This window comes from Taudactylus pleione, unplaced genomic scaffold (assembly GCF_031769625.1).
Source record: "Taudactylus pleione unplaced genomic scaffold, aTauple2 ptg000255l, whole genome shotgun sequence".
NCBI lineage: Eukaryota > Metazoa > Chordata > Amphibia > Anura > Myobatrachidae > Taudactylus > Taudactylus pleione.
This window is the reverse complement of record NW_028284657.1, coordinates 408,370-530,265: the sequence shown is the minus strand read 5'-3', so window position 1 is coordinate 530,265 and position 121,896 is coordinate 408,370. Positions and strand designations below refer to the sequence as shown.

The following is a 121,896-nucleotide window of genomic DNA, read 5'->3' as shown; positions in this document are numbered from 1 at the left end:
TTTCTGTACAAGGTGCACCTGGAAGGAGTCCCGCGGGAAGCGTAGGCTGGCATCGGGCTGCTACCACTTCCAGGGATGTGCACATAGAAAGGCGTAAATAGATTCTCCCCCCCAACTAATCACTGTAACAGGTCCAATGTCCCACCCGATTCCAGTGTTGTGTCTCACAAAAAGATGGTGTATCACTTTAAGCCAGACCCTCTCCCTTCCCCCACTGGTCACACCCACAGACACTCCCATGTTGGTGCACAAATCTATGGTGCATTTCCACAAGAGGTCATCTATGCTTGGACCCTACTTTCTGTTTTCCTAAATTCCCACTCCGGAGCTACCAGCCTCTGACTCCACGAGATAGTTTCCAGTAGAACTGGAATCTAAATATATTCATCACCAGTGCCCCTAACTAAGTATGTAATAAGTGCATTCCAGGTTATAAAGACATTTGCAGTCATTATCTGTTTTTGGGTGATGAGAGATGTAGTAACAAATGGAGCTAAGGGGTGGCCATCATCATCATTCATTGGCCATCATCATCACTCATTGGACATCATCATCATTGGCCAACATCATCATACATTGGCCATCATCATACATTGGCCATCATCATTCATTGACCATCATCATTCATTGACCATCATCATCATTGGCCATCATCATCATTGGCCATCATCATCATCATTCATTGGCCATCATCATCATTGGATTGTTTGCCACAGATGGCCATTAGATTTGCCATTGATGGTGGTAATCAGGTGGTTCTCCACCATTGATGACACTTTCACCAAAGCAGGGGGCACTGAGATTAGCTCTGCTCCCTCAGGCCCCTAAACCCTGTCCACATCCCTTTGGTCACAGTGTAGTCATTGATGGAGACCATTCATGGTTAGCCCTCAGATGGCCATCCCTAGGGTGTTCAGTTTGGGGAATAAATACTTGTACTGTAACATGAATATATTTATTTACTAGAAGAATCATTCATAAATCATTTGTAAAGTTATATCACAGCCAGATAAATTTTAAAGCTCTCTGAAGGCCTTTATCATGGACAGTGGAATTATTTGTCCACGGTATTTCCTAGATTGAGGATTTAGATGTTCTATCTTCTAGGTTCGATCAATGACGTCTCTTCCTCTACTTGTGTTAGATGATTTCCTGCCTACAGTGAGATGTCTTCCTGGGAAAGGATTTGGGGGAGTCTGATTTTTTTCTGTCTCGGCTATGCAGCGTTAGATGTCATTTGTGTCCTCAGCGCAGAACACAGTCTATAAGCCATTGAGTAATAATGTAGTCTGTGGTGGAGCTCAGCAGATGCCAGTCTCAGAGATCCATCTCACACATATAAAAGTAGCTTCGGGAGCAGTGGTCATCGTTCCATTTCCCATTGTTATGAAGATGTGCGCAGTCTTCTCCTCCTCCAAGCTGGTGACCAGTGAAATCATCGGGCTGCCCGGGAAGCCAATTCCTGCAACACACATAATCCTGCGTCATTCCTAGGGAGCTGTACAGGATGATCGGTAACATCGGAAATCACACGCACAATCACAGACCTTACTCAGAAAATGTTACACTTCCGGTAGGCAGTGAGAGCTCAGGCTCCGTATGCCATCGCAGTGGATAATTTATGCATGCCCATGTAACGGGGTTCAAACATACTGACACGCCTTCGTTTTGCCAACGCCAGTCACCACCCCCAAACGGTCACTTCCTGTCAATCACTCTGTGATGGGTCTGCATAATCACTGTGATTGCAGTCCTGATCGCAGGGAGTGTTCGCGCACGTGCACTGCAATGCATAACCATGCACAGAACGCAACAATCTGCCGTTTGCGTGCGTAATCACCGTTGCGATCCTTGCTGAATTAGGCCCATTGTCCATCTTCTTGGGCCTCAAACACGATGGTGTATTCAGCCCGGCAGGAGTCCTGAACGAGGGTTTTGGGTTTATCAAGAGCCTGAATTATGTGAGATGTTGGTTGGATACAATTGGGCACCTGGGATCCTGAGTCTTCCTAATACCTGATGGAGGAGCTTCTTACTTACTTTGGGGCAGAGTCGTATTTTGTTCCATCCACCCATTTCCAACCTCCCGTTATGTCCGTTAGTCCGATCCAGACGTATTTCCCCCTTGCGAGACCAGACAGGAAGTTCTGCAAGTTGGAGAAGGAGAGATACATATTACACAGAGCACACGTATTACCCAGTGCACACATATTACACAGAGCACACATATTACACAGAGCACACATATTACCATGGTGCACATATTACCCAGAGCACACATATTACCATGGTGCACATATTACCCAGCGCACACATATTACACTGCACACATATTACCCAGCACATATATTACCATGGCACATATTACCCAGCACACATATTACCCAGCACACATATTACCATGGCACACATATTACCCAGCCCACATATTACCATAGCACACATATTACACTGCACACATATTACCCAGCACACATATTACCATGGCACATATTACCCAGCACACATATTACCATGGCACACATATTACCCAGCCCACATATTACCATGGTACACATATTACACTGCACACATATTACCCAGCACACATATTACCATGGCACATATTACCAAGCCCACATATTACCATAGCACACATATTACACTGCACACATATTACCCAGCACACATATTACCATGGCACATATTACCCAGCACACATATTACCATAGCACACATATTACCCAGCCCACACATATTACCATGGCACACATATTACCCAGCACACATATTACCCAGCACACATATTACCATAGCACACATATTACCCAGCACACATATTACCATGGCACACATAGTACCCAGTGTACACTGATTACCAAGGCACACATATTAACGTGGCACACATATTACCCAGCCCACATATTACCATGGTACACATATTACCCAGCACACATATTACCATATCACACATATTACCATGGCACACATATTACCATGGCACACATATTACCCAGCACACATATTACCATAGCACACATATTACCCAGCACACATATTACCATGGCACACATATTACCCAGCCCACATATTACCATGGTACACATATTACCATGGCACACATATTACCCAGCACACATATTACCATAGCACACATATTACCATGGCACACATATTACCATAGCACACATATTACCATGGCACACATATTACCCAGCACACAAATTACCATAGCACACATAATACCCAGCCCACATATTACCATGGCACACATATTACCATAGCACACATATTACCCAGCCCACATATCACCATAGCACACATATTAGCCAGCACACATATTACCATAGCACACATATTACCATGGCACACATAGTACCCAGTGTACACTGATTACCATGGCACACATATTAACGTGGCACACATATTACCCAGCACACATATTAACATGGCACATATTACCCAGCGCACATATATTACCCAGCACACATATTACCATGGCACATATATTATCCAGCACACACATATTACCCAGCACACATATTACCATGGCACACATATTACCCTGGCACACATATTACCCAGCACATATATTACCATGGTACACATATTACCCAGCGCAGACACATTACCATGGAACACATATTACCATGGCACACATATTACCGAGCACACATATTACCATGGCACATATATTATCCAGCACACATATTACCATGGCACACATATTACCCTGGCACACATATTACCATGCATACATATTACCATGCACACATATTACCATGCACACATATTACCCAGCGCACACATATTACCATGGCACACATATTACCCAGCAAACATATTACCATGGCTCGTATATTACCCAGCACACATATTACCATGGCACACATATTACCATGGCACACATATTATCCAGTGCACACATATTACCATGGCACACATATTATCCAGTGCACACATATTAACATGGCACGTATATTACCCAGCACACATATTACCATGGCACACATATTATCCAGTGCACACATATTACCCAGCACACATATTACCATGGCACACATATTACCCAGCACACATATTACCATGGCACACATATTACCAGTGCACACATATTACCCAGCACACATATTACCATGGCACACATATTACCCAGCACACATATTATCCAGTGCACACATATTACCCAGCACACATATTACCCAGCACACATATTACCATGGCACACATATTACCCAGCCCACACATTACCATGGCACATATATTACCATGGCACACATATTACCCAGCACACATATTACCATAGCACACATATTACCCAGCACACATATTACCATGGCACACATAGTACCCAGTGTACACTGATTACCATGGCACACATATTAACGTGGCACACATATTACCCAGCCCACATAATACCATGTTACACATATTACCCAGCACACATATTACCATAGCACACATATTACCATGGCACACAAATTACCATGGCACACAAATTACCATGGCACACATATTACCCAGCACACATATTACCATAGCACACATATTACCATAGCACACATATTACCATGGTACACATATTACCCAGCCCACATATTTCCATGGTACACATATTACCATGGCACACATATTACCATGGCACACATATTACCATAGCACACATATTACCATAGCACACATATTACCATGGTACACATATTACCCAGCCCACATATTTCCATGGTACACATATTACCATGGCACACATATTACCCAGCACACATATTACCATAGCACACATATTACCATGGCACACATATTGCCATAGCACACATATTACCATGGCACACATATTACCCAGCACACATGTTACCATAGCACACATATTACCCAGCCCACATATTACCATGGCACACATATTACCATAGCACACATATTACCCAGCACACATATTACCATAGCACACATATCACCATGGCACACATACACACATAGTACCCAGTGTACACTGATTACCATGGCACACATATTAACGTGGCACACATATTACCCAGCACACATATTAACATGGCACATATTACCCAGCGCACATATATTACCCAGCACACATATTACCATGGCACATATATTATCCAGCACACACATATTACCCAGCACACATATTACCATGGCACACATATTACCCTGGCACACATATTACCCAGCACATATATTACCATGGCACACATACTACCATGCACACATATTACCCAGCGCAGACACATTACCATGGAACACATATTACCATGGCACACATATTACCGAGCACACATATTACCATGGCACATATATTATCCAGCACACATATTACCATGGCACACATATTACCCTGGCACACATATTACCCTGGCACACATACTACCATGCACACATATTACCCAGCACACAAATTACCATGCACACATATTACCCAGCGCGCACATATTACCATGGCACACATATTACCCAGCAAACATATTACCATGGCTCGTATATTACCCAGCACACATATTACCATGGCACACATATTACTATGGCACACATATTATCCAGTGCACACATATTACCATGGCACACATATTATCCAGTGCACACATATTACCATGGCACGTATATTACCCAGCACACATATTACCATGGCACACATATTACTATGGCACACATATTATCCAGTGCACACATATTACCATGGCACACATATTATCCAGTGCACACATATTACCATGGCACGTATATTACCCAGCACACATATTACCATGGCACACATATTATCCAGTGCACACATATTACCCAGCACACATATTACCATGGCACACATATTACCCAGCACACATATTACCATGGCACACATATTATCCAGTGCACACATATTACCATGGCACACATATTACCCAGCACACATATTATCCAGTGCACACATTACCCAGCACACATATTACCCAGCACACATATTACCATGGCACACATATTATCCAGTGCACACATATTACCATGGCACACATATTATCCAGTGCACACATATTACCATGGCACACATATTACCATGGCACACATATTACCCAGGACACATATTATCCAGTGCACACATATTACCATGGCACACATATTATCCAGTGCACGCATATTACCATGGCACACATATTACCCAGCTCACACATGCTACCCAGCACACATGTTACCATGGCACACATATTACCCAGCTCACACATATTACCATGGCACACATATTACCGTGCACACATATTACCCAGCACACATATTACCCAGCACACACATATTACCCAGCACACACATATTACCCAGCACACATATTACCATGCACACATATTACCCAGCACACATATTACCATGGCACACATATTACCCAGCACACATATTACCATTGCACACGTATTACTCAACACACATATTACCATGGCACACGTATTACCCAGCACACATATTACCATGGCACACGTATTACCCAGCACACATATTACCATAGCACACGTATTACCCAGCACACATATTACCATGGCACACATATTACCCAGCACACATATTACCATGCACACATATTACCATGCACACATATTACCCAGCACACATATTACCATGGCACACATATCACCCAGCACACATATTACCCAGTGCACACATATTACCATGGCACACATATTATCCAGTGCACACATATTACCATGGCACACATATTACCCAGCTCACACATGTTACCCAGCACACATATTACCATGGCACACATATTATTCAGCTCACACATATTACCATGGCACACATATTACCGTGCACACATATTACCCAGCACACATATTACCCAGCACACACATATTACCCAGCACACATATTACCATGCACACATATTACCCAGGACACATATTATCCAGTGCACACATATTACCATGGCACACATATTATCCAGTGCACACATATTACCATGGCACACATATTACCCAGCTCACACATGTTACCCAGCACACATATTACCATGGCACACATATTATTCAGCTCACACATATTACCATGGCACACATATTACCGTGCACACATATTACCCAGCACACATATTACCCAGCACACACATATTACCCAGCACACATATTACCATGCACACATATTACCCAGCACACATATTACCATGGCACACATATTACCCAGCACACGTATTACTCAGCACACATATTACCCAGCACACATATTACCTTGGCACACGTATTACCCAGCACACATATTACCATAGCACACGTATTACCCAGCACACATATTACCATGGCACACATATTACCCAGCACACATATTACCATGCACACATATTACCATGCACACATATTACCCAGCACACATATTACCATGGCACACATATTACCCAGCACACATACTACCATAGCACACATATTACCCAGCACACATATTACCATGGCACACATATTACCCAGCACACATATTACCATGGCAAACATATTACCATAGCACACATCTTACCATGCACACATATTACCATGGCACACATATTACCCAACACACATATTACCCAGCACATATTACCCAGCACACATATTACCCAGCACATATTACCCAGCACACATATTACCCAGCACACATATTACCATGGCACACATATTACCAATACCATGCACACATATTACCCAGCACACATATTACCCAGCACATATTACCCAGCACACATATTACCCAGCACACAGATTACCATGGCACACATATTACCAATACCATGCACACATATTACCCAGCACACATATTACCCAGCACACATATTACCCAGCACACATATTACCATGCACACATATTACCCAGCACACATATTACCAGGCACACATATTACCCAGCACACATATTACCCAGCACACATATTACCATGGAACACATATTATCCAGCTCACATATTACCCAGCACACATATTACCATGGCACACATATTACCCAGCACACATATTACCATAGCACACATATTACCATGGCACACATATTGCCATAGCACACATATTACCATGGCACACATATTACCCAGCACACATATTACCATAGCACACATATTACCCAGCCCACATATTACCATGGCACACATATTACCATAGCACACATATTACCCAGCACACATATTACCATAGCACACATATTACCATGGCACACATAGTACCCAGTGTACACTGATTACCATGGCACACATATTAACGTGGCACACATATTACCCAGCACACATATTAACATGGCACATATTACCCAGCGCACATATATTACCCAGCACACATATTACCATGGCACATATATTATCCAGCACACACATATTACCCAGCACACATATTACCATGGCATACATATTACCCTGGCACACATATTACCCAGCACATATATTACCATGGCACACATATTACCACCATGCACACATATTACCCAGCGCAGACACATTACCATGGAACACATATTACCATGGCACACATATTACCGAGCACACATATTACCATGGCACATATATTATCCAGCACACATATTACCATGGCACACATATTACCCTGGCACACATATTACCCTGGCACACATATTACCATGCACACATATTACCCAGCACACAAATTACCATGCACACATATTACCCAGCGCGCACATATTACCATGGCACACATATTACCCAGCAAACATATTACCATGGCTCGTATATTACCCAGCACACATATTACCATGGCACACATATTACTATGGCACACATATTATCCAGTGCACACATATTACCATGGCACACATATTATCCAGTGCACACATATTACCATGGCACGTATATTACCCAGCACACATATTACCATGGCACACATATTATCCAGTGCACACATATTACCCAGCACACATATTACCATGGCACACATATTACCCAGCACACATATTACCATGGCACACATATTATCCAGTGCACACATATTACCATGGCACACATATTACCCAGCCCACATATTATCCAGTGCACACATTACCCAGCACACATATTACCCAGCACACATATTACCATGGCACACATATTATCCAGTGCACACATATTACCATGGCACACATATTATCCAGTGCACACATATTACCATGGCACACATATTACCATGGCACACATATTACCCATGACACATATTATCCAGTGCACACTAGGGGTGAGCGGGTTCGGATTTCTGAAATCCGAACCCCCCCGAGCCCCCCCGATCCGAGTCCGATCCGAATCAGGCTCGACTTTTCCCGCCTGACTCGGATCTGAAATCGAGGCAAAACGTCATCATCCCGCCTTCCGAGTCTCGCGGGTTTTGGATCCTATATAAGGTACCCACGTCGGCGCCATTTTCTCACTCGGCTGTGGACAGTGAAGAGGGAGGGTGGGAGTTAGGGCTGTGTAGTGTAGTGTAGTGTAGTGCTGCTGTTGTCCACTACTTCAAAGTCCATAGGGGCTGGCTGTGTTGTGCTGTGCTGCTGTTGTTAATAGGGGCTGTGTCCACTACTTCAAAGTCCATAGGGGCTGGCTGGACTGTGTTGTGCAGTCAGTTCTCCATAGGGGCTGTGTCCACTCCAAAGTCCTGTGCAGTGTCCCAGTCCTAAAGGAGTGCTGCAGTGTTGTCCAGGGGGTGCTCTGTCCATCAGGGGTGCTCCCCCCAAGTGCTAAAAAAATAATATATTTTCTGTGTTTGTGAATTGTGTGCGCAGTAGCCGCACGTGCATCAACAAAGTAGTGCCAAGCGTGCGCCTGTGTCATAAGTAAAGGGCCGGCTGGCTTGACCGTTAAGGGTGCTGTAACCCCCGAAAGTACACTCCAGTCCAAACCAAAAAAAAATTATTTTCTGTGTTTGTGAATTGTGTGCGCAGTAGCCGCACTTGCATCAACAAAGTAGTGCCAAGCGTGCGCCTGTGTCATAAGTAAAGGGCCGGCTGGCTTGACCGTTAAGGGTGCTGTAACCCCCGAAAGTACACTCCAGTCCAAACCCCAAAAAAAATTATTTTCTGTGTTTGTGAATTGTGTGCGCAGTAGCCGCACGTGCATCAACAAAGTAGTGCCAAGCGTGCGCCTGTGTCATAAGTAAAGGGCCGGCTGGCTTGACCATTAAGGGTGCTGTAACCCCCGAAAGTACACTCCAGTCCAAACCGAAAAAAAAATTATTTTCTGTGTTTGTGAATTGTGTGCGCAGTAGCCGCACGTGCATCAACAAAGTAGTGCCAAGCGTGCGCCTGTGTCATAAGTAAAGGGCCGGCTGGCTTGACCGTTAAGGGTGCTGTAACCCCCGAAAGTACACTCCAGTCCAAACCAAAAAAAAATTATTTTCTGTGTTTGTGAATTGTGTGCGCAGTAGCCGCACGTGCATCAACAAAGTAGTGCCAAGCGTACGCCTGTGTCATAAGTAAAGGGCCGGCTGGCTTGACCGTTAAGGGTGCTGTAACCCCCGAAAGTACACTCCAGTCCAAACCCCAAAAAAAATTATTTTCTGTGTTTGTGAATTGTGTGCGCAGTAGCCGCACGTGCATCAACAAAGTAGTGCCAAGCGTGCGCCTGTGTCATAAGTAAAGGGCCGGCTGGCTTGACCGTTAAGGGTGCTGTAACCCCCGAAAGTACACTCCAGTCCAAACCAAAAAAAAAAATATTTTCTGTGTTTGTGAATTGTGTGCGCAGTAGCCGCACGTGCATCAACAAAGTAGTGTCAAGCGTGCGCCTGTGTCATAAGTAAAGGGCCGGCTGGCTTGACCGTTAAGGGTGCTGTAACCCCCGAAAGTACACTCCAGTCCAAACCAAAAAAAAAATTATTTTCTGTGTTTGTGAATTGTGTGCGCAGTAGCCGCACGTGCATCAACAAAGTAGTGCCAAGCGTACGCCTGTGTCATAAGTAAAGGGCCGGCTGGCTTGACCGTTAAGGGTGCTGTAACCCCCGAAAGTACACTCCAGTCCAAACCAAAAAAAAAATTATTTTCTGTGTTTGTGAATTGTGTGCGCAGTAGCCGCACGTGCATCAACAAAGTAGTGCCAAGCGTGCGCCTGTGTCATAAGTAAAGGGCCGGCTGGCTTGACCGTTAAGGGTGCTGTAACCCCCGAAAGTACACTCCAGTCCAAACCAAAAAAAAAATTATTTTCTGTGTTTGTGAATTGTGTGCGCAGTAGCCGCACGTGCATCAACAAAGTAGTGTCAAGCGTGCGCCTGTGTCATAAGTAAAGGGCCGGCTGGCTTGACCGTTAAGGGTGCTGTAACCCCCGAAAGTACACTCCAGTCCAAACCAAAAAAAAAATTATTTTCTGTGTTTGTGAATTGTGTGCGCAGTAGCCGCACGTGCATCAACAAAGTAGTGCCAAGCGTGCGCCTGTGTCATAAGTAAAGGGCCGGCTGGCTTGACCGTTAAGGGTGCTGTAACCCCCGAAAGTACACTCCAGTCCAAACCAAAAAAAAAATTATTTTCTGTGTTTGTGAATTGTGTGCGCAGTAGCCGCACGTGCATCAACAAAGTAGTGCCAAGCGTGCGCCTGTGTCATAAGTAAAGGGCCGGCTGGCTTGACCGTTAAGGGTGCTGTAACCCCCGAAAGTACACTCCAGTCCAAACCAAAAAAAAATTATTTTCTGTGTTTGTGAATTGTGTGCGCAGTAGCCGCACGTGCATCAACAAAGTAGTGCCAAGCGTGCACCTGTGTCATAAGTAAAGGGCCGGCTGGCTTGACCGTTAAGGGTGCTGTAACCCCCGAAAGTACACTCCAGTCCAAACCAAAAAAAAAATTATTTTCTGTGTTTGTGAATTGTGTGCACTGTGGCTGCACGTGCATCAACAAAGGAGCAGCGCCAAGCGTGCGCCTGTGTCCCATAAGTAAAGAGCCGGCTGGCTCATTTCTTAAAGGGTGGTGTAACCCACAAAGTGCACTACTCTCCAGCAAAAATAAAATAATATTTTCTGTGTTTGTGTGCGCTTTAGCCGCACGTATATATATCAATATAACATAAATGGAGGACCAAACTTTCTCCGATAAAAATAAAATAGGGAAAGATCAAGAACCACTTCCTCCTAGTGCTGTTGCTGCTGCTGGGAGTTGTTCATCATTCCAGAGAGGAAGTAGGAACATCACTACTTTTACTAAACAATTGACCCTCCAACAGTCCCTAGCGATGAGGATGAAGTACGACAGCAGTCATCCTGAAGCAAAACGTATAACTGAGGCCTTGACTGCTATGTTGGTGTTAGACGTGCGTCCGGTATCCGACATTAGTGCAGTGGGATTTAGACAATTGATGGAGGTAGTGTGTCCTCGGTTCCAAATCCTGTCTAGATTCCACCTGCATCCTCAAAGCAGCAGCGACAAGCGTGCGTCTGTCTGTTAAAGGGTGGTGACACCCTCAAAGTGTGCTACACAAACAATTAAAATATTGTTCTTTTTTTTTCTGTCTTTGTGAATTGTGTGGGCTGTAGCTGCACCTGCATCCTTAAAGCAGCAGCGACAAGCGTGCGTCTGTCTGTTAAAGGGTGGTGACACCCTCAAAGTGTGCTACACAAACAATTAAAATATTGTTCTTTTTTTTTTGGTCTTTGTGAAATGTGTGGGCTGTAGCCGCACCTGCATCCTTAAAGCAGCAGCGACAAGCGTGCGTCTGTCTGTTAAAGGGTGGTGACACCCTCAAAGTGTGCTACACAAACAATTAAAATATTGTTCTTTTTTTTTTGGTCTTTGTGAAATGTGTGGGCTGTAGCCGCACCTGCATCCTTAAAGCAGCAGCGACAAGCGTGCGTCTGTCTGTTAAAGGGTGGTGACACCCTCAAAGTGTGCTACACAAACAATTAAAATATTGTTCTTTTTTTTTCTGTCTTTGTGAATTGTGTGGGCTGTAGCCGCACCTGCATCCTTAAAGCAGCAGCGACAAGCGTGCGTCTGTCTGTTAAAGGGTGGTGACACCCTCAAAGTGTGCTACACAAACAATTAAAATCTTGTTCTTTTTTTTTTGGTCTTTGTGAAATGTGTGGGCTGTAGCCGCACCTGCATCCTTAAAGCAGCAGCGACAAGCGTGCGTCTGTCTGTTAAAGGGTGGTGACACCCTCAAAGTGTTCTACACAAACAATTAAAATATTGTTCTTTTTTTTTTGGTCTTTGTGAAATGTGTGGGCTGTAGCCGCACCTGCATCCTTAAAGCAGCAGCGACAAGCGTGCGTCTGTCTGTTAAAGGGTGGTGACACCTCAAAGTGTTCTACACAAACAATTAAAATATTCTTCTTCTTTTTTCTGTCTTTGTGAAATGTGTGGGCTGTAGCCGCACCTGCATCCTTAAAGCAGCAGCGACAAGCGTGCGTCTGTCTGTTAAAGGGTGGTGACACCTCAAAGTGTTCTACACAAACAATTAAAATATTCTTCTTCTTTTTTCTGTCTTTGTGAATTGTGTGGGCTGTAGCCGCACTTGCATCCTCAAAGCAGCAGCGACAAGCGTGCGTCTGTCTGTTAAAGGGTGGTGTAACCCTCAAAGTGTGCTCCACAAACAATAAAAATATTCTTTTTTTTTTCTGTCTTTGTGAATTGTGTGGGCTGTAGCCGCACTTGAATCCTCAAAGCAGCAGCGACAAGCGTGCGTCTGTCTGTTAAAGGGTGGTGACACCCTCAAAGTGTTCTACACAAACAATTAAAATATTGTTCTTTTTTTTTCTGTCTTTGTGAATTGTGTGGGCTGTAGCCGCACCTGCATCCTTAAAGCAGCAGCGACAAGCGTGCGTCTGTCTGTTAAAGGGTGGTGTAACTCTCAAAGTGTTCCAAAAAATAAAAAACTATTTTTTTAATGTGTTTGTGACTTGTGTGCGATGTAGCCACACTTGCATCCTCAAAGCAGCAGCGACAAGCGTGCGTCTGTCTGTTAAAGGGTGGTGACACCCTCAAAGTGTGCTACACAAACAATTAAAATATTGTTCTTTTTTTTTCTGTCTATGTGAATTGTGTGGGCTGTAGCCGCACCTGCATCCTTAAAGCAGCAGCGACAAGCGTGCGTCTGTCTGTTAAAGGGTGGTGACACCTCAAAGTGTTCTACACAAACAATTAAAATATTGTTCTTTTTTTTTTGGTCTTTGTGAAATGTGTGGGCTGTAGCCGCACCTGCATCCTTAAAGCAGCAGCGACAAGCGTGCGTCTGTCTGTTAAAGGGTGGTGACACCTCAAAGTGTTCTACACAAACAATTAAAATATTCTTCTTCTTTTTTCTGTCTTTGTGAATTGTGTGGGCTGTAGCCGCACTTGAATCCTCAAAGCAGCAGCGACAAGCGTGCGTCTGTCTGTTAAAGGATTACATCGGTGACAGCATCCAAGTAGGCATGTCAAACAGTCCGTACCTGTACTGGCAGGAAAAAGAAGCAATTTGGAGGTCCCTGTACAAACTGGCTCTATTTTACCTGAGTTGCCCCCCCTCCAGTGTGTACTCCGAAAGAGTGTTTAGTGCAGCCGGGAACCTTGTCAGCGAAAGGCGTAGGAGGTTGCTTCCACAAAATGTGGAGAAGATGATGTTCATAAAATGAATTATCAACACTTCCAGGGAGACCAGCCTCCAGAACGTACAGAGGGACCTGTGGTTCCAGCAGGGACAAATTAATACTCTGTGAGGATGAGGATGTACACACTGAAGAGGGTGAGGAATCGGTGGATGAGGAGGATGAGGATGACATCTTGCCTCCGTAGAGCCAGTTTGTGCAGGGACAGATAAATTGCCAGCTTGTTTTGTGGGGGCCCAAACGAACCAATCATTTCAGCCACAGTTGTGTGGCAGACCCTGGCGCTGAAATAATTGGTTTGTTAAAGTGTGCATGTCCTGTTTATACAACATAAGGGTGGGTGGGAGGGCCCAAGGACAATTCCATCTTGCACCTCTTTTTTTTCTTTGCATTATGTACAGTTTGGGGCCTAGTTTTTCAATGCCATCCTGTCTGCCACTGCAGTTTCACGCCTAGATGGGTCACGTGTTTGTGCCGCCCACTTGTGTCGCTTAGCATAGTCATCCAGCTACCTCGGTGCAACCTTTTGGACATAAAAACACTATTGTGAGGTGTGAGGTATTCAGAATAGACTGGAAATGAGTGGAAATTAAGGTTATTGAGGTTAATAATAGCATAGGAGCAGAAAAACCTACAAATTCTGTGATTTTAGCTGTTTTTATGCTTTTTTTCAAAAAAATACAGATCCAAAACACAAAACCCAGAACCCAAAACACGAAGAAAGATCCAGATCCAAAACCAAAACACAAAACACGAAAAGTGGCCGGTGCACACCCCTAGTGCACACATATTACCATGGCACACATATTATCCAGTGCACGCATATTACCATGGCACACATATTACCCAGCTCACACATGTTACCCAGCACACATATTACCATAGCACACATATTACCATGGCACACATATTACCCAACACACATATTACCCAACACACATGTTACCCAGCACACATATTACCCAGCACATATTACCCAGCACACATATTACCCAGCACACATATTACCATGGCACACATATTACCAATACCATGCACACATATTACCCAGCACACATATTACCCAGCACATATTACCCAGCACACAGATTTCCATGGCACACATATTACCAATACCATGCACACATATTACCCAGCACACATATTACCCAGCACACATATTACCCAGCACACATATTACCCAGCACACATATTACCATGCACACATATTACCCAGCACACATATTACCCAGCACACATATTACCCAGCACACATATTACCCAGCACACATATTACCCAGCACACATATTACCATGGAACACATATTATCCAGCGCACATATTACCCAGCACACATATTACCATGGCACACACATTACCCAGCACACATATTACCATGGAACACATATTATCCAGCGCACATATTACCCAGCACACATATTACCATGGCACACATATTACCATGGCACACATATTACCCAGCACACATGTTACCATGGCACACATATTACCCAGCACACACATATTACCATGGCACACATATTACCATGGCACACCTATTACCCAGCACACATATTACCCAGCACACATATTACCATGGCATACATGTTACCATGGCACACATATTACCCAGCACACATATTATCCAGTGCACACATTACCCAGCACACATATTACCCAGCACACATATTACCATGGCACACATATTATCCAGTGCACACATATTACCATGGCACACATATTATCCAGTGCACACATATTACCATGGCACACATATTACCATGGCACACATATTACCCAGGACACATATTATCCAGTGCACACATATTACCATGGCACACATATTATCCAGTGCACGCATATTACCATGGCACACATATTACCCAGCTCACACATGCTACCCAGCACACATATTACCATGGCACACATATTACCCAGCTCACACATATTACCATGGCACACATATTACCGTGCACACATATTACCCAGCACACATATTACCCAGCACACACATATTACCCAGCACACACATATTACCCAGCACACATATTACCATGCACACATATTACCCAGCACACATATTACCATGGCACACATATTACCCAGCACACATATTACCATTGCACACGTATTACTCAACACACATATTACCATGGCACACGTATTACCCAGCACACATATTACCATGGCACACGTATTACCCAGCACACATATTACCATAGCACACGTATTACCCAGCACACATATTACCATGGCACACATATTACCCAGCACACATATTACCATGCACACATATTACCCAGCACACATATTACCATGGCACACATATCACCCAGCACACATATTACCCAGTGCACACATATTACCATGGCACACATATTACCATGGCACACATATTACCCAGGACACATATTATCCAGTGCACACATATTACCATGGCACACATATTATCCAGTGCACACATATTACCATGGCACACATATTACCCAGCTCACACATGTTACCCAGCACACATATTACCATGGCACACATATTATTCAGCTCACACATATTACCATGGCACACATATTACCGTGCACACATATTACCCAGCACACATATTACCCAGCACACACATATTACCCAGCACACATATTACCATGCACACATATTACCCAGCACACATATTACCATGGCACACATATTACCCAGCACACGTATTACTCAGCACACATATTACCATGGCACACGTATTACCCAGCACACATATTACCATGGCACACATATTACCCAGCACACATATTACCATGCACACATATTACCATGCACACATATTACCCAGCACACATATTACCATGGCACACATATTACCCAGCACACATACTACCATAGCACACATATTACCCAGCACACATATTACCATGGCACACATATTACCCAGCACACATATTACCATTGCAAACATATTACCATAGCACACATATTACCATGCACACATATTACCATGGCACACATATTACCCAACACACATATTACCCAGCACATATTACCAAGCACACATATTACCCAGCACATATTACCCAGCACACATATTACCCAGCACACATATTACCATGGCACACATATTACCAATACCATGCACACATATTACCCAGCACACATATTACCCAGCACATATTACCCAGCACACATATTACCCAGCACACAGATTACCATGGCACACATATTACCAATACCATGCACACATATTACCCAGCACACATATTACCCAGCACACATATTACCCAGCACACATATTACCCAGCACACATATTACCCAGCACACATATTACCCAGCACACATATTACCATGCACACATATTACCCAGCACACATATTACCCAGCACACATATTACCATGGAACACATATTATCCAGCTCACATATTACCCAGCACACATATTACCATGGCATACATATTACCCAGCACACATATTACCATAGCACACATATTACCATGGCACACATATTGCCATAGCACACATATTACCATGGCACACATATTACCCAGCACACATATTACCATAGCACACATATTACCCAGCCCACATATTACCATGGCACACATATTACCATAGCACACATATTACCCAGCACACATATTACCATAGCACACATATTACCATGGCACACATAGTACCCAGTGTACACTGATTACCATGGCACACATATTAACGTGGCACACATATTACCCAGCACACATATTAACATGGCACATATTACCCAGCGCACATATATTACCCAGCACACATATTACCATGGCACATATATTATCCAGCACACACATATTACCCAGCACACATATTACCATGGCACACATATTACCCTGGCACACATATTACCCAGCACATATATTACCATGGCACACATATTACCATGCACACATATTACCCAGCGCAGACACATTACCATGGAACACATATTACCATGGCACACATATTACCGAGCACACATATTACCATGGCACATATATTATCCAGCACACATATTACCATGGCACACATATTACCCTGGCACACATATTACCCTGGCACACATATTACCATGCACACATATTACCCAGCACTCAAATTACCATGCACACATATTACCCAGCGCGCACATATTACCATGGCACACATATTACCCAGCAAACATATTACCATGGCTCGTATATTACCCAGCACACATATTACCATGGCACACATATTACTATGGCACACATATTATCCAGTGCACACATATTACCATGGCACACATATTATCCAGTGCACACATATTACCATGGCACACATATTATCCAGTGCACACATATTACCCAGCACACATATTACCATGGCACACATATTACCCAGCACACATATTACCATGGCACACATATTATCCAGTGCACACATATTACCATGGCGCACATATTACCCAGCCCACATATTATCCAGTGCACACATTACCCAGCACACATATTACCCAGCACACATATTACCATGGCACACATATTATCCAGTGCACACATATTACCATGGCACACATATTATCCAGTGCACACATATTACCATGGCACACATATTACCATGGCACACATATTACCCAGGACACATATTATCCAGTGCACACATATTACCATGGCACACATATTATCCAGTGCACGCATATTACCATGGCACACATATTACCCAGCTCACACATGTTACCCAGCACACATATTACCATAGCACACATATTACCATGGCACACATATTACCCAACACACATATTACCCAGCACATATTACCCAGCACACATATTACCCAGCACACATATTACCATGGCACACATATTACCAATACCATGCACACATATTACCCAGCACACATATTACCCAGCACATATTACCCAGCACACATATTACCCAGCACACAGATTACCATGGCACACATATTACCAATACCATGCACACATATTACCCAGCACACATATTACCCAGCACACATATTACCCAGCACACATATTACCCAGCACACATATTACCATGCACACATATTACCCAGCACACATATTACCCAGCACACATATTACCCAGCACACATATTACCCAGCACACATATTACCATGGAACACATATTATCCAGCGCACATATTACCCAGCACACATATTACCATGGCACACACATTACCCAGCACACATATTACCATGGAACACATATTATCCAGCGCACATATTACCCAGCACACATATTACCATGGCACACATATTACCATGGCACACATATTACCCAGCACACATGTTACCATGGCACACATATTACCCAGCACACACATATTACCATGGCACACATATTACCATGGCACACCTATTACCCAGCACACATATTACCCAGCACACATATTACCATGGCATACATGTTACCATGGCACACATATTACCCAGCACACACATATTACCCTGTGCACACATAGGACCTCATTCAGAGTCGGTCGTTGTGGTCGCTCGGTCGTACGCAGCCGATGTTCACTAAACTGCGCATGCGTAAAATTCGCAATGCGCGTGCGCAAACTAGCTGTTACGATCAGAAATTTCTCTCTGCTTGAGCTCAGCCAGGTCGTTAGTTTGAGTGACAGGATGATGGGTTTGTGGGTGGTAACAGGGGAAGGTGCTTGAAAACGGGGGAGTGGAGATCCGAACGCAGGCGTGCCTGACTATGCGAACGGTGTTTAATGGGGGTGCATAATTAACAAAGTAGTGTCATGGCACATGTGACATGGGAGGTTTGTACACGGACCTGATCGTAGTGCTTAAGAGAGGGTATGGTCAGCCTTAAGCTCTGCGATCAGCTCCGATGGGTTCCGATGGTCGCGATTAAAACTTATATCCCAGGAGATGAGATGACGTGTGTGGTGAACGAGAAGGGGGCATGATTTAGTCTTATGGCCGCTTCTTACCCTCGGTCGTTCAGCTAACGATCTCATCTTAGCGACGCAACTTGCGATCGCTTCATTTGCATATCCGGCCCCAATCCCCTACGTCCGAGCGGCCGCAACAACCGACTCTGAATGAGGTCCATATTAACATGGCACACATATTACCCAGCACACATTGGGCCTCATTCAGAGGCGGTCGGAGGATGCAAGCGGTCGCTCAGAAACTCTAACGACCGCTAGGGTGATGGTCGCGACCATCGGGGCTTACGACAAGACCCTAGGTTAGGGTCTCACTTGTCGTAAGCCCCGGAGAGCTTCTGGCTCTGTCAGAGCCGGAAGCTCTCCACTGACATCACTAGTGATGTCAGTGGGGCCTCCCCCAAACGGTAGGCATTCCCATGGGAATGCCTCCATTTGGGCTGCCACCCCCCCGGCCCGCCATCCAAACCGGGCGAGCTGTCAATCAACATTGACAGCTCGCCCCCTTTGGAAAGAGACCCGCTACGACTAGCGCTGTCGGTCGCAGCGGGTCTCACGCATGCGCACGAAGGAGCCGGCTCCCTCGTGTGCATGCGCACTAGACAAACATCGAGGCGGCCGTGCGGTCGTAGACCAGCACACCCGCACTGCCACCCCCCATACTGAGGACACTGTCAGCAACCCCTCACTGTTGGCACCCCTGCACTGAGGAACTTAGGACACTGCTGCCCCCCTGCTGCCGACACCGCCGGCACCCTGCACAGAGGACACTGCCAGCACACCCGCTCTGCCACCCCCCATACTGAGGACACTGTCAGCAACCCCACACTGCTGGCACCCCTGCACTGAGGAAATGAGGACACCGCTGCCCCCCCTGCTGCCGACACCACCAGCACCCCCGCAGAGGAGATCTAAGTGTAATGCCAGGAGTTCTGCAGAGACCCTTCAATATTTTGCCATGAACTAAACTCCTTGATCACAAAAGATTTCTTCAGGACAACTTAGTATGTGTACAAGGTCCTTGCTGACAAGCCTGTGCCAGCATTATCTGTGGAGGGAAGGCCTTTGCCAGGAATGACGTGTGCCAATTTGGAAAATGATCCACTACCACCCAGATGGTATAATATTTCCCAGAAGGTGGTAAGTCCATAATAAGGTCCAAGGCAACATGTGTCCCAGGTACAGTATATTTGGAACTGGCACAGGTAGTAAAGGACCACACACAGCTGGTCCAGATAATGTATGTTGGACAACATTGGGACAAACATTGAGATCTTGCCGGAGTGCAGATAACCAATAACATGAAGCACGGCCTGAATACACAGAACCAAGGATGGCCTTGGGTGCAATAAGGACAGCGTATGGCAGGTGCAATGTGACTGAGCCAGGTTATACCCCGTGGTTGTGGGAGCAGTATACCTTTAAGAACTTTGATGTTGGTGTCAATCATTAGTCTTAGCCTATAGGGATCCTTGGGGGTGTGGCCTTGCTGGTATATTAGGTCTGTTATCCAAAGACTCCTCCTCTTTGCTTCTGAGAATCCCGCCCTCCTCCCTGTTTGTGGTGTGTTGTGGTGGAAAGAACGGTAGTGTGCTTCTAGTTATACATATTAGATGGGTGCGCTCTCCTTGGTCAATAATAGATCAAACCCGTCCCTTCCGGGAATGACACAGCCCATCTGGGCGTGCTTCATGCTGTAGAGTTGAACACCAACGGTAATGTGCTTCTAGTTATACAAATTAGATGGGTGCGCTCTCCTTGATCAATGATAGGCCAAACCCGTCCCTTCCGGGAAATAAGACAGCCCGTCCGGGCGTGCTTTATGCTGGAGAGTTGAACACCAATGGTGATGTGATTGGTCTGCGTGTGTCTGTGGGAGTGTCCGTTCTGTGTTGTCCGACACCATACTAACTTTAAGCTCACAATCAATTTCAATTGGCAACATCTAATTATCTAATTAGATAGCCCACATTCAATATTACAGTATATTAATTATTAAATTATTATTAATAATCTGATGTCAAATAAATTTGACCTTTAATTTTAAATCCAACTCCTGTTGTCCGTGTGTTTATTCTTAGGTAAGTTTTTAGTTGTGTTAAGTCTGTAAGGTATAGGGGCCTATTCATCAACACTAAAATAACGTTTTTAAGGACATTTTCCTTAAATAACGTTATTTTGGTATTCATGTAGCCACAGCACAGGATATATCACAGATATCTCCTCCCTAAGTTTCCCTGCGTTAATTTCCACACTCCCCATACATTAGTACATTAGTACATTAGTATGGGGATATTAGTACATTAGTACATTAGTATGGGTAAATTAGTACATTTGTACATTAGTATGAGTACATTAGTACATTAGTACATTATTATGGGAATATTAGTACATTAGTACATTAGTATTAGTACATTAGTACGTATGGGGATGTATTAGTACATTAGTACGTATGGGGATGTATTAGTACATTAGTACGTATGGGGATGTGGAAATTGTGGTATTCATCAAATTCCAAAAATTATAAATTTTTGGAATTTGATGCAGTTACTATTCGCCACTTTGAGGTGGTGAATAGCAGAATCCACTAACCTGTATCCGCGTGTGCAGGTCCCCCGACGAGTCCCTCCAGCGCTCTGCTCCGTCCTCAGGCTCCGGAGGCTGGTCGGACATGTGTGCTCCCCAGCAGAGCACAAGAAAGTTTAGAAAAAGAATAAACATTTTTTATTTTTTTCTAATCTGTCATGTGGTCTGCTGGGAAACCACATGACAGCACAGCAGGACGGAGCCGGAGGCTGCTGCGCGGACAGGTAAGTCGGGGGGGGGAGGTGAGCGGAGTGTGGAGGGTGGTGGGGGGGTACGAAACTTAACGCATCTGTAGGCAGTGCTGCGCATGCGCTGGCTTTACAGATGTAACAGCACATGCGCAGCACTGTTTCCAGATGCGATAAGGTAGTGTAGGAAAATCTGTCATCGCAAAAATGACAGGTACCGGAATAGATACTTATGGAGAGGTGGAATGATGAATTCCACCTATAATTAGCTAGAACTCCATGAGAGTTCTAAAGCTAATTATCTCCAGAGAATTTTTAGGTTTAACGAATAGGCCCCATAGTGCGCATATCAACCATAGGGAGTTTAATGTTCTGCCCGGAGAGGAGCGGTGACCATGGTAGTATTGACTACTAGACATGGGAAATGAATGAATGGACATTACAGTAGTATCCTCCGAAACACCCACAGAGAGAGAGAGGGCGTCTGCTTTATGCTCCCCGGGACCCGGCCTAAAAGTGATACAGAAACCAAAGCGGGGGAAGAATAGAGAGGGGCGAGTCTGCCTCCTGCTTTCAGATGTCTGGAGATACTGTAGAGTAGATTTCAGAGATCAGGAAAATGTGCGGCTACTAGAAGATATCACCACGCTCTACCTGCCAGGGCGAGATTCTGAGGTGAACACGGTGTCCATGTTTGCGCAGTTAAGTGATTATTTGCTACTGCGCTAAATGTCCTGGAAACCACATACAGCACATGCGGACCCCAGAGATTACTGTTGCATGTGGATATCGGGTTAATCGCCCCAATAATTGTATAGTGCAGGGGTTCTCAAGCTCGGTCCACAGGACCCCGCAGAGGTCACATTTCCCAGGTCACCCAGCAGGTGTACTCATTACTCACTGAGACATTTCCCAGGTCACCCAGCAGGTGCACAGGTGTTGTCATTACTCACTGAGACATTATAAAAGATCCACAGGTGGAGCTAATTATTTCACTTGTGATTCTGTGAGGAGACCTGGAAAACATGCAGCGTTTGGGGTCCTGAGGACCGAGTTTGAGAACCTGTGGTATAGTGTATGCCCAGCATGAGTAACATAGAGAAGATCCACAAACCTGCTCCTCATCACTGTTGATGACGACCATATGGGAGCCTTTCCCCTCACAGGACTTCTCAGAGTCACCCCAGGACTTTCCCTCATTAGATAAGAAGTAGCAGCTGAGCTGGAATTTGGACCATGAGCCAGGACATGTCTCCTCCTTTGACCCTATAGATGAAACAGAAAACAAGAGATAGTGACCAGGACACTGCACAGTACATGTGGAAGCCGGGGCGAAGGGAGGGCGCTTCCAGGAGAGCGGCCGCTGACAGCCTGCCGGGCAGAGTCAGACTGGGCCAGGGGGCAGGGTGCCATGTGCCCCCCCAGGGTTGCAGCACCATGCGGGCCACGGGCAGTCTGTGTCACTGTGACACAGCTGCACCGTGGGTGTAGCGCTGACCGGACGGAGTTCGGTCACCACTACACAAGTGACAAACACACAGCCGCCGCCGCAGCTGTGTGTTTGTTTTAATTAGCAGCCAATGAGAGTCTGTCAGACTCTCATTGGCTGCTGTGCCCACTGCCGGAGCCGCTCCATCTGCCAGCTCCTGCAGTGGGTAATGGGAGAGACATCATGATATCTCTCCCATAATGCAGAGTGGCCAGGGAGGACGAACGGAGGAGCGGATGGTGGTGGCGGGAGCGGAGATTCAGGTAAGTGGGGTTTTTTTATTACGTGTCTACTGGGGGGGTGGGCACTACTGGTGGCACTACAAGGTGGGGACTACTACTGGGGTCCCTACAAGGGGGGAACCACTACTAGGGGCAATACAAGAGGGGGGACTACTGCTGGGGGCACTACAAGGGGGAGACCACTACTGGGGCCCTACAAGGGGGGACTACTACTACTGGGGGAACTACAAGGGGGGGACTACAACTGGGGGACTACAATGGGGAGACCACTACTGGGGACCACTACTAGGGGCAACTATAACTGGGGGGAACCACTACTAGGGGCAATACAAGGGGGGGGGACTACTGCTGGGGGCACTACAAGGGGGAGACCACTACTGGGGCCCTACAAGGGGGGACTACTACTACTGGGGGAACTACAAGGGGGGGACTACAAGGGGGAGACCACTACTGGGGACCACTACTAGGGGCAACTATAACTGGGGGGATTACTACTAGGGACACTACAAGGGGAGGGGACTACTACTAGGGGCACTGCATGGGGGGATGGGACTACCACTGGGGGCACTGCATTGGGGGACTACTTCTGGGGGCTTTATATAAAGGGCAATATTGGGGGTACTGCATAGCCGGACGCTATTTGCGGTCGTTCGTTCACAAAAAAGGGGTGGCTATTCAATGAACCATTCGCTCTTTGCGGTCTGTTCACGCCTCTATGTCTGAACGAGCGAACAAAACTTGCGGTCGTAATTTTTAAAAATACGCCCCCTGGCCGCTCGCATCATACGTCATGTCCGCTATTTAATAGATTAATCGAGTACATCGAACAGCGTATGAACTGCTCGCCATTCTTGTGGTTGGTTTTTCCTACCGCTATATTGCGAGCAGTTCTGACTATAAAATAACCAAGTGACGTGGTCAATGACGCTGCTGTTTTAATTATGCACACCATTACAACAAACGATTTTTGGCCGCAATGACTGGTTCGCGCAAGCGTATTACAAACCGTACGCATGCGCAGATGTGCGAACATCGCTCGGAACGAGCGAATGGCCGCTAACGAGCGGCTCTGAATGAGGGCCAACATGTCCTGCTAGAATATAGTGTGACACAGTGAAGATAGGGGTCCCTCTCCTGGGGTAGATGGACTCCCTCTTTACACACACAGCAGCTGTAGAAACAGGATACAAGTCTGGGGTTCTCGTACGCCTCCAGTCTTTGTTGTGCCAAATGAATATAACATAAACAAAACATAACATAAGTCCTAGCCCGGCTGGGCACTAGCTACACAGCAGATACCCTCTCTATAATAATGGTAGAGCCTGTTGCCCTCACCATCAACAAAACACGTGCATAGTACTTACAAGGAAAGTAACCAAGTGTCTCTGAACAGGCTAGTCTGCCTGCTTTCCCAGGTGCGAGACACTCAGCCATAAACAAACCCAGCTTATATCAGCCATTACCAGCTGCAAGCCCTAACAAGCCTGTTACCAGGCTGAAAGGCCCAAAACCTGGAGTGGCCTGTGGATGGAGCCTTCCCTCTCCTCACATCCACACCCCCAGGACCCAAACCAGCTTTTCTCTAAAGCCGACATTTCTAGCCTGTTTTTTCCAAACAGACTTCTCCTGGGGGTTTCAGAACACATATGACAGGAGCCTAGGACATACATATAAGCCATTTCACACTTCTCCAGTGCTTCAATCACATATCCCCCCCTTTGTTTCCACCTGTGTGGCGGAACAACTGCAGCCCCCAATCAATGGACACGTGACAAAGCATCTGCATTGGCCAGCTGGCTTCCTGGCCTGTGTTCTACCGTAAAAAGTAAAGGTTTGTAATGCCAAGAACCATCTTGTTATTCTCGCATTACTGTCCTTGTTTTCTGACATCCACTTCAGAGGGGCATGGTCAGTGATCAATCTGAACTTTCTTCCCACCAAGTAGTACCTGAGAGTCTCTAACGCCCACTTTATGGCCAATGCTTCTTTCTTGACTGTAGCATAGTTTCTTTCATGTACATTTAATTTCCGGCTTAAGAAGATAATCAGGTGTTCTCCACCCTCTTTGCTTTGGGACTGGAGCGCTCCGATGCCTACATCTGATGTATCAGTTTTTACAACATCAGAACTGGTTGGGTACATAACGCTATTTTTAACTTCTGGAAAGCCTTCTCTGCTTCAGGACCCCATTCCACTATGACTTTGGTAAAGTCAGTCAGTGGGACTGCAATGGTGGCAAAATTGGGTATAAACCTCCTAAAATACCCTGTAATCCCTAAGAAGGCTCTCACCTGCTTTTTATTCAGGGGTCGTGGCCAGTTTTGGATTGCCTCAATCTTATTGAGCTGTGGCTTTATCAAACCTCTGCCAATGGTATACCCAAGATATTTTACTTCTTCCATCCCCAAACAACACTTTTTTGGGTTTGCTGTCAAACTTGCCTTATAGATGGAATCCAACACTGCTTGTACTCTGGGCAAGTGAGACAGCCAATCAGGACTATGAATGACCACATCATCCAGATAAGCAGCAGAATACTGTCTATGGGGCCTTAGTATCCTATCCATTATTCTTTGAAAGGTAGCAGGTGCCCTTGTAGCCCAAAGGGCAACATCTTGTATTGAAACAACCCCTCTGGTGCAAAAAAAGCGGTCTTTTCTTTGGCATTCTCAGTTAACGGCACTTGCCAATACCCTTTGGTTAAGTCAAGAGTAGTTAAATATCTGGCTGTCCACAGCCTTTCAATTAGTTCGTCCACCCTAGGCATAGGGTAGGCATCGAACTTTGACACACTGTTCATTTTCCGGAAATCATTGCAGAATCGCACACTCCCGTCGGGATTTGGAATGAGCACAATGGGACTTGACCACTCACTATGCGACTCTTCAATTACACCCAACTCTAACAGTTTTTTAATTTCCTTTTAATTTCCTTCGACACTGATTCTCTTTGGGCTTCTGGTAACCTATAGGGCTTTAGGTTAACCTTAACCCCTGGGTCAGTGATTATGTCATGTTTGATGACCGTGGTTTTCCCTGGTAGGTCAGAGAATAGCACCCTATTTCTGATCAGAAATTCCTTAACTTCCTGCTGTTGACTGGCTGACAGGGTTTTTGCCACTGTCACTTCGGGTACCATGGGCCCTGGGTTTATTGGAGGGGCTCGGATGGCTGACAGTGCTGCTCTATGCTTCCAGGGTTTTATAAGATTTACATGGTATATCTGTTCTGGCTTTCTTTTCACCGGCTGGTAAACTTTATAATTGACCTGCCCCACTTTTTCAAAGGGTCCTTGCCATTTAGCCAAAAGTTTACTTTCTACTGTGAGAACCAACACCAACACTCTGTCCCCAGGACAAAGTTGCGTAACCGAGCAATGCGGTTGTATACCCTCTGCTGTGCCTGTTGGGCCTGTTCCAAGTGCTCTCTTACTATCAGCACCACAGCAGCAATTCTTTCTTGCATTTGAGAAACATGCTCAATAACTGTTTTATACGGACTGGACTGCCCCTCCCATGTCTCTTTGGCAATGTCAAGTAACCCCCTTGGATGTCTCCCATACAATAAATCAAAAGGGGAAAACCCTGTGGAGGATTGGGGAACCGGTCTTATGGCCAACAGCAAATAAGGTAACAAGTAATGCCAATCTCTACCATCTTTGTCCACTACTTTCCTTAGCATGTGTTTTAAAGTTTTATTAAACCACTCCACTAGCCCATCGGTCTGGGGATGGTACACAGAGGTTCTTAATTGGTCAATTTTAAACAGGCGGCATAATTCCTTCATGATTTTTGACATAAATGGGGTATCTTGGTCAGTCAGGATCTCCTTAGATATTCCCAACTTGCTAAAGACATAGACTAATTCTCTAGCAATGGTCTTGGTTGACGTATTGCATAATGGTATCGCTTCTGGGTACTGGGTAGCGTAATCCATTATCACCAGAATATATTGATGGCCCCGGGCAGATTTCATTAATGGCCCAACCAAATCCATTGCTATTCTTTTCAAACGGAACCAGGGGGCTTTTGAAATGTGGCCTTGGAGCATGATACTGACATTCAGGGCAGGATGCACAGTAGTCAGATACCTCTTTATGGACCCCGGGCCAAAAAAAACACTGCACAATTTGCTCAGTAGTTTTCTCTACCCCTAGGTGGCCTGCCGTTATATGACCATGGGCCAGATCTAACACTGTTCTTCTGTATGCTTTGGGAACTATTAATTGTTCCACAATATCTTCCCCCTTAGTCACCTGATACAACAAATCCTGACATACTGCCATGTGAGGATATGACAAAGGACTATCGGGGTCTATGGGTTTACCATTGATCACCTTGACATTCTCCCTGGCTTTTACCAGAGTAGGGTCATTCAACTGCTCCATGGCAAAGACCTCTATCCTGACCTCAAGATCAGGCAGGTGGTACACGGGCTCAACAACACTCCCCACCTCAGTGGGGGGCACACCACTTTGTGAGCCACAATCGGCTCCGCATTCTCTAGTTGCCAATCATACTAGAAAAAGGGAACATCTCTAACTCTGCTACTAACCCTCTTTCCCACAAATTCCAGAAGTGAGCAAAGTACCTTCCCAATATTGCATCATACATTAAGCCCTGTACCAAACCCACAGAGACTATCGTGGAACCACATGGAATTTCTATGTTCACTTCTGCAGTAACATAATACCGGGTATCCCCATGTATGCAGGTCACACCAACAGTTTTCCCCTTACGCTTCAAGGGGTTCATCAGTTCAGCTTTCATAAGTGTAACAAGGCTACCAGAATCTAACAGAGCCTCTACTCGGTAGCCTTCTACAGTGAGTATACACATGTGCTTATCCGTCTCAACCTGCCGGTCAGCAGTAGAGGCTGGTTGTGCAAAGAAAGAAATCCTGTGGTTGACATGAGCAGTATCACATTGCATAGGTTCAGAGGTAAGCGAATAATTAGCCACAATATGGCCAAAACCACCACATCGGAAACATTGAATTACATTAATATCTAGTTTTTTTATGGGGTAGGAACCTTCCTGGCCAGGCTGGCTGATCTCCAGGTTCCACATCCCCAGTCTTGAGTACATTCCATCGCCCAGCACCCTTCTCCCCTGGAACAGTCTTACCAGTGTCAATGGGAGTTCACCGACGCACCATCGGGACTCGGTGGGGCACACTCATCAGCTCCTCAGCCACCACGTACCTCTCCACCAGTTCGACTAGCTGGTCTGCGGACTTAGGGTCTGCATGGCTCACCCACTTTCGCAGAGATGCAGGTACCGATCGCAGATAGCGGTCCATCACGACTCTTTCCACCATCTGTGGTCCTGTCAGTGTCTCAGCCTCAGCCATTTTGTGGTTAGATGGACGAGGTCATGAATCTGTGAGCATGGAGGTTTTTCCATTTGGAACTCCCAGTGGTGGACTCATTGGGCCCGAACAAATGAGGTCACGCCCAAGTGGGTTAGGATCTCCCATTTTAACTTTGCATAGTCCTTGGCATCATCCAGGCATAAATCATAGTAGGACTTTTGTGGTTCTCCAGACAGGAAGGGTGCCACAAGACTTGCCCACTGCTCTTTAGGCCACTTCTCTCTTGCGGCAGTTCTTTCAAAGGCCGTAATGTATGCCTCCACATCATCACTCTGGGTCATCTTTTGCAGAAAGTGACTGGCCAGTTTGGTGTGAGTGCTAGTTAGAAGAGCAGGGAAAGCATATCCAGACTGGACTACAAGCTGTTGTACCACCTCTTTTATGGCCTGGCTGTTTTCTGCTATGGCCTGGCGGGTTTCCTCGATGGTGACTTGTTGTTGCCTCTGGGCTGCCTCCAAGGCCAATAGTTGCACCTGGTTGGATTCCTGCTGAGCCCGGGTAGCTTCCTGCTAAGCCCTGGTAGCTTCTTGCTGAGCTGCCGTAGCTTAGAACAAGGCTTTAACCATGTCCTCCATTTTGTCCTGGGGTGTAGGTTGGAAGCAGAATCTGTCTTCCCTTAGCTTCTGCGGACGCCACCCTGATGAATTTCTATCTGTCCCTTTAAATTTTAAACGAAAATTTTTCCTTGCTGCAAACTTCAGTGTGTGATTGCCCACATTCTCCACCAAATGTGACACAGTCAGGATAGGGGTCCCTCTCCTGGGGTAGATGGACTCCCTCTTTACACACACAGCAGCTGTAGAAACAGGATACAAGTCAGGGGTTCTCGTAAAACTGGTCGGCGCCAGTCTTTATTGTGCCAAATGAATAAAAACAAACAAAATATAAACATAAGTCCTAGCCCGGCTGGGCACTAGCTACACAGCAGATTCCCTCTCTATAATAATGGTAGGGCCTATTGCCCTCACCATCAACAAAACACGTGCACAGTACTTATGAGGATTATCACCAAGTGTCTCTGAACAGGCTAATCTGCCTGCTATCAAAGGTGTAAGACACTCAGCCACAAACAAACCCAGCTTATATCAGCCATTACTAGCTGCAAGCCCTAAAAATTCTGTTACCAGGCTGAAAGGCACAAAACCTGGAGTGGCCTGTGGATGGAGCCTTCCCTCTCCTCACATCCACACCCCCAGGACCCAAACCGGCTTTTCTCTAAAGCTGACATTTCTAGTCTGTTTTTCCCAAACAGGCTTCTCCTGGGGGTTTCAGAACACATATGACAGGAACCTAGGACATACATATAATCCAATTCACACTTCTCCAGTGCTTCTATCACAATAGCCATGCTGCTCTTTTTGGTTTTGCTGGACTGCTTGTTTATATTTTATAGCAGGGGTGGGCAACCTTTTTTATGCCGAGGGCCATTTTGACATATCTAACATTATTCGTGGGCCTAGTGCAGGCCATGCCCCCTCTGTGTGACATCACACATGGGCGAAACCACAATCGCCGGTGATTACAGAAATGCCTGGAGCATCCTAAGGATGTTTTGGGGAGCTGTAAGGGCAGTGGTGTGACCATCTATAGCATCCTAAGGATGCTCCAGGTGGCACTGCTGCATAGATGCTGGCTGCAGTGTGCCATTCTAGACACCCTGCTAGCCAGATGAGGCTAGCAGAAAAAAAGTTCAGAGGGCCAGGCCAAATGATTCTGTGGGCCTTATACGGCCCCCGGGCCTGAGGTTCCCCATCCCTGTTTTATAGGATTAAGATTTTTTCCAAAGAACTTTTAATGAATGCACTCACTGCAAATGACGTACAGTGACTCTACTTACATTGGATTGCAAATGGTAAAGATAGCTTTTTAAACATCAGGATTTGGGTAAAAATAATTCCACACATAAGAGGTGATTTTTTTTGTCTTCTTGCCAGGCATGACAATGTCCTTATCACAGTCAAGAACTGCTGTCACTGGTGGCTGTCTTGCTTTTACACAAACAACACCCTCATCATCAACATCCTCATTATTAGTGTCAGATGCACAAATACCCCCTTCATCCTGTTACACTTCCACATTAGCACCCTCAAGTTCTAAGTCACCATCTTTACTGCTGCTCATCCCCACTTTTGCAGAGGGTACAGGTATGGTGGAAGGAGCCTTTTCTACGAGTACAGTATCAAAAATATTACACATGCATAGCATTTGTGAACACCCTTAAACTCTTTTCAGGGATTTGTGAATCCCACAGAGTGATTGACAGGAAGTGAACATTAGGGGGTGTTGATGGGGGGGTGGTCAGTAAAACGCAGGTATGTCAGTGCATTTGAATGCCATTATAGGGGCGTGCATATATTAGCCACTGTGATGGTATTCGCAGCTTGATTCTTACTGCGTACTGGTAGGTTAGCAATTTCTGAGTAAGGTCTGACCAATTGTGCTTGAGGCTCTGATGTTATACTGAGAGCGGGAAGGTGCTGCATGCGAGGATACAGAAGATGTCTGACTATGGGCCTGATTCAGACCCGTTCACTAGATGTGATCGCTCACTCCGAGTGCATGTAAATTTGGCTAAGTGACGTCAAGGCAGCCGCTCGCATGGCAAGTCATAAGCACACCCACTTTGTATTGGCGAGCGATCACTTTTTGTATGTAGATGCCCACCAGCCTGGCTTAATACACCCACTTGCGTACGTCATCTCCAGGAAGTGCAATAAGCCATTGGTACATCGAGCACCATCGTATGCGATCGCCGCGCTTGAGGTTGACTATACCCTGCCGCAAGCACTGCGAGCACTTCAGTGTATATTTCTAGCAAGTGACGTGTCCTATGACGCTGGCTGTTAATTATGCACGCCTCTGAAACGGCATAGAATTTCTCTGGCACACCTGCTTTCGCACATCCACTCCCCCGTTTCCAGTGGCCTGTCCCAGTTACCACCCACAAAAGGCCTCTCTTGTAACTCATTCAGCTGGGCTGTCTATGCTTGGTGAGCGATAGCTTCCCGATCGCTCATTCTAGTTTGCACATGCACAACACGAAGCGTACGCATGAGCACATTGAAAAACATTGCTTGCACCGATCGATCGCTTGCTAGCGAACAGGTCTGAATCAGGCCCTGTATTTGGCCCCAGCTTCCCTCAGTAGGTATTGTAGTGCATGAAACAGCAGTAGCAGGACCACCACTCGCATATACATGCCATGGTCTGAGCCTTTCCTGCCATTACATGTGGTGTATGGCATGTTGGCAATTTTATGTTTTTTGGCAGTAAATTATCTCTTTATGCCATTTCCCCTTTATTATTAGTAAACAAAAATGGCAGCTGCTCAATCAATCTAGCAGTACTAATCAGGTGCATGAAAGGGAGGGGTCATATTAAGTAGAAAAAAGAGGGGGATTTAACCCCCTATAGTTCCACAGCACACTGAATAATACTGGCAACAATATATGAAGACTATATGGTCATAGAAATTCAGAGATATTGGTTGCATGCATTTGCAAACACATTGGAAGCTGCTAGGCCACGTCACGGCTTCTCTGTCACTAGCAGTCCCTAATACTAAGGGGTTCACATCCGGGGCACAGTGCACCCTGAAAAATGACCTGCCCAGGACCCCTCCATGGCATCACAAGAAATATAGAAAAAGAGTGACAGTGCAGTGTAAAGTATAGATGTGTGCGAGTAGTTAATAAGTGTTGAAAAAAGGGGTTAAAATACATGTGAAATATTACATGAATAAAATACAAACATAACAGGTGATGTGAAAAGCAACTATGTATATTATGTGGTGATGCCCTGAGGAGGCTCAGCCAGACCAGCCCCTGGGGCCCTATGCCCAAACGCTCACCACAAATGTAAAATATACCAATTATTAGGCCTCATGATAAAGACACATATAACTATTGTAAAATGTAAGGCCTCCTGATAAATATTTCACAGAAATGTACACCCCATTTTTCAACACATATTAATTAGTCTTACACATCTATACTTTACACTGCACTGTCACTCTTTTTCCATTTTTCATGTGATGCCCTGAGGCGGTCCTGGGCTGGACATTTTTCGGGGTGCACTGTGCCCCTGACGTGAACCCCTTAGTGTTAGGGACTGCAAGTGACAGAGAAGCCGTAACATGGCCTAGCCGATTCCCATGTATTTGCAAATGCATACATACACATACATACATACACACATACATACATATACACATACATATACACACACATACACAGACATACATACATGCATACACATACACACATAAATACATACACATACACACATATATATACATACACACATATATACACATACATACACACATATAAACATACATGCATGTACATACACATACATACATACACATACACACACATACATACATAGATACACATACACACATACATACGCACACATACATACACACATACATACACAAACATACACATACATACACATATACACACACATACATACATATACACAGATACATACATACACAGACATACATACACACATACATATACATAAATACATACACATAAACACATATATATACACACACATATCCATACACACACATATATACACATATATACACACACATAAACATGCATGCATAGTGCATACACACATACATACACATAAACATACATACACATAGATACACATATACACACATACGCACACATACACACATACACACACGTACGTACGTACGTACGTACGTACGTACGTATGTACGTACGTACACACAGAGACACATACATACACACACATACATACACACAAACATACACACACATACATACATATACACACACAGACATACATACACACATGCATATACATAAATACATACACATGCACACATATATATACACACATATACATACATGCATACACACATACATACACATAAACATACATACATACACATAGATACACATATACACACATACATACACATACACATACATACATACACACACGTACGTACGTACGTACGTACGTACGTACGTACGTACGTACGTACGTACAAAGACACACACATACATACACACACGTACGTACATACATACACAGACACACACATACATACACACACATACACACACACACGCACACATACACATACAGTGCCTAAAAGTCAGTGCTTCTGCTCCTGTCCTAGATTCCTAAATCTATTTTACTTTATTTATTTTATGTGCCCCTGTCTCCTACTGCCTGCAGCCCAGTCCCCCTCCCTATGGTCTCCAGTGTGAAATGGTGTTTGATCACAAGGGAGGGACTTTATATACAGTCCAAAACCCATGAAATCTGAGGCTGGGAAGATGATGTTTTACCTCATTTCAGGAACTGAGCTTGGCTGGAAGCCCCAAACCCTGGTTCTATTTTACTCGGGTCCACTAAGTTCATGTGTGTTTGCTTTCTTGGAAACCAAACCCGCACATCTCTAGTATTAAATAAACCTCTAATAAAGATATTGTTGTATCTTTACCTGTCGCCTGTCTGAGTGACCTGACCCAGAAGTCTCCCTGTGAGTTTAGGGTCTAACACTCCGAGTCTTCACAAGAGCAAAGAGGAAAAGAAAAAGGGAATGTGCGGAGGAGGGAGAGACATAGATGAGGAAAGAGAAAGGGGTTGAGAAAGAGAGAACATGGAGATATTGGACTGAGAGCAAAACAAGTCCAGGGCTAACGCATTTTTCCTTGTTTTGCAAGTGTGCTCTACAGTACAGCCTGGACATCTACATTTGAAAACATCTGCTGGCTCTCAGTGGTAAAACAGTGCTCGGGATCAAGGAGAAGCCACAGCCGCAGACTATACTTGTAGATTGCAGTAATTTAGGCTGCACATCGGCAGTATTGGAGGCAGCTTGTCATCTGAATTAGCCTCACTGCAATCATCTTCCCAGCCTTACTGGGTTTACATACTGCCTAACCCGGACATCCCTGAGACTGGGAGCCATAGCAGCCACAGCTACAGATTTCTCCTCCAGCTTGTAACATCGAGTGACCAGGAGCACTGTGAGTGGCGGTCCGGGAAAACTATCAGCATTACTATTACTTAGTTCCTGAGCCCACCCACAGTCTGACACTGTAACCTGGTCATCTACAGAAGGGCTGAAAGGTAACAAAGATATTCCCAGCTGTGGATTGAGCACTTTATGAGCTAAGCTGGCCATATCTGCCAGTGTGTACCCTGCTTAGGTTTTCCAGCACTTGATCTGGGGATGCACTGTACGATCCCATGCAGCACTATGTGGGTGGGGGAGGGGGGTGCCGACATATTGGGTGGTCTGGCAGTGATTGCTCTGTGTGTGGGGACCACCTAATAGGTCCACTATCGGATTGTCTACCCCATTACAAGGTGCATATCACACCGTATATGGGGGCCTTAAGGAGTACATTTACTAAGATTCGTGTTTTGGTGAGATTACCATCTCGGGTGAGTTTAGGCTTTTTTTTCAACTCACATATTTACTAAAGATACTGTAAACTCGGGTGAGATTTCTCTCTTTTCACTGATAAACTCGGGTGAGATTTCTCTCTTTTCACTGATAAACTCGGGTGAGATTTCTCTCTTTTCACTGATAAACTCGGGTGAGATTTCTCTCTTTTCATTGATATACTCGGGTGAGATTTCTCTCTTGTCACTGATAAACTCGGGTGAGATTTCTCTCTTTTCATTGATATACTCGGGTGAGATTTCTCTCTTGTCACTGATAAACTCGGGTGAGATTTCTCTCTTTTCACTGATAAACTCGGGTGAGATTTCTCTCTTTTCACTGATATACTCTGGTGAGATTTCTCTCTTTTCACTGATATACTCGGGTGAGATTTCTCTCTTTTCACTGATATACTCGGGTGAGATTTCTCTCTTTTCACTGATATACTCGGGTGAGATTTCTCTCTTTTCACTGATAAACTCGGGTGAGATTTCTCTCTTTTCACTGATAAACTCGGGTGAGATTTCTCTCTTTTCACTGATATACTCGGGTGAGATTTCTCTCTTTTCACTGATAAACTCGGGTGATATTTCTCTCTTTTCACTGATATACTCGGGTGAGATTTCTCTGTTTTCACTGATAAACTCGGGTGAGATTTCTCTCTTTTAACTGATATACTCGGGTGAGATTTCTCTCTTTTCACTGATATACTCGGGTGAGATTTCTCTCTTGTCACTGATAAACTCGGGTGAGATTTCTCTCTTTTCACTGATAAACTCGGGTGAGATTTCTCTCTTTTCACTGATATACTCGGGTGAGATTTCTCTCTTTTCACTGATAAACTCGGGTGAGATTTTTCTCTTTTCACTGATAAACTTGGGTGAGATTGCAAACTCTATTTATAAAGTCAGTACAGCCGCGCTTGTGATTAAAGCAGCTTATTTTATTTGTAGTTTCTACAAGGGTAGGTAAGATAAGCGCTAAAATATTAAATTAATGGAAAAATTAGTTGGTATATCTGGATGTGAAAAGATATGTATATATAATTATATAATTCTATAATATAGTATGCCCATAAAAATAAAATAAATAAATTAATTAATTAATAAAGGGTTACAAAAAGATTAAAAATCTAATTGATGAGACCTGAAAATAAAAGTTCATTAGTAAAAATGTTTAAAGCTCCTTTGAGAAAAGGTTAGAGTCCCGATGGAGGTAAACTTGTACAATCCTGTACTAACTTTCCCTACCTTACTGCTACTTGAATATTTTTAGTTGCAGGCTGGGGAGTGTGTCACAGGCTCCCTCCATGGTTGCCTGTGTGCTGCTCTGTCTCTGGTGGGTCTGGTCCGAGCAGCCATAAATTACATCAACGGAGTGACCTGGATGTTTACAAGGATTAGGGGCTATGGTGTGCGTAACCTCCAGGCTCTGTATCTACGCCTCCAATGCATTTCATGCGGCTCACCACACTTTTTCAAGGATGACTTTCTGTTTGGGATATTGATCCCTTAAATATGATTTAAATTTTTTTATTGTTCATTACAAAAATGGAACTAGTAGCTGAAAATGGTTAAAAACAGTGGGATCCACATGTGTAGTGGAATTTCCCAAAAATTTGATTTTTTTTGGTCTCATCATAAACTAGGTCTAAATTAATAATTAAAATAAAAACGATTATATAAAAATATATAAATATGTAAAAAAAAATTGGATAAAGTATAAAACAGTTACATATATATATATATATATATATATATATATATATATATATATGGCATATGTTTATACAATATATATATAATTAAAAACCATTTTTGGGGGAAGGGGGAATTTATAAAAATGGATTCAACTTGAAGTCGATATTCAAACTGTTTGGATATAAAGTCCTCATTTCAAATATCCATTTAGATTCTGCTTTTTTTAAATTATAAACTATATTGCCTCCTCTCCAATGCCTTTGAAGGCTCTGTATCTCTAAAAATTTTAGTCCTGATGGCTCTCTATTATGTGAGTCTAAAAAGTGTTTTGAAACACTGTGTGTTAAAAGTCCTCTTTTCATATTGTAAATATGCTCGGCAAGCCGTATTATGGCTTTTCTTTTTGTTTGGCCGATGTACTATAAGCCACAAGGGCATTCAAGCATATATATAACTCTTCAGACTCATATGTTACATAGTCTTTAATTTTTAAGTTTTTTCTGGTTTTGTTGGATTTGAAGCTTTGAACTGCTTTAGTGGTGAACGATCCTTTGTTCTTGCATGCTTTACAGTTCAAACAGAAACGGAATCCTTCTGTTCCTTTGTTTTTTCCTTCTTCCAATGGTATGTAGTTATTTACAAGTTCTTGTTTAATGTTCTGTAATGGTTGATTTTAAATCTTCATCCAGTTTTAGAAAGTGCCAATGTCTCTTTAATATGCTTTCTATTCTGGTGGTGTTACTATTGAATTGTGTAATAAATAGAAGTTTATTTTCTTTCTTTGGTGTTATATTTGATAAGGTCTTCTCTTTTTGTTTGTTCACTTTTCTCCATCTGATTAGTCAGGTGCATTCTTCGGTATCCTTTTTTAATAAAGTTGTCTTTAAGTTCATTACTTTGAGTTCTAAAAAATTCATCTTCTGTACAGTTTTGTTTTATTCTTTTAAACTGGCCAATCGGAATGTTTTATTTCCATTTTTTGTGATGATTACTAGTAATGGTAAGTATATTGTTGCCATTGACTTCTTTAATATGGGTTTTGGTTTGATTTTGATTTTCCCTAACATATATCTCTAAATCCAGGAAAATTACTGATTTTGGTTATTGTTGTAAATTCCAGATTGATGTTATTCTCATTAATGTAATTTGTGAATCTTTTGAATATTTCATTGGATCCATCCCAAATGAAGAAAATGTCATCTCTTCCAACATATGATGTTCTGTTTAAATTCATTGTCATTCTAGATAAACTGGTCTTCCCATCTGGACATGAACAGATTCGCATAACATGGCGTGAATGATGTACCCATTGCGGTTCCGCATTTTTGTAAATAAAATTTTCCGTCGTACCAGAAATAATTGTTTTTTAATATGAATTATATATTGCACATAATAAAATTGATTTGTTGATTGGAGATGTCCATTAAAGTGGATAGGTAATGTCTGGTGGATTCACATCCTGCATTGTGATCAATACAGGTATACAGTGACTTCACGTCACTAGTGCTTAATGTGTATCCATCTTTCCAAGGGATTTCATTCAAGGTTTGTAGAATGCTGATGGTGTCTTTTAAATAACTTTTGTTGGGACACTATTGCTTAGAGAAAGTGGCCTATATATTTAGAAAGATTGCTTGTGATAGAATTTATGCATGATATTATAGGATGACTGGGAGGGTTATGTCAATCTTTATGAATCTTTGGTAAAAAATAAAAAGTTGGAATTTTAGGATTTTTTTCTACTATAAATTCATATTCCTTTTTATTGATGATTCCCATTTCTAGGCCTTCATCCATTGTTTCTTTTAATTTAACAAAAAATTATGTTGTGGGATCACTTTGTAATAATTCATAAGCTTTTATGTCAGATAGTAATCATTCTGCTTCTTTTTTTGTAGTCTTCAATCTTTATGATGACTACTCGAAAAAACTCACCATCGGCCAAACTCAGAAGTACTTTCCATGTAAAATATACAACTCGGGAATTTACTAAGAATCGTGATTACAATCTCGGGTGTAATTGTAGCAAACTTGCAGCTAATTAGAAGTTTAAAATAGATCCCCCCCTGAGCTGCGAGTTTGGCAGAAACATACACAGATCACTGTGATTTGTGTATGTTTCTGCATATAAAAAAAAATGATGTTAGGTCCCCCCCAAATAGCAAAACCAGCCTCGGGCTGTGACCCATATGCTGGAAAGATTCAGGCACGTGGGCCACAGCCAATCAGTGGCCACTACAGCCTCTGATTGGCTGGTGGGGCATGAGAATTTCAGAAGAGTCTTGTCTTCTGGCATTCCGCGCTGTATAGGTGTATTTGGTCACACATATACCTATACATGTCTAACATGGCATGGGTGTCGTACTTTTGTTTATGCCAAGACCTGGGGATGCTACAGAGACCAGTGCAAGGCCAGAGGTGATATAAGTATAAGTTTTTTTTTTTTACAGGTACGCCCATTGGATTACTGTTGGTCTAGGGGACAGGACATCTGGCAGTAGTTAAGTACATGTGAGCATCTTCGGTAAGTGTATGTAATAAAATTGTACTTACTACAGTGTGTTTTTTTTTACTATTTATTTTACAGTGGGGGTACGGGTGATGGTCGCCTGCTGGCACTTATAGTTCCACAAGTGCCAAAGGGCAGGCATGCTGGCACCTGTAGTTCCACTGTGAAAAACAATAGTTTATCACTATTTTCACTACTATTATCCCTGTACCCACAGCTCATGAGTGTGGGGAAGTGCGTCAGGTTTTAGCATAAGCATCGGGTGCTCAAGAGAGGGGGACCCCTTTATTGGGGGGTCCCCACCTCCCCTGAGATGCCCAGCTTGGGCTGATAATGGTTTAACAGGGGAGACCCAGTGAAAGGATCTGAGCTCAGCCCTGTTTTTAAAAATAGGGGGACCCCTATGCAATTTTTTTCCCCTATTTTTAAAATCAGGACAGGCTAAGCAGCACAGTTCTGGATCCTAAAATACAGGGGAACCCTACTCGTTTTTTCCACTCTGTATTTTTATTTTTAGGAACCAGGACTGGCTGAGCACCCTGGGGTTGCTTAGGCTTTTTTTGGGGGGGGAGGGGTCGACCTTACGTCATTTAAAAAATATGTTAACCTGTTTTTTACAGGTACAACACACAAGCAGCCTTCACATATCTCACTGATATATCTCACTATATACTGATATGTGCAGGCTGCTTACTTGGGAGAGTTTTACTGAGAGAAGACACTGCAATCTCGGGTGAGTAATCTCATCTAAACTTGCTACTCGGGGGAGAAATCTCGATCTGCTTCACCATCGGCCAACTCACTCTCAGCTAAACTCACTTCTTTGTAAATTTGTGAGTTTCAGGAGCCTCAAATCACCCGAGTCTCGGTGATGCTAATCGAGTTGATAAAAAAAAACTCGATAAGACTTTATCCTTAGTAAATTTACCCCGGACTGTTACTAGCACCTTCAGTTTGAGCGTTGTTTACTGTATATTGGACTAAGAGATATAATTAAATGTAAATTCTCAGAAAAGAAAGCTCCATTTATATTAGTATCTAGCAACGCCTGGACTGTGGACAGCCATTGACGTATTTACTTTTCTCATCTATTTAATAGAAAATTGCGTTTACAGTTTAAACTCACCATTTATATCTAATCTTTTTATCCGGTCTGATATTCTGCTAAGAGAAGTCAGAACTTTCTGCATCCCAATCTGCAGTGCACCTGAGAGATAGAGGTAGATAAATTGAACTGCACCACTCCTGCCCTGTTCAAGCCCTACTACTGCTCCACTTCTGGCCTGCTCCTCCCCCACTACTGCCTGCTCCTCCCCACTACTGCTCCACTACTGGCCTGCTCCTCCCCCACTACTGCTCCACTACTGGCCTGCTCCTCCCCCACTACTGGCCTGCTCCTCCCCCACTCCTGCCCTGTTCAAGCCCTACTACTGCTCCACTTCTGGCCTGCTCCTCCCCCACTACTGCTCCACTACTGGCCTGCTCCTCCCGCACTACTGCTTCACTACTGCCCTGCTCCTCCCCCACTACTGCCTGCTACTCCCCCACTACTGCTCCACTACTGCCCTGCTCCTCCCCCACTACTGCCCTGCTCCTCCCCCACAACTGGCCTGCTCCTCCCCCACTCCTGCCCTGTTCAAGCCCTACTACTGCTCCACTTCTGGCCTGCTCCTCCCCCACTACTGCCTGCTCCTCCCCAACTACTGCTTCACTTCTGGCCTGCTCCTCCCCCACTACTGCCTGCTCCTCCCCCACTACTGCTCCACTTCTGTCCTGCTCCTCCCCCACTACTGCCTGCTCCTCCCCCACTACTGCTCCACTACTGGCCTGCTCCTCCCCCACTACTGCTTCACTTCTGGCCTGGTCCTCCACCACAACTGCCTGCTCCTCCCCCACTAATGCTCCACTACTGGCCTGCTCCTCCCACACGACTGCCTGCTACTCACCCACTACTGCTCCACTACTGGCCTGCTCCTCCCCCACTACTGCCCTGTTCCTCCCCCACTACTGCGCCACTACTGGCCTGCTCCTCCCCCACTACTGCCCTGTTCCTCCCCCACTACTGGCCTGATCCTCCCCCTCTGCTCCACTACTTTCCTGCTCCTCCCCCACTACTGCTCCACTACTGGCGTGCTCCTCTCACTACTGGCCTGCTCCTCCTTCACTACTGGCCTGCTCCTCCCCCACTACTGCACTGCACTTCCTTCACTACTGCCCTGCTCCTCCCCCACTACTGCTCCACTACTGCCCTGCTCCTCCCCCACTACTGCCCTGTTCCTCCCCACTACTGGCCTTCTCCTCCCCCACTACTGCTCCACTACTGGCCTGCTCCTCCCCCACTACTGCCCTGTTCCTCCCCCACTACTGGCCTGCTACTCCCCCACTACTGCTCCACTACTGGCCTGCTCCTCCCCCACTACTGCTCCACTACTGGCCTGCTCCTCCCCCACTACTGGCCTGCTACTCCCCCACTACTGCTCCACTACTGGCCTGCTCCTCTCACTACTGGCCTGCTCCTCCTTCACTACTGGCCTGCTCCTCCCCCACCACTGCCCTGCACTTCCTTCACTACTGCACTGCTCCTCCTCCACTACTGGCCTGCTTTTCCCCCACTACTGGCCTGCTTTTCCCCCACTACTGGCCTGCTCCTCCTTCACTACTGCCCTGCTCTTCCTTCAGCACTGCCCTGCTCCTCCATCACTACTGCCCTGCTCCTCTGCTACTACTGCCCTGCTCCTCCCCCACTACTGCCCTGCTCCTCCTCCACCACTGCCCTGCTCTTCCTTTACTACTGCCCTATTCATCCTTCATGATTGCCCTGCTCCTCCCCGACTACTGGCCTGCTCCTCCCCCATGACTGGCCTACTCTTCCCCCACTACTGGCCTGCTCTTCACCCACTACTGCCCTGTTCATCCTTCATGATTGCCCTGCTCCTCCCCCACTACTGCCTGCTCCTCCCCAACTACTGCTTCACTTCTGGCCTGCTCCTCCCCCACTACTGCCTGCTACTCACCCACTACTGCTCCACTACTGGCCTGCTCCTCCCCCTCTACTGCCTGCTCCTCCTCCACTACTGCTCCACTACTGGCCTGCTCCTCCCCCATTACTGCTTCACTTCTGGCCGGGTCCTCTGCCACTACTGCCTGCTCCTCCCCCACTAATGCTCCACTACTGGCCTGCTCCTCCCACACTACTGACTGCTACTCACCCACTACTGCTCCACTACTGGCCTGCTCCTCCCCCACTACTGCCCTGTTCCTCCCCCACTACTGCTCCACTACTGGCCTGCTCCTCCCCCACTACTGCCCTGTTCCTCCCCCACTACTGGCCTGATCCTCCCCCTCTGCTCCACTACTTTCCTGCTCCTCCCCCACTACTGCTCCACTACTGGCGTGCTCCTCTCACTACTGGCCTGCTCCTCCTTCACTACTGGCCTGCTCCTCCCCCACTATTGCACTGCACTTCCATCACTACTGCCCTGCTCCTCCCCCACTACTGCTCCTCTACTGCCCTGCTCCTCCCCCACTACTGCCCTGTTCCTCCCCCACTACTGGCCTGATCCTCCCCCTCTGCTCCACTACTTTCCTGCTCCTCCCCCACTACTGCTCCACTACTGGCGTGCTCCTCTCACTACTGGCCTGCTCCTCCTTCACTACTGGCCTGCTCCTCCCCCACTACTGCACTGCACTTCCTTCACTACTGCCCTGCTCCTCCCCCACTACTGCTCCACTACTGCCCTGCTCCTCCCCCACTACTGCCCTGTTCCTCCCCACTACTGGCCTTCTCCTCCCCCACTACTGCTCCACTACTGGCCTGCTCCTCCCCCACTACTGCCCTGTTCCTCCCCCACTACTGGCCTGCTACTCCCCCACTACTGCTCCACTACTGGCCTGCTCCTCCCCCACTACTGCTCCACTACTGGCCTGCTCCTCCCCCACTACTGGCCTGCTACTCCCCCACTACTGCTCCACTACTGGCCTGCTCCTCTCACTACTGGCCTGCTCCTCCTTCACTACTGGCCTGCTCCTCCCCCACCACTGCCCTGCACTTCCTTCACTACTGCCCTGCTCCTCCTCCACTACTGGCCTGCTTTTCCCCCACTACTGGCCTGCTTTTCCCCCACTACTGGCCTGCTCCTCCTTCACTACTGCCCTGCTCTTCCTTCAGCACTGCCCTGCTCCTCCATCACTACTGCCCTGCTCCTCTGCTACTACTGCCCTGCTCCTCCCCCACTACTGCCCTGCTCCTCCTCCACCACTGCCCTGCTCTTCCTTTACTACTGCCCTATTCATCCTTCATGATTGCCCTGCTCCTCCCCCACTACTGGCCTGCTCCTCCCCCATGACTGGCCTACTCTTCCCCCACTACTGCCTGCTCTTCACCCACTACTGCCCTGTTCATCCTTCATGATTGCCCTGCTCCTCCCCCACTACTGCCTGCTCCTCCCCAACTACTGCTTCACTTCTGGCCTGCTCCTCCCCCACTACTGCCTGCTACTCACCCACTACTGCTCCACTACTGGCCTGCTCCTCCCCCACTACTGCCTGCTCCTCCCCCACTACTGCTCCACTACTGGCCTGCTCCTCCCCCACTACTGCTTCACTTCTGGCCTGGTCCTCTGCCACTACTGCCTGCTCCTCCCCCACTAATGCTCCACTACTGGCCTGCTCCTCCCACACTACTGCCTGCTACTCACCCACTACTGCTCCACTACTGGCCTGCTCCTCCCCCACTACTGCCCTGTTCCTCCCCCACTACTGCTCCACTACTGGCCTGCTCCTCCCCCACTACTGCCCTGTTCCTCCCCCACTACTGGCCTGATCCTCCCCCTCTGCTCCACTACTTTCCTGCTCCTCCCCCACTACTGTTCCACTACTGGCGTGCTCCTCTCACTACTGGCCTGCTCCTCCTTCACTACTGGCCTGCTCCTCCCCCACTACTGCACTGCACTTCCTTCACTACTGCCCTGCTCCTCCCCCACTACTGCTCCTCTACTGCCCTGCTCCTCCCCCACTACTGCCCTGTTCCTCCCCACTACTGGCCTGCTCCTCCCCCACTACTGCTCCACTACTGGCCTGCTCCTCCCCCACTACTGCCCTGTTCCTCCCCCACTACTGGCCTGCTACTCCCCCACTACTGGCCTGCTTCTCCCCCACTACTGCTCCACTACTGGCCTGCTCCTCCCCCACTACTGGCCTGCTACTCCCCCACTACTGCTCCACTACTGGCCTGCTCCTCTCACTACTGGCCTGCTCCTCCTTCACTACTGGCCTGCTCCTCCCCCACCACTGCCCTGCACTTCCTTCACTACTGCCCTGCTCCTCCTCCACTACTGGCCTGCTTTTCCCCCACTACTGGCCTGCTTTTCCCCCACTACTGGCCTGCTCCTCCTTCACTACTGCCCTGCTCTTCCTTCAGCACTGCCCTGCTCCTCCATCACTACTGCCCTGCTCCTCTGCTACTACTGACCTGCTCCTCCCCCACTACTGCCCTGCTCCTCCTCCACCACTGCCCTGCTCTTCCTTTACTACTGCCCTATTCATCCTTCATGATTGCCCTGCTCCTCCCCCACTACTGGCCTGCTCCTCCCCCATGACTGGCCTACTCTTCCCCCACTACTGGCCTGCTCTTCACCCACTACTGCCCTGTTCATCCTTCATGATTGCCCTGCTCCTCCCCCACTACTGGCCTCCTCCTCCCCCACTACTGACCTGCTCTTCCTTCTGCCCTGCTCTTCCTTCACTACTGGCCTGCTCCTGCTATACTACTGCCCTGCTCCTGCTCCACTAATGCCCTGGTCTTCCTCCACTACTGCCCTGCTCTTCCTTCACTACTGCCCTGCTCCTCTCCCACTACTAGCTTGCTCCTCCCCCACTACTGGCCTGCTCCTGCTATACTACTGCCCTGCTCTACTACTGCCCTGCTCTTTCTTCACTATTGCCCCGCTCCTGCCCTGCTCCTGCCCCACTACTGGCCTGCTCCTCCCCAGACTACTGCTCTGCTCCTCCCCCCCACTACTGCCCTGCTCCTACCCCACTACTGCCCTGCTCTTCCTTCGCTACTGCCCCGCTCCTGCCCTGTTCCTCCCCACTACTGCCCTGCTCCTCCCCCACTACTGTCCTGCTCCTGCTCCACTGCTGCCCTGCTCCTGCTCCATTACTACCCTGATCCTCCCCACTACTGCCCTGCTCCATTACTGTCTTGCTCCTGCCCCACTACTGTCTTGCTCCTTCCCTGTGCCTGCCTTGATTCTGCCCCTCTACTGCCCTACTTCTGCTCCTCTACTGCCCTGCTACCACTTTTCTTCTGCCCTCCTACTGCCCCACTCCTCCCTGTTCCTCACCTTCACTTAAAGACAACACACTGAGAATTATTTTATCATTTACTGTTCATAAAGCTGCCAAGTGGTCAGTAATTAATTGTTAAATTGCTGCACCCCTGTAGCACCCCATTACTTATAGAAGAATCCTCCTGAATGTTTTTCAGCGCCTTGTCCATGGGCTGTAGTCTTTCCATCACCTTGGCTCCTATGAAGGAAGGAAATCATTACAATAAGGTTTCTATGCCACCATCTATTGTCTGCACCATCAGTAGTACAAAGGCTTACCATCCTGAGACAGCTGTGCCACTTTGGAGTTTAACCTCTCACTCAGGTTACCGATCTGGAACTCAAGAGTGCGGTCGGCCGGTTTTTCTCCCGGATCTATGAGCAATTTATGTACAGGAAATGTGTTTTAAAGACTGTGGGCCTGATTCTGAGTCAAAATGCTGTTGGTGATGAGGGACACAGTGGCGGTGAGGTACGCAGTGGTGATGAGGGATGCAGTGGCGGTGAGGGATGCAGTGGTGATGAGGGATGCAGTGGTGATGAGGGACGCAGTGGTGATGAGGGATGCAGTGGCGGTGAGGGACGCAGTGGCGATGAGGGACGCAGTGGTGATGAGGGATGCAGTGGTGATGAGGGATGCAGTGGTGATGAGGGATAAAGTGGTGATGAGGGATGCAGTGGAGATGAGGGACGCAGTGGAGATGATGGATGCAGTGGAGATGAGGGACACAGTGGAGATGATGGACGCAGTGGAGATGATGGACGCAGTGGCGATGAGGGGGATGCAGTGGCGGTGAGGGATGCAGTGGTGGTGAGGGATGCAGTGGCGATGAGGGACGCAGTGGTGATGAGGGACGCAGTGGCGATGAGGGATGCAGTGGAGATGAGGGATGCAGTGGAGATGATGGACGCAGTGGAGATGATGGACGCAGGGGCGGTGAGGGATGCAGTGGCGGTGAGGGACGCAGTGGTGATGAGGGATGCAGTGGAGATGAGGGACGCAGTGGAGATGAGGGACGCAGTGGTGATGAGGGAAGCAGTGGTGAGGGATGCAGTGGTGATGAGGGACGCAGTGGAGATGAGGGACGCAGTGGCGATGAGGGAAGCAGTGGCGATGAGGGATGCAGTGGCGGTGAGGGACGCAGTGGTGATGAGGGATGCAGTGGTGATGAGGGATGCAGTGGTGATGAGGGAAGCAGTGGTGATGAGGGACGCAGTGGTGATGAGGGATGCAGTGGAGATGAGGGATGCAGTGGTGATGAGGGATGCAGTGGTGATGAGGGAAGCAGTGGTGATGAGGGACGCAGTGGTGATGAGGGATGCAGTGGAGATGAGGGATGCAGTGGTGATGAGGGAAGCAGTGGTGAAGAGGGATGCAGTGGCAGTGAGGGATGTAGTGGTGATGAGGGACGCAGTGGCGATGAGGGATGCAGTGGCGGTGAGGGACGCAGTGGCGATGAGGGACGCAGTGGTGATGAGGGACGCAGTGGTGATGAGGGATGCAGTGGTGATGAGGGACAAAGTGGTGATGAGGGATGCAGTGGAGATGAGGGACGCAGTGGAGATGATGGACGCAGTGGAGATGAGGGACGCAGTGGAGATGATGGACGCAGTGGAGATGATGGACGCAGTGGTGATGAGGGATGCAGTGGTGATGAGGGATGCAGTGGCGGTGAGGGATGCAGTGGCGATGAGGGATGCAGTGGCGATGAGGGACGCAGTGGCGATGAGGGATACAGTGGAGATGAGGGACGCAGTGGAGATGAGGGACGCAGTGGAGATGATGGACGCAGTGGAGATGATGGACGCAGGGGCGGTGAGGGATGCAGTGGCGGTGAGGGATGCAGTGGTGATGAGGGATGCAGTGGAGATGAGGGACGCAGTGGAGATGATGGACGCAGTGGTGATGAGGGAAGCAGTGGTGATGAGGGATGCAGTGGAGATGATGGACGCAGGGGCGGTGAGGGATGCAGTGGCGGTGAGGGATGCAGTGGTGATGAGGGATGCAGTGGAGATGAGGGATGCAGTGGAGATGATGGACGCAGTGGAGATGATGGACGCAGGGGCGGTGAGGGATGCAGTGGCGGTGAGGGATGCAGTGGTGATGAGGGATGCAGTGGAGATGAGGGACGCAGTGGAGATGATGGACGCAGTGGTGATGAGGGAAGCAGTGGTGATGAGGGATGCAGTGGAGATGATGGACGCAGGGGCGGTGAGGGATGCAGTGGCGGTGAGGGACGCAGTGGTGATGAGGGATGCAGTGGAGATGATGGACACAGTGGAGATGATGGAAGCAGTGGAGATGATGGAAGCAGTGGTGATGAGGGATGCAGTGGTGATGAGGGATGCAGTGGCGGTGAGGGATGCAGTGGCGATGAGGGATGCAGTGGTGATGAGGGATGCAGTGGTGATGAGGGACGCAGTGGAGATGTTGGTTGCAGTGGTGATGAGGGATGCAGTGGAGATGATGGAAGCAGGGGCGGTGAGGGATGCAGTGGTGGTGAGGGATGCAGTGGCGATGAGGGATGCAGTGGAGATGAGGGATGCAGTGGAGATGAGGGATGCAGTGGAGATGAGGGACAAAGTGGTGATGAGGGATGCAGTGGAGATGAGGGACGCAGTGGAGATGATGGACGCAGTGGTGATGAGGGACAAAGTGGTGATGAGGGATGCAGTGGAGATGATGGACGCAGTGGAGATGAGGGACGCAGTGGCGATGAGGGAAGCAGTGGCGATGAGGGATGCAGTGGCGGTGAGGGACGCAGTGGTGATGAGGGACGCAGTGGTGATGAGGGACGCAGTGGTGATGAGGGAAGCAGTGGTGATGAGGGACGCAGTGGTGATGAGGGATGCAGTGGAGATGAGGGATGCAGTGGAGATGAGGGACGCAGTGGTGATGAGGGACGCAGTGGTGATGAGGGAAGCAGTGGTGATGAGGGACGCAGTGGTGATGAGGGATGCAGTGGAGATGAGGGATGCAGTGGTGATGAGGGAAGCAGTGGTGATGAGGGATGCAGTGGTGGTGAGGGACGCAGTGATGATGAGGGACGCAGTGGTGATGAGGGATGCAGTGGCGATGAGGGACGCAGTGGAGATGATGGACGCAGTGGAGATGAGGGATGCAGTGGAGATGATGGATGCAGTGGTGATGAGGGACACAGTGGTGATGAGGGACGCAGTGGAGATGATGGACGCAGGGGCGGTGAGGGATGCAGTGGTGGTGAGGGATGCAGTGGAGATGATGGACGCAGGGGCGGTGAGGGATGCAGTGGTGGTGAGGGATGCAGTGGCGATGAGGGATGCAGTGGAGATGAGGGATGCAGTGGAGATGATGGGCGCAGTGCTGATGAGGGACAAAGTGGTGATGAGGGATGCAGTGGAGATGAGGGAAGCAGTGGAGATGATGGACGCAGTGGTGATGAGGGACAAAGTGGTGATGAGGGACGCAGTGGAGATGAGGGACGCAGTGGAGATGATGGACACAGTGGAGATGATGGAAGCAGTGGTGATGAGGGATACAGTGGTGATGAGGGATGCAGTGGCGGTGAGGGATGCAGTGGCGGTGAGGGATGCAGTGGCGATGAGGGACGCAGTGGTGATGAGGGACGCAGTGGCGATGAGGGATGCAGTGGAGATGAGGGACGCAGTGGAGATGTTGGATGCAGTGGTGATGAGGGATGCAGTGGAGATGATGGACGCAGGGGCGGTGAGGGATGCAGTGGTGGTGAGGGATGCAGTGGCGATGAGGGATGCAGTGGAGATGAGGGATGCAGTGGAGATGATGGGCGCAGTGGTGATGAGGGACAAAGTGGTGATGAGGGATGCAGTGGAGATGAGGGACGCAGTGGAGATGATGGACGCAGTGGTGATGAGGGACAAAGTGGTGATGAGGGATGCAGTGGAGATGAGGGACGCAGTGGAGATGATGGACACAGTGGAGATGATGGAAGCAGTGGTGATGAGTGATGCAGTGGTGATGAGGGATGCAGTGGCGGTGAGGGATGCAGTGGCGATGAGGGACGCAGTGGTGATGAGGGATGCAGTGGAGATGAGAGACGCAGTGGAGATGATGGATGCAGTGGAGATGATGGACACAGTGGAGATGTTGGACGCAGTGGAGATGTTGGACGCAGGGGCGGTGAGGGATGCAGTGGTGGTGAGGGATGCAGTGGCGATGAGGGACGCAGTGGAGATGATGGATGCAGTGGTGATGAGGGATGCAGTGGTGATGAGGGATGCAGTGGTGATGAGGGACGCTGTGGAGATGAGGGACGCAGTGGAGATGAGGGACGCAGTGGTGATGAGGGAAGCAGTGGCGATGAGGGATGCAGTGGCGGTGAGGGACGCAGTGGTGATGAGGGATGCAGTGGTGATGAGGGACGCAGTGGTGATGAGGGACGCAGTGGTGATGAGGGATGCAGTGGAGATGAGGGATGCAGTGGTGATGAGGGAAGCAGTGGTGATGAGGGATGCAGTGGCGGTGAGGGACGCAGTGGCGATGAGGGATGCAGTGGTGATGAGGGACGCAGTGGTGATGAGGGACGCAGTGGAGATGAGGGACGCAGTGGAGATGAGGGACACAGTGGTGATGAGGGATGCAGTGGAGATGTTGGATGCAGTGGTGATGAGGGACGCAGGGGCGGTGAGGGATGCAGTGGTGGTGAGGGACGCAGTGGCGATGAGGGATGCAGTGGAGATGAGGGACACAGTGGAGATGATGGACGCAGTGGTGATGAGGGATGCAGTGGAGATGATGGACGCAGATGTGATGAGGGACGCAGTGGAGATGATGGACGCAGTGGTGGTGGGGGACACAGTGGCGATGATGGACGCAGTGGCTATGGGGGAGGCAGTGGCAATGAGGGATGCAGTGGCGATGGGGGAGGCAGTGGCGATGGGGGAGGCAGTGACGGATGCAGTGGAACAATGTTTTTTGTCTGTCAGTGTGCCTCAATCACATCTTGATTTTGTTCGTACAGACTCACAATATAGAGTATGACCAGTGAGTAGGAGGGAGAGAGGGGTGTGACCAGCAGGTAGGAGTGAGTGGGGTGTGAGCAGCGGGTAGGAGGGAGAGAGGGGTGTGACCAGTGGGTAGGAGTGAGTGGGGTGTGAGCAGAGGGTAGGAGTGAGAGAGGGTGTGAGCGGCAGGTAGGAGTGAGAGAGGTGTGAGCGGCAGTTAGGTGTGAGAGAGGGGTGTGAGCGGCAGGTAGGAGTGAGAGAGGGGTGTGAGCGGCAGGTAGGAGTGAAAGAGGGGTGTGAGCGGCAGGTAGGAGTGAGAGAGGGTTGTGAATGGCAGGTAGGAGTGAAAGAGGGGTGTGAGCAGCAGGTAGGAGTGAGAGAGGGGTGTGAGCAGCAGTTAGGAGTGAGAGAGGGGTGTGAGCGGCAGGTAGGAGTGAGAGAGGGGTGTGAGTGGCGGGTAGGAGTGAGAGAGGGGTGTGCGCAGCAGTTAGGAGTGAGAGAGGGGTGTGAGCGGCAGGGAGGGGAGAGAGGTGTGTGAGCAGCAGGTAGGAGTGAGAGGGTTGTGAGCAGCAGGTAGGAGTGAGAGAGGAGTGTGAGTGGCAGGTAGGAATGAGAGAGGGGTGTGACCGGCAGGAAGGAGAGAGAGGGGTGTGAGCAGCAGGTAGGAGATAGAGGGGTGTGAGCGGCAGGTAGGAGTGAGATAGAGTGTGAGCGGCAGCGAGGAGAGAGAGAGGGGTGTGAGTGGCAGGTAGGAGTGAGAGAGGGGTGTGAGCAGTGATAGGAGTGAGAGGGGTGTGAGCGGCATGTAGGAGTGAGAGAGGGGTGTGAGCGGCAGGTAGGAGTGAGAGAGGGTTGTGAACGGCAGGTAGGAGTGAGAGGGGGGTGTGAGTGGTGGGTAGGAGAGAGAGTGGTGTGAATTGTGGGTAGGAGAGAGGGATCTGAGCTGCAGGTAGGAGTGAGAGAGGGGTGTGAGCGACAGGTAGGAGTGACAGAGGGGTGTGAGCGGCAAGTAGGAGTGAGAGAGGGTGTGAGCGGCAGGTAGGAGTGACAGAGGGGTGTGAGCGGCAGGTAGGAGTGAGAGGGGGGTTTGAGTGGTGGGTAGGAGAGAGAGTGGTGTGAATTGTGGGTAGGAGAGAGGGATCTGAGCTGCAGGTAGGAGTGAGAGAGGGGTGTGAGCGACAGGTAGGAGTGAGAGAGGGGTGTGAGTGATGGGTAGGAGTGAGAGAGGGGTGTGAGTGATGGGTAGGAGTGAGAGAGGGGTGTGAGCAGCAGGTAGGAGTGAGAGAGGGGTGTGAGCGGTGGGTAGGAGAGAGAGGGGTGTGAGCGGCAGGTAGGAGTGAGAGAGGGGTGTGAGCGGCAGGTTGGAGTGAGAGAGGGGTGTGAGCGGCAGGTAGTAGTGAGAGAGGGGCGTGAGCGGCAGGTAGGAGTGAGAGAGGGGTGTGAGTGGCAGGTAGGAGTGAGAGAGGGGTGTGACCAGCGGGTAGGAGTGAGAGAGGGGTTTAAGCGGCAGGTCGGTTTGAGAGAGGGGTGTGAGTGGCAGGTAGGAGTGAGAGAGGGTTGTGACCAGCGGGTAGGAGTGAGAGAGGGGTGTAAGCGGCAGGTCGGTTTGAGAGAGGGGTGTTAGCGGCAGGTAGGAGTGAGAGAGGGGTGTGAGCGGCAGGTTGGAGTGAGAGAGGGGCGTGAGCGGCAGGAAGGAGTGAGAGAGGGGTGTGAGTGGTTGGTAGGAGTGAGAGAGGGGTGTTAGCGGCAGGTAGGAGTGAGAGAGGGGTGTTAGCGGCAGGTAGGAGTGAGAGAGGGGTGTGTGCAGCAGGTAGGAGTGAGAGAGGGGTGTGTGCAGCAGGTAGGAGTGAGAGAGGGGTGTGAGCAGCAGGTAGGAGAGAGAGAGGGGTGTGAGCGGTGGGTAGGAGAGAGAGGGGTGTGAGCGGCAGGTAGGAGTGAGAGAGGGGTGTGAGCGGCAGGTTGGAGTGAGAGAGGGGCGTGAGCGGCAGGTAGGTGAGAGAGGGGCGTGAGCGGCAGGTAGGAGTGAGAGAGGGGTGTGAGTGGCAGGTAGGAGTGAGAGAGGGGTGTGACCAGCGGGTAGGAGTGAGAGTGGGGTGTAAGCGGCAGGTCGGTTTGAGAGAGGGGTGTTAGCGGCAGGTAGGAGTGTGAGAGGGGTGTGAGTGGTGGGTTGGAGTGAGAGAGGGGTGTGAGTGGCAGGTAGGAGTGAGAGAGGGTTGTGAGTAGCAGGTAGGAGTGAGAGAGGGGTTGAGCGGCAGGTAGGAGTGAGAGAGGGGTGTGAGCGGCAGGTCGGTTTGAGAGAGGGGTGTTAGCGGCAGGTAGGAGTGTGAGAGGGGTGTGAGTGGTGGGTTGGAGTGAGAGAGGGGTGTGAGTGGCAGGTAGGAGTGAGAGAGGGTTGTGAGTAGCAGGTAGGAGTGAGAGAGGGGTGTGAGCGGTGGGTAGGAGAGAGAGGGGTGTGAGCGGCAGGTAGGAGTGAGAGAGGGGTGTGAGCGGCAGGTTGGAGTGAGAGAGGGGCGTTTGCAGCAGGTAGGAGTGAGAGAGGGGCATGAGCGGCAGGTAGGAGTGAGAGAGGGGTGTGAGTGGTGGGTAGGAGTGAGAGAGGGGTGTTAGCGGCAGGTAGGAGTGAGAGAGGGGTGTGTGCAGCAGGTAGGAGTGAGAAAGGGGTGTGAGTGGCAGGTAGGAGTGAGAGAGGGGTGTGAGTGGTGGGTAGGAGTGAGAGAGGGGTGTGAGTGGCAGGTAGGAGTGAGAGAGGGGTGTGAGCGGCAGGTAGGAGTGAGAGAGGGGTGTGAGTGGTGGGTAGGAGTGAGAGAGGGGTGTGAGTGGTGGGTAGGAGTGAGAGAGGGGTGGTAGCGGCAGGTAGGAGAGAGAGAGAGGGGTGTGAGTGGTGGGTAGGAGTGAGAGAGGGGTGTTAGCGGCAGGTAGGAGAGAGAGAGGGGTGTGAGTGGTGGGTAAGAGTGAGAGAGGGGTGTAAGCGGCAGTTAAGCATAACACTTACTTCTAAATGATATAATGAGGATAATAATGAAGATGAGGAGCCCTCCATATACTGTGTGCACAACGTACTGCAGACGTGAGGATGGTTTTGGGAACCAGGAATTCATTTTATAATCTGGTTAAGAATAGAGCAAAATAGAAATATTGTACAGTAACACAAAAGTTAGTGCATCTCACATCTCTCAGATTCTACTATATGTAATTATTATATATTCTCATTATACTGTATAATTATTGTAATACGTCATATGGTACTGGCATTGACCTAATAAAGTTGTATATGTTAACACCTACCTTACTCCCATCTATACTACTCACACTGGTACACCCTCACACCTACCCTACTCCTACCTGTACTACTCACACTGGTACAACCTCACACCTACCCTACTCCCACCTATGTTGGGGGTGGAGACTCTGCAGTGTGTGCTGTCTGAGCTGTGAGGAGGTTGTGTGGAGGAGAGCTCTAGCTGCTGCAGGTGTGTCCCGTGTCTGCAGGGAGACTCCCTGCTGGCTTCCCCAGGGGATGGATCCTCCTGGGGGAGAGTGCTCCCGACGTTCAGCCCGTGGCTCGGGCTCTAAAGCAAAAGCCAAAGCAAAGACTCCTGGTGTCCAGATAACTAGTGCGGCAGGCCAGTCCGGATCATCAGGAAGCAGCATGAGTGACAGTGGAGGTAATATCATCAGCCCGGCTTCTGTGCAGTTGGAACCACAGCTTGTTCCCCCTATGTCTGAGGGTGCTCCCCTATGTGATGGAACTAAGGGTCGAGCAGTGCTGGAAGCTACCTACCCTGTCGGTGTGGGCCCAGTGAAGAAACTGGAGCCACTGTCGGATTCCCACAAACTCTCCCTGGGTGCTCCCCTGTGTGATGTAACACAGGGTGGAGTGACAGCAGCTACTGTCTGCCCAGGTGGTAGTGAAGTATGTGGGGGGGTGAAGCCCCTTGATGCCTTGGAGAATGTTCCTGGATCCCCTGGTGATACTGGGGATGAAGAGGAAGATGAGGAGGAGGAGGAATCATTTGATAGCTTCTCTATTGAGGAATTACAAAGAGAGGCAAAGCGTATACAGACCAGAATTAATGATAAGAAGAAAAAAATAAATACCTGCTATAAATGGGAGAAACCAGTGTTAAAAGAAGTAATTGAGACCCTTTATGTGACTCTGGGAAGGGTTAAAAGTAAATTGCAAGAAAAGCGCTTGGAAAAAATGGAAAAGCAGATGCAAGCAGCAGTGAAAGGGTTACCAGTTCATACAAAGGTCCAATCAAGGCCGACACCTATGGAGACAGGTGTTATCAGTGTACCTGGTGATTGCAGCAGCAGCACCCCACAGCCTGTCTGTGCAACTGAAAGTGAAACAAACCTACCAGCTGATGTCCAGGCAGAGTGTATGCAGCTGGAGGCAGCAGCAGTAACGGAGCCTAATACAGCTGAAGATGCAGTAAATATGGAGGATAAAGTTATGTCAGAGGTGTCTGGTGCTGTGATTGCTGATTCCCAGGAGAAGTCTGTGGCAGGGGACACAGTGGAGATGTCTTGCGAGCCTGAGGTGGAGGATGGTGCGGAAAAGGGCGCTTTCGGTGAGCCGGCTGTCCTGCAGGTGAGTAACAGTGTGCCGGGTGCTGGGGGTAGGGCAGGTAAGAAGTGGCCGGTGACGGCTGAGCCTGACAGTGCCCAGCATGGACTATTTACACCTGTAGTGATGGCAGATGGCGGAGCCAGGACCACAGAGGGCGCGGTGTTCCAGGCTCAAATGGAGGTTGTTATGGCGGAATTAAGGCTTGAGGAAGCTTTACAGAAAAGTGGCTCTGAGGGGGGATCTCTGGGTGAATCTGCAGTGGCAGGTGAATTACCTGTTGCTGGGGAGGCTCTGGGGATTGTACCCGGAGACGTGCAGGGCGAGAAGGTTATAGGTACAAGGAGGTTGCCGCATGGTACTGGTTTAGGAGGGCGCATAAAGGAAAGACAATTTGCACAAGGAATGCCTGCATTAGAAAAGACTGGGCTGCCGGAGGAGCAGATTAAAGTAATAGAAACTGTTTATGGAGATAAGATGCTTGTACCAGCCAGGGCTGAAGAGGCAGCTAAAATAATTTGTGATGATGTAAGAAGGAGAGAGGGTGGTGGGAGTGTGGTAACAAACATATCAGACAAACAGACTGTTCCTGGAAGTATATCGTATGCTAAAATGGTGACAAGATCTAATGTCTATAATATGAATGTGAATAATGCTGGTCCACAAATGCCGGGTGCAGAAGGCCAGGTTGGAAAAAGGAGAAATTTAATCCAGTTCCGGTGGGCAGGAGAGGGGGAAGTTCCTACAAAGGAGACTTTCTTAAAGATGATTTTTGGTCTGGGGTTTAAACCCTCAGATTTATATGCTTGCATACACCCGGTCACATCTGCAGAATTTGATTTGAGTTTTTTATCCTACCAGGGACTACAAGTGTTCTGGACAAAATGGCAGGCATGTAAAATGTCAAAACCATATGATATGTACAGAGTAAATTTGGTTACAAAGCATGATAAAGTGAAGGTGCATATTCTAGTGAGGAATGAGTCCATTCCTGTCCAAGATATTGCGTACTGGTTGTCCAGATATTGTGATATACAATCTGACCTAAGCAAATCTGGATATACGACGGGGGTATGGGGGGGAGCTTGGGAGGCCCTGGTGAAGCTGCGTCATTCTGACAGAGGATTCATCCATGTACCATCCGCTGCATACATTGGCAGGGATCGAGTACAATGCTTCTACCAGGGTCAACCAAGAACCTGCTTTAAGTGTGGGGATTTTAGGCATCTGAGCAGCGAATGTAACGTGATAAAATGTTCATTGTGTAATAAGATCGGCCATGTATCCAGAGAATGTGGGGTGGTCAATTGTAATTTATGCGGGGAAGAAGGCCACCCATATAGCAGATGTCCTCGGGCCAGCCATAATAGTGGGCAGGAGGTTAGGCCAGAACCAAGAAGGGAGGAGGAGGTGGTGAGACAAAAAGAACCACTAGGTGTAGATGAACATGTAAAGCAGGTGCAAGGGAAACAGGTAGAGGAGGCACCTTTTCAGGAGGTAAGGAGAGGAAATAAGAAAAAGAGGAAAGGTGAAGATGTGCAACTTGTGCTAAGCAACAAATTTGATGTATTTTCCTCTGATGAGGAGGAAGTAATGAGGAGTGGGGGTGAATTGATTTTGGTAACAGGGAAGGATAAGAAGCAAGCAAGGAAAGTGACAAAGAAAGTTAATAAAATTGAAGGGGGGGAGGAAAGGAATAAAAGGAGGAGAAAGAGATCAGATCAGGAGGAAGTTGATGGGGAGGGATTAGAGTGTGACCCTGCTGTAACTCAGCTGGAAGAGGAAAATATGTGCAGTTTAGGGAGTGTGGTAGAGGAAGTGACGGTGATAGAGGATACCCAGGGTACGGAGGAGGATAGGGTGGCTCAAGGTGTGTCCCAAGGCTCCTGTGTAGGGCCGAGTCAGGTACAGGTACCTGGTACTGAGCATCAGGTTATCAAGTTTGTACCCAAACCTCCTGATCCTGGGCCTTCTCGTATGGGGGAGAAGGTCCCTGTAGATTGTCAGGGAGTAAGGGAGGAACGGGTAGTGACAGTTGTCGCTATGGAAGAGAAGGCTGGCCCGAGTAGGGTTAGCTTGTAGTTTTGTGGTGGATTTGGTGCTGGGAATTGTGCAAGGTAAAAGTAAGCAAGGTCTTGCATTTAATAATCTATACATCATGGATCCCCAACCCATACGATGTGCCACGATTAATGTGGCTTCCGTAGTTTCTGAACGTGCTCGTATAATGGCCTTTGATTTTTTCAACACGGTTGAGGTTGATTTTTTGTTTATGCAGGAGACTAGGATTAGTAAGTTGGATCTCCTCCACAAAGTGAAGTGTGAGTGGAGGAGGGGTCCTTCTTACTGGTCTCTTGCGGCCGAGCCGTACGGTGGGGTGGCAGTGCTTTTTACTGACATGGTAACTGTGTACAAGGTTATAGAGTTGCAAGCAGGTAGATGTATGATTTTGGATATCAACATGAAGGGACAGGACCTTAGGTTAATCAATATTTATGGTCCTCAGTCACAGTGGGATAGGAAATGTCTCTTCATGGAGATAAAACCTTTTCTTTTTACGGCCCAGCAAGTTATCTTTGGTGGTGATTTTAATACCATAATTAGGCCAAAAGATAGGGGAGGCTCAAAGAAAACTCTGGGCTATGACTCCAATTTTTTAGTTAGCATGATTAGACAGGCGGGTCTGGTAGATGTGCATATTCGGCATTTCCCAGACCTCACAGGTTTCACCTTTTTTAGTGGTAGTCATAGATCTAGAATAGATAGGTTTTTTGTTAAGGAATCTTCAAAGACCTCATCTTTAGGGGTGAGGTTAGTGGAGTTTTCCGATCACGCTTTTCTCTCAGTGACTTTGAATGCCTCAGAAACCCCTCAGAAAGGGCGGGGCCTGTGGCGATTGAACTCAGAGCTTCTGGAAGAAGAGAGCATTAGACAATCCTTTAGGGTCTTCTTTCAATCTCAGGAGACACTTTTGGAGGCGGGTTGGAGTAGATCTGAGGGTGGGAGATGATTAAAAAGAGAATCCGGAAGTTTTTCCGTGGGTCTATTGCCAAAAAAAACTTGTTAAGACGTAACATCTACCATAGCCTGAGAAAGAAATTGGATCTCTTGATCTCTGAGGAGGGAGATAGTGGGGAAATCTCCCGGGTGAAGGCTCGGATGAAGGAGTTTCAGTACAACCGACTGGCATCCTTAGTTCTGGAGAGGGATTATGGAACATACCACTCGCCAGATCCCTACCAGAGCTGTAGGAGGTCAGTTGATGCCAAAGAGATCAGGGGACTGAAGGATGGACAGGGTGTTCTTCATATTGATAAGAAGGGCATTCTGGAAGTGATTGAGTCCTATTATTCAGATCTTTTATCTGAGCATTCACTCATCAGGGAGAGGATGGAGGAATTTCTGAGGAGGACACCAGGTTTGGGTTCTCAGGTTGTTTCTTCTGAATCTTTGGAGAGTGATATAACGGCAGAGGAAGTTAAGATAGCGATAGAGGGGTTAAACTCCCAAAAATCTCTAGGACCGGATGGTTTAACATCTGAATTCTATAAGACCTTTTCAGACCTCTTAATTCCTCGCCTTGTGGAAGTATTTAATGAGAGCCTGGATGAGGGAGTCCTCCCTCCTTCCATGAGGTTTATACTACTACTACATGCCCTTATACTACTGTCTAAAGGAAAGGATCCGTCCCGTATTGAGAACTGGCGCCCCATAGCCCTTCTTAATACAGACAGGAAGATTTTGGCAAAGGTACTGTTCAATAGGCTATCGGAATTTTCTGAGCTGTTGCTTTCCCCCTCTCAGCACTGTACGGTGAAGGGCCATAGCACCTTTAGTGCTGTCCTAGGTGTCCGGGAGGTCATTGAGCGGTGCAGGGCTGAGAAGTGTGGAAAGTATTTACTGGCATTGGCTCAATCTAAGGCTTTTGATCGGGTAAACCATGAGTACCTTTGGGCCCTACTGAAAAGGTATGGTCTTCCAGAGCGGTTGGTGAATTGGCTGCAGGCTATTTATCGTCAGGCCGAGAGCTTCCCACTTGTAAATGGTTGGGTGGGTCCCACTTTTGGGGTAGGCTCTGGTGTTCGTCAGGGATGCCCCCTGAGCCCCCTCCTATATGTTTTTGCGATTGACCCCTTCGTCAGAAGGGTAGAGAGCGGAACTGTGGGTGGGGTGCAGCTGAGCCCAGGGTTTCCGCTAAAGGTGGTGGCCTACGCCGATGATGTCACGGTGGTTCTCTCCTCACGGATAGAGGCCCGTGATGTGGAACATCTTATCTGTGAATACTCTGAAGCCTCGTGCTCCAGGGTAAACCATGAAAAGTGTGAAGTTTTCTGGATGGGGGAGGAGGGTGATGAATTTTGCCTTCCGGACAGCTTCCCTCGGGCCAGTCAGCAGATTAAAATTCTAGGCATAACATTTGACCATGGTGACTATGCCTCCCTAAATTGGGATAAGAAGCTGGAAGATGCTACCAAGAAGGTAGAGAGCTGGAAGAGATGGAAGTTATCTCTAAGGGAAAGGGTTGACTTGTGTAAGACTTACTTGATTCCGATTTTTTTATATGTCAGTTATGTGTGTTTTTTGCCTCAATCTATGTGGTCCAGATTGAATGCCTTGTTTTTCCTTCTTTTGTGGGGAAACGGGGTCAATATTGTCAGGAGAAACATCACCTACAGACCGAGGAAAGACGGGGGTTTAAATATGGTAAACCCCGTTGTCTTTTTTGTAACAGCCTTTTTAAAATTTAATCTTGGGAGTTTGATTTTAGATGCTCCCCCTTGGTGGGTAGAAGGATTTAGATTCTGGATGTTCCCCTTCCTCAGGTTGTGGCTAGAGGGTGGCCAGGTGAAAAGCTTTCGGATTCGGTGTGGTTACCTCCCGATCTACGTCATCCAGAGTTTGAAGGTGATGAGGCGTTTTGGCATGGTGGTGAGTGAAGTCAAAAACTTCTCTAGAAGGGAGTTGGAGAGAAGAATTTTGCAGACTCACTTCCATGACCAGCTGTCCCTGAGGGACTGTCCGAGTGATGTCACTTCGGCCGGGTTAGCTCTGTTAAATTCACAGAGGATACCGCAGAAGTTTAGAGACATTGCTTGGCTCTCTTTTCACGGAAGACTTTATGTTGGGGAGAATCTCAGGTGGAAGTGTGTCAATGATCGTGGTTGCCCACAGGAGGAGTGTCCAGGGGTGGTGGAGACGATGGACCACTTTCTGCTTGAGTGTCCCTTTAATGTAAAGGTTTATGAGGAGGTGTCAAAAGCCATTGGCATTCCGTGCCTTTCGGGGCTTAGTTACCCTGAGTGGGTTTATGGGGTAGTCAGAAGATACGGTGGATTTAATTTAGTCACGATTTATTTAGTTAGTTTAGCAGTTAGATTTCACATGTGGAGCGCACGGTGTCAGGTGTCCATAAGGAAAAAGGTCCTCCCCTATAGAAATGTGGTGGGTTTGATTCTTCAAGAGGTGAGAAGGATGATGGATCTGGATAGGGAGGGGTTGGATGCTGTCGGCTGGTCTCGTCGGTGGGGCCAGTTGAAACCCCCTTGAGTGGGTGGCAAACAGTCTCTCTGAATTCCAGCTTTGGGTTTTCTTTTCTCTTTTTTCACTCCCTTGTAGATGGTTTTTTGAAGTATTTTGTTTTATTTATGGAAAGGTTTGCATACATCTGCATGTAGGTGTTGGTGATGGGTAATATAGTTTAGGGTTTGATGTATGATTTAGATAGTTTCCTTTTACTTGAGGTGGTTTCTAAATCCTTGCTTAGTTTTCCCTTGCAGGTGGTGGATTGTATATAGGTAGTAGGGTAGATAAGTGTTTGTATTAGTATAGGAAAGTATAATATGAAGTAATATTATGTATTTTTTTTGCCTTTTTTATTAAGTTTTTGATTTTATGTAATTATTTATTTACATTTTATGTATTTATTATTATTATACTTGTTGCAAGTTTTAATAAAACGAAGCATGACCTATACTACTCACACTGGTACACCCTCACACCTACCTTACTCCCACCTATACTACTCACACTGGTACACCCTCACACCTCCCCTACTCCCACCCATACTACTCACACTGGTACACCCTCACACCTCCCCTACTCCCACCTATCCTGGGGTGGAGACTCTGCAGTGTGTGCTGTCTGAGCTGTGAGGAGGTTGTGTAGAGGAGAGCTCTAGCTGCTGCAGGTGTGTCCCGTGTCTGCAGGGAGACTCCCTGCTGGCTTCCCCAGGGGGATGGATCCTCCTGGGGGAGAGTGCTCCCGACGTTCAGCCCGTGGCTCGGGCTTTAAAGCAAAAGCCAAAGCAAAGACTCGTGGTGTCCGGATAACTAGTGCGGCAGGCCAGTCCGGATCATCAGGAAGCAGCATGAGTGACAGTGGAGGCAATATCATCAGCCCAGCTTCTGTGCAGTTGGAACCACAGCTTGTTCCCCTTATGTCTGAGGGTTCTCCCCTATGTGATGGAACAAAGGGTCGAGCAGTGCTGGAAGCTACCTACCCTGTCGGTGTGGGCCCAGTGACGAAACTGGAGCCACTGTCGGATTCCCACAAACTCTCCCTGGGTGCTCCCCTGTGTGATGTAACACAGGGTGGAGTGACAGCAGCTACTGTCTGCCCAGGTGGTAGTGAAGTATGTGGGGGGGTGAAGCCCTTTGATGCCTTGGAGAATGTTCCTGGATCCCCTGGTGATACTGGGGATGAAGAGGAAGATGAGGAGGAGGAGGAATCATTTGATAGCTTCTCTATTGAGGAATGACAAAGAGAGGCAAAGCGTATACAGACCAGAATTAATGATAAGAAGAAAAAAAGAAATACCTGCTATAAATGGGAGAAACCAGTGTTAAAAGAAGTAATTGAGACCCTTTCTGTGACTCTGGGACGGGTTAAAAATAAATTGCAAGAAAAGCGCTTGGAAAAAAAGGAAAAGCAGATGCAAGCAGCAGTGAAAGGGTTACCAGTTCATGCAAAGGTCCAATCAAGGCCGACACCCAAGGAGACAGGTGTTATCAGTGTACCTGGTGATTGCAGCAGCAGCATCCCACAGCCTGTTTCTGCAACTGAAAGTGAAACAAACCTACCAGCTGATGTCCAGGCAGAGTGTATGCAGCTGAAGGCAGCAGCAGTAACGGAGTCTAATACAGCTGAAGATGCAGTAAATATGGAGGATAAAGTTATGTCAGAGGTGTCTGGTGCTGTGATTGCTGATTCCCAGGAGAAGTCTGTGGCAGGGGACACAGTGGAGATGTCTTGCGAGCCTGAGGTGGAGGATGTTGCGGAAAAGGGCGCTTTTGGTGAGCCGGCTGTCCTGCAGGTGAGTAACAGTGTGCCGGGTGCTGGGGGTAAGGCAGGTAAGAAGTGGCCGGTGATGGCTGAGCCTGACAGTGCCCGGCATGAACTGTTTCCACCTGTAGTGATGGCAGATGGCGGAGCCAGGAACACAGAGGGCGCGGTGTTCCAGGCTCAAATGGAGGTTGTTATGGCGGAATTAAGGCTTGAGGAAGCTTTACAGAAAAGTGGCACTGAGGGGGGATCTCCAGGTGAATCTGCAGTGGCAGGTGAATTACCTGTTGCTGGGGAGGCTCTGGGGATTGTACCCGGAGACGTGCAGGGCGAGAAGGTTATAGGTACAAGGAGGTTGCCGCATGGTACTGGTTTAGGAGGGCGCATAAAGGAAAGACAATTTGCACAAGGAATGCCTGCATTAGAAAAGACTGGGCTGCCGGAGGAGCAGATTAAAGTAATAGAAACTGTTTATGGAGATAAGATGCTTGTACCAGCCAGGGCTGCAGAGGCAGCTAAAATAATTTGTGATGATGTAAGAAGGAGAGAGGGTGGGGGGAGTGTGGTAACAAACATATCAGACAAACAGACTGTTCCTGGAAGTATATCGTATGCTAAAATGGTGACAAGATCTAATGTCTCTAATATGAATGTGAATAATGCTGGTCCACAAATGCCGGGTGCAGCAGGCCAGGTTGGAAAAAGGAGAAATTTAATCCAGTTCCGGTGGGCAGGAGAGGGGGAAGTTTCTACAAAGGAGACTTTCTTAAAGATGATTTTTGGTCTGGGGTTTAAACCCTCAGATTTATATGCTTGCATACACCCGGTCACATCTGCAGAATTTGATTTTAGTTTTTTATCCTACCAGGGACTACAAGTGTTCTGGACAAAATGGCAGGCATGTAAAATGTCAAAACCATATGATATGTACAGAGTAAATTTGGTTACAAAGCATGATAAAGTGAAGGTGCATATTCTAGTGAGGAATGAGTCCATTCCTGTCCAAGATATTGCGTACTGGTTGTCCAGATATTGTGATATACAATCTGACCTAAGCAAATCTGGATATACGACGGGGGTATGGGGGGGAGCTTGGGAGGCCCTGGTAAAGCTGCGTCATTCTGACAGAGGATTCATCCATGTACCGTCCGCTGCATACATTGGCAGGGATCGAGTACAATGCTTCTACCAGGGTCAACCAAGAACCTGCTTTAAGTGCGGGGATTTCAGGCATCTGAGCAGCGAATGTAATGTGATAAAATGTTCATTGTGTAATAAGATTGGTCATGTATCCAGAGAATGTGGGGTGGTCAAATGTAATTTATGCGGTGAAGAAGGCCACCCGTATAGCAGGTGTCCTCGGGCCAGCCATAATAGTGGGCAGGAGGTTAGGCCAGAACCAAGAAGGGAGGAGGAGGTGGTGAGACAAAAAGAACCACTAGGTGTAGATGAACATGTAAAGCAGGTGCAAGGGAAACAGGTAGAGGAGGCACCTTTTCAGGAGGTAAGGAGAGGAAATAAGAAAAAGAGGAAAGGTGAAGATGTGCAAGTTGTGCTAAGCAACAAATTTGATGTATTTTCCTCTGATGAGGAGGAAGTAATGAGGAGTGGGGGTGAATTGATATTGGTAACAGGGAAGGATAAGAAGCAAGCAAGGAAAGTGACAAAGAAAGTTAATAAAATTGAAGGGGGGGAGCAAAGGAATAAAAGGAGGAGAAAGAGATCAGATCAGGAGGAAGGTGATGGGGAGGGATTAGAGTGTGACCCTGCTGGAACTCAGCTGGAAGAGGAAAATATGTGCAGTTTAGGGAGTGTGGTGGAGGAAGTGACAGTGATAGAGGAGACCCAGGGTATGGAGGAGGATAGGGTGGCTCAAGGTGTGTCCCAAGGCTCCTGTGTAGGGCCAAGTCAGGTACAGGTACCTGGTACTGAGCATCAGGTTATCAAGTTTGTACCCAAACCTCCTGATCGTGGGCCTTCTCGTATGGGGGAGAAGGTCCCTGTAGATTGTCAGGGAGTAAGGGAGGAACGGGTAGTGACAGTTGTCGCTATGGAAGAGAAGGCTGGCCCGAGTAGGGTTAGCTTGTAGTTTTGTGGTGGATTTGGTGCTGAGAATTGTGCAAGGTAAAAGTAAGCAAGGTCTTGCATTTAATAATCTATACATCATGGATCCCCAACCCATATGATGTGCCACGATTAATGTGGCTTCCGTAGTTTCTGAACATGCTCATATAATGGCCTTTGATTTTTTCAACACGGTTGAGGTTGATTTTTTGTTTTTGCAGGAGACTAGGATTAGTAAATTGGATCTCCTCCACAAAGCGAAGCGTGAGTGGAGGAGGGGTCCTTCTTACTGGTCTCTTGCGGCCGATCCGTACGGTGGGGTGGCAGTGCTTTTTACTGACATGGTAACTGTGTACAAGGTTATAGAGTTGCAAGCAGGTAGATGTATGATTTTGGATATCAACATGAAGGGACAGGATCTTAGGTTAATTAATATTTATGGTCCTCAGTCACAGTGGGATAGGAAATGTCTCTTCATGGAGATAAAACCTTTTCTTTTTACAGCCCAGCAAGTTATCTTTGGTGGTGATTTTAATACCATAATTAGGCCAAAAGATAGGGGAGGCTCAAAGAAAACTCTGGGCTATGACTCCAATTTTTTAGTTAGCATGATTAGACAGGCGGGTCTGGTAGATGTGCATATTCGGCATTTCCCAGACCTCACAGGTTTCACCTTTTTTAGTGGTAGTCATAGATCTAGAATAGATAGGTTTTTTGTTAGGGAATCTTCAAAGACCTCATCTTTAGGGGTGAGGTTAGTGGAGTTTTCCGATCACGCTTTTCTCTCAGTGACTTTGAATGCCTCAGAAACCCCTCAGAAAGGGCGGGGCCTGTGGCGATTGAACTCAGAGCTTCTGGAAGAAGAGAGCGTTAGACAATCATTTAGGGTCTTCTTTCAATCTCAGGAGACACTTTTGGAGGCGGGTTGGAGTAGATCTGAGTGGTGGGAGGTGATTAAAAAGAGAATCCGGAAGTTTTTCCGTGGGTCTATTGCTAAAAAAAACTTGTTAAGACGTAACATCTACCATAGCCTGAGAAAGAAATTGGATCTCTTGATCTCTGAGGAGGGAGATAGTGGGGAAATCTCCCGGGTGAAGGCTCGGATGAACGAGTTTCAGTACAACCGACTGGCATCCTTGGTTCTGGAGAGGGATTATGGAACATACCACTCGCCAGATCCCTACCAGAGCTGTAGGAGGTCAGTTGATGCCAAAGAGATCAGGGGACTGAAGGATGGACAGGGTGTTCTTCATATTGATAAGAAGGGCATTCTGGAAGTGATTGAGTCCTATTATTCAGATCTTTTATCTGAGCATTCACTCATCAGGGAGAGGATGGAGGAATTTCTGAGGAGGACACCAGGTTTGGGTTCTCAGGTTGTTTCTTCTGAATCTTTGGAGAGTGATATAACGGCAGAGGAAGTTAAGATAGCGATAGAGGGGTTAAACTCCAAAAAATCTCCAGGACCGGATGGTTTAACATCTGAATTGTATAAGACCTTTTCAGACCTCTTAATTCCTCGCCTTGTGGAAGTATTTAATGAGAGCCTGGATGAGGGAGTCCTCCCTCCTTCCATGAGGTTATCTGCCCTTATACTACTGTCTAAAGGAAAGGATCCGTCCCGTATTGAGAACTGGCGCCCCATAGCCCTTCTTAATACAGACAGGAAGATTTTGGCAAAGGTACTGTTCAATAGGCTATCGGAATTTTCTGAGCTGTTGCTTTCCCCATCTCAGCACTGTACGGTGAAGGGACGTAGCACCTTTAGTGCTGTCCTAGGTATCCGGGAGGTCATTGAGCAGTGCAGGGCTGAGAAGTGTGGAAAGTATTTACTGGCATTGGATCAATCTAAGGCTTTTGATCGGGTAAACCATGAGTACCTTTGGGCCCTACTGAAAAGGTATGGTCTTCCAGAGCGGGTGGTGAATTGGCTGCAGGCTATTTATCATCAGGCCGAGAGCTTCCCACTTGTAAATGGTTGGGTGGGTCCCACTTTTGGGGTAGGCTCTGGTGTTCGTCAGGGATGCCCCCTGAGCCCCCTCCTATATGTTTTTGCGATTGACCCCTTCGTCAGAAGGGTAGAGAGCGGAACTGTGGGTGGGGTGCAGCTGAGCCCAGAGTTTCCGCTAAAGGTGGTGGCCTACGCCGATGATGTCATGGTGGTTCTCTCCTCACGGATAGAGGCCCGTGATGTGGAACATCTTATCTGTGAATACTCTGAAGCCTCGTGCTCCAGGGTAAACCATGAAAAGTGTGAAGTTTTCTGGATGGGGGAGGAGGGTGATGAATTTTGCCTTCCGGACAGCTTCCCTCGGGCCAGTCAGCAGATTAAAATTCTAGGCATAACATTTGACCATGGTGACTATGCCTCCCTAAATTGGGATAAGAAGCTGGAAGATGCTACCAAGAAGGTAGAGAGCTGGAAGAGATGGAAGTTATCTCTGAGGGAAAGGGTTGACTTGTGTAAGACTTACTTGATTCCGATTTTTTTATATGTCAGTTATGTGTGTTTTTTGCCTCAATCTATGTGGTCCAGATTGAATTCCTTGTTTTTCCTTCTTTTGTGGGGAAATGGGGTCAATATTGTCAGGAGAAACATCACCTACAGACCGAGGAAAGACGGGGGTTTAAATATGGTAAACCCCGTTGTCTTTTTTGTAACAGCCTTTTTAAAATTTAATCTTGGGAGTTTGATTTTAGATGCTCCCCCTCGGTGGGTAGAGGGATTTAGATTCTGGATGTTCCCCTTCCTCAGGTTGTGGCTAGAGGGTGACCAGGTGAAAAGCTTTCGGATTCAGTGTGGTTACCTCCCGATCTACGTCATCCAGAGTTTGAAGGTGATGAGGCTTTTTGGCATGGTGGTGAGTGAAGTCAAAATCTTCTCTAGAAGGGAGTTGGAGAGAAGAATTTTGCAGACTCACTTCCATGACCAGCTGTCCTGGAGGGACTGTCCGAGTGATGTCGCTTCGGCCGGGTTAGCTCTGTTAAATTCACAGAGGATACCGCAGAAGTTTAGAGACATTGCTTGGCTCTCTTTTCACGGAAGACTTTATGTTGGGGAGAATCTCAGGTGGAAGAGTGTCAATGATCGTGGTTGCCCACGGGAGGAGTGTCCAGGGGTGGTGGAGACGATGGACCACTTTCTGCTTGAGTGTCCCTTTAATGTAAAGGTTTATGAGGAGGTGTCAAAAGCCATTGGCATTCCGTGCCTTTCGGGGCTTAGTTACCCTGAGTGGGTTTATGGGGTAGTCAGAAGATATGGTGGATTTAATTTAGTCACGATTTATTTAGTTAGTTTAGCAGTTAGATTTCACACGTGGACCGCACGGTGTCAGGTGTCCATAAGGAAAAAGGTCCTCCCCTATAGAAATGTGGTGGGTTTGATTCTTCAAGAGGTGAGAAGGATGATGGATCTGGATAGGGAGGGGTTGGATGCTGTCGGCTGGTCTCGTCGGTGGGGCCAGTTGAAACCCCCTTGAGTGGGTGGCAAACAGTCTCTCTGAATTCCAGCTTTGGGTTTTCTTTTCTCTTTTTTCACTCCCTTGTAGATGGTTTTTTGAAGTATTTTGTTTAATTTGTGGAAAGGTTTGCATACATCTGCATGTAGGTGTTGGTGATGGGTAATATAGCTTAGGGTTTGATGTATGATTTAGATAGTTTCCTTTTACTTGAGGTGGTTTCTAAATCCTTGCTTAGTTTTCCCTTGCAGGTGGTGGATTGTATATAGGTAGTAGGGTAGATAAGTGTTTGTATTAGTATAGGAAAGTATAATATGAAGTAATATTATGTATTTTTTTTGCCTTTTTTATTAAGTTTTTGATTTTATGTAATTATTTATTTACATTTTATGTATTTATTATTATTATACTTGTTGCAAGTTTTAATAAAACGAAGCATGACCTATACTACTCACACTGGTACACCCTCACACCTACCTTACTCCCACCTATACTACTCACACTGGTACACCCTCACACCTCCCCTACTCCCACCCATACTACTCACACTGGTACATCCTCACACCTCCCCTACTCCCACCTATCCTGGGGGTGGAGACTCTGCAGTGTGTGCTGTCTGAGCTGTGAGGAGGTTGTGTGGAGGAGAGCTCTAGCTGCTGCAGGTGTGTCCCGTGTCTGCAGGGAGACTCCCTGCTGGCTTCCCCAGGGGATGGATCCTCCTGGGGGAGAGTGCTCCCGACGTTCAGCCCGTGGCTCGGGCTCTAAAGCAAAAGCCAAAGCAAAGACTCGTGGTGTCCGGATAACTAGTGCGGCAGGCCAGTCCGGATCATCAGGAAGCAGCATGAGTGACAGTGGAGGTAATATCATCAGCCCGGCTTCTGTGCAGTTGGAACCACAGCTTGTTCCCCCTATATCTGAGGGTGCTCCCCTATGTGATGGAACTAAGGGTCGAGCAGTGCTGGAAGCTACCTACCCTGTCGGTGTGGGCCCAGTGACGAAACTGGAGCCACAGTCGGATTCCCACAAACTCTGCCTGGGTGCTCCCCTGTGTGATGTAACACAGGGTGGAGTGACAGCAGCTACTGTCTGCCCAGGGGGTAGTGAAGTATGTGGGGGGGTGAAGCCCCTTGATGCCTTGGAGAATGTTCCTGGATCCCCTGGTGATACTGGGGATGAAGAGGAAGATGAGGAGGAGGAGGAGGAGGAGGAATCATTTGATAGCTTCTCTATAGAGGAATTACAAAGAGAGGCAAAGCGTATACAGACCAGAATTAATGATAAGAAGAAAAAAAGAAATACCTGCTATAAATGGGAGAAACCAGTGTTAAAAGAAGTGATTGAAACCCTTTCTGTGACTCTGGGAAGGGTTAAAAGTAAATTGCAAGAAAAGCGCTTGGAAAAAAAGGAAAAGCAGATGCAAGCAGCAGTGAATGGGTTACCAGTTCATGTAAAGGTCCAATCAAGGCCGACACCCATGGAGACAGGTGTTACAGGTGTATCTGGTGATTGTAGCAGCAGCATCCCACAGCCTGTCTGTGCAACTGAAAGTGAAAGAAACCTCCAGCTGATGTCCAGGTAACTGGGGAGATGCTGGACAAAGCAAATGAACAGACTGCAGAGATGTCAGAGGTGCCGGTCACATCAGAAGCTGAAGGTAATGAGGTACTTGTTACTGCACTGACTCAGGGAGACAATGATCCCTGTATAATACAGTCTGCAGAGATGTCAGAGGTGCCGGTCACATCAGAAGCTGAAGGTAATGAGGTACTTGTTACTGCACTGAGGGCCTGATTCAGAGCCGCTCGTAAGTGGCTGCTCGTTCGCTCCGAGTGATGTTCGCACATGTGCGCATGCATATGGGTCGAAATGCGCATGCGCCAATCAGTCATTGCGGTCAGAAATCGTGTGCTCGTAACACAGCGAGGGGCTACTAATTTGAGTGACAGACTGAGGTGTTTGTGGGTGGTAACAGGGGAAGGGGCTTGAAAACGGGGAGTGAAGATCCAAACGCAGGCGTGCCAATCGGTCAAAACGGGCGTTTTAAGGGTGTGCATAATTAACAAAGCAGTGTCATCGACTACATCACTTAGTTGTTTCTTAGCCTGAACTGTTCGCATGATTGTGGTAGGAAAATGCTACCACAAGCACTGCGAGCAGTTCAGACGCCTTTCGATGTACTCGATTAATCTAATAAATAGCGGAGATGACGTATGATGCGAGCGGCCAGGGGGCGTCTTTACAAAATAGCGAGCGCATGTTTCGGACACTCGCTCAGACATAGAGGCGTCAACAGACTGCAAAGAGCGAGCGCTCAATTTAAATATCCGGCCCCTTTTTCAGAACGCGCGTCCGCAAATAGCGTCCGGCTCTGAATCAGGCCCTGACTCAGGGTGACACTGATCCCTGTATAATACAGGCTGCTGTGGATGAACTGATAGAGGAGGATAACACATTAGAATTCCAGCTACAAATGCAACTAATAAAAGCACATTTAGCAATATCTGAGAATGAAGAAAGGATAAAGCTTAAACAGGGAAATGTGAACAGTAAATCAGTAAGACTGATGGGATGAACAATACACAAAATGTTTCTAATACTGATAATGTGACAATGCAGCTTGCACAAGGTATGCCTGTAGATAGGAGTACCTTCTCTGATGGGGCAAAGGAAGTGATTCAGGGGCCTATTCATCAATACTAAAATAACGTTTTTAAGGACAGTTATTTTGGTATTCATGAACAGACTTAGCACAGGATATATCACAGATATCTCCTTGCTAAGTTCCCCTGCGTTAATTTCCACACTCCCCATACATTAGTACATTAGTACAGGGATATTAGTACATTAGTATGGGTACATTAGTACATTAGTATGGGAACATTAGTACATTAGTATGGGAACATTAGTACATTACTACATTAGTATGGGAACATTAGTACATTAGTATGGGAATATTAGTACATTAGTACATTAGTACAGGGATATTAGTACATTAGTACAGGGATATTAGTACATTAGTACATTAGTATGGGAACATTAGTACATTATTACATTAGTATGGGAATATTAGTACATTAGTACATTAGTATGGGAATATTAGTACATTAGTACAGGGATATTAGTACATTAGTATGGGTACATTAGTACATTAGTATGGGTACATTAGTACATTAGTACATTAGTATGGGGATATTAGTACATTAGTATTACTACATTAGTATGGGGATATTAGTACATTAGTACATTAGTATGGGGATGTGGAAATTATGGTATTCATCAAATTCCGAAAACTATGAATTTTCGGAATTTGATGCAGTTACTATTCGCCACTGTGAGGTGGCGAATAGCAGAATCCACTAACCTGTATCTGCGTGTGCAGGTCCCCCGACGAGTCCCTCCGGCGCTCTGCTCCGTCCTCAGGCTCCGGAGGCTGGTCAGACATGTGTGCTCCCCAGCAGAGCAAAAGAAAGTTTAGAAAAAGAAAAAAAAAAATGTTTTTTTCCTAATCTGTCATGTGGTCTGGTGGGAAACCACATGACAGCGCAGCAGGACGGAGCCGGAGGCTGCTGCACGGACAGGTAAGTCGGGGGGGGGGGAAGGTGAGCGGAGCGGGGAGGGTGGTGGGGTACGAAACTTAACGCATCTGTAGGCAGTGCTGCGCATGCGCTGGTTTTACAGATGTAACAGCGCATGCGCAGCACTGTTTCCAGACGCGATAAGGTAGTGAAGGCAGGAAAAGTATCTATTTCCCGAAAAGCTGTCATCGCAAAAATGACAGGTACCAGAATAGATACTTATGGAGAGGAGGAATGATGAATTCCACCTATAATTAGGTAGAACTCCATGAGAGTTCTAAAGCTAATTATCTCCAGAGAATGTTTAGGTTTAATGAATAGGCCCCTCAGTCTGTGTATGGGCAGATAGATGCCAGGTTAAGATCTGCAGCTGAATTAATCAGTAATGAAGAGATGAGAAATGACAAATAATATGACTGTGTTTAATTCTGTACATAAAACTACAAATGATAATGTGCAAACTGTCTTATACTAATATGGTGGTAGCTCCACGTGTGACAAGGAATGTTCCCCTGATAACAGCTGGGCCTGGTCAGGTCAGTAAAAAGAGAAACCTCTTACAGTTTATATGGGCAGGGACAGGGGAGGTTCCAACGAAAGAAGTTTTTCTAGGAATGATATGTATCCCTGGTTTCCGTGCCTCAGACCTGTATGCCTGCATCCATCCTATAAAGACACCTGACTTTGATGTAAGCTTTTTGTCCTACCAGGGCCTACAGGATTTTTGGGCTAAGTGGCCAGCATGAAGGTCCTTCGCACCATATAGTAGCTATAAAACAAACCTTGTTACTAAACAGGATAAAGTTAAACTAACACTCTCGGTGAGGAATTAATAAATACCTGCCCAGGACATTCTATTCTGGTTGTCCAGATTTTGTACTGTTCAATCCAATCTAATTAAAGTTGGGATTACAATGGGGGTCTGGGGAGGTGCTTGGTCGGCCATGGTACTGCTAGAAAGTATGGACAGAGGTTTTTTACATGTGCCTTCTGCGGCTTATATTGTCCGTGATCGCGTCCAGTGTTTTTACCCTGGTCAGCTGCGCACTTGCTTTAGATGTGGAGACTTTCACCACATGAGTAGCGACTGTGATGTCACCAAATGTACATTATGCGGGAATATTGGACATGTGTCTAGAGATTGTAATGATGTCAAATGTAATTTGTGTGGGGAGGAGGAAGGCCACCTCTATATCAGGTGTCCCTGGGCAAGTCACAACATAGAGAGTGAGCGACATCAGAGGGAGGAGACCACTAGGAAAGAGAAGGAGGGTCCAGTGAAAGAAAAATAAATTATCTTTGTGGGAGTAATAACCAGGGCTGCTAAATGTAGATAAGGAAGATAATTTCCAAAAGGTGAGAAAAGCGGGGGGGAAAAGAGAGAGGGTATGTAGTTGGGAATCTTGTGGACCTAATCCTGACAGCCAGCTTCCCGACTCCTTAATCCCAGCGAGGGTTAAATGACAGGCATCTAAATCTAGACGCCTGTCATTTTACTGATGCCGGGAGACCGGCGCCCAGCATCCCGATTGAAGTGATGCCGAGCGCGGACAGCTGCGGGGGGAGAGGGTTAGGTTTAGGGCTCCCTGGGGGGATTAAGGGTTAGGCTAGGTGGAGGGAGGGTTAGGGAAGAAGAAGAAGAAGAAGAGGAAGAAGAAGAAGAAGAAGAAGAGGAGGAAGAGGAGGAAGAGGAGGAAGAAGAGGAAGAAGAGGAAGAATTATTTGCCCCCAAAGTTAGTAAGAGAAAGGCAAAGCAGGGAGACAAAACATCTGTAGATGAAAAAGGTAAAAGAAGGGAACAGGTAGAACAGGCTGAGAGTGGGGAAAGTAGTGTGGATGAGGGATTAGAGGGGAACCCAATGTGGACAGAATTAGAAGAAAAGGAGGTGACTAGACATTTAAGGGTAGAAAGCAGGAATCGCTTGGACGTCCTCCACAGGGTGAGGAGTAAGTGGAGGCCTGGGCCTTCCTAATGGTCTCTCGCGGCTGAGCTGTACATTGGGGTGGCAGTACTTAGCTGTACACAGGGTGAGGAGTAAGTGGAGGCGTGGGCCTTCCTAATGGTCTCTCGCGGCTGAGCTGTACATTGGGGTGGCAGTACTTAGCTGTACACAGGGTGAGGAGTAAGTGGAGGCCTGGGCCTTCCTAATGGTGTCTCGTGGCTGAGCTGTACATTGGGGTGGCAGTACTTAGCTGTGTACAGGGTGAGGAGTAAGTGGAGGCCTGGGCCTTCCTAATGGTCTCTCGCGGCTGAGCTGTACATTGGGGTGGCAGTACTTAGCTGTACACAGGGTGAGGAGTAAGTGGAGGCGTGGGCCTTCCTAATGGTCTCTCGCGGCTGAGCTGTACATTGGGGTGGCAGTACTTAGCTGTACACAGGGTTATAGAATTACAGGCAGGTAGATGTATGATTTCAGATGTCAACCTTAAACTCACCCATAGCACTGCCCCACTCACCATTAGTTTTTATTTCTGCATTTCTTGTACACTTTCTATGTCCCTGTTAGATAAACTGATTTTTTTTTTTTTTTTTAATGAAAGTTTCCTTATGGTTGTTTATAGTTTGAGGTCCATATTATACATATATTATACGTACATTTTCCTCCAGCTGGAAACCTCATTTTATCATCTACAGTAAACATGTGCACTTGAACGTCTGTGTACTAACGGCCATGGCTATTCCTCCCATCATGCTCTATTATGCTGAATCTGCGACTTTGCTGATAGGTTGTACCAATTCCTTTGTAACAAAAGTCACATATTGATGTCTCTGGTACACTGTGTACGGCTTTGTACATAACTACAGTACAAAGTGACTGAGACGCAATAAGCACACACTGCGCTATCCGTGACAGAGCTGCTCAACTACGCCAAGCACCTTATAGCGTAAGGCTCCTGTGTATGGGTCGGGAATCTATTTACTTATCTGGGAGTAAATTCTACCTCGTAACTTATCAAGCCTTTAATATTGTAATTACACTCCTATAATTAAGAATATGTCAGATGAGCTGGAGGGTTGGAAAGACTTGCCCTTGTCTTATCTGGGTCGCTATAACTTGATAAAGATGATCTACTTTCTGCGACTTATGTATCTGATCCAAGCCCTTCCCCTGTCTATAACAATAAAAGACCTACAACATCTGTATAAGATTTTTAAGAAATTAATTTGGCATGAAAAAGATCAGTCTGTTAAAATTACAACAATCCAAGTTAAATGAAGGGATTGGATTTCCCGATGTGTAATAGAGCGGCAATGCTTAGTTATAGACTGGATCCAGGGCTACAACAATTGTGCCAATACTTCCCTCGAAAGGGAAGTTTGTAGAACAGGGGAAACTACTGTCCTACCTCCACCTCCACGATCAGGAAGTCTCCTCATATTTAAGGGATAATCCATTGTTATGGAATGGCATATTATAAGAAATAAAGCAGGATTAAATCTTTGTTTCTTCCGTTCTTAAGCAACCCTGACTTCCAAAATGGTTTAGCGGCTTAGCCATTTACGATTTGGCAGGTGGGTGGCATTACTAACTTGGGTTGTTTGGTGAATAGAGACTCGATTCACGTACTTGTATATGACACTTTAATGGGTTATCCCTTGGCTTTCCTGCAGGCCAAACATTATATTCTGTGGTTGGGGTATTTTCAGATAAAGACTGGGACAATGCAGTGGATACCCTTTTGTCTTGACCTCTTATACTTATGAAGGCCATCTCAATTTATTATCAGCATTTCCAAGTGAGTCTGGATCACTCATCCTCGTCAAGTGTATAAATTCCTCCTGTAGAATTCTTACCTCTTCCTTGTACACGGAAATGTTCTTAATTTTCGTAGGGCATATCTGTCACCACACAGGAGCTGTCTCATGGGACGCTCTCCCTCTCATTCCTTATAGATGCAGTGAGGGTTATGCAGATTTCTATCATGGTTTTTGGTCACTAATCAGGAGGTTTTGGCTTCAAGTAAAAAAATATTCTGAGGCCTCTTTACTTAATTATATTCCTTTCATGGCAGAATGGGCAATATTTGGCCTTATCCCTGCTGGTGTGAAGGTAAGTAAAGGGGGTAAAAGTTTACTCTTAGCAGATAGCGCTGCGGACCGAAAAACAATATTGCATGAATGGATTTCCCCATCCCCTCCATCATTTTTATTATGTAATTCCAAACTTTTTTACCTATTCCATATGGACTGGACAGACGTAACGTTAGATAAAGAATCCAAAGTTTCTCACCATGTGGGAGAGTTACATATCTACTCTATCTCCGGAAATGAGAAGTCAAATACATCGGCGCCTTAAAAACACATCCTGGGACTTAGGGCCTGATTCAGAGCCGGACGCTATTTGCGCTCGCTCGTCCAGAAAAAGGGGCTGGCTATTTAAATTGACCGTTCGCTCTTTGCGGTCTGTTTACGCCTCTATGTCTGAACGAACGAACAAAACATGCAGACGTTATTTTGTAAAAAACGCCCCCTGGCCGCTCGCATCATACGTCATCTCCGCTATTTATTAGATTAATCGAGTACATCGAAAGGCGAATTAACTGCTCGCTATTCTTGTGGTAGCATTTTCCTGCCGCAATCATGCGAGCAGTTCTGGCTAAAAGACAACCAAGTGACGTGGCCGATGACGCAGCTTTGTTAATTATGCACACCCTTAAAACGCCTGTTTTGACAGTTTGGCACGCCTGCGTTCGGATCTCCTCTCCCCGTTTTCAAGCACCTTCCCCTGTTACCACCCACAAATGCCTCATCCTGTCACTCAAATTATCAGGCATTCGCTATTTTGCGAGCACACAATTTTCGACCGCACTGACTGGTTCGCGCATGCGTATAACAACCCATACGCATGCGCAGATGTGCGAACATCGCTCGGAGCGAACGAGCGGCCGCTTACGAGCGGCTCTCAATCAGGTCCTTATTACGTGTACTGGCTAATGATCCTCCAATAGATTTTGTGTCCACTACTGGCTGAGATCTTACATTTTTGGTGGTGGCTGGGCTTTGCAGTACCTCGGGGTGTATGGGCAGAGAGAGAGTATTTTTATTTCTTTATTTTTTACATTTTTTTTCCTTTTTCTTTTCTCTCTTGGTTCTCTATAGGCTATTATAATTTTGCTGTACAATGTTTCGGTAATTGTTATTTATATGTCCGCCTTATATTGTGTCTCAGAAATCCTTCCAGATACAGTATATAAATTGAAACTGTTATAACTTTGTTGTATAATGTATTAATAATGGTTATTATTCAAATTAACAATGTTCACTGTATACTCTGTCAGGAATTCTTATAGATACTGCTCAGCTAATCTCCTTCTGTGTCTTTGCTGAGATTGTCACTGAGACACTGATTACTCTGTGTAATGTATAACTGATACAATGCTTCAATGAAAATAATATATATATGATATTAGCTGCTATGTATGAGGACACGTCTGTAACATTTAGGGGAGCTCCTCAGTTATCCTGTCTCTCTTCTATGTGTTTCTGGATCCCCTCATTTACCTGCACTTTCACCTGCAGTGTTCTGTATCAACTGTAGATCTTGATAGTCCTTTGACATCTCCTGGGGAAGGATGAACAAGGTATTAGATAATACTCCTAACATTACTACTGTATACAATATTATAACATACTCCTAACATTACTACTGTATACATTATTATAACATACTCCTGACATTACTACTGTATACATTATTATAACATACTCCTAACATTACTACTGTATACATTATTATAACATACTCCTGACATTACTACTGTATACATTATTATAACATACTCCTAACATTACTACTGTATACATTATTATAACATACTCCTGACATTACTACTGTATACATTATTATAACATACTCCTAACACTACTACTGTATACATTATTATAACATACTCCTGACATTACTACTGTATACATTATTATAACATACTCCTAACATTACTACTGTATACATTATTATAACATACTCATGACATTACTACTGTATACATTATTATAACATACTCCTGACATTACTACTGTATACAATATTAAAACATACTCCTGACATTACTACTGTATACATTATTATAACATACTCCTGACATTACTACTATGTATACAATATTATAACATACTCCTGACATTACTATATATACATTATTATAACATACTCCTGACATTACTACTGTATACATTATTATAACATACTCCTAACATTACTACTGTATACATTATTATAACATGCTCCTAACATTACTACTGTGTACATTATTATAACATACTTCTAACATTACTACTCTATACATTATTATAACATACTCCTAACATTATTACTGTATACAATATTATAACATACTCCTAACATTACTACTCTATACATTATTATAACATACTCCTGACATTACTACTGTGCATACATTATAACATACCCCTGACATTACTACTGTACACAATATTATAACATACTCCTGACATTACTACTGTATACATTATTATGACATACTCCTGACATTACTACTGTATACATTATTATAACATACTCCTGACATTACTACTGTATACATTATTATAACATACTCCTGACATAACTACTGTATACAATCTTAGAACATACTCCTGGCGTTACTGCGTTACTACTGTATACATTATTATAACATACTCCTGACATTACTACTGTGTATACAATATTATAACATACTCCTGACATTACTACTGTATACATTATTATAACATACTCCTGACATTACTACTGTGTATACAATATTATAACATACTCCTGACATTACTACTATATACATTATTATAACATACTCCTGACATTACTACTGTATACATTATTATAACATACTCCTAACATTACTACTGTATACATTATTATAACATACCCCTGACATTACTACTCTATACATTATTATAACATACTCCTGACATTACTACTGTGTACATTATTATAACATACTTCTAACATTACTACTGTATACATTATTATAACATACTCCTGACATTACTACTGTATACATTATTATAACATACTCCTGACATTACTACTGTGTACATCATTATAACATACTTCTAACATTACTACTCTATACATTATTATAACATACTCCTAACATTACTACTGTATACAATATTATAACATACTCCTAACATTACTACTCTATACATTATTATAACATACCCCTGACATTACTACAGTGCATACATTATAACATACCCCTGACATTACTACTGTATACTATATTATAACATACTCCTGACTTTACTACTGTATACATTATTATAACATACCCCTGACATTACTACTGTGTATACATTATTATAACATACTCCTGACATTACTACTGTATACATTATTATAACATACTCCTAACATTACTACTGTATACATTATTATAACATACTCCTGACATTACTACTGTATACATTATTATAACATACTCCTAACATTACTACTGTATACATTATTATAACATACTCATGACATTACTACTGTATACATTATTATAACATACCCCTGACATTACTACTGTATACAATATTATAACATACTCCTGACATTACTACTATATACATTATTATAACATACTCCTGACATTACTACTGTATACATTATTATAACATACTCCTGACATTACTACTGTATACATTTTTATAACATACTCCTGACATTACTACTGTGTATACATTATTATAACATACTCCTGACATTACTACTGTATACAATATTAGAACATACTCCTGGCGTTACTGCGTTACTACTGTATACATTATTATAACATACTCCTGACATTACTACTGTGTATACAATATTATAACATACTCCTGACATTACTACTGTATACAATATTATAACATACTCCTGACATTACTACTGTAAACATTATTATAACATACTCCTGACATTACTACTGTGTATACAATATTATAACATACTCCTGACATTACTACTATATACATTATTATAACATACTCCTGATATTACTACTGTATACATTATTAGAACATACTCCTAACATTACTACTGTATACATTATTATACCATACTCCTAACATTACTACTGTGTACATTATTATAACATACTTCTAACATTACTAATCTATACATTATTATAACATACTCCTAACATTACTACTGTATACAATATTATAACATACTCCTAACATTACTACTGTAAACATTATTATAACATACCCCTGACATTACTACTCTATACATTATTATAACATACTCCTGACAATACTACTGTGTACATTATTATAACATACTTCTAACATTACTACTGTATACATTATTATAACATACTCCTGACATTACTACTGTATACATTATTATAACATACTCCTGACATTACTACTGTATACAATATTATAACATACTCCTGACATTACTACTGTATACATTATTATAACATACTCCTGACATTACTACTGTGTACATTATTATAACATACTTCTAACATTACTACTGTATACATTATTATAACATACTCCTAACATTACTACTCTATACATTATTATAACATACCCCTGACATTACTACTGTGCATACATTATAACATACCCCTGACATTACTACTGTATACAATATTATAACATACTCCTGACATTACTACTGTATACATTATTATAACATACCCCTGACATTACTACTGTGTATACATTATTATAACATACTCCTGACATTACTACTGTATACATTATTATAACATACCCCTGACATTACTACTGTGTATACATTATTATAACATACTCCTGACATTACTACTGTATACAATATTATAACATACTCCTGACATTACTACTTTATACATTATTATAACATACTCCTGACATTACTACTCTATACATTATTATAACATACCCCTGACATTACTACTGTATACAATATTATAACATTCTCCTGACATTACTACTGTATACATTATTATAACATACCCCTGACATTACTACTGTTTACAATATTATAACATACTCCTGACATTACTACTGTGTATACATTATTATAACATACTTCTGACATTACTACTGTGTATACATTATTATAACATACTCCTGACATTACTACTGTATACAATATTATAACATACTCCAGGCATTACTACTGTATACATTATTATAACATACTCCTGACATTACTACTGTGTATACATTATTATAACATACTCCTGACATTACTACTGTATACATTATTATAAGATACCCCTGACATTACTACTGTCTACAATATTATAACATACTCCTGACATTACTACTGTGTATACATTATTATAACATACTCCTGATATTACTACTGTGTATACATTATTATAACATACTCCTGACATTACTACTGTGTACAATATTATAACATACTCCTGACATTACTACTGTATACAATATTAGAACATACTCCTGACATTACTACTGTATACATTATTATAACATACTCCTGACATTACTACTGTGTATACAATATTATAACATACTCCTGACATTACTACTATATACATTATTATAACATACTCCTGACATTACTACTGTATACATTATTATAACATACTCCTGACATTACTACTGTATACATTATTATAACATACTCCTAACATTACTACTGTATACATTATTATAACATACTCCTGACATTACTACTGTATACATTATTATAACATACCCCTGACATTACTACTGTATACAATATTATAACATACTCCTGACATTACTACTATATACATTATTATAACATACTCCTAACATTACTACTGTATACATTATTATAACATACTCCTGACATTACTACTATATACATTATTATAACATACCCCTGACATCACTTCTGTGTATACATTATTATAACATACTCCTGACAATACTACTGTATACAATATTAGAACATACTCCTGGCGTTACTGCGTTACTACTGTATACATTATTATAACATACTCCTGACATTACTACTGTGTATACAATATTATAACATACTCCTGACATTACTACTGTATACATTATTATAACATACTCCTGACATTACTACTATGTATACAATATTATAACATACTCCTGACATTACTATATATACATTATTATAACATACTCCTGACATTACTACTGTATACATTATTATAACATACTCCTAACATTACTACTGTATACATTATTATAACATACTCCTAACATTACTACTGTGTACATTATTATAACATACTTCTAACATTACTACTCTATACATTATTATAACATACTCCTAACATTATTACTGTATACAATATTATAACATACTCCTAACATTACTACTCTATACATTATTATAACATACTCCTGACATTACTACTGTGCATACATTATAACATACCCCTGACATTACTACTGTACACAATATTATAACATACTCCTGACATTACTACTGTATACATTATTATGACATACTCCTGACATTACTACTGTATACATTATTATAACATACTCCTGACAGTACTACTGTATACATTATTATAACATACTCCTGATATAACTACTGTATACAATCTTAGAACATACTCCTGGCGTTACTGCGTTACTACTGTATACATTATTATAACTTACTCCTGACATTACTACTGTGTATACAATATTATAACATACTCCTGACATTACTACTGTATACATTATTATAACATACTCCTGACATTACTACTGTGTATACAATATTATAACATACTCCTGACATTACTACTATATACATTATTATAACATACCCCTGACATTACTACTGTATACATTATTATAACATACCCCTGACATTACTACTGTGTATACATTATTATAACATACTCCTGACATTACTACTGTATACATTATTATAACATACTCCTAACATTACTACTGTATACATTATTATTACATACTCCTGACATTACTACTGTATACATCATTATAACATACTCCTGACATTACTACTGTATACATTATTATAACATACCCCTGACATTACTACTGTATACATTATTATAACATACCCCTGACATTACTACTGTATACATTATTATAACATACTCCTGACATTACTACTGTATACATTATTATAACATACCCCTGACATTACTACTGTATACATTATTATAACATACCCCTGACATTACTACTGTGTATACATTATTATAACATACTCCTGACATTACTACTGTATACATTATTATAACATACTCCTAACATTACTACTGTATACATTATTATAACATACTCCTGACATTACTACTGTATACATTATTATAACATACTCCTAACATTACTACTGTATACATTATTATAACATACTCATGACATTACTACTGTATACATTATTATAACATACCCCTGACATTACTACTGTATACAATATTATAACATACTCCTGACATTACTACTATATACATTATTATAACATACTCCTGACATTACTACTGTATACAATATTATAACATACTCCTGACATTACTACTGTATACATTATTATAACATACCCCTGACATTACTACTGTGTATACATTATTATAACATACTCCTGACATTACTACTGTATACATTATTATAACATACTCCTAACATTACTACTGTATACATTATTATAACATACTCCTGACATTACTACTGTATACATTATTATAACATACTCCTAACATTACTACTGTATACATTATTATAACATACTCATGACATTACTACTGTATACATTATTATAACATACCCCTGACATTACTACTGTATACAATATTATAACATACTCCTGACATTACTACTATATACATTATTATAACATACTCCTGACATTACTACTGTATACATTATTATAACATACTCCTGACATTACTACTGTATACATTTTTATAACATACTCCTGACATTACTACTGTGTATACATTATTATAACATACTCCTGATATTACTACTGTATACAATATTAGAACATACTCCTGGCGTTACTGAGTTACTACTGTATACATTATTATAACATACTCCTAACATTACTACTGTATACATTATTATAACATACTCCTAACATTACTACTCTATACATTATTATAACATACCCCTGACATTACTACTGTGCATACATTATAACATACCCCTGACATTACTACTGTGCATACATTATAACATACCCCTGACATTACTACTGTATACAATATTATAACATACTCCTGACATTACTACTGTATACATTATTATAACATACCCGTGACATTACTACTGTGTATACATTATTATAACATACTCCTGACATTACTACTGTATACATTATTATAACATACCCCAGACATTACTACTGTATACAATATTATAATTTTCTCCTGACATTACTAATGTATACATTATTATAACATACATCTGACATTACTACTGTATACAATATTATAACATACTCCTGACATTACTATTGTGTATACATTATTATAACATACTCCTGACATTACTACTGTGTATACATTATTATAACATACTCCTGACATTACTACTGTATACAATATTATAACATACTCCAGGCATTACTACTGTATACATTATTATAACATACTCCTGACATTACTACTGTGTATACATTATTATAACATACTCCTGACATTACTACTGTGAACAATATTATAACATACTCCTGACATTACTACTGTATACATTATTATAACATACCCCTGACATTACTACTGTATACAATATTATAACATACTCCTGGCATTACTACTGTGTATACATTATTATAACATACTCCTGACATTACTACTGTTTACAATATTATAACATACTCCAGGCATTACTACTGTATACATTATTATAACATCCTCCTGACATTACTACTGTATACATTATTATAACATACTCCTGACATTACTACTGTGTATACAATATTATAACATACTCCTGACATTACTTCTATATACATTATTATAACATACTCCTGATATTAATACTGTATACATTATTAGAACATACTCCTAACATTACTACTGTATACATTATTATTACATACTCCTAACATTACTACTGTGTACATTATTATAACATACTTCTAACATTACTACTCTATACATTATTATAACATACTCCTAACATTACTACTGTATACAATATTATAACATACTCCTAACATTACTACTGTAAACATTAATATAACATACCCCTGACATTACTACTCTATACATTATTATAACATACTCCTGACATTACTACTGTGTACATTATTATAACATTCTTCTAACATTACTACTGTATACATTATTATAACATACTCCTGACATTACTACTGTATACATTATTATAACATACTCCTGACATTACTACTGTGTACATTATTATAACATACTTCTAACATTACTACTCTATACATTATTATAACATACTCCTAACATTACTACTGTATACATTATTATAACATACTCCTAACATTACTACTCTATACATTATTATAACATACCCCTGACATTACTACTGTGCATACATTATAACATACCCCTGACATTACTACTGTATACAATATTATAACATACTCCTGTCATTACTACTGTATACATTATTATAACATACCCCTGACATTACTACTGTGTATACATTATTATAACATACTCCTGACATTACTACTGTATACATTATTATAACATACCCCAGACATTACTACTGTGTATACATTATTATAACATACTCCTGACATTACTACTGTATACAATATTATAACATACTCCTGACATTACTACTTTATACATTATTATAACATACTCCTGACATTACTACTCTATACATTATTATAACATACCCCTGACATTACTACTGTATACAATATTATAATTTTCTCCTGACATTACTACTGTATACATTATTATAACATACATCTGACATTACTACTGTATACAATATTATAACATACTCCTGACATTACTACTGTGTATACATTATTATAACATACTCCTGACATTACTACTGTGTATACATTATTATAACATACTCCTGACATTACTACTGTATACAATATTATAACATACTCCAGGCATTACTACTGTATACATTATTATAACATACTCCTGACATTACTACTGTGTATACATTATTATAACATACTCCTGACATTACTACTGTGTACAATATTATAACATACTCCTGACATTACTACTGTATACATTATTATAACATACCCCTGACATTACTACTGTATACAATATTATAACATACTCCTGGCATTACTACTGTGTATACATTATTATAACATACTCCTGACATTACTACTGTTTACAATATTATAACATACTCCAGGCATTACTACTGTATACAATATTATAACATACTCCTGACATTACTTCTGTATACATTATTATAACATACTCCTGACATTACTACTGTATACATTATTATAACATACTCCTGACATTACTACTGTATACAATATTATAACATACTCCTGACATTACTACTGTGTACATTATTATAACATACTCCTGACATTACTACTGTATACATTATTATAACATACTCCTGACATTACTACTGTATACTTAATATAACATACTCCTGACATTACTACTGTATACATTATTATAACATACCCCTGACATTACTACTGTATACAATATTATAACATACTCCTGACATTACTACTATATACATTATTATAACATACTCCTGACATTACTACTGTATACATTATTATAACATACTCCTGACATTACTACTGTATACAATATTATAACATACTCCTCACATTACTACTGTGTACATTATTATAACATACTCCTAACATTACTACTGTATACAATATTATAACATACTCCTGACATTACTACTGTATACAATATTATAACATACTCCTGACATTACTACTATATACATTATTATAACATACTCCTGACATTACTACTATATACATTATTATAACATACTCCTGACATTACTACTGTATACATTATTATAACATACTCCTGACATTACTACTGTATACAATATTATAACATACTCCTGACATTACTACTGTATACATTATTATAACATACTCCTGACATTACTACTGTATACATTATTATAACATACTCCTGACATTGCTACTGCATACATTATTATAACATACTCCTGACATTACTACTGTACACATTATTATAACATACTTCTGACATTACTACTCTATACATTATTATAACATACTCCTAACATTACAACTGTGTACATTATTATAACATACTTCTAACATTACTACTCTATACATTATTATAACATACTCTTAATATTACTACTGTATACAATATTATAACATACTCCTGACATTACTACTGTATACATTATTATAACATACCCCTGACATTACTACTGTATACAATATTATAACATACTCCTGACATTACTACTGTGTATACATTATTATAACATACTCCTGACATTACTACTGTGTATACATTATTATAACATACTCCTGACATTACTACTGTATACAATATTATAACATACTCCAGGCATTACTACTGTATAAATTATTATAACATACTCCTGACATTACTAAAGTGTATACATTATTATAACATACTCCTGACATTACTACTGTGTACAATATTATAACATACTCCTGACATTACTACTGTGTACAATATTATAACATACTCCTGACATTACTACTGTATACATTCTTATGACATTACTACTGTATACAATATTATAACATACTGCTGGCGTTACTGCGTTACTACTGTATATATTATTACAACATACTCCAAACATTACTACTCTATACATTATTATAACATACCCCTGACATTACTACTGTGCATACATTATAACATACTCCTGACATTACTACTGTATACATTATTATAACATACTCCTAACATTACTACTGTATACATTATTATAACATACCCCTGACATTACTACTGTATACAATATTATAACATACTCCTGACATTACTACTGTATACATTTTTATACATACTCCTGACATTACTACTGTATACAATATTATAACATACTCCTCACATTACTACTGTGTACATTATTATAACATACTCCTAACATTACTACTGTATACAATATTATAACATACTCCTGACATTACTACTGTATACAATATTATAACATACTCCTGACATTACTACTATATACATTATTATAACATACTCCTAACATTACTACTCTATACATTATTATAACATACTCCTGACATTACTACTGTATACAATATTATAACATACTCCTGACATTACTACTGTATACAATATTAGAACATACTCCTAACATTACTACTCTATACATTATTATAACATACCCCTGACATTACTACTGTGCATACATTATAACATACCCCTGACATTACTACTGTATACAATATTATAACATACTCCTGACATTACTACTGTATACATTATTATAACATACCCCTGACATTACTACTGTGTATACATTATTATAAAATACTCCTGACATTACTACTGTATACATTATTAGAACATACTCCTAACATTACTACTGTATACATTATTATAACATACTCCTGACATTACTAGTGTATACATTATTAGAACATACTCCTAACATTACTACTGTATACATTATTATAACATACTCCTGACATTACTACTGTATACATTATTATAACATACTCCTAACATTACTACTGTTTACATTATTATAACATACTACTGACATTACTACTGTATACATTATTATAACATACCCCTGACATTACTACTGTATACAATATTATAACATACTCCTGACATTACTACTGTGTATACATTATTATAACATACTCCTGACATTACTACTGTATACAATATTATAACATACTCCAGGCATTACTACTGTATACATTATTATAACATACTCCTGACATTACTACTGTGTATACATTATTATAACATACTCCTGACATTACTACTGTGTACAATATTATAACATACTCCTGACATTACTACTGTATACATTATTATAACATACCCCTGACATTACTACTTTATACATTATTAGAACATACTCCTAACATTACTACTGTATACATTATTATAACATACTCCTGACATTACTACTGTATACATTATTATAACATACTCCTGACATTACTACTGTATACAATATTATAACATACTCCAGGCATTACTACTGTATACATTATTATAACATACTCCTGACATTACTACTGTATACATTATTATAACATACTCCTGACATTACTACTGTATACATTATTATAACATACTCCTGACATTACTACTGTGTATACATTATTATAACATACTCCAGACATTACTACTGTGTATACATTATTATAACATACTCCTGACATTACTACTCTATACAATATTATAACATACTGCTGGTGTTACTGCGTTACTACTGTATACATTATTATAACATACTCCAAACATTACTACTCTATACATTATTATAACATACCCCTGACATTACTACTGTGCATACATTATAACATACCCCTGACATTACTACTGTATACTATATTATAACATACTCCTGACATTACTACTGTATACATTATTATAACATACCCCATACATTACTACTGTGTATACATTATTATAACATACTCCTGACATTACTACTGTATACAATATTATAACATACTCCTGACATTACTACTGTATATATTATTATAACATACTCCTGACATTACTACTCTATACATTATTATAACATACCCCTGACATTACTACTGTATACAATATTATAACATTCTCCTGACATTACTACTGTATACATTATTATAACATACCCCTGACATTACTACTGTATACAATATTATAACATACTCCTGACATTACTACTGTGTATACATTATTATAACATACTACTGACATTACTACTGTGTATACATTATTATAACATACTCCTGACATTACTACTGTATACAATATTATAACATACTCCAGGCATTACTACTGTATACATTATTATAACATACTCCTGACATTACTACTGTGTATACATTATTATAACATACTCCTGACATTACTACTGTGTACAATATTATAACATACTCCTGACATTACTACTGTATACATTATTATAACATTCCCCTGACATTACTACTGTATACATTATTAGAACATACTCCTAACATTACTACTGTATACATTATTATAACATACTCCTGACATTACTACTGTATACATTATTATAACATACTCCTGACATTACTACTGTATACAATATTATAACATACTCCAGGCATTACTACTGTATACATTATTATAACATACTCCTGACATTACTACTGTATACATTATTATAACATACTCCTGACATTACTACTGTGTATACATTATTATAACATACTCCAGACATTACTACTGTGTATACATTATTATAACATACTCCTGACATTACTACTGTATACAATATTATTACATTCTGCTGGCGTTACTGCGTTACTACTGTATACATTATTATAACATACTCCTGACATTACTACTGTGTATACAATATTATAACATACTCCTGACATTACTTCTGTGTACATTATTATAACATACTCCTGACATTACTACTGTATTCAATATTATAACATACTCCTGACATTACCACTGTACACATTATTATAACATACTCCTAACATTACTACTGTATACAATATTATAACATACTCCTGACATTACTACTATATACATTATTATAACATACTCCTGACATTACTACTGTATACATTATTATAACATACTCCTGACATTACTACTGTATACAATATTATAACATACTCCTCACATTACTACTGTGTACATTATTATAACATACTCCTAACATTACTACTGTATACAATATTATAACATACTCCTGACATTACTACTGTATACAATATTATAACATACTCCTGACATTACTACTATATACATTATTATAACATACTCCTGACATTACTACTATATACATTATTATAACATACTCCTGACATTACTACTGTATACATTATTATAACATACTCCTGACATTACTACTGTATACAATATTATAACATACTCCTGACATTACTACTGTATACATTATTATAACATACTCTTGACATTACTACTGTATTCATTATTATAACATACTCCTGACATTGCTACTGCATACATTATTATAACATACCCCTGACATTACTACTGTGTATACATTATTATAACATACTCCTGACATTACTACTGTATACAATATTATAACATACTCCTGACATTACTACTGTACACATTATTATAACATACTTCTGACATTACTACTCTATACATTATTATAACATACTCCTAACATTACAACTGTGTACATTATTATAACATACTTCTAACATTACTACTCTATACATTATTATAACATACTCTTAATATTACTACTGTATACAATATTATAACATACTCCTGACATTACTACTGTATACATTATTATAACATACCCCTGACATTACTACTGTATACAATATTATAACATACTCCTGACATTACTACTGTGTATACATTATTATAACATACTCCTGACATTACTACTGTGTATACATTATTATAACATACTCCTGACATTACTACTGTATACAATATTATAACATACTCCAGGCATTACTACTGTATAAATTATTATAACATACTCCTGACATTACTAAAGTGTATACATTATTATAACATACTCCTGACATTACTACTGTGTACAATATTATAACATACTCCTGACATTACTACTGTGTACAATATTATAACATACTCCTGACATTACTACTGTATACATTCTTATGACATTACTACTGTATACAATATTATAACATACTGCTGGCGTTACTGCGTTACTACTGTATATATTATTACAACATACTCCAAACATTACTACTCTATACATTATTATAACATACCCCTGACATTACTACTGTGCATACATTATAACATACTCCTGACATTACTACTGTATACATTATTATAACATACTCCTAACATTACTACTGTATACATTATTATAACATACCCCTGACATTACTACTGTATACAATATTATAACATACTCCTGACATTACTACTGTATACATTTTTATACATACTCCTGACATTACTACTGTATACAATATTATAACATACTCCTCACATTACTACTGTGTACATTATTATAACATACTCCTAACATTACTACTGTATACAATATTATAACATACTCCTGACATTACTACTGTATACAATATTATAACATACTCCTGACATTACTACTATATACATTATTATAACATACTCCTAACATTACTACTCTATACATTATTATAACATACTCCTGACATTACTACTGTATACAATATTATAACATACTCCTGACATTACTACTGTATACAATATTAGAACATACTCCTAACATTACTACTCTATACATTATTATAACATACCCCTGACATTACTACTGTGCATACATTATAACATACCCCTGACATTACTACTGTATACAATATTATAACATACTCCTGACATTACTACTGTATACATTATTATAACATACCCCTGACATTACTACTGTGTATACATTATTATAAAATACTCCTGACATTACTACTGTATACATTATTAGAACATACTCCTAACATTACTACTGTATACATTATTATAACATACTCCTGACATTACTAGTGTATACATTATTAGAACATACTCCTAACATTACTACTGTATACATTATTATAACATACTCCTGACATTACTACTGTATACATTATTATAACATACTCCTAACATTACTACTGTTTACATTATTATAACATACTACTGACATTACTACTGTATACATTATTATAACATACCCCTGACATTACTACTGTATACAATATTATAACATACTCCTGACATTACTACTGTGTATACATTATTATAACATACTCCTGACATTACTACTGTATACAATATTATAACATACTCCAGGCATTACTACTGTATACATTATTATAACATACTCCTGACATTACTACTGTGTATACATTATTATAACATACTCCTGACATTACTACTGTGTACAATATTATAACATACTCCTGACATTACTACTGTATACATTATTATAACATACCCCTGACATTACTACTTTATACATTATTAGAACATACTCCTAACATTACTACTGTATACATTATTATAACATACTCCTGACATTACTACTGTATACATTATTATAACATACTCCTGACATTACTACTGTATACAATATTATAACATACTCCAGGCATTACTACTGTATACATTATTATAACATACTCCTGACATTACTACTGTATACATTATTATAACATACTCCTGACATTACTACTGTATACATTATTATAACATACTCCTGACATTACTACTGTGTATACATTATTATAACATACTCCAGACATTACTACTGTGTATACATTATTATAACATACTCCTGACATTACTACTCTATACAATATTATAACATACTGCTGGCGTTACTGCGTTACTACTGTATACATTATTATAACATACTCCAAACATTACTACTCTATACATTATTATAACATACCCCTGACATTACTACTGTGCATACATTATAACATACCCCTGACATTACTACTGTATACTATATTATAACATACTCCTGACATTACTACTGTATACATTATTATAACATACCCCAGACATTACTACTGTGTATACATTATTATAACATACTCCTGACATTACTACTGTATACAATATTATAACATACTCCTGACATTACTACTGTATATATTATTATAACATACTCCTGACATTACTACTCTATACATTATTATAACATACCCCTGACATTACTACTGTATACAATATTATAACATTCTCCTGACATTACTACTGTATACATTATTATAACATACCCCTGACATTACTACTGTATACAATATTATAACATACTCCTGACATTACTACTGTGTATACATTATTATAACATACTACTGACATTACTACTGTGTATACATTATTATAACATACTCCTGACATTACTACTGTATACAATATTATAACATACTCCAGGCATTACTACTGTATACATTATTATAACATACTCCTGACATTACTACTGTGTATACATTATTATAACATACTCCTGACATTACTACTGTGTACAATATTATAACATACTCCTGACATTACTACTGTATACATTATTATAACATTCCCCTGACATTACTACTGTATACATTATTAGAACATACTCCTAACATTACTACTGTATACATTATTATAACATACTCCTGACATTACTACTGTATACATTATTATAACATACTCCTGACATTACTACTGTATACAATATTATAACATACTCCAGGCATTACTACTGTATACATTATTATAACATACTCCTGACATTACTACTGTATACATTATTATAACATACTCCTGACATTACTACTGTGTATACATTATTATAACATACTCCAGACATTACTACTGTGTATACATTATTATAACATACTCCTGACATTACTACTGTATACAATATTATTACATTCTGCTGGCGTTACTGCGTTACTACTGTATACATTATTATAACATACTCCTGACATTACTACTGTGTATACAATATTATAACATACTCCTGACATTACTTCTGTGTACATTATTATAACATACTCCTGACATTACTACTGTATTCAATATTATAACATACTCCTGACATTACCACTGTACACATTATTATAACATACTCCTAACATTACTACTGTATACAATATTATAACATACTCCTGACATTACTACTATATACATTATTATAACATACTCCTAACATTACTACTGTATACAATATTATAACATACTCCTGACATTACTACTGTGTATACATTATTATAACATACTCCTGACATTACTACTGTGTATACATTATTATAACCTACTCCTGACATTACTACTGTATACAATATTATAACATACTCCTGACATTACTACTGTACACATTATTATAACATACTCCTAACATTACTACTGTATACAATATTATAACATACTCCTGACATTACTACTATATACATTATTATAACATATTCCTGACATTACTACTGTATACAATATTATAACATACTCCTGGCGTTACTACTGTATACATTATTATAACATACTCCTGACTTTACTACTGTGTATACATTATTATAACATACTCCTAACATTACTACTGTATACAATATTATAACATACTCCTGGCGTTACTGCGTTACTACTGTATACATTATTATAACATACTCCTGACATTACTACTGTATACATTATTATAACATACCCCTGACATTACTACTGTATACAATATTATAACATACTCCTGACATTACTACTGTGTATACATTATTATAACATACTCCTGACATTACTACTGTGTATACATTATTATAACATACTCCTGACATTACTACTGTATACAATATTATAACATACTCCTGGCGTTACTACTGTATACATTATTATAACATACTCCTGACATTACTACTGTGTATACATTATTATAACATACTCCTGACATTACTACTGTATACAATATTATAACATACTCCTGGCGTTACTGCGTTACTACTGTATACATTATTATAACATACTCCTGACGTTACTACTCTATACATTATTATAACATACTCCTAACATTACTACTGTATACATTATTATAACATACTCCTGACATTACTACTGTGTATACAATATTATAACATACTCCTGACATTACTACTGTATTCAATATTATAACATACTCCTGACATTACTACTGTATACATTATTGTAACATACTCCTGACATTACTACTGTATACAATATTATAACATACTCCTGACATTACTACTGTGTACATTATTATAACATACTCCTGACATTACTACTGTGTATACATTATTATAACATACTCCTGACATTACTACTGTATACATTATTATAACATACTCCTGACATTACTACTGTGTACATTATTATAACATACTTCTAACATTACTACTGTATACATTATTATAACATACCCCTGACATTACTACTGTATACATTATTATAACATACTCCTGACATTACTACTGTATACATTATTATAACATACTCCTGACATACTACTGTATACATTATTATAATATACCCCTTTTTTTTTTATTTATTTTTTTTGTTTCTGGTTAATAATTTTCTATTTCATAATGTGATATGTCCAGATATATTTGGACGCTCTGTCTTATAACAATTGGTATAGATATTTTGCATAAGATGATTTGTATATGTTATGTTGGTTGATAATATTTTTGTATTGTATGGATCATCTCGGGTCACTATGGTGACTATTTGTGAGCGATATGGGGGTTTTGTCCTTCCTTGCCAGTAATGGGGTGGAGTAATAGACCCTTGGGATGATGAATCAGCGATGACGTACTTCCGCTGACCGCGTCATGTAGCTGCATTGCCCTTTTCTATTGCTGGCTATGCAAGACAGGAAGTGCTCTGACTTCCGGGTTATGCGTTCCAGTGATGGAACGCGCGCTGCCCGTGGAGCGGCAACTGTACCATGTGCAGGGCTGGTGCTAGGCTTTGCTGCACCCAGCGACGTCCTGTGTTGCTGCCCCTTCCCTCCTCCACTCTCTTTCCTTGAGCTTACTTATTCACTATAGCGCAGGGAGGGAGGGTGGGCATTCCTGGCGCCCACCGGATACAGTGGTGGCCCGGCTCGCCTGGCCCTAGAGCCGCTCCTGACCATGAGGACGGCATTTAAGAGACCGGCAGGTTTCAGGTAAGTGTGATTCCATTCTTGGGGACCTGTACCTGTTACCCACTTTGCATTTGAGGCGTGACTGCTTGAGAAAGGTCCATCTGAGGACCGAAACGTCGCCTTGTATGTAAGCCTACTTTACATTTGAACATTAAATAAGCCGCAAGTATTGGTGAGCGCAATCTCTTCAATATAATATATATATATATATATATATATATATATATATATATATATATCTCCATGGCATATAGAACATGTAATACAATGAGATATACCCCTTTATGTAGATAGTAAGACTGCAGTATGATAATACATGGTATTTTTGTAGACATCTTTGTGTAAAAAAAGATTTTGTATAACTCTACTACACCGGGTAACACAGAAACATTAGTACATATCATGTAGCCATTGGATTAGATAACACAATTGACTTGGATAAATTGCGCAACCAATTAGAGGTCACCTTTCTACCTGTGACATCACAGTGCAGCCATTATTACCCCGGCAGTCACATAGCGAATGGTGAAAACATCATACACTAATACGTAGCTCAATGTAATACATGTATATAGCATGATAACACACAAACACCTCATATACATTTATATAATACCAGCACCATCATAGTGACGTATATCATATACTTATCTTACACCTTTATCCACAAATACCCCCCAAATAGAACAACACATTACTTTCACATAGACAATTACTGCCACCCCAATAATGAGAGAATAAATCCATAAAGTGATTATTATTATGCCTCCCCTTATACTGCCAGCACCTGGCTATTACCTCTATAAGGGAGGAGCTAGATAACACACAGAACACCCCCCCCCTGTAACAAGCCCCAAGCTGGGTATTACCTTTATCAGTATAATTGGGAGCTAGATAACACACAGACACCCACCCCCCCTGTAACAAGCCCCTAGCTGGCTATTACCTCTGTCACTATAAGGGGGGAGCTAGATAATACACAGATACCCCCCCTGTAACAAACCCCAAGCTGGTTATTACCTCTGTCAGTATAAGGGGGAGCTAGATACCACAAAGACACCCACCCCCCCTGTAACAAGCCCCAAGCTGGCTATTACCTCTGTCACTATAAGGGGGGAGCTAGATAATACACAGATACCCCCCCTGTAACAAACCCCAAGCTGGGTATTACCTCTGTCAGTATAAGGGGGAGCTAGATAACACACAGACACCCACCCCCCCCCCCCTGTAACATGCCCCAAGCTGGCTATTACCTCTATCAGTATAAGGGGGAGCTAGATAACACACAGACACCCACCCCCCCTGTAACAAGCCCCAAGCTGGGTATTACCTTTATCAGTATAATTGGGAGCTAGATAACACACAGACACCCACCCCCCCTGTAACAAGTCCCAAGCTGGGTATTACCTCTATCAGTATAAGAGGTAAGATAGATAACACACAGACACCCACCCTACCTGTAACAAGCCCCAAGCTGGGTATTACCTCTATCAGTATGAGGGGGAGCTAGATAATACACAGACACCCCCCCCCCTGTAACAAGCCCCAAGCTGGGTATTACCTCTGTCAGTATAAGGGGGAGCTAGATAATACACAGACACTCACCCCCCCCTGTTACAAGCCCCAAGCTGGCTATTACCTCTGTCAGTATAAGGGGGGAGCAAGATAACACACAGACACCTACCCCCCTTGTAACAAGCACCAAGCTGGCTATTACCTCTGTCAGTATAAGGAGGAGCTAGATTACACAAAGACACCAACCCCCTTGTAACGTGCCCCAAGCTGGCTATTACCTCTGTCAGTATAAGGGGGAGCTAGATCATAATACACAGATACCCACCCAACCTGTAACATGCCCCAAGGTGGCTTTTACCTCTGTCAGTAAAAGGGGGAGCTAGATAACACATAGACACCCACCCCCCCTGTAACATGCCCCAAGCTGGGTATTACCTCTGTCAATATAAGGAGGGAGCTAAATAACACACACAGACACCCACCCACCCCTTGTAACAAGCCCCAAGCTGGGTATTACCTCTGTCAGTATAAGGAGGGAGATAGATAACACACAGACACCCACCCCACCTGTAACAAGCCCCGAGCTTGGTATTAAATCTGTCAGTATAAGGGGGAGCTGGATAACACACAGACACCCACCCCCCCTGTAACAAGCCCCAAGCTGGCTACTACCTCTGTCAATATAAGTGGGGAGCTAGATAATACACAGACAGCCACCCCCCCCTGTAACATGCCCCAAGCTGGCTATTACCTCTATCAGTATAAGGGGGAGCTGTATAACACACAGACACCCACCCCCCCTGTAACAAGCCCCAAGCTGGCTACTACCTCTGTCAATATAAGTGGGGAGCTAGATATCACACAGACACCCACCCCCCTGTAACATGCACCAAGCTGGGTATTACCTCTCAGTAAAAGGGGGGAGCTAGATATCACACAAAGACACCCCCCCCCGTAACAAGCCCCAAGCTGGGAATTACCTCTGTCAGTATAGGGGGGAGCTAGATAACACACAGACACCCACCCCCCCTGTAACAAGCCCCAAGCTGGCTATTACCTCTGTCAGTATAAGGGGGGAGCTAGATAACACACAAAGACACCCACCCCCCTGTAACATGCCCCAAGCTGGCTATTACCTCTGTCTGTATAAGGGGGAGCTAGATAACACACAGACACCCACCCCCCCTGTAACAAGCCCCAAGCTGGCTATTACCTCTGTCACTATAAGGGGGGAGCTAGATAATACACAGATAACCCCCTGTAACAAACCCCAAGCTGGTTATTACCTCTGTCAGTATAAGGGGGGAGCTAGATAACACAAAGACACCCACACCCCCCTTTAACAAGCCCCAAGCTGGCTATTACCTCTGACAGTATAAGGGGGGAGCTAGATAACACACAGACACCCACCCCCCCCTGTAACATGCCCCAAGCTGGCTATTACCTCTGTCAGTATAAGAGGGGAGCTAGATAACACACAGACACCCACCCCCCCTTTAACATGCCCCAAGCTGGCTATTACCTCTGTCAGTATAAGGGGGAGCTAGATAACACACAGACACCCACCCCCCCTGTAACAAGCCCCAAGCTGGGTACTACCTCTGTCAGTATAAGGGGGGAGCTAGATAACACACAGACACCCCCCCCCTGTAATAACACCCAGCTGGCTATTACCTCTATCAGTATAAGGGGGAGCTAGATAACACATAGACACCCACCCCCCCTGTAACATGCCCCAAGCTGGGTATTACCTCTGTCAGTATAAGGGGGAGCTAGATAACACATAGACACCCACCCCCCCTGTAACATGCCCCAAGCTGGGTATTACCTCTGTCAATATAAGGAGGGAGCTAGATAACACACACAGACACCCACCCCCCCCTTGTAACAAGCCCCATGCTGGGTATTACCTCTGTCAGTATAAGGAGGGAGATAGATAACACACAGACACCCACCCCACCTGTAACAAGCCCCGAGCTTGGTATTAAATCTGTAAGTATAAGGGGGAGCTGGATAACACACAGACACCCACCCCCCCTGTAACAAGCCCCAAGCTGGCTACTACCTCTGTCAATATAAGTGGGGAGCTAGATAATACACAGACACCCACCCCCCTCCTGTAACATGCCCCAAGCTGGCAATTACCTCTGTCAGTATAAGGGGGAGCTGGAAAACACACAGACACCCCCCCTGTAACAAACCCCAAGCTGGTTATTACCTCTGTCAGTATAAGGGGGGAGCTAGATAACACACAGACCCCCCCCCCTTTAACATGCCCCAAGCTGGCTATTACCTCTGTCAGTATAGGGGGGGAGCTAGATAACACAGACACCCACCCCCCCCCTGTAACAAGCCCCAAGCTGGGTATTACCTCTGTCAGTATAAGGGGGGAGCTAGATAACACACAGACACCCACCCCCCCTTGTAACAAGCCCCAAGCTGGCTATTACCTCTATCAGTATAAGGGGGAGCTAAAGAACACACAGACACCCACCCCCCCTGTAACAAGCCCCAAGCTGGGTATTAACTCTATCAGTATAAGGGGGAGCTAGATAATACACAGACACCCACCCCTGTAACAAGCCCCATACTGGGTATTACCTCTGTCAGTATAAGGGAGAGCTAGATAATACACAGACACCCACCACCCCTGTAACAAGCCCCAAGCTGGTTATTACCTCTGTCAGTATAAGGGGGAGCTAGATATCATACAAAGACACCCCCCCCCTGTAACATTCCCCAAGCTGGCTATTACCTCTGTCAGTATAAGGGGGAGCTAGATAACACAAAGACACCCACCCCCCCTGTAACAAGCCCCAAGCTGGCTATTACCTCTGTCAGTATGAGGGGGGAGCTGGATAACAATCAGACACCCACCCCCCCTGTAACAAGCCCCAAGCTGGTTATTACCTCTGCCAGTATAAGGGGGGAGCTAGATAACACAAAGACACCCACCCCCCTGTAACATGCCCCAAGCAGGCTATTACCTCTATCAGTATAAGGGGGGAGCAAGATAACACACAGACACCCACCCCCCCTTGTAACAAGCACCAAGCTGGCTATTACCTCTGTCAGTATAAGGAGGAGCTAGATAACACAAAGACACCCACCCCCCTGTAACATGCCCCAAGCAGGCTATTACCTCTATCAGTATAAGGGGGGAGCAAGATAACACACAGACACCCACCCCCCCTTGTAACAAGCACCAAGCTGGCTATTACCTCTGTCAGTATAAGGAGGAGCTAGATTACACAAACACACCCACCCCCCCTTGTAACAAGCACCAAGCTGGCTATTACCTCTGTCAGTATAAGGGGGAGCTAGATAATACACAGACACCCACCCCCCTGTAACAAGCCCCTAGCTGGGTATTACCTCTGTCAGTATAAGGGGGAGCTAGACAACACACAGACACCCACCCCCCTGTAACAAGCCCCTAGCTGGGTATTACCTCTGTCAGTATAAGGAGGGAGATAGATAACACACAGACACCCACCCAACCTGTTACATGCCCCAAGGTGGCTATTACCTCTGTCAGTATAAGGGGGGAGCTAGATATCACACAAAGACACCCACCCACCTGTAACAAGCCCCAAGCTGGGTATTACCTCTGTCACTATAAGGGGGAGCTAGATAACACACAGACACCCACCCCCCCTGTAACATGCCCCAAGCTTGCTATTACCTCTGTCAGTAAAAGGGGGAGCTAGATAACACAAACAGACACCCACCCCCCCCTTGTAACAAGCCCCAAGCTGGGTATTACCTCTGTCAGTATAAGGAGGGAGATAGATAACACACAGACACCCACCCCTCCTGTATCAAGCCCCGAGCTTGGTATTAAATCTGTCAGTATAAGGGTGAGCTGGATAACACACCGACACCCACCCCCCCTGTAACAAGCCCCAAGCTGGCTATTACCTCTGTCAATATAAGTGGGGAGCTAGATAATACACAGACACCCACCCCCCCTGTAACATGCCCCAAGCTGGCTATTACCTCTGTCAGTAAAAGGGGGAGCTGGATAACACACAGACACCTACCCCCAATGTAACAAGCCTCAAGCTGGGTATTACCTCTGTCAGTATAAGGGGGAGCTAGATAAATCAAAGACACCCACTCCCCCCCCCTGTAACAAGCCCCAAGCTGGGTATTACCTTTGTCAGTATAAGGGGGAGCTAGATAATACACAAAGGCACCAACCCCCCCTGTAACAAGCCCCATGCTGGGTATTAACTCTATCAGTATAAGGGGGAGCTAGATAATACACAGACACCCACAACTGTAACAAGCCCCATACTGGGTATTACCTCTGTCAGTATAAGGGAGAGCTAGATAATACACAGACACCCACCACCCCTGTAACAAGCCCCAAGCTGGTTATTACCTCTGTCAGTATAAGGGGGAGCTAGATATCATACAAAGACACCCCCCCCTGTAACATTCCCCAAGCTGGCTATTACCTCTGTCAGTATAAGGGGGAGCTAGATAACACAAAGACACCCACCCCCCCTGTAACAAGCCCCAAGCTGGCTATTACCTCTGTCAGTATGAGGGGGGAGCTGGATAACAATCAGACACCCACCCCCCCTGTAACAAGCCCCAAGCTGGCTATTACCTCTGCCAGTATAAGGGGGGAGCTAGATAACACACAGACACCCACCCCCCCTTGTAACAAGCACCAAGCTGCCTATTACCTCTGTCAGTATAAGGAGGAGCTAAATAACACAAAGACACCCACCCCCCTGTAACATGCCCCAAGCAGGCTATTACCTCTATCAGTATAAGGGGGGAGCAAGATAACACACAGACACCCACCCCCCCTTGTAACAAGCACCAAGCTGGCTATTACCTCTGTCAGTATAAGGAGGAGCTAGATAACACAAAGACACCCACCCCCCTGTAACATGCCCCAAGCAGGCTATTACCTCTATCAGTATAAGGGGGGAGCAAGATAACACACAGACACCCACCCCCCCTTGTAACAAGCACCAAGCTGGCTATTACCTCTGTCAGTATAAGGAGGAGCTAGATTACACAAACACACCCACCCCCCCTTGTAACAAGCACCAAGCTGGCTATTACCTCTGTCAGTATAAGGGGGAGCTAGATAATACACAGACACCCACCCCCCTGTAACAAGCCCCTAGCTGGGTATTACCTCTGTCAGTATAAGGGGGAGCTAGACAACACACAGACACCCACCCCCCTGTAACAAGCCCCTAGCTGGGTATTACCTCTGTCAGTATAAGGAGGGAGATAGATAACACACAGACACCCACCCAACCTGTTACATGCCCCAAGGTGGCTATTACCTCTGTCAGTATAAGGGGGGAGCTAGATATCACACAAAGACACCCACCCACCTGTAACAGGCCCCAAGCTGGGTATTACCTCTGTCACTATAAGGGGGAGCTAGATAACACACAGACACCCACCCCCCCTGTAACATGCCCCAAGCTTGCTATTACCTCTGTCAGTATAAGGGGGAGCTAGATAACACATAGACACCCACACCCCCTGTAACATGCCCCAAGCTGGGTATTACCTCTGTCAGTATAAGGAGGGAGCTAGATAACACAAACAGACACCCACCCCCCCCTTGTAACAAGCCCCAAGCTGGGTATTACCTCTGTCAGTATAAGGAGGGAGATAGATAACACACAGACACCCACCCCTCCTGTATCAAGCCCCGAGCTTGGTATTAAATCTGTCAGTATAAGGGTGAGCTGGATAACACACCGACACCCACCCCCCCTGTAACAAGCCCCAAGCTGGCTATTACCTCTGTCAGTAAAAGGGGGAGCTGGATAACACACAGACACCTACCCCCAATGTAACAAGCCTCAAGCTGGGTATTACCTCTGTCAGTATAAGGGGGAGCTAGATAAATCAAAGACACCCACTCCCCCCCCTGTAACAAGCCCCAAGCTGGGTATTACCTTTGTCAGTATAAGTGGGGAGCTAGATAATACACAGACACCCACCCCCCCTGTAACATGCCCCAAGCTGGCTATTACCTCTGTCAGTAAAAGGGGGAGCTGGATAACACACAGACACCTACCCCCAATGTAACAAGCCTCAAGCTGGGTATTACCTCTGTCAGTATAAGGGGGAGCTAGATAAATCAAAGACACCCACTCCCCCCCCTGTAACAAGCCCCAAGCTGGGTATTACCTTTGTCAGTATAAGGGGGAGCTAGATAATACACAAAGGCACCAACCCCCCCTGTAACAAGCCCCATGCTGGGTATTACCTCTGTCAGTATAAGGAGGGAGCTAGATAACACTCAAAGACACCCACCCCCCCTGTAACAAGCCCCAAGCTGGCTATTACCTCTGTCAGTATAAGGGGGAGCTAGATATCACACAGACACCCCCCCTGTAACAAGCCCGAAGCTGGCTATTACCTCTGTCAGTATAAGAGGGAGCTAGATAACACACAGACCCCCCCTGTAACATGCCCCAAGCTGGGTATTACCTCTGTCAGTATAAGGGGGAGCTAGATAACACACAGACCCCCCCTGTAACAAGCCCCAAGCTGGGTATTACCTCTGTCTGTATAAGGGGGAGCTAGATAACACACAGACCCCCTGTAACATGCCCCAAGCTGGATATTACCTCTGTCAGTATAAGTTGGAGCTAGATAACACACAGACCCCCCCCTGTAACAAGCCCCAAGCTGGGTATTACCTCTGTCTGTATAAGGGGGAGCTAGATAACACACAGACCCCCTGTAACATGCCCCAAGCTGGGTATTACCTCTGTCAGTATAAGGGGGGAGCTAGATAACACACAGACACCCACCCCCCCTGTAACATGCCCCAAGCTGGGTATTACCTCTGTCAGTATAAGGGGGAGCTAGATAACACACAGACACCCACACCCCCCCTGTAACATGCCCCAAGCTGGGTATTACCTCTGACACTATAAGGGGGGAGCTAGATAGCACAAAGACACCCCCCCCCCCTGTAACAAGCCCCAAGCTGGGTATTACCTTGGCCAGTATAAGGGGGAGCTAGATAACACACAGACACCCACCCCCCCTGTAACATGCCCCAAGCTGGCTATTACCTCTGTCAGTATAAGGGGGGAGCTAGATAACACACAGACACCCACCCCCCTGTAACAAGCCCCAAGCTGGGTATTACCTTTGTCACTATAAGGGGGAGCTAGATAACACACAGACACCCCCCCTGTAACATGCCCCAAGCTGGCTATTACCTCTGTCAGTATAAGGGGGAGCTAGATAACACACAGACCCCCCCCCTGTAACATGCCCCAAGCTGGGTATTACCTCTGTCAGTATAAGGGGGAGCTAGATAACACACAGACACCCCCCCTGTAACATGCCCCAAGCTGGGTATTACCTCTGTCAATATAAGGAGGGAGCTAGATAACACACACAGACACCCACCCCCCCCTTGTAACAAGCCCCATGCTGGGTATTACCTCTGTCAGTATAAGGAGGGAGATAGATAACACACAGACACCCACCCCACCTGTAACAAGCCCCGAGCTTGGTATTAAATCTGTAAGTATAAGGGGGAGCTGGATAACACACAGACACCCACCCCCCCTGTAACAAGCCCCAAGCTGGCTACTACCTCTGTCAATATAAGTGGGGAGCTAGATAATACACAGACACCCACCCCCCTCCTGTAACATGCCCCAAGCTGGCAATTACCTCTGTCAGTATAAGGGGGAGCTGGAAAACACACAGACACCCCCCCTGTAACAAACCCCAAGCTGGTTATTACCTCTGTCAGTATAAGGGGGGAGCTAGATAACACACAGACCCCCCCCCCTTTAACATGCCCCAAGCTGGCTATTACCTCTGTCAGTATAGGGGGGGAGCTAGATAACACAGACACCCACCCCCCCCCTGTAACAAGCCCCAAGCTGGGTATTACCTCTGTCAGTATAAGGGGGGAGCTAGATAACACACAGACACCCACCCCCCCTTGTAACAAGCCCCAAGCTGGCTATTACCTCTATCAGTATAAGGGGGAGCTAAAGAACACACAGACACCCACCCCCCCTGTAACAAGCCCCAAGCTGGGTATTAACTCTATCAGTATAAGGGGGAGCTAGATAATACACAGACACCCACCCCTGTAACAAGCCCCATACTGGGTATTACCTCTGTCAGTATAAGGGAGAGCTAGATAATACACAGACACCCACCACCCCTGTAACAAGCCCCAAGCTGGTTATTACCTCTGTCAGTATAAGGGGGAGCTAGATATCATACAAAGACACCCCCCCCCTGTAACATTCCCCAAGCTGGCTATTACCTCTGTCAGTATAAGGGGGAGCTAGATAACACAAAGACACCCACCCCCCCTGTAACAAGCCCCAAGCTGGCTATTACCTCTGTCAGTATGAGGGGGGAGCTGGATAACAATCAGACACCCACCCCCCCTGTAACAAGCCCCAAGCTGGTTATTACCTCTGCCAGTATAAGGGGGGAGCTAGATAACACAAAGACACCCACCCCCCTGTAACATGCCCCAAGCAGGCTATTACCTCTATCAGTATAAGGGGGGAGCAAGATAACACACAGACACCCACCCCCCCTTGTAACAAGCACCAAGCTGGCTATTACCTCTGTCAGTATAAGGAGGAGCTAGATAACACAAAGACACCCACCCCCCTGTAACATGCCCCAAGCAGGCTATTACCTCTATCAGTATAAGGGGGGAGCAAGATAACACACAGACACCCACCCCCCCTTGTAACAAGCACCAAGCTGGCTATTACCTCTGTCAGTATAAGGAGGAGCTAGATTACACAAACACACCCACCCCCCCTTGTAACAAGCACCAAGCTGGCTATTACCTCTGTCAGTATAAGGGGGAGCTAGATAATACACAGACACCCACCCCCCTGTAACAAGCCCCTAGCTGGGTATTACCTCTGTCAGTATAAGGGGGAGCTAGACAACACACAGACACCCACCCCCCTGTAACAAGCCCCTAGCTGGGTATTACCTCTGTCAGTATAAGGAGGGAGATAGATAACACACAGACACCCACCCAACCTGTTACATGCCCCAAGGTGGCTATTACCTCTGTCAGTATAAGGGGGGAGCTAGATATCACACAAAGACACCCACCCACCTGTAACAAGCCCCAAGCTGGGTATTACCTCTGTCACTATAAGGGGGAGCTAGATAACACACAGACACCCACCCCCCCTGTAACATGCCCCAAGCTTGCTATTACCTCTGTCAGTAAAAGGGGGAGCTAGATAACACAAACAGACACCCACCCCCCCCTTGTAACAAGCCCCAAGCTGGGTATTACCTCTGTCAGTATAAGGAGGGAGATAGATAACACACAGACACCCACCCCTCCTGTATCAAGCCCCGAGCTTGGTATTAAATCTGTCAGTATAAGGGTGAGCTGGATAACACACCGACACCCACCCCCCCTGTAACAAGCCCCAAGCTGGCTATTACCTCTGTCAATATAAGTGGGGAGCTAGATAATACACAGACACCCACCCCCCCTGTAACATGCCCCAAGCTGGCTATTACCTCTGTCAGTAAAAGGGGGAGCTGGATAACACACAGACACCTACCCCCAATGTAACAAGCCTCAAGCTGGGTATTACCTCTGTCAGTATAAGGGGGAGCTAGATAAATCAAAGACACCCACTCCCCCCCCCTGTAACAAGCCCCAAGCTGGGTATTACCTTTGTCAGTATAAGGGGGAGCTAGATAATACACAAAGGCACCAACCCCCCCTGTAACAAGCCCCATGCTGGGTATTAACTCTATCAGTATAAGGGGGAGCTAGATAATACACAGACACCCACAACTGTAACAAGCCCCATACTGGGTATTACCTCTGTCAGTATAAGGGAGAGCTAGATAATACACAGACACCCACCACCCCTGTAACAAGCCCCAAGCTGGTTATTACCTCTGTCAGTATAAGGGGGAGCTAGATATCATACAAAGACACCCCCCCCTGTAACATTCCCCAAGCTGGCTATTACCTCTGTCAGTATAAGGGGGAGCTAGATAACACAAAGACACCCACCCCCCCTGTAACAAGCCCCAAGCTGGCTATTACCTCTGTCAGTATGAGGGGGGAGCTGGATAACAATCAGACACCCACCCCCCCTGTAACAAGCCCCAAGCTGGCTATTACCTCTGCCAGTATAAGGGGGGAGCTAGATAACACACAGACACCCACCCCCCCTTGTAACAAGCACCAAGCTGCCTATTACCTCTGTCAGTATAAGGAGGAGCTAAATAACACAAAGACACCCACCCCCCTGTAACATGCCCCAAGCAGGCTATTACCTCTATCAGTATAAGGGGGGAGCAAGATAACACACAGACACCCACCCCCCCTTGTAACAAGCACCAAGCTGGCTATTACCTCTGTCAGTATAAGGAGGAGCTAGATAACACAAAGACACCCACCCCCCTGTAACATGCCCCAAGCAGGCTATTACCTCTATCAGTATAAGGGGGGAGCAAGATAACACACAGACACCCACCCCCCCTTGTAACAAGCACCAAGCTGGCTATTACCTCTGTCAGTATAAGGAGGAGCTAGATTACACAAACACACCCACCCCCCCTTGTAACAAGCACCAAGCTGGCTATTACCTCTGTCAGTATAAGGGGGAGCTAGATAATACACAGACACCCACCCCCCTGTAACAAGCCCCTAGCTGGGTATTACCTCTGTCAGTATAAGGGGGAGCTAGACAACACACAGACACCCACCCCCCTGTAACAAGCCCCTAGCTGGGTATTACCTCTGTCAGTATAAGGAGGGAGATAGATAACACACAGACACCCACCCAACCTGTTACATGCCCCAAGGTGGCTATTACCTCTGTCAGTATAAGGGGGGAGCTAGATATCACACAAAGACACCCACCCACCTGTAACAGGCCCCAAGCTGGGTATTACCTCTGTCACTATAAGGGGGAGCTAGATAACACACAGACACCCACCCCCCCTGTAACATGCCCCAAGCTTGCTATTACCTCTGTCAGTATAAGGGGGAGCTAGATAACACATAGACACCCACACCCCCTGTAACATGCCCCAAGCTGGGTATTACCTCTGTCAGTATAAGGAGGGAGCTAGATAACACAAACAGACACCCACCCCCCCCTTGTAACAAGCCCCAAGCTGGGTATTACCTCTGTCAGTATAAGGAGGGAGATAGATAACACACAGACACCCACCCCTCCTGTATCAAGCCCCGAGCTTGGTATTAAATCTGTCAGTATAAGGGTGAGCTGGATAACACACCGACACCCACCCCCCCTGTAACAAGCCCCAAGCTGGCTATTACCTCTGTCAGTAAAAGGGGGAGCTGGATAACACACAGACACCTACCCCCAATGTAACAAGCCTCAAGCTGGGTATTACCTCTGTCAGTATAAGGGGGAGCTAGATAAATCAAAGACACCCACTCCCCCCCCTGTAACAAGCCCCAAGCTGGGTATTACCTTTGTCAGTATAAGTGGGGAGCTAGATAATACACAGACACCCACCCCCCCTGTAACATGCCCCAAGCTGGCTATTACCTCTGTCAGTAAAAGGGGGAGCTGGATAACACACAGACACCTACCCCCAATGTAACAAGCCTCAAGCTGGGTATTACCTCTGTCAGTATAAGGGGGAGCTAGATAAATCAAAGACACCCACTCCCCCCCCTGTAACAAGCCCCAAGCTGGGTATTACCTTTGTCAGTATAAGGGGGAGCTAGATAATACACAAAGGCACCAACCCCCCCTGTAACAAGCCCCATGCTGGGTATTACCTCTGTCAGTATAAGGAGGGAGCTAGATAACACTCAAAGACACCCACCCCCCCTGTAACAAGCCCCAAGCTGGCTATTACCTCTGTCAGTATAAGGGGGAGCTAGATATCACACAGACACCCCCCCTGTAACAAGCCCGAAGCTGGCTATTACCTCTGTCAGTATAAGAGGGAGCTAGATAACACACAGACCCCCCCTGTAACATGCCCCAAGCTGGGTATTACCTCTGTCAGTATAAGGGGGAGCTAGATAACACACAGACCCCCCCTGTAACAAGCCCCAAGCTGGGTATTACCTCTGTCTGTATAAGGGGGAGCTAGATAACACACAGACCCCCTGTAACATGCCCCAAGCTGGATATTACCTCTGTCAGTATAAGTTGGAGCTAGATAACACACAGACCCCCCCCTGTAACAAGCCCCAAGCTGGGTATTACCTCTGTCTGTATAAGGGGGAGCTAGATAACACACAGACCCCCTGTAACATGCCCCAAGCTGGGTATTACCTCTGTCAGTATAAGGGGGGAGCTAGATAACACACAGACACCCACCCCCCCTGTAACATGCCCCAAGCTGGGTATTACCTCTGTCAGTATAAGGGGGAGCTAGATAACACACAGACACCCACACCCCCCCTGTAACATGCCCCAAGCTGGGTATTACCTCTGACACTATAAGGGGGGAGCTAGATAGCACAAAGACACCCCCCCCCCCTGTAACAAGCCCCAAGCTGGGTATTACCTTGGCCAGTATAAGGGGGAGCTAGATAACACACAGACACCCACCCCCCCTGTAACATGCCCCAAGCTGGCTATTACCTCTGTCAGTATAAGGGGGGAGCTAGATAACACACAGACACCCACCCCCCTGTAACAAGCCCCAAGCTGGGTATTACCTTTGTCACTATAAGGGGGAGCTAGATAACACACAGACACCCCCCCTGTAACATGCCCCAAGCTGGCTATTACCTCTGTCAGTATAAGGGGGAGCTAGATAACACACAGACCCCCCCCCTGTAACATGCCCCAAGCTGGGTATTACCTCTGTCAGTATAAGGGGGAGCTAGATAATACATAGACACCCACCCACCCCCCTGTAACATGCCCCAAGCTGGGTATTACCGGATAAACGTCTTTGTGCTGATTATTCCCAATGTCCTTCAGAGCTTCTTTGTAAAATAAATAAGGTGGCAATAACTTACCCCCCCTCCTTTATTTCCTCCATGTCCCCCCCCCAGACAGTGTGTATCAGTGACCCTAGAATAAGTTGAATCAGCAAGAGATAAGTTTCCTGCCCTCAGCCCATTCCTGATGTCCGCAGCACTTTACCCAGAAACGCCGACGGATGTGCAGAGCTTTAAAAACATCCTGGAAGTTTTTAGACAGGAGTTTTGAGTACCCTATAGGCCTGTATTATTGTAATATCCCACAGAATGGGCGCGTGAGGGTGCAATGCAAAGCTCTGACCACATGCTATGTACTATGCTATGCAGGTTCTTCTGCCTCTATTGCTGCAACAGTTATGTTTGGAGGGTTTTCAGATACAAAGGATTAGAACAGTTGGTCCCAATTAAATTTCACTTTATTCAAGAAGACTATTTTTCTGATTAGTTTTTCCCAATAACAGCTTCTCGTCAATTCATAAATTCAAACTATAAACATTTACATATAATTCATACAAAGTAATATTACATTAATAGATGCATCATCACCAGTCTTCCAGCACAAACAAATAAAGATAATACTGTCCTTATAATATTAAACATATATATCCGTGCAAACATGAATAATTCAAAGGATGTCTGAAAATAGTAACACATCTAACAACTATATATATATATATATATATATATATATATATATATATATTGTACTGTATAAATCACATTACCTGTACTATAGATATTGAAAGTGCCCAGAGACCAGATGCGTGTTTAAATCTGTTGTACACATATAGGGGCATATTCAATAGGGGGCAAGAAAAGTAAGAATCCTGCACTTGAAAGGTTTTTCCTGCAGGTGAGATTAGGTGCAAGGTTTTTCCTGCAGGTGAGATTAGGTGCAAGGTTTTTCCTGCAGGTGAGATTAGGTGAGAGGTTTTTCCTGCAGGTGAGATTAGGTGCGAGGTTTTCCTGCAGGTGAGATTAGGTGAGAGGTTTTTCCTGCAGGTGAGATTAGGTGCGAGGTTTTCCTGCAGGTGAGATTAGGTGCGAGGTTTTTCCTGCAGGTGAGATTAGGTGCGAGGTTTTCCTGCAGGTGAGATTAGGTGAGAGGTTTTTCCTGCAGGTGAGATTAGGTGCGAGGTTTTCCTGCAGGTGAGATTAGGTGCGAGGTTTTCCTGCAGGTGAGATTAGGTGAGAGGTTTTTCCTGCAGGTGAGATTAGGTGCGAGGTTTTTCCTGCAGGTGAGATTAGGTGCGAGGTTTTCCTGCAGGTGAGATTAGGTGCAAGGTTTTTCCTGCAGGTGAGATTAGGTGCGAGGTTTTTCCTGCAGGTGAGATTAGGTGCGAGGTTTTCCTGCAGGTGAGATTAGGTGCAAGGTTTTTCCTGCAGGTGAGATTAGGTGCGAGGTTTTCCTGCAGGTGAGATTAGGTGTGAGGTTTTCCTGCAGGTGAGATTAGGTGTGAGGTTTTTCCTGCAGGTGATATTAGGTGCGAGGTTTTCCTGCAGGTGAGATTAGGTGCGAGGTTTTTCCTGCAGGTGAGATTAGGTGCGAGGTTTTCCTGCAGGTGATATTAGGTGCGAGGTTTTCCTGCAGGTGATATTAGGTGCGAGGTTTTCCTGCAGGTGAGATTAGGTGCGAGGTTTTTCCTGCAGGTGAGATTAGGTGTGAGGTTTGTTTTCCTGCAGGTGAGATTAGGTGCGAGGTTTTTCCTGCAGGTGAGATTAGGTGCGAGGTTTTTCCTGCAGGTGAGATTAGGTGCAAGGTTTATCCTGCAGGTGAGATTAGGTGCGAGGTTTTCCTGCAGGTGAGATTAGGTGTGAGGTTTTTCCTGCAGGTGAGATTAGGTGCGAGGTTTTCCTGCAGGTGAGATTAGGTGCGAGGTTTTCCTGCAGGTGAGATTAGGTGCGAGGTTTTCCTGCAGGTGATATTAGGTGCGAGGTTTTCCTGCAGGTGAGATTAGGTGCGAGGTTTTTCCTGCAGGTGAGATTAGGTGTGAGGTTTGTTTTCCTGCAGGTGAGATTAGGTGCGAGGTTTTTCCTGCAGGTGAGATTAGGTGCGAGGTTTTTCCTGCAGGTGAGATTAGGTGCGAGGTTTTTCCTGCAGGTGAGATTAGGTGCAAGGTTTTTCCTGCAGGTGAGATTAGGTGTGAGGTTTTTCCTGCAGGTGAGATTAGGTGCGAGGTTTTTCCTGCAGGTGAGATTAGGTGTGAGGTTTTTCCTGCAGGTGAGATTAGGTGCGAGGTTTTTCCTGCAGGTGAGATTAGGTGCGAGGTTTTCCTGCAGGTGAGATTAGGTCCGAGGTTTTCCTGCAGGTGAGATTAGGTGCGAGGTTTTCCTGCAGGTGATATTAGGTGCGAGGTTTTCCTGCAGGTGATATTAGGTGCGAGGTTTTCCTGCAGGTGATATTAGGTGCGAGGTTTTCCTGCAGGTGATATTAGGTGCGAGGTTTTCCTGCAGGTGATATTAGGTGCGAGGTTTTCCTGCAGGTGATATTAGGTGCGAGGTTTTCCTGCAGGTGATATTAGGTGCGAGGTTTTCCTGCAGGTGATATTAGGTGCGAGGTTTTCCTGCAGGTGAGATTAGGTGCGAGGTTTTTCCTGCAGGTGAGATTAGGTGCAAGGTTTTCCAGCAGGTGAGATTAGGTGCGAGGTTTGTTTTCCTGCAGGAGAGATTAGGTGCAAGGTTTTTCCTGCAGGTGAGATTAGGTGCGAGGTTTTCCTGCAGGTGAGATTAGGTGTGAGGTTTTTCCTGCAGGTGAGATTAGGTGCGAGGGTTGTTTTCCTGCAGGTGAGATTAGGTGTGAGGTTTTTCCTGCAGGTGAGATTAGGTGCGAGGTTTTTCCTGCAGGTGAGATTAGGTGCGAGGTTTTTCCTGCAGGTGAGATTAGGTGTGAGGTTTTTCCTGCAGTTGAGATTAGGTGTGAGGTTTTTCCTGCAGGTGAGATTAGGTGTGAGGTTTTTCCTGCAGGTGAGATTAGGTGTGAGGTTTTTCCTGCAGTTGAGATTAGGTGCAAGGTTTTTCCTGCAGGTGATATTAGGTGCGAGGTTTTTCCTGCAGGTGAGATTAGGTGTGAGGTTTTTCCTGCAGGTGAGATTAGGTGTGAGGTTTTCCTGCAGGTGAGATTAGGTGTGAGGTTTTTCCTGCAGGTGAGATTAGGTGTGAGGTTTTCCTGCAGGTGAGATTAGGTGCGAGGTTTTCCTGCAGGTGAGATTAGGTGCGAGGTTTTTCCTGCATGTGAGATTAGGTGTGAGGTTTTTCCTGCAGGTGAGATTAGGTGTGAGGTTTTTCCTGCAGGTGAGTTTAGGTGTGAGGTTTTTCCTGCAGGTGAGATTAGGTGTGAGGTTTTTCCTGCAGGTGAGATTAGGTGCGAGATTTTTCCTGCAGGTGAGATTAGGTGCCAGGTTTTTCCTGCAGGTGAGATTAGGTGTGAGTTTTTTCCTGCAGGTGAGATTAGGTGTGAGGTTTTTCCTGCAGGTGAGATTAGGTGCGAGGTTTTTCCTACAGGTAAGATTAGGTGCAAGGTTTTCCTGCAGGTGAGATTAGGTGCAAGGTTTTCCTCCAGGTGATATTAGGTGCGAGGTTTTCCTGCAGGTGATATTAGGTGCGAGGTTTTCCTGCAGGTGATATTAGGTGCGAGGTTTTCCTGCAGGTGATATTAGGTGCGAGGTTTTCCTGCAGGTGATATTAGGTGCGAGGTTTTCCTGCAGGTGATATTAGGTGCGAGGTTTTCCTGCAGGTGATATTAGGTGCGAGGTTTTCCTGCAGGTGAGATTAGGTGCGAGGTTTTTCCTGCAGGTGAGATTAGGTGCAAGGTTTTCCTGCAGGTGAGATTAGGTGCGAGGTTTGTTTTCCTGCAGGAGAGATTAGGTGCAAGGTTTTTCCTGCAGGTGAGATTAGGTGCGAGGTTTTCCTGCAGGTGAGATTAGGTGTGAGGTTTTTCCTGCAGGTGAGATTAGGTGCGAGGTTTGTTTTCCTGCAGGTGAGATTAGGTGTGAGGTTTTTCCTGCAGGTGAGATTAGGTGCGAGGTTTTTCCTGCAGGTGAGATTAGGTGCGAGGTTTTTCCTGCAGGTGAGATTAGGTGTGAGGTTTTTCCTGCAGTTGAGATTAGGTGTGAGGTTTTTCCTGCAGGTGAGATTAGGTGTGAGGTTTTTCCTGCAGGTGAGATTAGGTGTGAGGTTTTTCCTGCAGTTGAGATTAGGTGCAAGGTTTTTCCTGCAGGTGATATTAGGTGCGAGGTTTTTCCTGCAGGTGAGATTAGGTGTGAGGTTTTTCCTGCAGGTGAGATTAGGTGTGAGGTTTTCCTGCAGGTGAGATTAGGTGCGAGGTTTTCCTGCAGGTGAGATTAGGTGTGAGGTTTTTCCTGCAGGTGAGATTAGGTGTGAGGTTTTTCCTGCAGGTGAGTTTAGGTGTGAGGTTTTTCCTGCAGGTGAGATTAGGTGTGAGGTTTTTCCTGCAGGTGAGATTAGGTGCGAGATTTTTCCTGCAGGTGAGATTAGGTGCCAGGTTTTTCCTGCAGGTGAGATTAGGTGTGAGTTTTTTCCTGCAGGTGAGATTAGGTGTGAGGTTTTTCCTGCAGGTGAGATTAGGTGCGAGGTTTTTCCTACAGGTAAGATTAGGTGCAAGGTTTTCCTGCAGGTGAGATTAGGTGCAAGGTTTTCCTGCAGGTGAGATTAGGTGCGAGGTTTGTTTTCCTGCAGGTGAGATTAGGTGCGAGGTTTGTTTTCCTGCAGGTGAGATTAGGTGCGAGGTTTTCCTGCAGGTGAGATTAGGTGCGAGGCTTTCCTGCAGGTGAGATTAGGTGCGAGGTTTTCAAGTAAGTGAGATTAGGTGCGAGGTTTTTCTGCAGGTGAGATTAGGTGTGAGGTTTTCCTGCAGGTGAGATTAGGTGCGAGGTTTTTCCTGTAAGTGAGATTAGGTGCGAGGTTTTTCCTGCAGGTGAGATTAGGTGCAAGGTTTTCCTGCAGGTGAGATTAGGTGCGAGGTTTTCCTGCAGGTGAGATTAGGTGCAAGGTTTTCCTGCAGGTGAGATTAGGTGCAAGGTTTTCCTGCAGGTGAGATTAGGTGCGAGGTTTGTTTTCCTGCAGGTGAGATTAGGTGCAAGGTTTGTTTTCCTGCAGGTGAGATTAGGTGCGAGGTTTTCCTGCAGGTGAGATTAGGTGCAAGGTTTTCCTGCAGGTGAGATTAGGTGCGAGGTTTTCCTGCAGGTGAGATTAGGTGCAAGGTATTCCTGCAGGTGATATTAGGTGCGAGGTTTGTTTTCCTGCAGGTGAGATTAGGTGTAAGGTTTTTCCTGCAGGTGAGATTAGGTGCAAGGTTTTCCTGCAGGTGAGATTAGGTGAGAGGTTTTCCTGCAGGTGAGATTAGGTGCAAGGTTTTCCTGCAGGTGAGATTAGGTGCGAGGTTTTTCCTGCAGGTGATATTAGGTGCGAGGTTTGTTTTCCTGCAGGTGAGATTAGGTGCAAGGTTTGTTTTCCTGCAGGTGAGATTAGGTGCGAGGTTTTCCTGCAGGTGAGATTAGGTGCGAGGTTTTCCTGCAGGTGAGATTAGGTGCAAGGTTTTCCTGCAGGTGAGATTAGGTGCAAGGTTTTCCTGCAGGTGAGATTAGGTGCGAGGTTTGTTTTCCTGCAGGTGAGATTAGGTGCAAGGTTTGTTTTCCTGCAGGTGAGATTAGGTGCGAGGTTTTCCTGCAGGTGAGATTAGGTGCGAGGTTTTTCCTGCAGGTGAGATTAGGTGTGAGGTTTTTCCTGCAGTTGAGATTAGGTGTGAGGTTTTTCCTGCAGGTGAGATTAGGTGTGAGGTTTTTCCTGCAGGTGAGATTAGGTGTGAGGTTTTTCCTGCAGTTGAGATTAGGTGCAAGGTTTTTCCTGCAGGTGATATTAGGTGCGAGGTTTTTCCTGCAGGTGAGATTAGGTGTGAGGTTTTTCCTGCAGGTGAGATTAGGTGTGAGGTTTTCCTGCAGGTGAGATTAGGTGTGAGGTTTTTCCTGCAGGTGAGATTAGGTGTGAGGTTTTCCTGCAGGTGAGATTAGGTGCGAGGTTTTCCTGCAGGTGAGATTAGGTGCGAGGTTTTTCCTGCATGTGAGATTAGGTGTGAGGTTTTTCCTGCAGGTGAGATTAGGTGTGAGGTTTTTCCTGCAGGTGAGTTTAGGTGTGAGGTTTTTCCTGCAGGTGAGATTAGGTGTGAGGTTTTTCCTGCAGGTGAGATTAGGTGCGAGATTTTTCCTGCAGGTGAGATTAGGTGCCAGGTTTTTCCTGCAGGTGAGATTAGGTGTGAGTTTTTTCCTGCAGGTGAGATTAGGTGTGAGGTTTTTCCTGCAGGTGAGATTAGGTGCGAGGTTTTTCCTACAGGTAAGATTAGGTGCAAGGTTTTCCTGCAGGTGAGATTAGGTGCAAGGTTTTCCTGCAGGTGATATTAGGTGCGAGGTTTTCCTGCAGGTGATATTAGGTGCGAGGTTTTCCTGCAGGTGATATTAGGTGCGAGGTTTTCCTGCAGGTGATATTAGGTGCGAGGTTTTCCTGCAGGTGATATTAGGTGCGAGGTTTTCCTGCAGGTGATATTAGGTGCGAGGTTTTCCTGCAGGTGATATTAGGTGCGAGGTTTTCCTGCAGGTGAGATTAGGTGCGAGGTTTTTCCTGCAGGTGAGATTAGGTGCAAGGTTTTCCTGCAGGTGAGATTAGGTGCGAGGTTTGTTTTCCTGCAGGAGAGATTAGGTGCAAGGTTTTTCCTGCAGGTGAGATTAGGTGCGAGGTTTTCCTGCAGGTGAGATTAGGTGTGAGGTTTTTCCTGCAGGTGAGATTAGGTGCGAGGTTTGTTTTCCTGCAGGTGAGATTAGGTGTGAGGTTTTTCCTGCAGGTGAGATTAGGTGCGAGGTTTTTCCTGCAGGTGAGATTAGGTGCGAGGTTTTTCCTGCAGGTGAGATTAGGTGTGAGGTTTTTCCTGCAGTTGAGATTAGGTGTGAGGTTTTTCCTGCAGGTGAGATTAGGTGTGAGGTTTTTCCTGCAGGTGAGATTAGGTGTGAGGTTTTTCCTGCAGTTGAGATTAGGTGCAAGGTTTTTCCTGCAGGTGATATTAGGTGCGAGGTTTTTCCTGCAGGTGAGATTAGGTGTGAGGTTTTTCCTGCAGGTGAGATTAGGTGTGAGGTTTTCCTGCAGGTGAGATTAGGTGCGAGGTTTTCCTGCAGGTGAGATTAGGTGTGAGGTTTTTCCTGCAGGTGAGATTAGGTGTGAGGTTTTTCCTGCAGGTGAGTTTAGGTGTGAGGTTTTTCCTGCAGGTGAGATTAGGTGTGAGGTTTTTCCTGCAGGTGAGATTAGGTGCGAGATTTTTCCTGCAGGTGAGATTAGGTGCCAGGTTTTTCCTGCAGGTGAGATTAGGTGTGAGTTTTTTCCTGCAGGTGAGATTAGGTGTGAGGTTTTTCCTGCAGGTGAGATTAGGTGCGAGGTTTTTCCTACAGGTAAGATTAGGTGCAAGGTTTTCCTGCAGGTGAGATTAGGTGCAAGGTTTTCCTGCAGGTGAGATTAGGTGCGAGGTTTGTTTTCCTGCAGGTGAGATTAGGTGCGAGGTTTGTTTTCCTGCAGGTGAGATTAGGTGCGAGGTTTTCCTGCAGGTGAGATTAGGTGCGAGGCTTTCCTGCAGGTGAGATTAGGTGCGAGGTTTTCAAGTAAGTGAGATTAGGTGCGAGGTTTTTCTGCAGGTGAGATTAGGTGTGAGGTTTTCCTGCAGGTGAGATTAGGTGCGAGGTTTTTCCTGTAAGTGAGATTAGGTGCGAGGTTTTTCCTGCAGGTGAGATTAGGTGCGAGGTTTTCCTGCAGGTGAGATTAGGTGCGAGGTTTTCCTGCAGGTGAGATTAGGTGCAAGGTTTTCCTGCAGGTGAGATTAGGTGCAAGGTTTTCCTGCAGGTGAGATTAGGTGCGAGGTTTGTTTTCCTGCAGGTGAGATTAGGTGCAAGGTTTGTTTTCCTGCAGGTGAGATTAGGTGCGAGGTTTTCCTGCAGGTGAGATTAGGTGCAAGGTTTGTTTTCCTGCAGGTGAGATTAGGTGTAAGGTTTTTCCTGCAGGTGAGATTAGGTGCGAGGTTTTCCTGCAGGTGAGATTAGGTGCGAGGTTTTCCTGCAGGTGAGATTAGGTGCGAGGTTTGTTTTCCTGCAGGTGAGATTAGGTGCGAGGTTTTCCTGCAGGTGAGATTAGGTGCGAGGTTTTCCTGCAGGTGAGATTAGGTGCGAGGTTTTCCTGCAGGTGAGATTAGGTGCGAGGTTTTTCCTGCAGGTGATATTAGGTGCGAGGTTTGTTTTCCTGCAGGTGAGATTAGGTGCAAGGTTTTTCCTGCAGGTGATATTAGGTGCGAGGTTTGTTTTCCTGCAGGTGAGATTAGGTGCGAGGTTTTCAAGTAAGTGAGATTAGGTGCGAGGTTTTTCTGCAGGTGAGATTAGGTGCGAGGTTTTTCCTGTAAGTGAGATTAGGTGCGAGGTTTTTCCTGCAGGTGAGATTAGGTGCGAGGTTTTCCTGCAGGTGAGATTAGGTGCGAGGTTTTCCTGCAGGTGAGATTAGGTGCAAGGTTTTCCTGCAGGTGAGATTAGGTGCAAGGTTTTCCTGCAGGTGAGATTAGGTGCGAGGTTTGTTTTCCTGCAGGTGAGATTAGGTGCAAGGTTTATCCTGCAGGTGAGATTAGGTGCAAGGTTTTCCTGCAGGTGAGATTAGGTGCGAGGTTTTCCTGCAGGTGAGATTAGGTGCAAGGTTTTCCTGCAGGTGAGATTAGGTGCGAGGTTTTCCTGCAGGTGAGATTAGGTGCAAGGTATTCCTGCAGGTGAGATTAGGTGCGAGGTTTGTTTTCCTGCAGGTGAGATTAGGTGCGAGGTTTGTTTTCCTGCAGGTGAGATTAGGTGCGAGGTTTGTTTTCCTGCAGGTGAGATTAGGTGCGAGGTTTTCCTGCAGGTGAGATTAGGTGCAAGGTATTCCTGCAGGTGAGATTAGGTGCAAGGTATTCCTGCAGGTGAGATTAGGTGCGAGGTTTGTTTTCCTGCAGGTGAGATTAGGTGCGAGGTTTGTTTTCCTGCAGGTGAGATTAGGTGCAAGGTTTGTTTTCCTGCAGGTGAGATTAGGTGCGAGGTTTGTTTTCCTGCAGGTGAGATTAGGTGTGAGGTTTGTTTTCCTGCAGGTGAGATTAGGTGTGAGGTTTGTTTTCCTGCAGGTGAGATTAGGTGTGAGGTTTGTTTTCCTGCAGGTGAGATTAGGTGTGAGGTTTGTTTTCCTGCAGGTGAGATTAGGTGTGAGGTTTGTTTTCCTGCAGGTGAGATTAGGTGTGAGGTTTGTTTTCCTGCAGGTGAGATTAGGTGTGAGGTTTGTTTTCCTGCAGGTGATATTAGGTGCGAGGTTTGTTTTCCTGCAGGTGAGATTAGGTGCGAGGTTTTCTTTCTTTTTTTTGTGCTCCAGGAGCTTTTTATTCTCGCACCTCCAGAGCAAGAGTGATTTTTCCTAAAATCGTTGTTATTGTTTTTTTTTTTTTTACGCGGTGCAGGGTTTTCAGCTCTGAAAACCCGCAACTGTTTTTTTTTTAAATTGGATACCACAGATATCTGGAGCGCGCATACCTGCAGTAATCAAAAATTGGGTGCGAGATTTTTTCCTCGCTAAACCTCGCGCTCAATTGAATATGCCCCCTAGTTGCTAGATAAGATCTGGTTCTCGGTCTCCTGCGGTGTGAAGATTGGTGATTTCCAGTAAGTTTAGTATCATTACGCTATCTGGCCGTTCC

General features: G+C 44.5%; 1 protein-coding gene across 1 annotated transcript; it reads right to left on the bottom strand.

Moving 5' to 3' along the window:
* Window positions 1-1,316: 1,316 nt before the first annotated feature.
* On the bottom strand, window positions 1,317-78,641 carry LOC148515059 (asialoglycoprotein receptor 1-like). The gene is made up of 8 exons (XM_088480526.1): window positions 78,584-78,641; window positions 55,125-55,238; window positions 47,450-47,545; window positions 47,298-47,369; window positions 41,968-42,048; window positions 24,190-24,341; window positions 2,041-2,147; window positions 1,317-1,462 (listed from the first exon to the last, which is right to left on the bottom strand). Exons 1-8 carry the CDS (start codon window positions 78,639-78,641, stop codon window positions 1,318-1,320), a joined length of 825 nt encoding a protein of 274 aa, XP_088336652.1. The 3' UTR covers window position 1,317.
* Window positions 78,642-121,896: the final 43,255 nt, after the last annotated feature.

Coding starts and splice junctions, on each gene's coding strand:
- LOC148515059 (XM_088480526.1), bottom strand. CDS start 78,641: ATGTCAAAGGACTATCAAGATCTACAGTTGATACAGAACACTGCAGGT. Junction 47,546..55,124: donor CCTCATTATATCATTTAGAA/GTAAGTGTTATG, acceptor AATTGCTCATAG/ATCCGGGAGAAAAACCGGCC. Junction 42,049..47,297: donor TCAGGAGGATTCTTCTATAA/GTAATGGGGTGC, acceptor TCTATCTCTCAG/GTGCACTGCAGATTGGGATG.